The sequence below is a fragment of the Sus scrofa genome, chromosome 17 (assembly GCF_054392235.1).
Source record: "Sus scrofa isolate SSC_HxYL_T2T_F1_AM1 chromosome 17, Sscrofa_HxYL_maternal_Yorkshire_Landrace_v2.0, whole genome shotgun sequence".
NCBI classification, from domain to species: domain Eukaryota; kingdom Metazoa; phylum Chordata; class Mammalia; order Artiodactyla; family Suidae; genus Sus; species Sus scrofa.
The window spans coordinates 67,599,084-67,715,104 of NC_139399.1; the positions used below are offsets into that span (position 1 = coordinate 67,599,084).

A 116,021-nucleotide genomic window follows, 5' to 3' on the forward strand; every position below is an offset into this window, starting at 1 on the left:
TCTCTCTCTCCGTCTTTTCCCCGTGTTCTTTTGGAACAGTGACCACTGTACCGCTCCATTTGGTCGAGGAAGTGTGGCAGACCTGTACCAGTAGGGTGTGAAACTGTGATCTAGGTAAGAATTGGATGTCATTAGCAACAATGATTGTTTATTTTTTGATATGCTTGGCACAGGAAAATCAAAACGTGTTAATTAACACAACCATAAACCCTTCCCAATGCAATCTTGATTTAAACCACTATGTCTTTTAAGTAGTAAGATAAATTGAAGAATACATTTTGTACTTAAGAACAGAGAGGTCTAGGAGTTCCAGCTGTGGTGCAGTGGGTTCATGATCCAGCTTGTCTCTGGGGCTTTACCGGTTCAATGCCTGACCCAGCACAATAGGTTAAGGATCTTGCATTGCTGTAGCTATGGCATAGGTGGCAGATGCAGCTCAGATTTGATTCCTGGCCAAGGAACTTCCATATGGTGAGGGTGCCACTGAAGGAGAAAAAAAAAAAAGGAACAGAGATTTGATCTTCAAACTGTTTCTTCTAAGCTAGGGGTCTTGCAAGCTATAGCCCACAGACCAAATCTGCCTGCCTCCCTTTTTTTTAATGGTCTGCGAGCTAAGAATGGTCCTTACATTTTTAAATGGTTACATTTGACGTGTTTATATTAGTTTCTGCATGATCTCCTCAAGTTTACCTTTTGGTCCACAAAGCCTAAAACCTTTACCATATAGCCCTTTAAAAGACAGTTTGCCTGCTCCTGCTCTAAAAACTTTTTTAAAGTGTAAGTAAATACATAATAGAAAATGTTGAATTATGCAGAACAAATAGCTAACTTTTGTTTCTAAGTAAGCTTAAAATTTTTAACATCAAATCTGTTTCAGGGAGTTTCCATTGTGGCTCAGCGGAAACGAACCTGACTAGTACCCATGAGGATGCGGGTTTGATCCCTGGCCTTGCTCAGTGGGTTAAGGATCTGACATTGCTGTGAGCTGTGGTGGAGGTCCCAGACACAGCTTACTTAGATCTGGCGTCGCTGTGGCATAGGCTGCAGCTCCAATTCGACCCCTAGCCTGGGAACTTCCACATGCGTGGCCCTAAAAAGAAAAAAATCTGTTTCATTTTCAGACTCATTATAATCTCACATGACAGTAGCTGTGTGACATGCAGAGAAGGCACATCGAGTCAGGTAAATAATAAAGGGCTAAGTGATATTAAAGAATTATTTTCTCACTGTGACAACCCACTGCTCCAGCTTCCTTTCATTTAAAATTATTGCTATCATAGCATAAACCAAAATTAAATTGTCTACTGTTCAAGATGGTATAACATACACATCTCATTTAACACATCTGCATTCCTGAAAGACAACTGGATTATTTCCCTCTAGATGTTGTTTTAGAATATTTCCATGGGCTTTTTGGACCTAATTAAAAAAAAAAACAGTAAGCAAGCATTACAAATGTAGCGTCTTTGGCAGTGAAGCCTGTGCACATTTGATTTGCCTGCATACTCTTCAAAGGCACGAATGAAAGGAAATCTGATGCTGAACGACGGCTTTAAAACAGAGATCTAAAAGCCCAAAAGGGCCACAGAGACCTCATTTTATTAGTTTTTCTTTTTAGGGCTGCATTTGCAGCATATGGAAGTTCCCAGGCCAGGCATCAAATTCGAGCTGCAGCTGCAACCTGCACCACAACTTATGGCAATGCCAGATCCTTAACCCCCCGCGTGAAGATTGGCATTGAACCTGCTTCCTCATGGATACTGTGTCAGCTTCTTAACCCACTGAGCCATAATGGGAACTCCTAGATCTCATTTTTAAGTACAAGGAAAGGGTTCTTTTCTTACCTCTGCATGTAGAGCTAAGTACAGTGTATGTCATATACTAGACACTCAAATGGCTATTTGATTAATACTCTGTTATCAATTTTAATAGAAGTGCCAACACTATGCAAGATTTGAGGATCTGAGGGTTTTAGGAGGCACATTGGCCCTCTCCAAACGTAGCAAATTTCTACCTAGAAATACTACATTTGTTCACTCATTTATTCACTGTGCAGGTCAACTTTTCCAGGCACTCGTTTTAGGAAGTAGAACCTAGACAAACCAGGCTCTTGTTCCCATAGAATTTACAGGGGTGATACCAAAAAATGCTGTATGATAGAGGGTGATAATTGCATTAATAGGATTGTGAAGGAAGTCCTTTCTAAAGAATTACTATTTAAATGGGAACCTGAAGAAGAGTAAGAGTTCCCAGGAAAATTGAATCACATAAACAAAGACTCTAAAACTGGAATAAGGAGTTCTGTTGTGGCTCAGTTCATGATGTGGTTCATTGCTCAGAGGTCATGAACCTGACTAGTACCCATGAGGACACGGATTCGATCCCCGGCCTCGCTCAGTGGGTTAAGGATCTGGCGTTGCCGTGAACTGTGGTGTAGGTCAAAAATGTGGTTTGGCTCTGGCGTTGCTGTGGCTGCGGTGTAGGCCAGTGGTTACAGCTCTGATTCAACCCCTAGCCTGGGAACTTCCTTATGCCTCAGGTGCGGCCCTAAAAAGACAAATAAATAAATAAATAAAATAAAACAAAACAGAAATAATACTGGTTAAGGAACAAGGCTTGAAGTATATGTACAAGAGGAGAGGAGTAAGAAGAAGGAAGAGTGAGAAACGAGGCAGAGGCCAGCTCACATCCACCTGTGGGGGCCATGTGCTATAAAACTTACGTTTTAAGGGCACAGGAAACCCCTGGAGAGGTTCTGTGTTGCTGCTGGTTTTTTTTTTTTTTTTAGTTCAGGTGAAATGCAGATAACATGAAAGAGTACAGTTCAATGGCATTGAATATACCCACAGAGTCATACAACCACCACATCTATCTAGTTCCAAAACGTTTTCACACCTGAAGAGGACCCCATGCTCTCAAGGTGGCTACTCCCCACTGTCCCCTTTCCAAATATCTCTGCTTTCTGTTTACAAGGATTCACACAGTCTGGATAGTGCATGTAAACTGAATCACACAACATGTTACCTTCTGTGTCTACTTCTTTCACTTAGCATAATACATCTGAGGTTCATCCACTGTAATAAGAATCAATACTTCTCTCCTTTTTTGGCTGAAAAACATTCCAGTGCATAGACAGACTACTTGTTTGTTGGCCACACCCATGGCATGTGGACGTTCCTGGGCCAGGGATGGAACCTGAGCTGCTGCAGTGACGATGCTGGCTCCTTAACCCACTGCACCACCAGGGAAAGCACCACTACATACGTACTTAGCTGATGGCCGTTTGGGCTGTCTCCCCCTGTTGGCTATTATGAACAGTGCACTTGTGAACATTCTTGTACAAAAGTATTTGTTGAATATGTTTTTAATTCTTACGGGCGTATGACGAAAAGTGGAATCATACGGTAATTTCTTCTTTAATTTTCTGAGGAACCACCAAACTATTTTCCATAGTGGCTGCATTATTTTACATTCTCTTAGAAATGCACACGTTTCCCGATTCCTGAACAGTCTTGCCGATCCTTAGTGTTTTTTGATTCTAGCCATCCTAGTGGGTATAAAGGGACATCAGTATTGTTTTGGTTTTCATTTTCCTAATGACTAATGGTGCTCAGTATATGTTCATGTGTTTGTTGGTCATTTGTGTATCTTCTCTGGAGAAGGGTTTATCCAAGTCCTTTGCCCATTTTTCAGTCAGATTTTTTTGTCACTTTGTTGAACTGTAAGAATTCTCTGTATATTCTGGATACTAGACTCTACAGATGGATCATTTGTAAATATTTTATCCCATTCTACAGGTTGTTCTCTTTTACTTTTATAAAAGTATTCTTTGATGCACAGAAGTTTTTTTTTTTTTTATTTTGATGAAGTACAATTTACACTTTTTAATGTTGTTTCTTGTTTCATTTTGTTTTTTTCTTTTTTGGCTGCCCTGCATGGCATATGGAGTTCAGGGGCCTGGGTCAGATCTGAGCTGCAGTTGTGACCTACACCACAGCCGTGGCAAGTCCAGATCCTTTAACCCACTGAGCTGGGCCAGGAATTGAACCTGTGTCCCAGCGCTCTAGAGACACCACTTATTCCATTGCACTAAAGTGGGAGCTCCTGTTGTTGGTGTTTTTGGTGTCATATCTAAGACTCCATTGCCAAATCTAAGGTCATGAAGATTTGCTCCTATGTTTTTTCCTAAGAGTTTTATAGTTTTAACTCTTTTAGGTTCTTGATCCATTTAAAGTCAATTTTTACATTTGGTTTAAGGTAAGGGCATCCAGCTTTATTGTTTTGCATGTGGCTATATGGTTGTCCCAAAACCATTTGTTGAAGAAACTGTTATTTCCCCATCAAATGGCCTTGGCACCTTTGATGAAACTCGACTGACCATAGCTAAATAGGTTCATTTCTAGAATCTCAGTTCTATTCCATTTGTCTTTATGTCTATCCTTATGTAGGTACTATACTGTGTGTTTTGTGGGTTTTTTGGTTTTGGTTTTGGTTTTTTCCTTCTTAGGGCTGCACCCGTGGCATATGGAAGTTCCCAGGCTAAGGGTGGAATCAGAGCTACAGCTGCCAGCCTACGCCATAGCCACAGCAACGTCAGATCCAAGCCACGTCTCTGACATACACCATAGCTCACTGAGTGAGGCCAAGGATCACACCACATCCTCATGGGTACTAGTCAGGTTTGTTACCACTGAGCCACAATGGGAACTCCTGGTATTATACTGTTTTAATTTAGCTTTGTAGTAAGTATGAAATTGGGAACTGTGAGTCCTCCAACTTTATTATTCTTTTTTTAAGATTGTTTTGCTCTGTTGGGTCTCTTACATTTCCATGTGATTTTTTTAGGACCGGCTTTTTTCATTTCCGTAGAAAGAACTTGGAATTTTGTGAGGGACTGCATTAAATCTGTAGCTTGGTTCAGAATATTGCCATTTTGACCGTATTAAGTCTAACAATCACGTGGGATGTCTTTCCACTTGTTTGGGACTTCTTTAATGTCCTTCAGCAATGTTTTGTAGTTTTCAGTGTTCAGATCTTTCAACTCCTTCATAAAATGTACTCCCTTCGATATGCTGCTGGACTTGGCTTCCCAGAATTTCGTTGAGGATTTTGCATGCATATTCTACTGGTCTGTAATTTTCTTTTCTTGTGATGTCTCTATCTGACTTTGGGAGCAAGGTAATGCTGGCCTCGAATGAGTTAGGAATGCTCCCTCCTCTTCTGTTTTCTGGAAGCATTTGAGAAGGGCTGGTTAATTCTGAAAATGTTTGGTAGAATTCTGTCTTGGGAGGTTTTTAATTACTGATTAAATCTCTTGTTATAAATCTGTTCAGATTTTCTGCTGCTTCTTGAGTCAGTTTTTGTAGATTGTGTTTTTAGGCATTTATCCATTTAATGTGAGTTGTTATCTAATTTGTTGGCATACAGTTGTCCATAGAATTCTCTTAGAAGCCTTTCTATTTCTCTAACATCAGTAGTAATGTTCCCAGTTTTCATTTCTGCTTTTAGACATTTTAGTCTTCTATTGATCGTAATCTGACAAGTCAGTCAGGTTTATCAATTTTCTTGATCTCTTCAATGAACCAACCTTTGGTTATATTGATTTTCTGTTGTTTTTCTATTCTCTTTTATTTTTATTTTTTTTTATTTTTAGTCTTTTTGCTATTTCTTTGGGGCCGCTCCCACGGCATATGGAGGTTCTCAGGCTAGGGGTCTAATTGGAGCTGTAGCCACCGGCCTACGCCAGGGCCACAGCAACGCGGGATCCGAGCCACGTCTGCAACCTACACCACAGCTCACGGCAACGCCGGATCCTTAACCCACTGAGCAAGGGCAGGGATCGAACCCGCAACCTCGTGGTTCCTAGTCGGATTCCTTAACCACTGAGCCACGACGGGAACGCCGTCCTTTTTTTTTTTTTTTTGGTCTATTCTCTTTTAAAAAGCTTTACTATTTATTATTTCCTTCCTTCTGACAGCTTTGGGTATAGCTTTTTCTAGTTCTTTAAAGTTAGGTGATTGAGATTTCCATCACTTTTAATGTATATAAATGTACAGCTATAAATATCTCTGAGCATTGCTTTCAGTAAGTTTCATCTTCATTTGTTCCAAAGTATCTTTTTTTTTAAAAAATCTTTTTCCTTTTTTTAATGGCTGTACCTGTGGTATATGGAAGTTCCCAGGCTAGGGGTTAAATTGGAACTGTAGCTGCCAGCCTGGCCATAGCCACAGCCACTGCCGGATCGGAGCTGCACCTGCGACCTACCCCACAGGTGGCGGCAATGCTGGATCCTTAACCCACTGAGTGAAGCCAGGGATTGAACCTGCATCCTTACGGACACAATGTTGGGTTTCTTAACCCACTGAGCCACAACAGGAACTCCCCAAAGTATCTTCCAATTTCCCTTGTGATTTCTTCGACTCACTAGTTACTTATGAATGTGCTGTCACTGGAGAGTTTTACATAAGGGAGTCACAAGCTGGGTATATGATTTACGATTTAACAAGACTATACTGGCTGCTACGTGAATCAGGGGTTGTAAAAAGGGGAGCACGAGTGCTGGGAAGCAATTTAGCAGCTGTTGCCATTGTCTCTGTGAGTCAATGATGTAAATAAACACTGTCAAAGGTGAGTGATGGCAAGAAAGTATATGGACCTACTTTGGCGGTAAAATCTGCAGGACTTATCAGCTAACTGGCCAAAGGAAAAGGAACAATCAGGAAATGCTTCTAGGTTTGGGCTTGAATAGTTGGGTGGACAGAAGGGCATTTACTGAGATGGAAGTACAGGTTTATTTTTTTCTTCGGTGGCGAGAACGCTGAGAGAGAAAAGAGAGGTGTTTTGAGAACAGCTGTTTATTGAACTGTCAATAAAACAATGTATATGACATGCTAATGTTCAAAGTCAGAATGTTTCTACACGTGGGAGTTAGCAAGACAACGACAGTTACTGCATGGGACCAAATGAAATTACCCAAGAGAAAGTGCAGACTAAAGAGACGCGACAGACTGGGTATGAGCCCCAGAGTAAGAGGTAAAAGGGGAACGAGACAAGAAAGAGTGGAAAACATGTGCCAGCCAAAGGTTTTAAGTGTGGAATGGCACTGCGAAGCTTAAGAAGACAGGTAAGATTTGATAAAATGGATGACTGGTGATTTTGATAAAAGCTGTAGGGACAGGAGTTCCCGTCGTGGCACAGTGGTTAACAAATCCTACTAGGAACCATGAGGTTTTGGGTTGGATCCCTGGCCTTGCTCAGTGGGTTAAGGATCCGGTGTTGCTGTGAGCTGTGGTGTAGGTCACAGACGCAGCTCGGATCCCGCGGTTCGCTGTGGGTCTGGCGTAGGCCGGCGGCTACGGCTCTGATTGGACCCCTAACCTGGGAACCTCCATATGCCATGGGAGTGGCCCTAAAAAAGGCAAAAAGACAAAAAAAAAAAAAAAAAAAAAAAAGCTGTAGGGACAAAAAGTTGGACTGGGGCAAATAGGTAGTGTGTAAGTTGAGACAGTACCTAAAGAACATTCTTTTGATATGGTCTGTGTAAAGGAGCATAGATGATCACACGGGGGGGCAGTAAGTAAAGGGGAACTTGATGTCAACATCTTTTTTTTTTTTTTTTTTTTTTTAGTAAATGTGGGCTATACACACCGGTAAGAGAAGTCATAGACAACAGGCTTCAGAAGGGGGATTACAGTGTCCTGAAATAATGAGTCTAATTTGCCACTGGAACATGTGAGAAATCAGGAAGTGCCGGTATTGATGCAGGCAAGCTGTCAGAGGAGATGAGGAAAGTAGAAGGTAAGGCCACCTCCTAAAAGGCAATGAATTAAGGGATGAGGTACTGATGTACAGTAACACCCTGGAAATGGGGCAAAATCAATTAAGACAGAATAAGGGTTGCTGAGCAATGCTTTGTAGCCACTGGAAATATGCAGTCACAGATTCTAACCTTGATTATATGCTATTTCTCGAGTGATGTGCGCATTGAGGGGTCTGAACCAGTGGGTAAAGTTGAAGACAGGACAGAGGGCAAGAGAGTATTATTTTGGCCTAAGGACTCTAGAATCGGTGAGGGGCATGGCAAGACAGTGGTAGAGTAAGCATCCGGGCTCCTCTGAAAAGCAGGTTGGGGAGTTCCTGCTGTGGCTCAGCAGAAACGAATCTTGACTGGCAACCATGAGGATGCAGGCTCCATCCTTGGCCTCCCTCGCTCAGTGGGTTAAGGATCCAGCTTTGCCGTGAACTGTGGTGTAGGTCACTGACACAGCTCAGATCTTGCGTCACTGTGGCTGTGATGGAGCATTGCTGTAGCTCCAATTTGACCCCTTGACTGGGAACCTCCGTATGTCACGGGTGCGGCCCTAAAAAGACAAAAAAAATAAAAAGCAGTTGGAGTGATCATGTCTGAAGTGAGAGTCAGTGCCCAACTTTTGGTTATGACAAGGTCAAAGGAGGCAGATTTAAAGAGCTGAGAAGAAGTAGGAACCTGGGTTGGATCCCGCAGACAGCACAGTAGGGGGTTAAGTGTGGCAGATGATTTAGGAGTCTTCTAAGTCTGGCCATGGGGGAGGTAAACTGGGGAAATGTGTCATGATGGGACTCCTTCTCAAGTCTCACAAGGCAACGTGGAGTTACAACTGCTGGTCGTATTTAACATTACAGCAGTTTTTAAAAATACTGCCACTATTGCTTGAAATAGAATCCCGATGCTAACAACAGAATAAAGCTGAGGTATGTAGGATTTCCCTTTGCTTATTCAGACTGAGAAGCCACTTTCACCACTGTTTTTCGTTTTTTTTTGTTTTTTTTTTTTTTAAGGGTTGCTCTCATGGTATATGGAGGTTCCCAGGCTAGAGGTCAAATCGGAACTGTAGCTTCCAGCCTATGCCACAGCTCACGGCAACGCCGGATCCTCAACCTACTGAGCGAGGTCAGGAATCGAACCCACAACCTCATGGTTCCTAGTCGGATTCGTTTCCACTGTGCCACAATGGGAACTCCTGTTTTTCGTTTTTGACCATGCCCTTGGCATGTGGAATTTCTGGGGCCAGGGACTGAAGCCATGTCACAGCAGTGTCCTCAGCCACACCAGCGACAACACCAGATCCGTACCCACTAAGCCTCCAGGGAACTCCTTTCCACTGTACTGAAATACTGGCAGTATTCAAATACTCTGCTACCATTAAGCAGGTTAAGTGATAGTGTGTGAGGCTGTGTGGTAATACTGTGGATGTCTGACTGGAGAAGGATGTTTTGTTTGATCCAATGTTCATAAACTAGAAAAAGAGTGATTCATAAAATAACTGTAATATCCAAGTGACAGAGCATTTATTTCAACTTTATTATACAATTAAACTGTATTATTTCATAAATTAATCTAGCAAAATATTATTACAAAGAACACTAGGGCTTAAAAAGTACTTGTCAAAACAGCCTGCTTATGAGTTAATAATGTCTCCACCTAGAATTAAAATGTTTCGATAACAAAGTAACCATCTTAGGCTACTTTGTGCCTTCTAGCATAATGGAGCTGAAGCAGAACAAATATACTCTCCAACAGTATCCTCAAAGTACTGATTTACACTCAGGTAAGTATTTTAAATCAAATGTTCTATGTGTCACTAAAATTTTTAATAGTTGTAGTATATTCTGAACTAGTAAATAAATTTTATTAATAATTTATATCTGTAGTTAAAACTTATTTAAAATATATGATAAATTTTAGTTTGTTAAAGAAATAACTAGTTTTGAGTACAGTTAACTCAGTAATATTGTCTCATGCAAGTATTACCATAAAAACAATTCCTTTGACTGTTTGGCTTCCCAAAACTTTCTTTAAAAAAAGCAGTACTGTATAGACAAGACTTTGGGGCTCGGAGTATGTTAAAGTGATTATAGGGTCTTTTTTATCCATAAAATGACATTTCTTTGAATTTGGAGGTTCCTACAAAGGTGCTCTTGCCAGGGTGACATATATTTTCTCCTTGTAGAGCTACTTTGGGTATTTCCTCAGTTATACACAAATATTGGATAAAACCTGTTGATAGCAACTAGACATCACACATTGTTTCTTTCATGAGCCATGAATAATGACTTTAGCCCTCTGCGCACATTAAGAAGCTCCTCTTCTTGCTATGGCCAAGAAAAAAAGACAGATTTTAAATTATCACTGTAAAACTATCAAATAAAATAGGAAAAAAATCAAGATGTTATGAATAAATATACTGTGTATCAGTGTCCAATCTCCCAGGATATATTCCTAGCTATCTACAGAATTATGTGCTCATCACTGATGTTTTAGATGATCAATTGAGAGAAGACCTTCAGACTTAAATCCCAAATCCACAAAATTTATTTTTTTCATTTAAATATTAAATCTATACTCCAGAAAATAATTTCAGTAAGGGTCAGTCCAGTTAGATTACTTGCTTCAAGCTAAGCTGGCTAAGCCACAACATCCTGCTCCTCTACTATTTTAGCATACTGAGGTGCTATTAAAATTTACTAGGTGCATTAATACTAATACTTTAGAGGGGATGTTTTAAAGTTAACCTAAAATTCCTCCATCTTGGAGAAAACACCAAAGGCATGCTTACTTGGGAAAAGCACCTTAAAGCACCCTCCCCTCTCCCAATCTTAGTGTACTTTTCCCAGAATGCAGTTAGTTGCTGGTCTACTAGACTTTGCAAAGTCAGCTGATTTTATCCCCACGTCTAAGTAGATGAAGCCTTGTTGTCCAAGTAATCAATAATTCTTTCTAGGTAACTCTGCCTGACACATCATCTCCTTCAGAAGCCACAACAGGACAGAGGTCTGCTACAGTGCACACTGCTAAGATACATACAAATAAATCATTCTTCTAGCTAATTTTAAAATTTTCAAATTGACCTCTCCTTTTTCCTTAGGAGGGACTCTTTATTTGTTTAGTTTTTTAGGGCCATACCCACAGCATATAGAGAGTCCCAGGCTAGGGGGTGAAAAGGATCTGTAGCTGCTGGCTGACACCACAGCTCATGGCCACGTCGGATTCTTAACCCACTGAGCAAGGCCAGGGATAGAACCTGGGGCCTCATGGATGCTAGTCAGATTCGTTTACCGCTGAGCCACGATGGGAACTCCTGGGACTCAATATTTAAATCACCCCTGTTATTCTACTATAAATTTGCTCCCATTTTAATTTAAAGAACTTACAGTACTAGAAGAACCCTAATGGGGCTAAAACTGCCTTCTCTGAATCCGAAAACAAAGAAAGAAGAAAAGCCTATGGAAGAAATTCCCATTTAAATATGTAAAAGCATGACTGATTATTCCATTTGAAAAATCCAAACTAGATAGTTGACTTACCATTTCCTTAAGAAGCCTGTCTTGTATCATTTTCATGTTTTCTTTCATTGAACACATCTGTGAATAAGTAATTTTCCCCATGAAATTTACTATAAAGTTTTCACAGCAAAAAGACTGACCAATAGTGAGCGATTATATATAAAAATATAAAATTGATACCTCAGAAGTAAAAATAGTTTCTTCATAATCAGTATTGTAGAAGACATTCTTGTTCAACGAAGCTTTTAAAAGGTGAAGCCTTAACAAGTAAAATAATGAAGTCACCTTTGAAGTTACCTTTTGTATTTCACTTTAACAAATTACGTTGCTATATGTATATAATTACATATGTATAATATATAATTTAGCTCATAATAAAAAAAAATCCAGTGTTATAGATGCCAATCATTAAGAATGTCACACTAACCTCTGCTGTTCACTTTTTTGATAGGCACTGAACTTCTGAAATATCTTCTCCCAAAAGCCCTAAATTTCAAAATACAAAATTAGTTATACTTTAATTATGACTAAAAATTAACACTTGAAAGAATATACTCTATTTCTACTATTCCTAATTTAAATAAACAACTCAGCTGCATGCTAAGAATATTCAGATTCATACACTCTTTTAGACAAAAAGAATGTATCAAAGGTATTCATCAACTATCTGCATATTTTTATGGAAGTATAGTGACTTACACAGTTTTAGGTGTACAGCAGAGTGATTCAGTTTTTTATATGTTTTCCATTATAAGTATATTACAAGATATTAAATGCAGTTCCCTGTGCTATATGTAGTTTCTGGTTCATCTATTTTATATATAGTATGGTATATCTGTTAATCCCAAATTCCCAATTTATCCCTCCCCCCATTATAAACTTAAATCTGTATTTTAAGTGTATGTGTAAGAAATTAACTAAAAACTTAAGATAAAATAAGTTATCTTTTAAAAATGAAACACAAGTTTAAAACAGGTTTTCCTGAGTGTAGCTCTTTAAAAATAATTTTAAAGCCTCATTTTTAAACTCTTAAAAGCACAAACCACTAATTCCTTCTCCAAATCTTTTAAGGACTGTGAATCTTTTTCAAAATTCTCCAGCTCCTTTATGATGATGAATTGGAATTTGTCAAGTTTTTTGATTCTAGTAAAGAAACAAAATGAGATTTTTTTCAAAATGATAGCACTCAGAATACCCAGCACTTACAATATTTCAGAAGGGATTTTCAGTACAGACCTATACTCCTGAATCTGATGATTCATTGTTTTTATATGTTGTTGAGCTGTTTTCCAAGAATGCTTCGTAAAATAATCCATTATTTTGTGGCGGATCTGAAAAATACTCATTTTTAACTTGAAAAAAATCTTTACAAAATAATAATCTAACCAAGATTATATTAAGACCAAAGCCTTTTCTATGAAATATAAACGACTAAGAACTTAGCAAAGTGAAAAATTGAAAACTCAGTGATTTAAAGTGAAGGGTTAATAAATAAGCTCAGTCAGAGCACGGCCTGGTTCTACCAGGAACGCTCTGGCTGAGAGTTGAACTGGCAATTAATCATTTTCATAACTACATCACATTCTATAGTATTTACAAAATGCTGGTTAATACAATTTTTTTTTTTTAGGAGTGCAGCCTAAGAGTCACACTCAAAATTATTTATTACTATTTTTCATAAAAACATTTTCACATCTAGCCACAGATAAGTAACAGAATATATGAATCAGGGCTTCTCTGTTAGGCTAGATTAAATCACAGCAAAATAAATATATACGCTCTTAAATAATTTCAGGTTTTACCCCTGAAGATACGAAAAATAATTTCAGGTTTACCCTTGAAGATAAGAAAAAGAAAAGGAAGAGATATGGCTGATAACCAGTGCAAAAAGAACTGTCTGTCCTAAATAAAGACATGTGAGAAGATGGGTGGAGAAAATAATAAAATTATTTTCGAAAGCATTTTTGCAAACATCACCTCACAAGCCTCAGTAACAAAGGATACATAAGTACAGAGCTGGTGAAACAAAATGAAATGGATTTCTCTGGCTGAGGTTGCTCATCCTTTACACTTTATTATGTACCCTCACTAGCAATCACTTCTGTGAGATAAATGTATTGATTAAAAAGACCAGGCATGAAAAGAAAATTGTTCCGAAAAATAAGCTAAGAGTCAAAATATTAAATTGAAAAGGAAGATAGGACAAAGAGACAGAACCCACAGAAGAAGAAGAATACAGAGAATGCACAGATTTTAGAAGACAAACTTGGCTCATGAGATAAAAGGTTTTTTTGCCTAGGAATCATGCCAGTTTTCACCAGCACATGAAGAAAGCTGAGTTCATGAATGGATGTTTTGTTGCCAAGAGTTCACACTGATAGTCTAGCAGAAAGTGTGGCATACTGTCATATTATTGGTTATAAGTTGTAAATCATGATTTAAAAATGACAACTCACATGAACTTTCCTCCTAAATTCTGTATTGAGCTGCTCATACATCATTCCGACATCTGACATTTCATTTCCCCAGTTCTCCCCAGGAATAGAAAAGTCATTTGTTGATAATGGAGATATACTTTCAGACACTAAAAAATGAAGACAATCAACTAAAATTAAGATATGCATTGTTAGATATTTAGCCTTTTTGTCATGAGGCCAAGAACAAAATCTCTTATTTTCAGATTCTCTACATAATCTAAGTATTATGAAATCAAAGGCAGACTATTTTTTTTTTGTCTTTTTAGGGCCGCACCTGTGGCATATGGAGGTTCCCAGGCTAAGGGTTGAATTGGAGCTGTAGCTGGCCGTCCTATACCACAGCCACAGCAATGCCAGACTGAGCCTCGTCTGCGACCTACACCACAGCTCATGGCAACGCCAGATCCTTAACCCTTTGAGCAAGGCCTGGGATCGAACCTACATCCTCATGGATGGCAGTCAGATTCACTTCTGCTAATCCATGACAGGAACGCCTATATTTTTTAATTTAAAATATTTTGAGGAATCCCGTCATGACTCAGTGGTAACAAACTGACTAGTATCCATTAGGATTCAGGTTTGATCCCTGTCCTCACTCAGAGAGTTAAAGATCTGGCATTGCTGAGAGCTGTGTTGCAGGTTGCAGAATTGGCTTGGATCCCAAGTTGCTGTAGGCCGGCAGCTACACCTCCAATTCGACCCCTAGCCTGAGAAAACTTCCATATGCTGCAGATGCAGCCATAAAAGCAAAAAATAAAATAAATAAAATATTTTGACTTATAAATAAAAAAGTCTTTTAGCATGGGTATTAAGTTCAAAACAGGTAACATTAAAATGGAACATATTTGGACTGTTTTTTAAAACCAGTTTTTAACTACTTCCATATTAGTAACTCAAGTATTTAGTATTTACCAGTAAATTCTCTAGTAAAACTTATAAGTGGTAATCAGTGATAGAATGATGAGAGAAATGTATGAGTAAGACCCTCAGTATAATATTATTCAGATAAAGTGAACTGCGTAATAAAGCACCATCCTTGGGTTTATCCAATGTCGTTACAAAGGAATTTGTCTTGTGAATGGAGTCACTCAAGATCTAAGAAACCACCTTCGACAGTAACTGAATTTTGACAGAGGCATTTGGTCTACCTACCTTTGTAAGTTTGAAAATCCGTACCTTCACTTTTAGATAATTTTTTGGGAAGCAAGCTTGCTCTTTCCTCCTCTCTCTCTCCCAATTCTACTTCATCAGAATTACTCAGATCCTTTTCTATGTACATTCGTTTCCGACTAACATGTAGTGTAGGGCCTTAGGAACAGTTTAAAAGTAATGAATAAAGCTACAATCTTAATTTAAAACACCTAATATTTTCTTGCTTTTATCAAAAAAAAGGCATTTGCTTCAGTTATTTGTATAGTTTTAGGCACCTGTGCATTAAATTCTACTGTATTTTTTTCATTTTCACTAAAATTGCAATAACTAAATTGAATAATGGTATGATTTAAAGTATATAGCTCCTTTAGATGAGACATCACCATAGTATTTCAGTAATTAATACGTTTTTAAAAAGCAAGTCTATGACTACAAACCTGATCCATGAGTGGAGTCACAGGGCAGGCCACCCCATATTTTCTCTCTTCCTTCACTAGCCATGGAGAGTGGAGATGCTGAATGACTTCCCTAAAATTTATTAGAAATTGGAAAAAATTCTATAAGTACTCTTGGATTCATCTCCTACTTCCAAATTCGTATTATGATTTTGATTTCTTTGAGTCAGGATATGGGAGGCCGTAGAAACTGAAAGTCTAAACTACTTTTTCACGCTCTATTTTTAACGTCTTTGTCCTCTAACCTTGTTTCACTGCTCCAATACACAAGTCTCTTTGTTCCAGTCAAATCAGTCTTTTTCCTTTTTTTTTTTTAAATCTTTTTGTCTTTTTAGGGCTACACCTCCAGCATACGGAGGTTCCCCGGCTAGGGGTTTAATCAGAACTGCAGCTGCAGGCCTACACCACAGCCACAGCAAACAGGATCCAAGCTGCAGCTGTGACCTACACCACAGCTCACAGCAATGCTGGATCCTTAACCTACTGAGCGAGGCCAGGGATGGACCCTGCGTCCTCATGGATGCTACTCATGTTCATTAACCACTGGGCCACGACGGGAACTCCCAGTCTTTTTCCTTTTTTAGAAAAATGTATGTCTACTTCCAGTTCCCTTTGTGGACTTAGGTTACTGTTCTTTCTCCATTCAGCCGGATATATGAACCTACCCACTCCAGTCCAGATCAAATCCCAGCCCACTTCAAACTGTGAAATTCTGCCTTAACTTTCTGTATTTTATAGGTCATTAAAATCTTTTATAGAGGAAAAAAGGTCAACCAAACTCCTGTATAATCATGAAACTATAAAGTCCTGATTATGAATATGTAAGCTAGTGGTTAACAGTGACAGCCTATTTAAGACCTTCTCATTTTAAAAATTTCAACTTTTTTTTGTCTTTTATCTTTTTAGGGCTGCACCCATGGCATATGGAGGTTCCCAGGCTAGGGGTCGAATCAGAGTGTAGCTGCTGGCCTATGCCACAGCCACAGCAATGCCAGATCCGAGCTGCATCTGCAAACTACACCAAAGCTCACAGCAACACCGGATCCTTAACCCACTGAGCGAGGCCAGGGTTTGTACCTGCAACCTCATCGTTCCTAGTTGGATTTGTTTCCACTGCGCCATGATGGGAACTCCCCTCAACTTTTTTTTCCATGATCAAACTATCCTAAATATTTTAAACATCACATTTTTAGACAACTGAAAAATACTAAATTATTATAACCATTATTAAAGGCCCATAATCTGATTCTTATAAGAACCACCTTAGTTTAAGTAAAGTCTGATGGCCACATAACACATATACTCTCCTTAACTTTAAATATGATTTTCATATTTGGAGGTTCAATTTCCATACATTTTTTCTGAACTATAACTGCTTAATCTGAATAGCTACTGCAATTTTGTGTTTCTTACGAAAGGACACTCTTCTCTCAGTATCTGTGGAGGGGGATTGCCTTCAGGACCCTTTGCAAATACCACAATCCACTGATGTTCATGTCCCATGTGTAAAACAGTGATCTGCAATTGACTGAATTCACTGTTGGGCAAATCCACAGATGTGGAATCCATGGATATGGAGAGTCAACTGCATCACAAAGTTTATATTGTTTCTTTTACAGTAGTATTCTTAACTGGGCAATGAACAAGACATACAGAAATCCAGAGGAAATTAGAAAACTAAAGAAAGAAAAACACAATAGTAAACCAAAACTAGCTAAATTTTAAGAGAATAATTGATTTGCTGCTAAAACTCAAACATATTCCTAATTGAAAAAAAGCACTTAACACCTAAAATATTAATTTGATAACAAGTATCCACCAAAACCTATAGATAAGCATGCATGCTAGCACAGTATCAATTAAACACTGTTCCAAGGGTCATGGTCAACTTAAAAATGAAAACGTCATGAAGTATAAGGACTGGAACAGAAAAATGCAAAAAATATACATACATTGTTTTTTTTCTTACCAAAAAGCCTGATTGTGGAATTGGTGAGCAACTTTCTCCTCCACACAGTAAGTTTTTCTCACTGTTATTGGGTGAATTTATTGGACTTTCAACCCCACTGTTTAAGGATTCAGGTGATGAAGTTTTTGGATAAGGTGATAGTGATTTTGTTACACAGTCAAAATCTTGAGTAAAATCTCTTTCGGTTGTTTTCTCTGTACCTATATTGCCTCATGAAACAGAAAGAAAAAGAGATGACAGGTGTTATCATTGACATTTACTTTAGAAACAGTATGATTAATTTAAATTCTAAAAAATAGTAATTTACCAAGTCCTCAAATCCTAGCTGTACTTAGGATAAACTTTCAATAAATTAAGATCAAATTATATGTAAAATATTTTAATAAGACTTTTAAAATACTAATGGCTTGATTTAAAATGTAACTGTAGGAGTTCCTGTCGTGGCGCAGTGGTTAACGAATCCAACTAGGAGCCATGAGGTTGCGGGTTCGATCCCTGGCCTTGCTCAGTGGGTTAAGGATCCGGCGTTGCCATGAGCTGTGATGTAGGTCACAGACGCGGCTCGGATCCCGCGTTGCTGTGGCTCTGGTGTAGGCCGTTGGCACCGCTCTGATTAGACCCCTAGCCTGGGAACCTCCATATACCACGGATGTGGCTCTAAAAAGACAAAACAAAAACAAAAACTTCCTAACATTTAGTAAAGCTTCAGTGTCATAACAGTTTACTTAGCAAAGACCAAGTTACTAGCATTAACTAGTTTAAAAATAAAGTTTTGACTACTGAAAATCTTAAATACACCCCTCAAAATTAGTCTTCAAATTATATTTCCACATAGTTGTAACAGAAAATTACTAAATATTCAACTAAAGAAAAAAAATGATACTGACATCTCATTACTTCTATAGATGATGGACTCCCAGATAAAGATACAGGAGATTTGTCAAGGCTATTATCTCTTATAGTATCTTTTAGTAGAGATGAGTTTTTCCATTCTTTTGATATATCCTTTTGCATTTCGGAAGAGAAGGAATTCTGTTTCTTTGGCGGCTTCATGGTTTTGCTTCTGGAATGGATATTCTCCTAAATGTATTGGTAATATACAAATTATATTTGAATACAAATAATTTATACTTGAACACACAAAATAATTTAATTAAACTACACTGAAATCTTTACTAAATGCCTTATACCACTACATACAGGCAAAATAGGAGCCTCAAATGAGTAGAGAAAGACTTTAAAATTGTTGGAGTTCCCGTCATGGAGTGGTGGAAATGAATCCGACTAGGAACCATGAGGTTGAGGGTTCAATCCCTGGCCTTGCTCAGTGGGTTAAGAATCTGGTGTTGCAGTGAGCTGTGGTATGGTTCGCAGATGTGGCTCAGATCTGGCATTGCTATGACTGTGCGGTGTAGACCCCTAGCCTGGGAACCTCCATATGCTGCGGGTGCGGCCCTAAAAAGAAAAAAAAAAATTGTTTATGGCCACACCCACGGCATATGTAAGTTCCTGGGCCAGGGGGTCTAATCCAAGCCACAGCTGTGACCTAGGCCACAGATGTAGCAATACCAGATCCTTTTAACCCACTGAGCCAGGAAATCAAACCTGTGCAGCCAGAGACACCACCTGCTACACCATAGTGGGAACTCCGTGAAAGACCTTCTAATATACTAGAAAGCACATGACAAATTCACAGGAAAATATAAACATAGATTATAATAAATATCCTAATAGATACAAATAAAATGCTATAACAGTTGAAAGATTATTTTCAGTTTAGGGAAATGAGAAAGAGTTCCTAGGTTTCCTGTTACTCAACATGCTCAGGAGTTTGTAAAGGAAGATGGCATGCTGAGAATGTGGAGGACTACTGATGGGAGAAGAGAAGCAAGGCTTTGTTTGGGAACCACAGGTTATTTTATTTTATTTTTGCTTCTTAGGGTCACACCCGAGGCATAGAGAAGTTCCCAGGCTAAGAGTCAAGTTGGAGCTGTAGCCCCCGACCTACACCACAGCCAAAGCAACATGGGGCCCAAGCTGTGTCTTCGACCGACACCACAGCTCACGACAATGCCGGCTCCTTAACCCACTGAGTGAGGGCAGGGATCAAACCCGCAACCTCATGGTTACCAGTGGGATTCCGCTGTACCACAAAGGGAACTCCAAGGGAGTCACAGGTTATCCTATTTGACTGTTACAGCTCTGGGTATATACCGGGGAAACAAGAAAATAAGCTTGGAAAGGCATTTGATGCGCTGAATGTCTATTTGGATATTTTCAGGGCTCTTCTTTGAAGGTTAAAGTGAGCGATGACTGCGCAAGATGTACCTAACTAAATGTATAGTAGATTAAATTAAGAACTGATAGAAAATGTGAAAAGTTACAAAGTCCTTAAGGTCTTCCAGATAAGAGGTGACAGGGGGATATGGAGGTTTAATGATTTAAAATGGGAACAGTGTAATGGAATAATTGCAGAGACCTACCTCTACTGCCTCTCTTTTGAGTTCAAACCTTTTTTAAAAAATTTTTCAACACTTCCTAGCTGTGTGACCTTGGGCAAGTTCCTTCATCTCTCTGAGCCTCAATTTTCTCATTTGCAAAATGAGATGTCAATAATAGTAATAGTCACCTATGATACTTAAGATATTTTAAGAAATTAGCACCTGGCACATTATAAGCACTATATTCTTTCACTTTGTTAAAAAAGCTTTCAAGCTAGGGTATGTCTATAATATTAAGATGTAAGGAAGAAGTCAGGAATGAACAACGGTGGGGCAGTGTATGGGAAGAAGCTCACATCCAGTCATTTTACTTTCATTCAAGAAAAAGATCCACGGCTTCCCAACAGTGTACTTTCTTGAAGCATAATTTTGAAAAGACCAAGTACTTCTCTAATTCAAAGATATTATCTTAAAGTTATAATTTTACTAGTGCTTTGTAACACACCAATTTATTACAAATTTTAACATTATATGGCCTAAGGCTCAATTTCAGAAGATTAAATCTTAAAAGAAGTGATGAAATAAATCTTATATTTTTACAAAAATATATACACTATTTAATATTTTAAGAAGCTGTTAGAAATTATTAATCTGAATTGAATCTATTTACCTTTATTAGCAATTTCTCTTTAAATGAATGTGAAAATTCTTGTTCACTCTCTGATTCTGAATTTGAGAGATCTTTATAATTTTTTTTGGTTTTTGCTGCTCTTCGTGGAAGTCTGATTCTCCCATCTGGAACTGTTTCATCGACCTTTTTGGTGATGTTTTTGTCGGGTGTCTTTAGGAGAAAAATTCCTGAATATATTAGATCAATATTTTGAGATACAAGCTATCTGCTATAAAATTGGCACCATGACAAAATATGCATGAATATTTGTAGGAATAAAAAGATTCCTGATCAATACTTTTAAAATGACTAGATTTTATCTTTCCAAATACATTCTTTATCACTTTTTAATCCTTATCATTAAAGCTCTGAGATGTCTTATATATATTACCTAACTTTAGTAAGACAGAGAGAAAGGAAAAGATAGCAAAAATACCCATAACCACAGAATAAAATAGACTTAAAACAGGCCAGCTTCAAAAAGGCAGAAGTAAGTGTGCAAAGTTTTGAACAATTATGGAAAATAAGGAACTGATAACAAAGATAAAATTATGAGATGACAAATGATATTTTTCATGACAGAAAAATAATTTAAAAGGGATGTTTGAGGAGTTCCTGTCGTGGTGCAGTGGTTAACAAATCCGACTAGGAACCATGAGGTTGAGGGTTCAATCCCTGGCCTTGCTCAGTGGGTTGAGGATCCGGCATTGCTGTGAGCTGTGGTGTAGGTTGCAGACGTGGCTCAGATCCCGAGCTGCTGTGGCTCTGGCGTAGGCCGTCGGCTTACAGCTCCAATTCGACCCCTAGCCTGGGAACCTCCATATGCCACAGGAGCGGCCCTAGAAAAGACAAAAAGATAAAAAAAAAAAAAAAAAAGGGATGTTTGAACACAAACTTCCTGGTTTTACCATTTTAGATCTTGGTTGTTCCCTTTCCAAAGATGATCCTGTAATTTAAGAAAATAAGGTTAAAATTTTCAAATAGATAAGTGACATTAAACAATTATTAAACTATTTCTGCATATAAGTTAATATCACAAAAGCAACAAGACTGCATGGTTATTTTTGATATCTTTTCCTCTCTCTCTGTCTTACGAAAGTTAGGAATATATATCAGACCTCTTAGTCACTTGCTCTTAAAAGTTTTACTTCAGAGATATATATCCCTAAACAATACAATGAACTTTATAAAACAGTATTATGTCATATTCCATGATTTGCTTTATTTTTCATCCATCATCTTAAGATTTAGCCATCTTAATGAGAGTAGCTTCAGTCCCTATTCCGTTTTTTTCATTTCCAGCACAACTGCTACTTTCTAAATATTCTCTGAAGCCTAAGATTTGGGATTATCCAAGCTAAGGAAGGAACAGAGCTCTCGTAGAAAGGTCCTTCGATCCTGGCAATAAGCCAGCTCGTACTTACTGACTGACTCATCATTCAGCCGTTTAAACAAAACAATTCAGGGAGTTCCATTTTAAGAGTAATTACTGACTACAGTCTTCTAACTTTACTAATTCCTCAAGATTTCTGTGTTATAAATGTCTTTACTTGTACATCTTCCCATTGTAAGCTTGCTGAGAGTATGTGAATCTAATCCTGTTTCTCCTTGTCTTTCAAAGTCTACACCCTGACTAGACCCAGCCACATCTGTCAGCATTTTCCCACAAGTCTGAGCTACGTTCCAACCCCCCCAATACTGCACTTCCTGAGTTCGTATGTCACTTGTACTGTCACTTTTATATATGATAACGCTTTTGCTTCTCTTCCTCATGTATATGATTGAACTCTCATCTGTTTCCAAGAATCAGCCTCATTTCAAATTACAAGCCCAAATTAATTTCCATGTCTCTATTTTTACTTCTTTTTCTTTTTAGGGCCACACCTGCAGCATAAGGAAGTTCCTAGGCTCGAGGTTGAATTAGAGCGACAGCTGCCAGCCCATGTCACAGACACAGCAACATGCGATCTGAGTCGCATCTGCAATCCTATGCCACAGCCTGCAGCAGTGCTGGATCTTTAACCCACTGAGTGAGGCCGGGGATTGAACCTGCATCCTCATGGATACCAGTCAGGTTCTTAACCCAGTGAGCTATAACAGTAACTATTTTTACTTTTTTTAAAGCCATCATTTCTTCCCCCAACTCCAAGAGGCCACTAACAATTATTTTTATCCTGAAATAAAATAAGAAGTGATTCCCTTAAATATAAAAGTTAAGGGTTATCGTATCTTCTTTGAAAATAAAATACATAAAATCTTTGTTTTAATAACCATTAAAACTGATGTTAAGCTATGAAAACGGTCATTATGTCTAGCCCAAACTCCATACTTCAAACTCTTATCCAACTACTTCAAGAGATTCACCAGAGAAAGTAGAATATTTAGGCTGGGAAAACATTTTGTGGAGGATTTAGGCAAAGTATTTCTGTAAGAAAATTGTTTACCTTTCAATAAATTTGTATTGCATCTATTAGAATTCCTAAAAGTATGTGTACTGGATGTGGCAGGGAGTAGGGTGTTGTCCAAGGTTTGATTTTGTTTAGGGTGTTAGGTTCATGAGTACTTAACACATATTCACAATTAGCCAAATAACCAAACAGTAGGCTAGGAGTTGACAAATGACCAGAGTGTGTCATGAACCAAAGATTATGATCAATCATACTTTATGTCCCTGAGATCCCAATGAAAATAAAATTTAAATATAACCATATTGCCAAAAATAATAAAACAAAAAAATAAAAACCACTGTAGTGCTTTGGTGTATTTGCTTTCATACTTTTTTTCCTATTCATAAGGATATGTAGTTATAAACACTATCTACACACAAAAATATATTCAACCAACAAAGCATTTCATATAGCTGAAATGGTAAAACCATGAGCAGCATTTCTCTATAAAAGTGATTTCTTACTTGATTTCCCACTTTTATGTTTCTTCACATTTTTATTTCTGCTGTAGCCTATTAACTGTGGTTTCGATTTTGATTCTCTTAGCCAGCTAATATCAGTTTTGCTGTCATCACATTTGTATTCTGTGTCAGTATCACTAAAGAGAGTTTTCTTCTTATGATTTGTTACAGTCTATTAAAAAAAAAAAACAATCCTTGTAAGAGATGAAGACATCTGTCTTAATATATGTCATGCAAAGAATATGTCATAGCACCCCCCCCCCCAAAAAAAAACCCCACCAAAATAATGAAAAAACTAACTTGCCATTTTTTAGCGTGCTAATCTATCTGGCATTAAGGACCTTTCCAACAGTCACTCAGAAATCCAGATCAGAGATTGAGATTTATATTTTGCTGCCAATGTTGCTGTAAATCAAGCTAAAACAGCTCACTTCCACAGAGACATAACTTAATAGCACTGAAGAGAGTAACTACAGTTGTTACATATTACTAGATGATTACAAATAGCTCAGACACCATAAGAAAAGACAATTGGAACATGGATATTTCCTACAATTAAAAAAATGACCCAAATATTTTTGTTTCCAATTCTGTGATAATCTTGGGCATTGAAAAATTATATACTGATTTTAATAGACATATTGGGATATTAAAACTTACTCGTTTATCTTTGGTTTTGAGAGAAGTTTCAAGTTCATCATGATTCCTTAAACCTACCCTTGAACAAAAATATGCATTCATTTTAATCTCAATTACTTGTGTTCTTAAAGTAGCATACAATGGGACACTTGGGTTTCCTGCCTAAACTCTTTACTAACTCCCTATATAACTGTGGCCAAGTCACTTGTTCTGACTTCTATTTATTATAAAATAAGGTTAGATCAAACAACTATCAAGTTTTTTCAGTTTTATCATCTGAGTTATGCAACTAATATTAAAAGTGTACAGAATCTCTAGATTACTTTTAGAATGGTGAAATAAGAGAATCCTAAAGGTGTATTCATGACATTCAGTAACATTTTTATTCACTCTTTTCATATGTTAAAAACTCTCAAAGTGGGAGGAATTATTTAAGAAAAGTAACAACTGATAAAAGTATATTTTAAACAAACCCATCTGATTATAATAAAAATACCTACAATGTTATTGTACTATCCACGCAGGCTTCTCTAGCTGTAGCTTGAAATTCCTGGATCTATATTGTGAAAAAGCATTAAAAATTTTTCTTAGTGTTAAAAAAAATTAAAAGAAATAAGCATGAAAAATCTCATCACATTCAACAGAAGATGTGACAATAAAATTAAGCTTTGAAAAAGTTTAATAATATAAACTATACCAAAACCAAAATGAGTATTATTTTATATTTAATTTAAAAAAATTTTTAAGGAGTTCCCGTCGTGGCTCAGTGCTTAATGAATCCGACTAGGAGCCATGAGGTTGCGGGCTTGATCCCTGCCCTTGCTCAGTGGGTTAAGGATCCAGCGTTGCCATGAGCTGTGATGTAGGTTGCAGACGCAGCTCGGATCCCGCGTTGCTGTGGCTCTGGTGTAGGCCCGTAGCTACAGCTCCGATTTGACCCCTAGCCTGGGAACCTCCATATGCCGCAGGAGTGGTCCTAGAAAAGGCAAAAAGACACACACACACACAAAAATTTTAAGAGTAATTATTTTAAATCTGTTGCATCAGTAAGGAAAGTAGTTTTCTTGATGCCTCTATTACTCATTTTTCTCTACTTTGGTATAGTGGGAGAAAGAAAAGATTTGAATGAAAACCAAATATACCTACGTTGGTATCAAATAAATTTTGAGGAATTTAGTAATATAAATATTTTAAAGCATATCTATAAGAGGATGAAAATAAAAAGGCATACTCTAGTAACTGCATGGTAAATACAAAATAACTACTTATTTCTAGCTTACCCCAAGTTTTATAACAGGCTCATCAGCTCCACTCAAATTAAAATTGTAAACATCATTCCTGTAAAGATGAGAAGAAATATTAACTCCATTATACAATAAATAAATTTATTTTTTTCAAACATGAGGAAAACTTTAAGCTTTATAAAAAGTTACTTACAATGGGCATTCAGAAGTAACATTAACAAAAGTAGTCTTCAATTGTCTGTAACTTTTTTTCTGAACCTTTTCCTAAATACAAAAGAAATTTACATAAAACCATTCAAACTTGTACAGTATGATATGTGGTAAACAGATACCGTGCAATTAAATTTCATATATTATCTACTTGTGTTTTCATCAATATAAATTTTATACTTGTAAAAGTTTCCTTAAATATCCACACTTTTAAAAATATTGAAGACTGGAGTTGCCATCGTGGCTCAGTGGTTAACAAATCCGACTAGGAACCATGAGGTTGCAGGGTCCATCCCTGGCCTCGCTCAGTGGCTTAAGGATCCAGCGTTGCTGTGAGCTGTGGTGTAGGTCACAGACTTGGCTCAGATGCCACGTTGCTGTGGCTGTGGTGTAGGCCATCGGCTACAGCTCCAATTAGACCCCTAGCCTGGGAACCTCCATATGCCGCAGGTGTGGCCCTAGAAAGACAAAAAAGACAAAAAAAGACAAAAAAAAAAAAAAATTGAAGACTTACGTATCTACTGAGAACAAAATATTGTAAATCAAATACAAAATAAAAATAAGATGCTTATATCTTTAATATTTATTGACAATATATAGGTAAATGACCCCACTGGTATACTACAGGCTGAATCTTAGTGATGCTAGGATCACAAAACAAGCATGCTTCTACTTTTTTACCACCCCACCTCCCCGACTCTCATTTGTTTTAAAACTCTTAAATAGAAAAACTTTGGGAGAGGCTACTATTTATGTAAAATATCATGCGAAAAAGTCAAAATTCTGTCAATCAAATAGTATGATTAGGGGAAAATATGTGTAAGGTTATTCCTATAGCATATTGTTCAAAGTATATTCAATCTGATCAAAAAGTAGGCAGAGAATAAGCTAAATAAAATTTTAACATATTAAATGAATAATTGTTATTAAAATAATTTAACTACAATTACAAAATGACTACTGATCAGAAATAATTAGAAGTCTAATTTAATATCTGGAGATTGGAAATACTAAACTAAAATATTCATTTTAGGTGATATTCATCTCCAGTTTTATTACTTCTTTTGGCTACTTTATAATAAAATTCTTTGCATTATTCCAAAAATAATGCTATTCCAAAAAGTTTATCCCTTAATATATTACTCCTCTGATCATTTATCTCGCTTATTCTTTCCATTATGATTTTTACCAGTGTTTAGATACCTTTGCTCAATTCATCTTCTGCATGCCAGTGTGTGCTAGGTATTTACAAAAGATACAAAAATGAGCAAAGATATTAAAGAAGGTGCAGAAATGAGAAAAGGTCTTATATAGGATACAAAGATGATTCTAAACAGCTGCATTCTAGAAGAGGACAGAAGAGAGAAAAAAGGAACTCCAACTGTGAATAAAATATCAAAAATAAGGTATAAAGACATTGTTGCATAGATTCAGAGTTCTTGTCCATTTGGATTTTGAGTCAGGACACCTTAGAAAGTTTTTATAAAGAAGGCAGACTCTTAACAAAGACTTGCAAGGAGGAATGAAGTTCTGACAACGAGAAAAGAGGGTGAAAGAACCTGGTAACTCACTCTTAATTTCTTTTCAAAGGGGGGAAGAAAAAAATAAACTTAGGAAAGACACATCAGGGAATCTCAAGTTATTTCGTTTCAGCTAAAAAAGACATGTCTAAGGAAGTAGTTTTAGGAAATAAGACATACTTTTAGGAGGTCTAGGGAGCCAGCCTACGTTCCCACTTAATTCAATAAGGAACAGAGACCAAAGGAGGATTTTGAACAAGAGAGTGACAGGATTGAAGCTATGTGCTTTACAAAGTCCAAAAGCTAGTACTGAAAGTAATGAATGGATTGGCACAAAGAAACACTAGCAGTGAAAAGAATTACATAAAGGTGAACCTAATATGTCTTCCCACAGAAAAGAAACTCATGGACATGAACAGACTTGTGGTTGCCAAGGGGGAAGGGGAGGGAGTGGGACGGACTGGGAATTTGGGGTTAATAGATGCAAACTATTGCCTTTGGAATGGGTAAACAATGACATCCTGCTGTATAGCACTGGGAACTATATCTAGTCACTTAAGATGGAGCATGATAATGTGAGAAAAAAAAGAATGTATATATATATGTGTGTGACTGGGTCACCTTGCTGAACAGTAGAAAATTGACATAACACTGTAAACCAGCTATAATGGAAAAAAATAAAAATCATTAAAAGGAAAAAAAAAGGTAAATTCATATATAAATTTTAAACTTCTGTACAATAGAGCAAAAGCATAAACAACAAAAGAAAAGAATTACATAAAGGCAATTGTAAAAATCCAGGGATGAGAAATTAGAACTCAAAAAAACAGGAGTTGGCACAAGCAGAAGAGGGAAGATGCGAGAGGAATTTCCTGAGGGCAAACCTCAAAACTTGAAATTAATTGGAGATAACTATGAGGAATAAAGCAAAGATAACTGATATTTAAAGCCTGTATGAATAGTAAATGTTTTTAACAAAAACAAACAAAGAAAAAAAACCCCAAAAAAACAAAGGACTTAAGGAGTTTCCTCATGGTTCAGTGGGTAAAGGATCTGGCACATTGTCACTGTTGTGGCTCTGGTTACAGCTGTGGCACAGGTTCAGTCCCTGACCCTGTAACTTCCACATGCCAAGGGTGTAGCCCCAATTTTCTTTTTTTTAAATAGGGACTTAATAATTTTACTGTCAGGAGAGATGGAGTAAGCTAGAAAAAAAAATGGTACTGAATCATGTACCGAAAAGTAAAAATAACACACATACACATAAAAGAGGCATTTTCTTTGAAAAGTAGAACAGAAAGTTAGGGGCTATTTTGAGTACTTGCCACTAAAAGTTGTCAGTTATTTAACACAATTATCAATATGTTGAAAACATTAAATATACTTCCATTCTACTATTATTCTATTTTAGTGTTTACAGTCAAATATCATAAAGTTTGACTACACATCTGGTGTAGTTAAATAGATGAAACCTACCTTTCTGAGCTGTAGATCAGACTTGTTTGAAAAACCACTATAAAAAAGGTTTTGTCAAAATTAAAAAAGTGAATATCAGTAGAATGTTTTTCATAAAAGCCAGTGTATATAAGGTAAAACATATTTGGGTCACTAAGTCCACATTCAATATGCTACAAATAACTGAAATGACGGTACTAGTCCAGTATTTTTGCACCTTCATCCATAGCCAACAGTTCAATAATAGTTAAGTCTAAGTTGAATCATTTATGCAGCAGGAGGTGCCAAGCAATATAAGATGAATGGTTCTGCCATAAGAGTATTTTTTTTCATGCCATTTAAGGCCAGAATTAATTTAAACACCAACTGGCAGCCTACAAGGAGATACTTCTCAATAAAAGAAAATCTTCAGAAAGACTGCAAACAAGGAATCTACATTTACTATTATGAAATAGCTAAGGAGTTCCCGTTGTGGTGCAGGGGAAATGAATCTGACTAGGAACCATGAGGTTGCGGGTTTGATTAAGGATCTGGCATTGCCGTGAGCTGTGGTGTAGGTCGCAGACATGGCTCAGATCCTGCGTGGCTGTGGCATAGGCCAGCAGCTGTAGCTCCGATTAGACCCCTAGCCTGGGAACCTCCCTATGCCGAGGGTTCGGCCCTAAAAAGCAAAAACAAAACAAAACAAAACAAAACAAAAAAACAAAAAAAACCACCCTCACCTCAGCTCATTTACATTTCATACTTTATTAAATAATATATTTAAAATATTTAGTTTTACTCATCACTAGGCTCAATAAATAAAATTTTGAAAATATCTATATACTAAAGATTTATTTCTGAAATGGTATGCTGCATCAATATGGTCTTTTTGATACTTTATAAAATGTACTCAGATATTAGAATAATTTCAAATTGAGTTCCCTTTATGTATACTTTGAACAGATACTATTTATAAAAGTAACCAAGCAACTGTATTCTCTAATGGAAAGTTAAGTTATTTAAACACATGTTTAAAAACTAACTGTAAAACTATGTAAAATAATTTATTTGTATCTGTCAAAACATATTAATTTCTAAAATTTAAGAACATACCTGTCAATTAAAGACTCCTTTAATTTTCTTGTAGACTTTGTGCCATCCTTTGGTTTGTATCTCTTATTAATCTGACTTATCAATGATTCGGCTGCATCATTAAATCCTTTCCCTTTTGACTTTTCTCTCTGAAACAGTTTACAAGTTACATAAAAACTGTTAACCTTGAAAGGTAAAAAAAGGCTGAAAAGAAAATTTGAGAAAAATCTAGTTCTGTAAAATAAGTGCAAAGAGAAATAAAGGGGGTCAGAAAATTTTTTTAAAGAAATTATTTAATAAACACTTGGGCTTTGTTTTGCAGTAAAACAACTTATAAGTTTTTTTAACATACAGAACTGTGCAGGGTGCTCTGTTTTTTTTAAAGTTTCTATCCATGGGAAAAAAATTATTAAAAAACTGAAGGAACCAAAAGTTGGCTCTTTGAAATGCTCAATAAAATTGATAAGCCTCTAGCCAAGTTAATTAAGAAAAAAAAGAAATTACTAGTATCAGAAATGAAAGAGAGGTTAGCATTATTGATCACATGAATAATAAATCACAAAGAATTTTAAAAACATTATGAACAACTCTATGCTCATTAATTTGATAACCTAGATTAAAAGGACCAATTCCTTGAAGGACAAGTTTTACTAAAACTGACACAGGGAGAAATAAATCATCTAATTAGGATTATAAATATTAAATAAACTGAATGAATAAAATTTTTTTTGGTCTTTTAGGGCTGCATCTGCAGTATATGGAAGTTCCCAGGCTAGGGGCTGAATTGGAGCTGTAGCTGCCAGCCTACACCACAGCCACAGCAATGCCAGATCTGAGCCACGTTTGCAACCTACACTGCAGCTCAAGGATACTACACCACAACTCACAGATCCTTAACCCACTTAGCAAGGCCAGGGATCAAACCCATGTCCTTGTGGATACTGGTCGGGTTTGTTACCGCTGAGCCACAACAGGAACACCAATTGAATAATACCTGTCAAAACAGAAAGCACCAGGCCCAAAGAGGCTGAGTTTTAGCAAACATTTACAGACGAATTATACAATTTTTCACAACCCTTCAGAAGATAGAAGCAAAGGGAATACTTCCTAATTCATTCTATGAAGTCAATGTATCCTAATAACAAAATCAAAGACATTACAAGAAAGGAGGACTGTAGACCACTATCTCTCATAAATATAAATGCAAAACCCTCAACAAAAATATTAACAAATCGGAGGTACCATCATGGCACAGTGGTTAACGAATCCGACTAGGAACCATGAGGTTGCAGGTTTGATCCCTGGCCTTGCTCAGTGGGTTAAGGATCTGGCATTGCCGTGAGCTGTGGTGTGGGTCGAAGACTCTGCTCCAATCCCACGTTGCTGTGGCTCTGGCATAGGCCGGTGGCTACAGCTCCAATTCGACTCCTAGCCTGGGAACCTCCATATGCCGCGGGAGAGGCCCTAGAAAAGACAAAAAGACAAAAAAAAAAAAAATTAACAAATCAAATCCAATAATGTATAAAACAAGAATTATGTATCACGACTATGAGAAATTAATTCCAGGCATGCAATGTTGATTCAACATTTGAAAATCAACTAATATAATCCAGGCTAAGAAAGAAAAATTACAAGATCATATCAATATATGCACAAAAGCATTTCACAGAATCCAATACCCATTTGTGATAACAATTCGCAGAAAACTAGAAATAGAGAGGAATGTCCTCAATCTGATAAATAACATCTGCAACAAAATCATAGCTAATGGAGAGGAACCAGATACTTTCCCAGGAATATCAGAAACAAGGAAGGGATGCCTGCTTTCACTACTTCTAATCAACATCATTCTAGAAGTCTTACTAATTCCGTAAGACATGAAAAGTAAATACACTGTATACATATTGGGAAGGAAGGAATAAAACTATTTCTTCACAGATGAGATCACTGTCTATGTAGAAAATCTCGAAGAATCAAAAAAAATATCCCTGGAACTAAAATACAATTACAGCACAACTGAGGGGTAAAGAGTTTATATACAGAAGTCAATCGCCTTCTTATAAATCAGTAATGAACAACTCGAATCTGAAATTACATTCCACTTACATTAGCGCCCTCCCTAAAATGAAATATTTAGCTATAAACCTAACAAAACATGTAGAACATCTGTTTGGGAAAAACATGACTGATGAAAAATCTTAAAAAATGGAGAGAGGATCCATGTTCATGGATAAGGAGGCTCAATACTGTCAAGATGTCAGGTCTTTCCACTTGATCTAAAAGTCAGTGTAATCCCAAAGTCCCAGCAAGTTATTCTGTGGTTAACGACAAAATGACTCTAAAGTTCACATGGAGAAGTAAGAGACCCTGAGTGGCCAAACAATATTAAAGGAGAATAAAGTTGGAGGATTGACCCTACTTTAAGACTTAATAAAAAGATATTAATAATCAATATAGTGTGGTATTGGTGAAGGAATAGACAAATAGAATGGAACAAAACAGAGAGCCCCAAAATAGGCCCACATAAATACATAAGAGCAAAGGCAATACAATGTTGAAAAGTTGGTCTTCTCAACAAATGGTGTTGGTGAGCTCCCGCTGTGGCACAAGGGGATCCCTGGCCTGGAAGCTCCATATACTGTGGGGCAGCCAAAAATGATCTAAAAAAAAAAAAAGCTAAAAAAACCAAATGGTGTCACAACATCACCGTGCCCTGCCCAGATCTTTCACCCTTCACAACAATTACCTCAAAATGGATAATAGACCTACATGTAAAATGCAAACTATAAAACTAATATAAAATTTAGGTAAACTTGAGTTTGGCAATGCATTTTTACATACAACACCAAAAGCACCATCAATGAAAGAAAAAAATTGCTAAGAATTCATTCATTAGGAGTTCCCGTCGTGGCGCAGTGGTTAACGAATCCAACTAGGAACCATGAGGTTGCGGGTTCGGTCCCTGCCCTTGCTCAGTGGGTTGACGATCCAGCGTTGCCGTGAGCTGTGGTGTAGGTTGCAGACGTGGCTCGGATCCCGCGTTGCTGTGGCTCTGGCGTAGGCTGGCGGCTACAGCTCCGATTCAACCCCTAGCCTGGGAACCTCCATATGCCGCGGGAGCGGCCCAAGAAATGGCAAAAAGACAAAAAAAAAAAAAAAAAAAAAAAAAGAATTCATTCGTTAAAATTAAACATTTCTGGAGTTCCCATTGTGGCACAGTGGAAATGAATCCGACTAGGAACCATGAGGTTGTGGGTTCGATCCCTGGCCTCGCTCAGTGGGTTAAGGACCTGGTGTTGCAGGAGCTGTGGTATAGGTTGCAGACACGGCTTGGATCTGGCATTGCGTGGCTGTGGCACAGGCTGGCAGCTACAGCTCTGATTTAGACCCCTAGCCTGGGAACCTCCATATGCTGCGGGGGTGGCCTTAAAGAAAAGACCAAAAAAAAAAAAAAAAAAAAGTAAACAATAATATACTTAATGCCCCAGAGCGGTTCATTTAAACATGGTTAAAATGGAGTTCCTACTGCGGCACAACAGGATCGGCAGCATCTCTGAAGTGCTGGGATGCACGTCTGATCTTGGCACAATGGGTTAAGGATCCAACGTTGCTGCAGCTGGGGCAAAGGAACTTCATATGCCACGAGGTGACCAAAAAAGAAAAAAAAAGAAAAAAAAATTTAAATTTCTGCTCTGCAAAAGATACTGTTTAGAGAATGAAAAGAAAGGATACAGATTGGGAGAAAACATATGCAAAATACATATCTGATAAAGAACTCATATCCAAAACACACAAAGAATGGTTGAAACTCAACAATTAGAAAACAACCCAATTAAAAATTGGGCAAAAGATCTGAACAGACAATTCACCAAAGAAGATATACATATGGTAAATAAAAACATGAAAAGATGCTCAACACCATCTGTCATTTGGGAATTGCAAATTAAAACAGCAATGAGATACCACCAAGCATCCCTAAGAATGGCTAAAATCCAAAACACCGACAACACCAAATACTGGAAAGGATAGCAGATCAATAGGAACTCTCCCATTCATTGCTACTGAAATGGAAAAATGGTGCAGACACTTTTTCCACTTTTGGAAGACAGGCAGTTTCTTTTCTTTTTTTTTTTTTTTTTGCCTTTTCTAGGCCCGCTCCCGCAGCATATGGAAGTTCCCAGAATTGGAGCTGTAGCCGCTGGCCTATGCCAGAGCCACAGCAACTTGGGATCTGAGCAGAGTCTTCGACCCACACCACAGCTCATGGCAACGCCGGATCCTTAACCCACTGAGCAAGGCCAGGGACCGAACCCGCAACCTCATGGTTCCTAGCAGGATTCGTTAACCACTGCACCAAGATGGGAACTCCCGAAGACAGGCAGTTTCTTACAAAACTAAAAATACTCTTATCATATGACCCTGCTCCTTGGTATTTTCCCAAATGAGTTGAAAGTTTATGTCCACACAAAACCTGCACACGAATGTTTTTGGAGGCATTATTCATAACTGTCGAAACAGGGAAACACCAAGATGTCCTTACTGATGGATGAACAAATATTGGTACATCCATACAATGAACTCAGCGTTTTTTAAAAAAAAAAAAAAAAAAAGGTAGTTCCCGTTGAGGCTCAGCAGATTATGAATCTGACTAATATCTATGAAGATGTGGGTTCGATCCCTGGCCTTGCTCAGTGGCTTAAGGATCTAGTGTTGCCATGAGCTCTGGTGTAACTCACAGACATGGCTTGGATTTGGTGTTGCTGTGGCTGTGGCACAGGCCAGCAGCTGCAGCTCCAACTTGACCCCTAGCCTGGGAACTTTCATATGCCACAGGTGTGCCCCTAAAAAGAAAAAAAAAAAGCTATTGAGCCATGAAAACACATGGAGGAACAGTCAATGCACACTGCTAAGGGAAAAAAGCCAATCTGAAAAGACTGCATGTATGATTCCAACTTTATGGCATTCTAGAAAAGGCAAAACCATGGAGATAGTAAAAGATCAGTGACAGCCAGGAGTTTGGCAGAGGAGGAGGAAGTAAAGGAGGGATGGAGCACAGGGGAATCTGGGGGTGGTGAAACTAATATGCATGATATTGTAAGGGTGGATACCTGTTATACATCTGTCAAAACACAGCAGAAAGAGGGATCTAAAATGTAACTATGGAATAGAGTTAATATGTCACAGGGGCTCATCATTTTATTCGGAACAAATGCAGCACTAATGTAAGATGTTAATGACAGGGGAAACTGGGATGATGGAAAGGGGTATATGGGAACTCTCTGGGTAGCTGTAGACCTCAAAGTGCTTTTGAAAAATTCTATTACTTTTTTTAATGGAAAGACTGCAAAGTAGGAATTATTATCTGCATAGCTTTAAATAATTTGGTTAAAAGAAAACTTGATGACACTCTTAAAGATATGAGTTCTCTTGATTTTAGCTTTTCTTTTTTTCTGGGAATCAGGCATATGAGGTTTTTAAAATTAGGACAAAAACAACAAATAAAACCTGACATAAAATTTACTTTTTAACCATTTTTAAGTTCATATATATATTTATTTTTTGGTCTTTTTTTTTTTCTAGGGCCACTTCCCGCAGCATGTGGAGGTTCCCAGGCCAGGGGTCTGATCAGAACCGCAGCCGCTGGCCTATGCCAGAGCCACAGCAACTCGGGATCCGAGCCACGTCTGCGACCTACACCACAGCTCATGGCAATGCCGGATCCTTTATCCACTGAGCAAGGCCAGGGACCGAACCCACAACCTCATGGTTCCTAGTTGGATTCGTTAACCACTGCGCCACGATGACAGGAACTCCCAAGATCATATGTTTTTATTTATGATAGATAATAAGTTATTACTTCTTATCCCTTCTTTTTTTTTTTTTTTTTTTTTTTGTCTTTGTTGCTATTTCTTGGGCTGCTCCCGCGGCATATGGAGGTTCCCAGGCTAGGGGTCGAATCAGAGCTGCAGCCACCAGCCTACGCCAGAGCCACAGCAACGCGGGATCCGAGCCGCGTCTGCAACCTACACCACAGCTCACGGCAACGCCGGATCATTAACCCACTGAGCAAGGGCAGGGACCGAACCCGCAACCTCATGGTTCCTAGTTGGATTCGTTAACCACTGCGCCACGACGACAGGAACTCCCAAGATCATATGTTTTTATTTATGATAGATAATAAGTTATTACTTCTTATCCCTTCTTGAGATTACCAGAACAAAAAGATTACCAGAAGAAAGGGAGGGTATACTTGCCTTGATAAAAACAAACCTCCCTTAAAACAGTGTATCATTAAGAACTTAGACATAACTGGAGTCAATGTGGAAAATCTGTACCTGTGAAACACAAAGGTCCTATTTCTCTTGATTTATCCAGTGATCAGAAAGACAGGACCAGGATTTCCTGTTGTGGCTCAGCAGTAATGACCCCAACCAGTATCCATGAGGATGCAGGTTTGATCCTTGACCCCTCTCAGTGAGTTAAGGATCTGGTATTGCTGTGAGCTTCAATGTAGGTCACGGACGCGGCTTGGATCTGGTGTGGCTGTGGCTCAGGCCAGCAGCTGCAGCTCTGATTTGACCCTTAGCCTGGGAACTTCCATATGCCACAAATGTGGCCCTAAAAAAAAGACCAAAAAAAAAAAAAAAAAAAAAAAAAAAAAAAAGACAGGAAGACAAGACCAGACAGATGACTAGCTTAGAGGAGAGTGATCCATGAATGAGAGTGGCAGGAAATCCTGCATAATAAAAAAGGGAGTCACACTATTAAAAGAGTGAAAAGAACTTCCGAATACAGGAAGTTGATTTAAAAAAAATCAGAGCACAGCTTAGAAAAGATGATTAAGAGTCTGTGCTCTCATGAAGAAATGATGGCTAGATGAGAAAAATTCTGTAGAATGATTCTAAATTCCAAAGAAAACAGTTTAAAATTAAAATCGAAGGGCAGATCAGCATTCAGACAAAAACAATGTTACTTCCACTGGATCTGAAGGAACTAAATAGCAGTTTAAGCCTAGAATAAAGAATAGTACACTAAAAACCAAGAAAAAAGTGACCCAACAGGATCTGCTTAAAAAAGAAAGTTGCAAAATTAGGAAGAAAAGGTAAATTGCAGGTTAAAAACAAAGAGTAAGTAGCCTGGTCAAGATAAACGAAATAATGTCTACATACAAGTGAAAAATTACCTATTAAATATTTTACTTGCACACTAAGATGCTCCAATATATGAACATTTTCACTGCCTCCTAGGTGTTAAGAAGACGACAAATGAAAATGAAGGCCTGTGAAACCTGGATCTTCTAGGGCATAGAGAAAAGGGACTGCATTATTGCCAGTGGATATGTATTTTATAAGATTTTCATTTTTTCCATTATAGAGTGTTCTGTCAATTTCTACTCTACAGGAAAATGACCCAGTCATACATATATAATACATTCTTTTTCTCTCATTATTCTCCATCACATTTCGTCACAAGTGACCAGACATAGTTGCCCTTGTTATGCAGCAGGATCCCATTGCCTATCCATTCCAAAGGCAAGAGTTTGCATCTATTAAGCCCAAATTCCCAGTCCCTCCTAGTCCCTCCCCCTCCCTATGGGCAACCATAGTCTGTTCTCCAAGTCCATGATTTTCTTTTCTGTGGAAAGGTTAATTTGTGCCATACATTAGATTCCAGATACAAATGAAGTCATACGGTGTTTGTCTTTTTCTGACTTACTTCACTCAGTATGAAAGTATCTAGTTCCATCCATATTGCTGCAAATGGCATTATTTTGTTCTTTTTATGGCTGAGTAGTCGTCCATTGTGTATATATACATCTTCTTAGTCTGTCGATGGACATTTAAGTTGTTTCCATGTCTTGGCTGTTGTGAATAGCGCTGCAATGAACATAGGGGTATATGTATCTTGTTCAAGGGAAGTTTTGTCCAGACATATGCCCAAGAGTGGGATTGCTGGGTCATGTGGTAGTTCTATATTTAGCTTTCCGAGGTACCTCCATACTGTTCTCCATAGTGGTTGTACCAATTTACATTCCCACCAACGTGCAGGAGGGTTCTCTTTTCTCCACGCCCTCTCCAGCATGTGTTATTTGTTGACTTGTTAATGATGGCCATTCTGACTAATGTGAGGTGGTATCTCGATGTAGTTTTGATTTGCATTTCTCAAATAATCAGTGATGTTGAGCATTTTTTCACGTGCCTGTTGGCCATCTGTATATCCTCTTCAGAGAAATGTCTGTTCAGGTCTTTTGCCCATTTTTCAATTGGATTGTTGGCTTTTTTGCTGTTGAGTTTATAAACTGTTTGTATATTTTAGAGATTAAGCCCTTGTCAGTTGCATCCTTTGAAACTATATTTTCTCCCATTCTGTAAGTTGTCTTGTTTTTTTTGTTTTTTTATGGTTTCCTTTGCTGTGCAAAAGCTTGTCAGTTTGATTAGGCCCCATTGCTTTTGTTTTCGCTTTTATTTCTGTTGCTTTGGGAGACTGACCTGAGAAAACATTTGTTAAGGTTGATATCAGAGGATGTTTTGCTTATGTTCTCTTCTGGGAGTTTGATGGTGTCTCGTCTTACATTTAAGTCTTTAAGCCATTTTGAGTTTGGTTTTTTTTTGTGTGTGCATGGTGTTAGGGTGTGTTCCAGTTTCACTGACTTACATGTGACTGTCCAGTTCTCCCAGCACCATTTGCTGAAAAGACTGTCTTTTAGCCATTTTATATTCTTGCCTCCTTTGTCGAAGATTAATTGACCATAGGTGTCTGGGTTTATTTCTGGGTTCTCTGTTCTGTTCCATTGGTCTGTATGTCTGTTTTGGTACCAGTACCACACTGTCTTGATGACTGTGGCTTTGTAATATTGCCTAAAGTCTGGGAGAGTGATGCCTCCTGCTTGGTTTTTGTTCTTGAGATTGCTGTGGCAATTCTGGATCTTTTGTGGTTCCATATAAATTTTCGGACTGTTTGTTCTAGTTCTGTGAAAAATGTCATGGGTAATTTGATAGGGATTGCACTGAATCTGTAGATTGCCTTGGGTAGTATGGCCATTTTTACAATATTAATTTTTCCAACTCAGGAGCATGGAATATCTTTCCATTTCTTTGCATCCTCTTTTATAGTTCTCAGCATGTAAGTCTTTCACCTTCCTGTCAGGTTTATTCCTAGGTATTTAATTTTGGGGGGTGTAATTTTAAAAGGCATTATATTTTTGTTTTCCTTCTCTGCTATTTCATTGTTAGTATACAGAAATGTGACTGATTTCTGAATGTTAATCTTATATCCTGCTACTTGGCTGAATTTGTTGATCAGTTTGAGTAGTTTTTGTGTGGCGTCCTTAGGGTTTCCTATGTATAGTATCATGTCATCTGCACACAGTGACACTTTTACCTCTTCTCTTCCAATTTGGATACCTTTTGTTTCTTTTGTTTGTTGATTGCTGTGGCTAGGACTTTCAATACATGTTGAATAAAAGTGGTGAGGTGGGCATCCTTGTCTAGTTCCAGATTTTCGTGGGTAGGCTTTCAGCTTTTCTCCATTGAGTAGTATATTTGCTCTGGGTTTGTCATAAACAGCTTCTGTTATATTAAGGTATGTGCCCTCTATACCCACTTTGGTAAAAGTTTTGATCATGAATGGATGTTGGGCTTGGTCGGATGCTTTTTCTGCATCTACTGAGATGATCATGTGGTTTTTGACTTTTCTTTTGTTAATGTGGTGTATGACATTGATTGATTTGCGTACGTTGAACCGTCCTTGTGAACCTGGGCTGAATCCCACTTGGTCGTGGTGTGTGATCTTTCTTCTATGTTGTTGGATTCAGTTGGCTAAAATTTTGTTGAGAATTTTTGAGTCTATATTCATCAGAGATATTGGCATATCATCTTCTTTTTGGGGAGTATCTTTGTCTGGTTTTGGTATTAGGGTGATGGTGGCTTCAGAGAGTCCTTGGGAGTGCTCCTCCTCCTTCAACCTTTCAGAAAAATTCAAGAAAGATGGGTTATAAGTTCTTTGTATATTTGGCAGAATTCGCCTGTGAAGCCATCTGGTCCTGGACTTTTGTTTATAGGGAATGTTTTTATTACATACTCTGTTTCAGTTCTAACGATCAGTCTATTCAATTGATTTCTTCTTGATTCAGTTTTGGCGGGCTGTATGCCTCTACAAAGTTGTCCATTTCTTCCAGGTTGTCAAATTGGTTGGCATATAATTGTTCATCGTATTCTCTTATGGTGTTTTGTATCTCTGCAGTATCTGTTGAGTTTTCTGCCTTTTGATTTCTTGTTTTCTTTGATTTCTTTCTCTCTTTGGTGAGTCTGGCCAGAGCTTTGTCAATTGTTTACCCTTTCAAAGAACCAGCTCTTGGTTTTATCGATTTTTTCGATTGTTTCTTGAATCTCTATTTTGTGATTTCCTTCCTTCTGCTGATTTGGGTTTTGTTTGTTCTTTTTCTAATTCTTTTTAGGTGGTAAGTTAAGTTGTTGATTTGAGATTTTTCTTCTTTTCTGAGGAAGGCCTGTATTGCAATGAACTTCCCTCTAAGCACCACTTTTGTGGCATCCCATAGATTTTGAATGGTTCTGTTTTCTTTATCATCTCTCTGGAGGTATTTTTTAATTTCCCTTTTTATTTCCTCTTTGACCCACTGGTTTTTTAGTAGCATGTTATTTAGTTTTCATGTAGTCAGTTTTTTCTCATATCTTGTCCTGCGGTTGATTTCTAGCTTCATGCCATTGTGGTCAGAGAAGATACCTGAAATGATCTCTAGACTCTTAAGTTTGTTGGTTAGTTTTGTGGCCCAGTATGTGGTCAATCTTTGAGTATGTTCCATGTGCACTTGAAAAGATGTACATTATGATTATTTTGGATGTAATGACCTGAATATGTCTATTGTGCCACTTAGGATCTTTGTTGCTTTATTGATTTTCTCTGCAGAGGATCTGTCCATTGACGTGAGTGGGGTATTAAAGTCTCCTACTCTTAATTATATTCCCATCAATTTCTCCTTTTATATCTGTTAGTATTTGTTGTATGTACCTGGGTGCTCCTACGTTAGGGGCATATATATTGACAATCCTAATACCCTATTCTTGAATGGATCCTTTTATCATTAAATGCTGTCCTTCTTTGTCTTTATGGCCTTTGTTTTAAAGTCTATTTTGTCTGATATGAGTTTTGCAACTTCTGCTTTCCTGTCTTTCCCATTGGCATGAAATATCTTTTCCCATCTCCTCACTTTCAATTTATATTGTGTCCTGTGCCCTAAGGTGAGTCTCTTGTAGACAGCATATTGTAGGCCCTTGCTTTTTTATCCAATCTGCCACACTATGTCTTTTGATGAAGCATTCAGTCCATTGACATTTAAGGTAATTATTGATAAATGCGTATTTACTGCCATTCGAAACCTTGTTTTCCAGTTGATTCTATGTTTCTCTTTTGTTCCTTTCTTTTTTTGGTTGGATGATTTCCTTGGAAATGTACTCTGATTAGAAAAATCTTAATCTGCATCTTGATAACAATGACCAAAGAAACCACTTACAGTAACTGCCTCAAAAAGTAAACTTTTCAAAGTATCGGGCAGACTTGCTAAAACTGTCCTGGAGATGTTCTACACATGATTCACCTGAAGAAGAAAGTGAAGACTTCAATGGGGACAAACAATAGTTACAACAGAAGATAAGTCTCCTTCACTCCACTTTCATCTTTTCTTGAAAAGCTTTGTCAACTTTAAGGCAATAATTCAAGAAATGTTTCAGAGGCTACTATGTGCAAAGCTGTGCTAGGCCATGAAGGAAAACAAATGTTGAATAAAAGAGTCTTTACACCCTAATAGGTTAAAATGGGGAAAAACACAAAATAACCATTTATTAACAAGAAAGGTAAGCACATAAGACAGGCACAGATAGTTCTATATGCATGTTCAAAAGAACCTGAGGGACATTAGTGGGAGAGACCCAACCCTAGGAGACAAGGAACTATAAGGTTCACTCTTGCTATACCTATTTACATACCTGCTATGCACCAGCAGGCACAGGGGTTCTGTCAGGGCTGGGACTGGAAAGAGGTCAGAAAGGGGTTCAGGAGGCACTCACTCTCAGAGTTGAAGCTGAATTAAAGAAGAGGGTATTGCTAATAGTTACCAGTGGTGAGAGGGAAAAGGAGAGGGGCAAGATAAGAGTACAGTATTAAGAGATATAGGAGTTTCTGTTGTGTTCAGTGGAAATAAATCTAACTAGTAACCATGAGGATGCAGATTCAATCCCTGGCCTTGCTCAGTGGATTAAGGATCTGGCGTTGCTGTGAGCTGTGGTGTAGGTTACAGGTACAGGTTGGGTCTGGCATTGCTGTGGCTGTGGTGTAGGCTGGCAGCTGCAGCTCTGATTCAACGCTTAGAGTGGGAACCTCCACATGCCATCGATGTGGCCCTAAAAAAGACCAAACCAAAAAAAAAAAAAAAAAGAGAGAGAGAGAGATACAAACCGCTATGTATAAAACAGATAAGCAACAAACATAAGTTGTACAGCACAGAGAAATACAGCCATTATTTTGTAATAACTTTAAGTGGAATATAATCTATAAAAATCACTGCATTACACACCTGAAACTAATGCAATTTGTAAATCAACTATACTTCAATTAAAAAAAAAACTCAGGGCATTACAAATACTGAATTCACAGCAATTAATCAAGCTTCACTTTTTGTTATTAAGTAGGATATTATGAGTATGAAGAAATAAAACACATTGAAAGCTCACCATTTCTTTTTGTTTCAAATCCCAGGAATTAAGTTCAGACGTCAATCTTTTCCCTGATTTTCTATGACTTTTTGTATTTTTTCTAGGAGAAGGGCTTTTATCACAAATAGCAGTATTCACATCTTTTGACAACGTGTACTTCTTCCTATAGATCACAGATTCTTCAACTGTCTTATTTAGGAGTACTGATTTAAAAGTAGTTTCAGATTCAATACGCCAATCATTCTGCTTGGTATTTTCAGTATTTTTCTCCTCTGAATGTTTAGAATGATCTAGTTGTTGTTGTTTGTTTCTTTTGCAAGCTTCTGCTTCTGCTTTATCTATTTTGTTATGCTGCATTAGTTCTTTCCCATACTGCACCTTACTCGTTTCCTCAGAATTATCATCAGACATTGAAGAGGATGATTTTTTTTTAGTAAGGTTTTTGTTGATAATAATATCTAGTGGGAAAATGAGAAATTAATCCTTATTAAATTTATAAACTGATCATATTTAAAATTTGTTAAAACCAAAATATTTGTTCAGACATTTCAGAAACGAGTATTTCCCTGAACCCTTGTTTTATATACAGAGAAAACTATGTTTCACCTTGATTAAATGTGTCTTCTGATGAAGAACTTGCTCTTAGGTTATTACACAGCTTAATATTTGTTACAGGTGTCCAACATGCCCATTTGGAGTGCATTTTATTTCCACAGATATTGTCTAAAATACCAGGTAACCTGGAAAATAAATTCATTTGCTTATTTCAAAACATCACTAGCCTATGACTCTAAGACCTTGATTTTATTAGTCAATGTTTATTGACAGAAATTTGTTAAGTATGAAGATATTTTCTTAAGTCATGATGAAAGCTGAAATTTCCTATATAATTGTTCAGATTGAAGAATATTACAAAAAAGTTCCATTATTGCTACAATTTTGTATCTACTTAAGGCATGTGGAAGTTCCAGGCTAGGGGTCAAATTGGAGCTGCAGCTGCCAGCCTATGCCACAGCCATAGCAATGCCAGATCCAAGGTGTGCCTGCAACTTACACCACAGTTCACCACAACACAGGATCATTAACCCACTGAGCAAGGCCAGGAACCAAACCCACATCCTCATGGATACTAGCTGGATTCTTAACCTGCTGGGCCACAACGGGAACTCCAGTATCTACCTAATTATACCTCACATATCTTACATGTGTATTTTTTATGGCCATACCCATGGCATGTGGAAGTTCCCAGGCCAGGGGTAGAATCCAAACTGTAGCTGCAGCAATACCAGATCCTTTACCCCTCTGAGTTGGGCTGAGGTTTGAATCTACACTACTGCGGCCACCTCAGCCCCTGCAGTTGGATTCTTAACCCACTGCACTACAGCAGGAACTACTTACAAGTGTATTTAAACTCATATTCATATTTTATTATTTAAAAAATCTTATTCATTTTAAGCTTCTCAATGTGAATACAGTTATGTTGGTTGATATGGAAAAAACATATAGGCTACTTTACCATTGTGCTATCATAATAATACTTGAAAATTATTAATTCTAAAACCAATACTACATTCTAAGTCTATTAAGACCTCTTCCTTTAAATTTTGATTTGATGGGTTTTCTCATACTTACACAGGTTTATCTATTTTTCCCACTGCCTGTGAATCAGGAACTATCTCCTGGAGTTCATCTAAATAAAAAAAAAATTACAGTATTTTCATTTTTTCATGCAGTTGGCAGGGTGAAATGGAAGCCAGTATAGAACTTGATCAATGTTCACATACTGGAATGGAGAGATTGATCTCATCTTCCCCATCCCTGACCCAAACTTTTTGGGAACAAAGGCTACTATTATATTTCCTTGTAACTACTAAGTTTTTTGCATAAAGCTAAATATATTCATTATAAATCTTTTTTTAAAATAAATGAAAGCTAGTGGGATTAAAGGCAAGTATAAAGACAAGTATATGAATATATTTTACAAGAATGACTAAAATTAAACCAAAAAGTACTTACTAAAATTTTGGTTTGGGTATTCAATGTCCTTATTTTCTGCCTTTTCTATAACTTTAGTTTTGATATGCTATAAATACAGGAGAAATTTCAATATAAGTTTTAATTAAGGAATTACACAAAAGCAACTTTTAAAAGTCAGAGTATTAAAGTTTAAAACTTTTAAAATTTGCCTTATTAAAAGTTAGATAGCATTTCTATTTATTTCATAAGTATTATGCCCATTCTAGAATACTGCATATCCTAAAACACAAGAAAGTAACTTTCATTGCAGATGAGGCAAAAGATCCTACAAATTGTCTGTTCTCAGCCACAGCTAGAGGAGTAATTCACTTTTCATCTCAAGAATTTCTAGAACATCCATGGCACATCTCCTATTGGTACTGCTCTCACAGCCTGCATACATTCTGCCTCTTCACTAACATACACTGGAATTGGAAATTATCAAGTGTCAAATGATTTGATAAAGTTTTGGCCATTGCACAGGTTAACTTCTTGACTATAGCAAGCTTCCCTCTTTCCATATCCACAGATACACACTAGCCCAGATCAAACGAAAATTTGCCGTCACTACTGGGAAAACATACCCTCTAGCTAAAATATCTTGCTTCATCCTGCATGTCTTCCCTGCTTACTCCAGCCAGTGGTCCTTTACACTGGGAGGGGAGCAGTAGGAAAATGCACAGGTGTAATTTTGCTTGTCACAGTGACCGAAGGGTTCTCCTGACGATGAGTAAGCACAGGCCTAGGACACTCATCCTTTCATATTCAGAACCATATGCTACACAACTGAAGAACAGTGCCCCCTATTAAGAAACACTCTGAACCACTACTTTTTTTCCCTAGTATCTTCAACTCTTGACCCCTTTAATGTTTCTGCCACATATCCATTAAAATTTTTTAAATCTACCATCTATTCTTCTTTACTATAACACCAAGGCTGCTCAACTTTTTGGAAGAAATTACATATGTTTCTTAACTAACGCCATAATAAAATTCATGGTCTTAACTCTGAACTGGGCCCTAACATTGCCTAATGCTTGTACTTATTCTCAGCCTTTTCCATTATCTCTTATCAGTTACTCCAAATCTTTGTGTGTCACTGAGCCTCTACTTCAAGGATCCGTATCCAAGAGAAGTTCGCCATCCTCACAGTTCAGAGAAAGCAAAAGCTATTAGGTGTTCCTCATCTACAAACTTCTCTGTATTTTGGATTACCGATTTCTCCATGATACATTATCCATTCCCTGCCCTGTGCCCGCTTCAACTACCTAGAATGAATGAATGCCCTTCTTGATGTCCATCTGACTAAGGGCCTATACTGACTCTTTAAAAATCAATTCACTCTCCATCTTCTAAAAGAGCATCTCCTTATCTTCACCCTCCCCACTCTGGGGTTAGGCACCTGTCCCTGTCCTAGATTTCTATTGCATCCTATAATCTGAGAACACTTATACAATATTATATTAACTTATTAGTTTGTCTAATTCTCATGGTAGACTTTGAGATACTTAAAGACAGATTCCATTAGTATAAAAAAACCCTAATTTTTATAATAAACTAAAGAATGATGGCAAGACCATTTCTCTTACCAAACACATAAATCAGTTACATTAAGTGAATATTTCTAAATTTTATTGTTAGCACAGTAAATGAGTGATAAGACCTTACTTTCAAGTGCAATAAATGATATTTAAATTTTTTAAAAACACAATACTTTAAAAAAGTGAGACACTCACTGCTTGCAAAAGAAGTTAGTTCAATATGTATTTCTACAATAACTTGATAAAATTTTATTTAAAAATGCTTTCAAAGTAAAGTTACTTTGTCTGTATTATCTTCTCTATTTCTTTCTTCACATGGTCTAGATTTAAGTGATACAGCATTATCCACTCCATTTTCCGATGTTTTAGAAAAACCAGGTTTTTCCATAGAACTTGTCATTTGCAGTGGTGGTTTAATTCTTCCTCTTTGTGGTGTTGCTAAAAAAGAGGACAAAAGACTGCTGTTTTTGTAGGATTTTAAAAAACTGTATGTTGTTATTACTGTGGTACTTTTTAGCTGATGAAGGGTAAAAAAAGGAGGTTCTAGGATGGGTCTGAGGTTTCTAGCTCAAATGAGTTAAGTGGACATGGATGTTATTTACCAAGGTAAGAAATGGAGAAAAACTGCCAGGGAGAGTTGAAAGATGAATTTATTTTGGACCTGCCAGGTTTGAGGAGTTCGTCAAACATTAGATAATTTCCCTGTAGGCAACTAGATTTTGGGAGCAGAAGGTCATTATTAAATTGTCATAAAGATTAAATAAGATGTGTTTATAGCAGCTAATAGTATCAAATTACTTTAAATTTTTTATTTATCTTACTATGTACAGGCACGGTCTCAATATTTCACAATATTTGTATTGAATGAATAACTTCTATTTAATTCTTTAAACAATTCGATGAAGTAGACACTTTAGTTCCATTTCATAGAAAGGATAAACTGGTTCTAAACTTAGCTAGAGGATAATCTGTACCAGGGACACACCTGGAGTGGGCAAACAAGCCTAAGAAGGCCGACTAATTTAACGTTTTGTCCACTATGTTGTGCTGATTCCCACTTAAACTATAATAAATCACTAATGCTTGATATTAATATTTTGAATAATGTTTATGTGTCAATATCCATTAAACCTCTCTTAGAAGACATTTGTGGTTCATATTTTATCAATTTTTAGATCCTCAATTTATCCTCTAGGTAAATTATGTCCAGAATATTTCTGAGTTTTAAAAATGCCTGCTTTAAATAACAATACTAGTTAGAAGTCTTTTAAGACTATAAAGCTTACATGTGTTGATTAAAAGTATTGGACTCCTCACAGTGTATCTCTCTGCACCAGGAACAATCATTGATGCTTCAGACATTTTTCTTTTGCTAGGAGTAATTATCTTAAACCATGAGGAAAAGCCACAGTAAACATATATTTTCTTTTGAAATTAAACATCCTACTACTTTATTCCTAACATTTTACATTAACTACACATAAAAGATATATAAATAGCATGATATCCAGAAATCTGTGTTTTAGGCTGACTAGAAGATAAATCTGTGTTTTATCCTAATGTTTGGTTCTGAATAGATAGCCAAAACAGTTAAGGAGTGTTGTTTCAAAGAATATTTACAGAATAGCCAGATTAGAAATACAGTACCTTTAAAGATTAGCTGAAAATATTTTATTGATTATCTAGTTAACTAATAGTAAATGGCTCACAATTTACTATTCTATTTCATAAGGATGATGTCTGCAACACCTATTTACATAAACGTTTGAGAAAGCTCTTATAATGTTAAACATTCTTCAAAACTTTCACACATTAAAAAGCTGTATTAATATTTTGTGAAGACTAAATCGCCTTTGGAGTAAAAAGCCGTTATAAGAATTCAGAGACTCAACGGCACACAAACTAGTGTTCCCAAAACGATTCGCATTTTCTAACTTTAGCCTAGAATGACTGATAAGAGCAACAGAAATAGATAAGCAGAGCCAGAGACTGTTGGGGCCAGAAGTTCCAGAGGGTGACACAGAAAGGAGTACATGATGACGAACTGTAAAGAGGCAGAAGTGAGCTGTTTTTAAAAAAGCAACTGCCCTTGAGAAAGAGAAACAATACTGATGGAGTTTTGCACAGGTATGTTTATGAGGCATGGAGGAAGAGGTGGGAAAGGATAGAAGAAAAGTGAATTCTAAGATTAACCAGAAAATAAGCTACTGAACCAGCAGAGTCTTCTTACAGGAGTTACAGTTCCTAGTGGTGCATAATGAATGTGATCCAAAAGTTACCTATTCATATAAATGCTTCAGTTAATCCTCATGAAAACACAGTGGGTATTTAACAATAGTGCTTAACATCTTTTCCAGATTTTGTGTTACGATTCAAAAGGTTTAAGGTGGGTGGTGTCTAAGAATTAAATAAGGACTCAAGTTATGATTCTGATATAAAGACACAAAACCATGGCTTTTATAATCTAATCATCTGAGGGAATTATAAAACGACACTTTTAACTTTAGGAAGGACACAGACCAAAGGGAAAAATAGTAACACAATGAATGGAAGAGCTTATGACAGTTATAGTTGTCTACAGGTGAGAGATGAGTAAAAGCTAAAATAATTAGGAAGAGCTCCATTAAGAAAATGAAAATGAGGAGTTTTTTGGGGGCACAGTGCATTAGGGATTCGGCTTTGTCACTGCAATGGCTAGGGTCGCTGCTGTGGCACAGGTTTGATCCCTGGCCTGGGAAATTTCCATACGCTGCAGATGTGGCAGAAAAAAAAAAGAATATGAAAATGAATGAAGATTTACAAATGGAAGTACACTTTAGATAAGTTAAAAGAAAAGGCACAAATACAAATACCGTGAATGAAGGCACAGAGACAAGAATGAGCATGACATAAAAGAGAGACAGTAAAGCAGCTGACCATACTTAAGTGCAGGGTATTTTGACAGAGTAAAATTAAATCACGGGAGATTTCCAAACTAAGTCAAAATTTAGATTCAATGGGATAAACCCAGAAATCACAAGGCTGAGTGGAGGACACTGGTGTTAAGAAAAATCAGTGGTACACCACACCGGGCAGCTTACAGAATGAAGCAATAGTATCAAAAACACTATTAGGAGGTTACCATGCAACACAGGTGTGCCAGAATGAGTAGTGGCAGAGGGAGTAAGGAGGAAAGGGTGTAAGAGGTACCAGGAACAATCACTAGCACCTTGGTTCTAGTTGTGAGGGGAGAAGAGGCTGGGATTGAGAACATAATCAGAAAAATTAACAGTAACATTCCCGAAGTATGGAGGCAGATGCAAATTTGAGGCAAAAGGGGCTTTAGGAAAGGGCATGAAGAGACATACAAAAGGAAATATTGAAAGAGTAAGTAGAGATGTAGCTATAGAAGTTTGAAGTGAGGTCTGGTATATTTTAAGAGCTTAAATTATCCACAGGAGGAAAGCTCCCTAAGGAGGAAGCACAGAGATGTCCAGAGGATTGGGTATCAAGCTTTTAGAGCAAATCTACATTTAGAAGGTGGCGAGAGAAAGCATCTCTGATGTAGCAACAGGTAAGAAGAGAATTAAAATGCTGATATAGAAGACAAAGGATAGGACATTAAAAGAGAACTGTCAGCAATGTCAAGTGTCACAGTAAGATGCAGAGAAGACCGCTAAGAAATGGCTCTATCAAGAGTTCCCGTCGTGGCTCGGTGGTTAATGAATCTGACTAGGAACCATGAGGCTGAGGGTTCGATCCCTGGCCTTGCTCAGTGGGTTAAGGATCCGGCGTTGCCGTGAGCTGTGGTGTAGGTTGCAGATGCGGCTTGGATCCAGCGTTGCTGTGGCTCTGGTGTAGGCCGGCGGCTACAGCGCCGATTGGACCCCTAGCCTGGGAATCTCTATGTGCCTCGGGAGTGGCCCAAGAAATGGCAAAAAGACAAAAAAAAAAAAAAAAAAAAAGAAATGCTTCTATCAGATGTGGCCTGGAGGAGGAGTTCCCGTGGTGGCTCAGCAGTTATCGAACCCAACTAGTATCCATGAAGATGTGCGTTCGACCCCTGGCCCCACTCAGTGGGTTGAGGATCCAGTATTGCTGTGACCTGTGGTGTAGGTCGCAGATGCGGCTCAGATCTGGTGTGGCTGTGGCTGTGGCGAAGGCCGGTAGCTACAACTCTGATTGGACCCCTAGCCTGGGAACCTCCATATGCTGCAGGTGCAGCCCTAGAAAAACCAAAAAAAAAAAAAAAAAGAAAAAATGTGGCCTGGAGGAGATACTCCATGGAACAGGCAGAGGAGGAAAAAGAACCTAATACTTTGCTTTCGTTCCTCATGCAGATCAACGCAACATTACGTTATCAATTTTTATTCTACAAAAAGTGGTGGTTACTGTCCTTTCCTATACATCTCTAATTTGAAATTTACACGTGTGCAGTACACCTTGCCTTAAACCCTTAACCCTTATACATAAACACAATTTGCTGAAACACTCTATTTTGTTAGCGTTTGTAAAAGGCAGAGGGAATATCATGAAATGTTATGGACAAATTCTAGATTTTTGTAATTATATATATCAATGATTTGACCTATGTTGTTTTATAAATGACTATTCTGACACCATATATACCTCGGGCTGACCATGTTTTCTGTCCCCTTTATTACTGTTTTTGATATGTTTTGGAGGTTTAACAAATTCCTCTTGAGGGTTAGCTTTTTCTTTCAAAGTAGAAAGTTCTTCAACTGGTGAAATTTGACTTTCTGGGACTAGAATCTGTTGGAAAAGAAGGAAAAAGTGCTTAAAACTGCAAACCATAGAAAGTTTCCAAAAATCACTGAATGTCTTAAAAAAGCACTCATTCATCTCACACTCATAAAGGTTTATAATTCTTTTATCTATGCACTGTTACAAAAGTGACCCAACAAAAAGCACTCACTTTTTCAAATATAATTAGACATAAAATAGGCCTCGGCATTAGTGGGAGAACACATATTTCTAATTTTTTAAGCTAACAAAACGGTATTAATTAATAATGATCTACCTTCTGCACTGAAATGAATTATTATTAACAACCTGTTTAAAAAGTCACACACATCTTATTGAGGCACCATTTCAAGACAATTTAGATTTTAGACATTCACCTTCCCAGATGAACTTTATTACTATGCTATCGTTATTTAGGGTTAAACTTAGCCCAGCGATAAACATCAAGTAAGTCAGACACATACCTGGGATCCACTTGCATCGAAAAGTATATGCACAGATGTTTTGGCAACTGAAATACCTTGTTTTCGGGAAAATTCCTAAAATTAAATTAAAGGGATGTCATTTTCCTCCCAGTTCTTCCCATTTTAATGCAATTATTTCCTGTATCTGCTTCCTTCCAAAACTGCCCAATGTTACCAAAGCATTATTATTTATGTCTATAAAGACTTCTCTCAGAACACATCAATGACTCCCCAGTAACCACAGTCTTAGCCTGCCGTTCTGCATTTTCCTAAGTGTTCCTCACAAGCATATTACCTGCTATTCTTCACCACAAATTTTTTAACTGCTACAGACGAACATGTCCTCAACCTATCCATGAGTTGAAACCTAGTTCCCAAGAATGGCATTAGGAAGGGAGGCCTTTGGAGGTTGCTTAGATCGTAAGGGCAGAGTCCTTGGGATTGGTGCCTTTATAAAAGAGACCCCAGAAAACTCGCTCACCCATTGAACCATTTAAGGACACAGTGAAAAAATGGCCATCAAGGAAGTAGGAAATGGGCCCTCACCAGACATTGAATCTGCTGGCATCCTGATCTGATTCCCAACCTCCAGAACTCTGAGAAATAAATATTTGTTGTTTAAGGCACCCAGTCTATAGTATTTTTGTTTAGTAGCCTGAACAAACTAAGACATGCACCATTCAAGCTTGTCAACAGAACGTTTCCCCAAACATAACATGAACTGCACTTTAATTCCCAGTTAATATCTGATTCATAATGTCTTTCACAATCCTGAAAAGCATCTTATCTAAATTTCATTCATAACTTTAAGGCCATTTCAAGGCCCATTTCCACAGCCTTTCTTTCATATCTGACTCTTAATGAGCATTCTCTTTCTTCAACTTCTATACTTCATATTCCATATGCCACTTAATTACTTTTTCTGAGGCATATTCCTTAATTTGCACAATGTTTAATATCTTGAAAACAAGGCTTTGTCTCATCTCACTTTTTAAACACATGGTAGAAATTCATTAAATGTTTTGAGTGTCTGCCCCTAATTTTGCCATCTGAGATTCTTTCTAATAGGCATCTCAAAGGGCATGGCTAACAATGTGATGGCCATTCCACAATACAAATTTAAAGGACTAAAAATCTACATGTTACTTTAAGAACTGTAGGGAGAAAAAAAAAATCAGTGAAACTTACAGCTCCAAGTAACTGAAAGGTTCCTGAATTATGAAAAAAAAAATGTTTATTAAGAAGAGTTTAACTTACCCTGTATTTATTTGCACCAAATATTTTTTGTGTCACATTAGTGATCTCTAATGATGCATCAAAATACAAAAGCAATTCTTTCCCTTTTCGTTTACTAATTTTTACTGTATCTTTCAGAATTATAGTCAGGAGCTTCTTCGAGTCTCTCACTGCATACAAAGAAACCACACTGATTAGTTTATATTCATTTCTATGACATCACTCTATAGGTATACTATAAATAAGTAAAGTATGCAGCATACCAATTAAAGTGACCTGAAATAAAATTAACTTGTAGAATTTAACAGTATTTAAATCAATCAATTTCGGTACTACTTAAGTAAACAAGTCAGTTTATTTTTCAAAGTCTCAGTTTCCTGATCTCTAAATTATAAGGTAGTACAATAACTAATGATCTAAAGCCCTGAATACATTCTAGACGATAATAGGTTTTTAATAAATATTCTTTGAACGCATCTCAGAAAACTATTAATTTAAAAGAGGCAAAGAGAAAACAACTTTAATTCTGTAAGTAACTATTTCTAGACACAAGCACCTATTCAAACATTTCTATTAAATCCACAGTGGTTACAGAAGTATTGAGAGTAAACAACCTTTGATAAAAACTTGAGTGCCAGGAAATTGTGAGCTAGGAAGGATACAGTGCTAATCCTCAATAAAATCACCAACCCAGTGAAAACTGTGGAATTCTCATTGTGGCTCAGTGGTACCAAACCTGACTAGAATACATGAGGACTTGGGTTCGATCCCTGGTTCTGCTCAGTGGGTTAAAGGATCCAGCGTTGCTGTGAGCTGTGGTGTAGGTCACAGACATGGCCTGGATCTGGCATTTCTGTGGCTCTGATTCGGCCCCTAGTCTAGGAAATTCCATATGCTGTGGGTATGGCCCTAAAATAAATAAATGCAATATTTGCTTCACTGCTTAAATGACCCTCATATTAGAATTCAGAATTATCACCTTGCTGAATGTTTTGTATCTATTTGTACAAACTATTCTCCACATGTATAATGACTATCTATGTAAGAATTTATTGATACTTGTTATATTTTATTGCTGAATTTGTTGAAATTTTTGATATTTGCTTTGACTGCCTAGACTATATCATGGTTTGCTTTTTAGTTGGAATATTACTGAGATGCCAGATCTATTTTGCTGCTTGCTATAAAATTCAAGTATTTATAGGAGTTCCTGTCATGGCTCAGCGGGGCAAGAACCTGACTAGTATCCATAAGGATGCAGGTTTGATCCATGGCCTCACTCAGTGAGTTAAGAATCTGACATTGCCATGAGTTGATGTGTGGGTTGCAGATACAGCTCAGATCCCATGCTGCTGTGGCTGTGGTGTAGGCCAGAGGCTTAGCTCCAAATCCACCCCTCGCCTGGGAACTTCTATATACTACAGGTGGGGTCCTTAAGAAAAAAAGAGAAAAAAATTCAAGTATTTAGATGTCAACATATATGGATTTTATATGTTACCTAGACATTTCTGTAGGATTCCAGTATACTATACTTATATGAATATAATAACATGCTTTCTTCTGCAAAGCCATTCAAAAAGAACTTAAAAATTGTGTGTGTGGAGTTCCCGTTGTGGCTCAGTGGTTAACGAATCTGACTAGGAACCATGAGGTTGTGGGTTCAATCCCTGGCCTTGCTCAGTGGGTTGAGGATCCAGTGTTGCCGTGAGCTGTGGTGTAGGTTGCAGACGTGGCTCGGATCCTGCACTGCTGTGGCTCTGGTATAGGCCAGCAGCTACAGCTCCAATTCGACCCCTAGCCTGGGGACCTCCATACGCCACGAGAGCAGCCCAAGAAAATGGCAAAAAGACAAAAAAAAAAAAAAAATTGTGTGTGCAGCCTTTATTTTATACATTACTATAAACGAACATAAAAAAGTCTCACCAGGGAGTTCCCGTCGTGGCACAGCGGAAACAAATCTGACTAGGAACCATGAGGCTGCGGGTTCAATCCCTGGCCTCGCTCAGTGGGTTAAGGATCCAGTGTTGCCATAAGCTGTGGTATAGGTCGCAGATGTGGCTCAGATCTGGTGTTGCTGTGGCTGTGGTGTAGGCTGGTGGCTGTAGCTTAGATTAGACCCCTAGCCTGGGAACCTCCATATGCGACAGGTGTGGCCCTAAAATGCAAAAACAGAAAACAAACAAAAAAGTCTAACCACACTCTAGCATGCTGCTGCCTCCCATTTCCATAATCTGCAACTGTAGACATTCTTTTTCACTAGAAATACTGCTTGATCTCCAGACTCTACACTTTTTTTTTTTTTAACTTCCATGAGTTTTGGTCACATAAAAATTCAGATCTCACATGCTCCACACAGACTAGAACACTCCTTTATTACAAAGGGTACAAATGAATGGTCAGATGGAGAGAGGAGAGTGCAAAGTCTGGAAGGGTCCTGAACACAGGAGACCCTGTCCCTATGGAGTCTGGAGTGCACTACCAAGGGTTAGTATAAGAACTCAAGTGTTTGGAGTTCCCATTGTGGCTCAGTGGTTAACGAATCCAACTAGGAACCATGGGATTGCAGGTTCGATCCCTGGCCTTGCTCAGTGGGTTGGGGATCTGGCGTTGCCGTGAGCTGTGGTGTGGGTTGCAGATGTGGCTCAGATCCTGCATTGCTGTGGCTCTGGCATAGGCCAGTGGCTACAGCTCTGACTTGATCCCTAGCTGGGGACTTCCATATGCTGCAGGAGCAGCCCAAGAAATGGCAAAAAGACAAAAACAAACAAACAAACAAACAAATCCCAACAACTGAGGTGTGTGTACTGATGTTAATACAAAAGAGTCAACTATTATCTTGACATCTGAAATTTCAGTGGAAATTTTGGAGGAGTGCAAGGTAAAACAGAATGTAGAACAGGAATGAATAACAGAAGTAAAGAGTTAATAAAAACTATTATCTCAAAAATGACTATGAATGGAAAAAGAAATAAACCACAGGAGAGGACCCTATGTTAAATGAAATCATACTGTATGATTCCACTTGAAATAGTCAATTTCATAGAAGAAAAGCTAGAATGGTAGTTACCAGAGGCTGAGTAGAAGGGGGCAAGGGGCACTGCTTAATGAGCATAGAGTTTCAAATTCTCAAGATGACAAAAGTTCTATTTCACAATAATGTGAATATATATTTAACACTATTGAACTATATACTTAAAAATGGTTAAGATGGTAAATTTTATATGATTTTTACCGCAATAAAAATAAGAGAAACTGAGTAAGGATGTATATGGAAACTTCATGTACTATTTTATCAAGTTTTTATAATCAAAAACTATTCTAAAATTAATAATTTAGCTTTAGAAAAAGACCCAAATCAAATTCCCAGAGATGAAAAATATAATGCCTGAGATAATCATTGCATAGGATAGGATTGGAAGCAGATTAGGCCCTACAGAAGAAAATATTAATTAGCAGTAAAACACAGCAATATAAAACTATTCAAATGAAAAGAGAGTGGAAATAAAAGTATAGGGTGTAGGGTGGAGAACCCAGAGAATCAGTGAGTTGTGGGAGAACTTCACATGTGTAATCAGAGCCTCCAGAGGGGAGGAGAAAAAAACAGCAGAAAAAAATCTCAAGAACAATGGATAAAAACTTTCGAAGTGGAGTACCCGCCATGGTGTAGTGGGTTAAGAGTCTACAGAGGGTACAGAGGTGCAGGTTTGATCCCTGGCCCAATACAGTAGGTTAAAGGATCCAGCACTGCCTAGCTGCGGCTCAGATTCAATCCCTGGCCCCAGGAACTTTCATATACTGCTGGTGCAGTCATAAAAAAAGTAAACAAACAAACAAAAAAACCTGTAGAAGCAAGCAGTTCAACGAACCCCAAGAACAAACAACATGAAGAAAATTATACTAAAAGCACCATAATCATACTAATGAGCAGAAAAATTTTAAAAGCAGCCGGGGAAAAAAGACTTTTAATAAAAAGGAGCAAATGTGAAAACGACAGACTTCTCATCAGAAATAACGCAAACAAAGAGACAATAGAGTAAAATCTTTAAACTGAAAGAAAAAGAATAGGCAATCTAGAATTCTATATGTATCAAAAACACTTTTCAAAAATAAAGACAAGCTAACAATTTTATGACATGAAAAAGGTGCAAGTGCAAGAACTCATTACCAGAATATTTGCATTAAAAGAAATATTGGAGAAGTAACTCAGGCAGAAGAAAAATAGTACCAGATGAAAATCTGGGTCTATATAAATGAAGCCACAACACTGGAAATGGTAAATATAAAATACTTAAAAAATCTCTTTAAAAGCTAACTGGCTGCATAAAGAAAAATATTATTACAGCATATTATGAAGTCTTTGACACATGCAGAGACAAAAGTAATTTTTAGTACTATTGACAGCAATGCCACAAAGGTCAGGAAACCAAAGTGGAATATATTATTATTACTATTAGGTTCTTATACTATTCATAAAGAGGTATAATATTATTTGTACACACTATTGAATTAAATATGTATAAAATAAACCCTAAATCAACCACTAAAAAAGTGAGAATAAAGCCAACAAAAGAAATGCAATGAAACCACTGAAAATGAACTCATACAAAAGAAGAAAAAGATGGGAATTCCCATTGTGGCTCAGTGAGTTAAGGACCTGACATTGTCTTTGTGAGGATGTGGGTTTGAACCCTGGCCTCATTCAGTAGGTTAAGGATCTGGTGTTGCCTCAAGCTGTGGTATAGGTGGCAGATGTCACTGCGATCTGGTGTTGTAGGCCTCAGCTGCAGTTCCAGTTCTACCCCTAGCTTGGGAACTTGCATATGCTACAGGTGTAGCTGTTAAAAAAAAAAAAAAAAAAAAAGAGGGAGTTCCCATCATGGCGCAGTGGTTAACGAACCCGACTAGGAACCATGAGGTTGCGGGTTCGGTCCCTGCCCTTGCTCAGTGGGTTAACGATCCGGCGTTGCCGTGAGCTGTGGTGTAGGTTGCAGACGCGGCTCGGATCCCGCGTTGCTGTGGCTCTGGCGTAGGCCGGTGGCTACAGCTCTGATTCGACCCCTAGCCTGGGAACCTCCATATGCCGCAGGAGCGGCCCAAGAAATAGCAACAACAACAACAACAAAAAGACAAAAGACAAAAAAAAAAAAAAAAAGAGAAAAAGAAAAAAAATGGCAGATGGAACAGCAGGTAGAAAAAAACAAAAACCAGATGATAAATTTAATGTAGATTAATAGTCACAATAAAAACCACAATTACAAGGCCAAGACTGTCAAATTATATTTAAAAAACAACACCCAGTATCTGATGACTATAAGAAATCTGCTTTAAATATACAGACACAAATGACTTAAAAACAATGAAAAGTTTTGTCATGCTATAATTAATCAACAGAAATCCTGAAAGAGTATGTAAATACTACATAAAGTATATTACAGAGCAAAGAATATTACCATAGGAAAAACAGTCATTTCATAAAGATAAAGGGGTCAATTTATGAAGAAAATACCACTAAAGGTTTATACGACTAATAATAGAAATTCAAAACGTCTGAAGTAAAAAATGATAAAACTGAAAAGAATAGGAAAAAATCACAATTACAGTGGTGACTTAATACCCCTCTCTCAATAACTGATAGAACAAGTAGGGAAACAATCTGGGAAGATATATGACTCTAACAACACTCCTGACCCAACCCTCAACCCAACAGCAGAATACACATTCCTTTCAAGTGCACACAAAACCAATTACCTAGACAAACTATATTCTGGGTCATAAGATAAGCATCATATATGTAAAAGGATTCTCAAATCATACAACATACTCTCTGATAACAATAAAATTAAGTTAGAAATTAGTAACAGGAAGATATCCCTGAAATCCCAAGCATGTAGAAATTAAATAAAATACTTTTAAATAAATCTGTGTGTCAAGGAAGAAATCAAAAGAGAAATTTAAGAATCAAGTTAATGAAAATGGAAACACAACACACTGTAATTTGTAGGATGCTGCTAAGGGAGAGTACTTAGGGGGAGAATTTAAAGCACTAAAAGGCTACATTAGACAAGGAAAAAAAAGGAGTTCCCATCGTGGCTCAGCAGAAATGAATACAACCACCATCCATGAGGATGCAGTTTCAATCCCTGGCTTGTGCAGTGGGTTAAGGATCTGGGGTTGCCATGAGCTGTGGTGTAGGTAGCAGATGCGGCTCGGATCTGGAGTTTCTGTGGCTGTAGGCCGGCAGCCACAACTCCAATTCGACCCCTAGCCTAGGAACTTCCATATGCCATGAGTGTGGCCTTAAAAAGACGGGGTGGGGGGGTCTCAGATCAATGACTTCAGCTTCCAACCTGAAATGCTAGAAATGGGAAAGCAAATTAAAACTAAAGTAAGCTGAAGAAAAGAAATAACATTAAGAATACAGATCAATTAAATTGAAAATAAGAAAACAAAAATAGAGAACAATCAGTGAAACCAAAGGCTGGTTCTTTGAAAATATCAATAAATTTGGTATACCTCTCATCAAACTGACTAGGAAAAGTAGCTAAGACAGGAGGCCAACACTACAGAATCTACAGACAGTAAAAAGATAATAAGGGGCCATTATAAACCACTTTATTCCAATAAATTTGACAACATGGATGAAATGGATAGATTTCTTGAAAGACAAAGATTACCAAAGTTTACTCAAGGAAAAAAAATAGGTAACCTGAAAAACAATTTATCTATTAATAAACTGAATTTGTAGTTAAGAGCCTTCAGCAAAGAAAAGTAAAAGTCTGAGCCCACATTGCTTCATTTGGTAAATACTACCAAGCACTTACAGAAGATACAATACCAACTTTACACACACTCTTAGAGAAAAATTAAAGACTATGGATTACTTGCCAATTAATTCTATAAGGCTAAGAATTCCTTGACTCTGAAACTTGAAGAAAAAAAAAAAAAGACATACATTATAAGAAAACAAAAGAGCTTCTAGAACATGAAATACCAAGTTGCCTAACTATATTTCACAAATCATTTCCAATGATATATTGTTGCGAGACATGTTTCTACAGTATTTTCTTAGCCTCTTTGCTTCTATTTTCTATGCTGAAAATTCCATCTTGTTCTGCTTTACTTTATCCCGTATTCCTGCTTGAAAAACAGTGGCAGTGCTGGTATATGACTTAAGCTTAAAATCAAAGAAGATGTAAAGAAATGGAAAGATATTCCATCTTCCTGGATTGGGAAAATCAGTATTGTAAAAATGGCCATACTACCCAAAGCAATCTACAGATTCAATGCAATCCCTATCAGATTAACCATGACATTTTTCACAGAACTAGAACAAACAATCCAAACATTTATATGGAACAACAAAAGACCCAGAATCGCCAAAGCAGTCCTGAGAAACAAAACCAAGCAGGAGGCATAACTCTCCCAGACTTCAGGAAATACTACAAAGCCACAGTCATCAAAACAGTGTGGGACTGGTGTCAAAACAGACAGACAGACCAATGGAACAGAATAGAGAACCCAGAAATAAACCCTGACACCTATGGTCAATTAATCTTTGACAAGGGAGGCAAGAACATAAAATGGGAAAAAGAAAGTCTATTCAGCAAGCATTGCTGGGAAACCTGGACAGCTGCATGCAAAGCAATGAAACTAGAACACACCCTCACACCATGCACAAAAATAAACTCCAAATGGCTGAAAGACTTAAATATACGACAGGACACCATCAAACTCCTAGAAGAAAACATAGGCAAAACACTCTCTGACATCAACATCATGAATATTTTCTCAGGTCAGTCTCCCAAAGCAATAGAAATTCGAGCAAAAATAAACCCATGGGACCTAATCAAACTGAAAAGCTTTTGCACAGCAAAGGAAACCAAAAAGGAAACAAAAAGACAACTTACAGAATGTGAGAAAACAGTTTCAAATGATGCAACCGACAAGGGCTTAATCTCTAGAATATATAAACAACTTATACAACCCAACAGCAAAAAAGCCAATCAAGCAATAGAAAAATGGACAAAAGACCTGAATAGACATTTCTCCAAAGAAGATATACAGATGGCCAGCAAACACATGAAAAAATGCTCAACATTGCTGGTTATAAGAGAAATGCAAATCAAAACTACCATGAGATATCACCTCACACCAGTCAGAATGGCCATCATTAATAAATCCACAAATAACAAGTGCTGGAGGGGCTGTGGAGAAAAGGGAACCCTCCTGCACTGTCGGTGGGAATGTAAACTGGTACAGCCACTATCGGGAACAGTTTGGAGATACCTTAGAAATCTATACATAGAACTTCCATATGACCCCGCAATCCCACTCTTGGGCATATATCCGGACAAAACTCTACTTAAAAGAGACACGTACACCCACATGTTCATTGCAGCACTATTCACAATAGCCAGGACATGGAAACAACCCAAATGTCCATTGACAGATGATTGGATTCGGAAGATGTGGTATATATACACAATGGAATACTACTCAGCCATAAAAAAGAATGACATAATGCCATTTGCAGCAACATGGATGGAACTAGAGAAATCTCATACTGAGTGAAATGAGCCAGAAAGACAAAGACAAATACCATATGATATCACTTATAACTGGAATCTAATATCCAGCACAAATGAACATCTCCTCAGAAAAGAAAATCATGGACTTGGAGAAGAGACTTGTGGCTGCCTGATGGGAGGGGGAGGGAGTGGGAGGGATCGGGAGCTTGGGCTTATCAGACACAACTTAGAATAGATTTACAAGGAGATCCTGCTGAATAGCATTGAGAACTTTGTCTAGATACTCATGTTGCAACAGAAGAAAGGCTGGGGGAAAAATGTAATTGTAATGTATACATGTAAGGATAACCTGACCCCCTTGCTGTACAGTAGGAAAATTAAAAAAAAAAAAAAAAAGAACAAAGACCTGAAGGCATAAGTTATCCATGTGGTCAGGCTGAATGAGGACTTAATGCGTTGGTCTAGACATGCTGGACCTGTGCAGACAGGCAAGCCATTTGCACAGCATGGTATGTTCTCTAAAGAATGAGAGGAAGATGAGCCTCGTGGCCCCAAGGGGTTTATGAGGGGTCTTTAGGAGGATATGCATTAGCAAGGAGAACCCAGGTGCAAACCTAAGCATGCTGTCTGCAGAAGCACAGTGGTGATTCTCTAGGTGCTATGCATAGATAGCTGACACCCAGCTTCCTCAATGCTCATGATTGTTAAATGCCTAAAGGGCAGAATAAAAGCTTAACCAGCTACCAGATATGTGACTTTTAAAATGATAGAAGAACTATATTCTGCACCTACAACCCCCGCCTCACTTGACATAATCCTAGAGAGCAGTATGGTCTCTTGAGGCGGGGCTCTTGGTCCCTGAAACCTTGAGTCCCCCCATTTCCACAATTAAGATAAATGTCTCTGTGTCTTGTTTTATGTTAACTTTTTCCTTAAGTTTCACAGCACCTGTTCTTCAGCCCTCACCTGCTGAGCTGGTCTCGCAATGTATAAAAGATTAATCTATCACAACCAAGTGGTGTTTATCCCAGGAAAGCAAAGTTGATTAACATCTGAAAATCAATGTATTTCTATTAAGAAACTAAATAAGGAAAAATATATATCATTATTAATAGATGCAGAAAAAGCCTTTTCCCAAACCCAGCACTGTTAATGATCAAGGAAGGCTCTCATCCGCAAATTACAAATAAAAGAGAATTTCCTCAATCTGATAGAGGGCATATATGAAAAACTGTTATCATAAATATTTCATGTTGGAAAAAACAACTGCTTTCCTCCCTAACATCGGATACCAGGCAAAGATGTCGGCTCTCATGACTTCTATTCAACACTGTACTGAAGGTTCAGGGCAGTACAAGCAGGTAAGTTGGGCAAGAATGACCACAAGACTTGTTGGCAAGGACGTGGAACAACCAGAACTCTTATACACTGGTGGTAAAAATGTAAAATGGTAAAACCATTTTGGACAACAGTTTGGAAGTTTCTGAAATAGGTAACATATAGCTAAGCTATGGCACAGTCACTATACTCCTTAGTATTTATCTAAGAGAAACAAAAACAGATATCCACATAGATAATAACATAAATATTCGCAGCAACATTTTTTAATACCTAAAAACTGAGAACATTCCATATACCCATCAACTGGTGAATAAGTAAATTCAAGTATATTCATACAGTGGAACACCACCCAGCAATGAAAAGGAATAAACCATTGATATATATAATACTGCTGAGTCTTAAAAAAAAAAACAAAACTACCTATTAGTTTTCTAGCTAGATAAATACAGTACTGAAAGAAAATAGTCAATAATTCCTACTGTATTTTTTCAATTATATAAATTCTAAAAAATATAAACTAATTCATAGTAGAGAAAATATTAGTGATTGCCTGGGGATGGGGTAGGAGATGGATAGATTAAAAGGAACCTCAACATTTGGAGGCGATGTATTTTTATTACTTGATTGCAATGAAGACTGCATGTGTGTTTACACACGTGAAGACCCACCCACTCCCTCAATCTGATGAAATATATCTTCGAAAGACCTTTATCCAACATCATGCTTAACAGTCAAGTATCACTGTTCTTCCCTAAGCAAAGATCATGAGAACTAGGAAACAATGACCACTTTGACCATTTCTAATCAGTACTAAACTGGAGGTTCTAGCCATCGTACTAAGGCAAACGGAGGAAGGAAGGAATAAAGGGAGAAAAGACTCGCAGGAGGGAGGGAGGGAGGAAAGAAACAAAGACGAAGAAGGAAGTTAGTTAAGGAAGGGCATAAGGATCAGAAAGTAGCAAGTAAAACCAAGCTCTACTCGCAGATACCATGACGATCCCTAGACCACCCTCAGGAATCTACACTGCAAGTACTAGAACCAAACAGAGATTTTGGCAAGGTCATAGGAAACAAGCGAAGTACTTCAAATTCAACTGTATTTTTATATACCAGTAAAAAATATTTGGAAAATGAAATTAAAGTCAATTTTATCTACAAACATTTAAGGCAAGATTGAAGACTTAGGAAGAAGTTCATCAAAGGATGTATACGACTTCTACACTGGAAACTACAAAACATTGTTGACAGAAATTAAAGACTTAAATAAATGGAAAAATATATACCATGTTCATGAACTCAAATACTATTGTTATGTTATTTCTCCCTGTATCAAACCACAAACCCTGTCACAATTCTAGCTGGTAATGTGTAGCAATTGATAAACCAATTCTAAAATTTAAGTGGAAATTCAAAAGGTCTAGAATTTCCAAAACTGTCTTGAAAAACACCCACAATGTTAGAAGACTTACACTAGCTGACTTTGAGACTCACTATGAATCTATGGTAATAAACTAGCATAGGGAATGGCAAATGGATCAATGGAATGGAGTATAGGAACAAGACCTGAACCTGAATCAGTCATTCGATTTTCAACAAAGGAACCAGAAATCCAGTGGGAAAAGGAAAACCTTTTTGTCAAATAGTCCTGGAATAACTGTATATTCATATGAAAAAATGAACCTAAACTTCTGTGCCATACCATAACCAAGTATTAATTTGAGATAGATAAAAATCCTAAAAAAAAAAACCAGGAGAACATCTTTGTGACTTGGTAGTTAGGCAAAAATATGTTAGGACACACGAAGCAATAACCACGAAAGAAAATAGATCATATAAACTTCAAGTTTAAAAACTTCTGCTCATTAAAGACACTACTGGCAGAGTTCCTGTTTTGGCACAGAGGTAATGAATCTGACTAGTATCCATGAAGATATGGGTTTGATCCCTGGCCTTGATCACTGGGTCTAGGATCTGGCGATGCTGTGAGCTGTGGTGTAGGTCGTAGATTTGGCTCAGATCCCACGTTGCTGTGGGTGTGGGGTAGGCCGGCAGCTGTAGCTCCGATTTAACCTCTAGCTTGGTAACTTCCATAATGCCATGGGTGTGGCCCTAAAAAGCAAAAAAAAAAAAAAAAAAAAAAAAAAAAGACACCCTTGGGAAAATGAATATGTAAGACAGATACAGATTGGGAGAAAATACTCAAAGAACACATATATGCTAAAGGATTAGTACCCAGCGTATGTAAGAAGTCAAAAAGTCAATAAAAAGATAGTCCAATTAAAAAACGGCCAAAATATTTGAGGAAATACCTCACAGGGAAGATACATGAATAGCCATTAAGTACATGAAAAAGTTCTCAACATCACTGGTTATTAGGAAAATGCAAATAAAACCTATTATGATACCATTATATGCCCACTGAAATAATTAAAATATGTCTTGATATCTGAATTTGTGTTGGTACCAGTTCTCCAAGTTATATGACTTCTTCCAACTAGTGTTACACAACTCCAGTTATAGGAGTGGAGAAAGAATAAATGTTTGGACCTAATCAAACAAATACGATACAAGGGCAAGAGCCTTGAACGCACTGACACATTGATCATGGTTTTAGATTAGATAGAGAAGGAAATAAATACAAAGTATTGCGGGGTAAGGGAATTTGATGATATTGGACTATCAAATTTATGAATGCAAACATGCGAAAATGTGATTTTGCTTTTATTAGACTATGTGGTTTTCCACACAGTATGCAACTTATACTCCATATAATAAGAATCAAGAAGACAATTATAGGAAAAAAGTTTAATACCTTCTATGCTGTATATTTGCACTTTTTCCTCAGGCACAGTGACTGCTTCCCACTGATGATCCTTAAATTTAAAAATAGATTTTGGTAAAAAATAATTTTTTTCCTGCTTTAAATCTCCTTTAAACATCATATACAAACAGTAAAGGTAGTTTTTTTTTTTTTTTTTTTACTAAGTATAACTAAGTAACACATTTCTTGCTACATCAATTGATTACATATTATACTTGTCACATTTAATATTTGTTAATTCTTAAAGGTAAATGACAGTACTGATTACTTTTTTGAATTATAACTCTTTTTTTTTCTTTTTTTGGGCCACACCTGTGGCATATCAAAGTTCCCAGGCTAGGGGTCAAATCGGAGCTACTGCTGCTGGCCTAAGCCACAGGCACAGCAACACCAGATCCGAGTCACGTCTGCAACCTACACCATAGGTCATAGCAACACCAGATCCTTAACCCACTGAGCAAGGCCAGGGATCAAACCCGAGTCCTCATGGATCCCAGTCGGGTTCTTTAACCATTGAGCCAGGAAGGAAATTCTAAATTCCTATTCTTGATCAAAAAAAGAATGATTATCCATTAATATTTACTAGAGTATACTCCTTTAAAAAAATTACCAAATCCTAGAGTTCCCTTTGTGGCACAGCAGAAACAAACCCTACTAGTATCAATGAGGACTTGGGTTTGATCCCTGGCCTCACTCAGGGGTCAGGGATCCAGCAATGCCATGAGCTGTGGTGAAGGTCACAGAGGAAGCTTGGATCCCATGTTGCTGTGGCTGGTAGCTATAGCTCCAATTCAACCCCTAGCCTGGGAACTTCCATATGCCATGGGTGTGGCCCTAAAAAGAAAAAAAAATTACCAAATCTTGTCATTTGTCCTCTGCAATGTTTTGTGAAACCACAGTCATCCTCCAATTTCCATGCATTAATCACCACCGGGGCCTGTGAGTGGGCTCTGTGTTATGTTCTTAGATACAAACATTGAATGCATATCAATAATAACCTAAAATGTTTTTCCCTCCCGAGTATTTTCCTTGAACATCTGTATAAATGAATAAAATAATATGAATTCACCTAAAAAACTCATAGTAACAATTAGAACCATTCTTAAAAGATGGGATCCTAAAACCTTCCAGGAATCTTATGAGGAAAATAGATTCAATTCTTTAGCTATTTAAGGAACACCCATCCTACAGAAATTCCGCTAAATCCTCCACCTCTTCCCTGTACTCTGAGGGCAGCCTCCAGCTAAGGTGCTAACTCTCCCAGACCTCAAAGCCTCAGGGTCAGGAGGAAAGGGTTGGTATCCTCTTCTCCCCCCAGTGCTTTGAGCAGTTTCTTATTTCTCTGCTGTAAAACCTTGCTCCTTTATGGCACACATGAGCTGGCATACATACCACGAACTTCGAAGAGACTCTTCTTCACATATGGAGACACCTGGTTTAAAGCCTTCCTTTTTTAAAAAAAAGTCTACATTACATAAATTTTCAAACATGCTTTTAAAAATAGAAATCATAGTATGGCGAATTCAAACTATGCCCTTACTCCTATTACCAACAGGGTAATAGTTCCAACAGTTACCAACAGGAGTTCTTGCTGTGGCGCAATGGGACTGGTGGCATCTTGGGAGCTCCCTTGGGAGCTCTGGGATGCAGGTTCTATTCCCAGCCCAGGCACAGTGGGGGAAGGATCCTGCATTACCTTAGCTGCGGCTTAGGTCACAAGTGCAGCTCAGATCTGATCCCTGGCCTGGGAACTCCATGTGCCACAGGGCACAGAAAAAACCAAACCAAACCAAACCAAACCAACAACCCCCAAAACCAGTTACCAATATATTGTGCCCACTTGTTTCGTCTTCACCCCCTACTCTCCCTCCATTACACTCTCTTCCTCTTGACCTCAATTTTTTCTTCAATCTCTCACCCCAGCCATCAATTTAAAAACCCCTCCCTTGAATCCATACCTCGCTTTAGCTCCTTCTATGTTCTTCCCCTTAATTTGTCTTTACTTTCTCTACAAATAGTTCAACTTTTCAAGACTGCCTAATTCCAATACTTAGTGAAACTGCTCTTTCACAGATCACCAGTTTTAACATTTGTTTTGACAGTAATGATCATTTCCTCCCCTAAAACACAGTTTTATGATTATCCAGTAACATTTATTACTGGATAAATATAACTCTTCCTTTGCCTTTTATAAGTTGATAGCTTTTTAATATGTTCTTTTTTAGCCGGTTCGTCAAGTGCCCTTCAGGCTAGAGTCCCTTCTACCTATCCTGTATAAATTTGTGTTCTTCTCAGTTCTCTTATCTAGACACTCCTTAAGTCCCATGCTTTTATTTATCATCTAAATATGGAGGGCTTCTAAATCTCCACCTATGGCTCAGGTGTCTACTCTGAACTTCACACCAATATATCCAACTGCCTACGAGAGGTCTTCAGCTGAATATCCTACAAGCACCTCCAAATCAAAACACTCAAGGCTGAACTCATCTTTCTCATACAGAAATTATCATCCTGTGACAGCATCTCCATCCAACCAGTTACCAACTTTTATTAATCCTTCTTCTTTTTATTATAAATAAATACCATGTCTACTTAATTCTTCCTCTCAAGTTTTTCTGGAATCCATCCATTTCCATCCTTTCTCAATGTCACTTTCTAAGACTATGCCACCACAATTTCTCTCACCTGGATTACTACAAAAGTCTCCTAACTGCCTCTGGTCTTGTCCCTTTTAAACCTTTTCTCTCCACCAGGGGAATCTTTTACACAGATGTGATCCTCAGTGCCTAGCGAATTATCTGGCACACAGTAAGCTCTTACTAAATATTTGTTGAACTGATGTTATGTCCTATCTATAACCCTTCTTTGGCTCCACACTGCCTTATTTCTTGCCAATCTCCCTTGAATTCTATGCACTAACCATATTACGTATCCTTCAGTTCTTTGAGTATTCTATCTACTCATTATTAAAATATATGAGCCCTTGAGTGAGAAAAAGACAAGTCCCCAATTTAATAAATCTTATGTCCTATGAGGGGAAAATGGGCAAAAAAAATCCTAGATAAACTAAAGGATTTTAAATAGCAATAACTACTAGAAAGGAAATAAAACAGGACAATGTGATATGATATGGCTGGAAGGCTACTTTATACTGAGTTACCACAGAATACCTCTATAAGGAGGTAATATTTATGCTGAAATCTAAATGGGAAGGAACTAAGATGCAAAGATCTGGAGGTCCATAGGCAGAAGAACCAGCAAACAGAAAGACCTGAAATAAGCATGATCTAGAATGTGGCTAGAACATAGTAAACATAGAGAACACTCTGAGCGTATGAGAGAAACAACCAGGGCCAGGTCATAAAAGCCATCACACACCGTGTTAAAGAGACAACGGAAGGATCTTAGGCAGTCACAATATTGGAGCATAGCATCTAGGGGAGCAAGAGAGTACAGGGAGAATGTACTGCTGCTCCAGAAATCCAGGGGAGAGAGGAGTCTAACTATAACTGTGGGAAGAAGAGTCTCTCAGCACCTCTAGACCAGTGTCTGGAACACAGAAGGCACTTAATACTTAAAAATGAATTTTATTCTATCCCTGTCACGTATAATACTATAATTATTTTCTGGTCTGAATATTCCATTAGACCAAGCAAGTGAAGTCAGAAACCACATCAATCCTATTCTATCCTCTTCTCCCAAAATAAAATCCAGTTCCTAAAGAAAATCCAGTTAACAATACTCCTACAAACCCTGCAGAGATTAACACACTAATGAAAACCATCAGTAACCCTGAGTAGTGGTGCTAGTTTTTGGAATCCAATTTTCAGTAAGCATTCTAAGAAGGCACGTTAAAATAAAAAGAAAGGAATGTGGAAATCCTAAAAGGCATTTGGCTCATGTTTGTCTACAGAGTTTACCTGGAACAAAAAGCAGGATTTTAGAAGAGACAGACAGACAAAAAAAAAAAAAGCGTAAAAAGCCTCTTTATATTATCAGCAGCCACAATTAGGTTAGTAAATGCAGATCAATTCCTGCTCAGATCTTGTCAAAGTGACTACAAGTATGCCAATGTAGCAAATATTAAGTGCCAGCTATTTGGAAACAATGATTCAAGAATTTTCCTCAGATTAAAAAGAGGTCAGTAGAAGACATACCACTTGGTTGGAAGGTTTAAACACAGCAAAGACATAGCACAGAAAGAAAAGATCTAAAATTCACTTCTAGAGGCAGATCAGATGGCAGAGGAGTAAGACATCTTGCTCACCTCTCAAAACACATCAAGAAAACACATCTACATGTAAAACGACTCGCACAGAACATCTACTGAATGCTGGCAGAAGAACTTAAACCTTCAAGAAGGGCAAGAAACTCTTGACATAACTGGGTAGAACAAAAGGAAAAAAGAGAGAGCGAAAAAAGGAATCAGACAGGACTAGCACTCCTGAAAGGGAGCTGTGAAAGAGAAAAGGAACCCACATCCTGGGAAGCCACCTAACCGACCAGGAGGATCAGCTTAGACAGAGGGACCTCAAAGTCACCGAGAAAAGCAGAGCAGCTGGACTAAGGAGGTCAAAGTAGAGTGAGAGCCACAGAGATCATCTGAACCACCAGCCCGGACACCACAGCCTGAGACACTCGGGTGGGGGCTGGGCACTGAGACTCAGGCTCCGGGGTCAGTCCGGGGAAGAGGACTAGGCTGGCTGTGTGGGGACAGCCTGAGGGGCTAAGGAGTGGTGCACTACAGGCAGAGGAGCAGTGTGCTACAGGCTTGGGAGTGGAACGCCACAGGGGAGGGAATCCAGGAGAAGGGCTGGGCCTGCAGGAGAAGCAAGGCTCCATTGTTGAGGAGGGTGAGAGGAGGAGGGGCGGAGCGTCAGAGGAGTCTCCTTGGGCCTGAGCATGTGCCCGCATGCTCTCAGAGGGCAGGGCCGCCGTGGTGCAGGCTACGGGGGGCAAGAAGCCACTTGCTCAGGCTACAGGAGACTGGGCGCATCTTGTCCAGGCTGTGGGTGGCCAGGCACCTCTTGTGTGGGCTGAGGGTAGCGCTGGGCTAAGTGCAATGTGGTGCCTCTTGTGTGATCTACAGGAGGCATGGACAAATGGCGGTGGTCTGCTCAGAGGCCGGAGGGAGGTGTGGCCTGCCACCACTGGGGGCCAGCAAGTTGGCTCCGCTTGCAGTCCAGTCATCACAGGGGTTGGCAAAAAAGAAAAAAAAAAGAGGGCACTGCAACCACGCACCACACATTGTTGCTCTCAGGCCCATGGGAACACACCAGCGCTGCAGCTGCCACTGCCAAACACTCTGGGTGGTGTGCAGATGCTTGATCACTGTTCCTTCCCAAGACCCTACAACTAGGAGCAGTTGGTGCAGCACCTCCTGCATGGCCTACGTGGGACGAGGTGCTTCTTGCATGGTCTACAGGTGGCGGGGGCAAGCCACCACAGTTATCACTGATTCTAGAGGTTGGCATGCTACAGCAGGGGTCCGTGAACAGGCACCACTTGAGGCTCCAATCACCTCAGAGGAAGGCTTTGCAAATGAACACTACCTGTTGTGGCTCTCATTCTCCTGGGAATTCACACATCCTGCTGCTGCCACTGCCAAATGCTCTGGGCACCCTGTCAATCTGCATAAGGCTCATTACCACTTCCCAGGGCCCTGCAACTAGGAGTAGCCAGTGGCACCTTCCTGCAGGTCCTTGCTGCTGTTAAGAGACCAGCAACCAGGCACTGACTATAAGCCCTACCCATGGCCGCTTTCTCCCTGGAAACACACTCAGCACCCTGGGAATAATAGCCTGCTCACACCAAAGAAAAAGACAGCAAATATCCAAACTCCCACACCAAAAATAAATAGTAACCCCCCACAAAATACAAAGGGGTGCTCTCGCACAGAAGTAGCCCCCAACACTATAGTTTCGCTTCCCTAAACCCACAGAAAAAGAAAAACTTAAGCAAGATGTAGAAGCTCAGAAACCATTCCCAGTTAAAGGAACAGGACAATTCACCTGAAGTAGCAAAAAATGAAACGGACTTCTGCAGTCTGAAAGACATTGAGTCCAAAAGGGAGACAGTGAAAATACTGAAGGAATTAAGGCTGAATATCAACGAATTAAAAGCAGAGATAAACAGTAATGCAGATTCCTTTAGAAAAGAACTAGAAAATAAAAGGAGGAACATAAAAAATTAGAAAATTCATTTGCGGAGACACAAACTGAGCTAAAGGCACTAAAGAGCAGAATGAATAATGCAGAGGAACAAATTAGTGACTTGGAAGATAGAATAATGGAAATCATCCAATCAGGACAGCAGACAACAAACCAAATGAAAAAACACAAAAGCAATATAAGGGATTTATGGGAAAATATAAAGTGGGCCAATCTACACATAATAGAAATTCCAGAAGGAGAAGAAAAAGAAAAGGGGATTGGAAATATATTTGAAGAAATTATGGCTGAAAACTTTCCAAATCTAAAGGAAACTGATATCAAGACACAGGAAGCACAGAGGGCCCCAAACAAGTTGAACCCAAACAAGCCCACACCAAGACACATTATAATAAAAACGGCAAAAGTTAAAGACTAAAAGAGGATTCTAAAGGCAGCAAGAGAAAAACTAAGCGTTAACTATAAGGAAACCCCCACAGTGCTATCAGCTGATTTCTCTGATTTCTCTACAGAAACACTACATGTCAGAAGGGAGTGACAAGATATATTTAAAGTTCTGAAAGGAAAAATTTTGCAGCCTAGAATACTCTATCCAGCAAGAATATCATTTAAAATAGAAATAAACAATTTCTCCAACAAACAAAAGCTAAAAGAGTACAGCAATACTAAATGCATTCTAAAAGAAATACTGAAAGAGCTTCTCTAAATAAAAAAAAGAATTAAGAAGAAATAGGATGGAGGAAACCACAATTGGAAAGCAATCACTTAAATAAGCCATCATACAAATCTAAACATGAAGATGTTTAAAAAAAGAAAAAGACTTCAAAATCATAGAATGTGGGGAAGGAAAGTAAGAAAAAAAGACTTCAAAATCATAGAATATGGGGAAGGAAAGTAAGAAAATACATTCTTTTTTTTTTTTAATAATGTGTTTAATCCTACATGACTATCAAGCTAAAGCAAGCAGATACAGGAAAAGATTAACATACTTAAAAAACAGGGCAACCACAAATCAAAACCAAACACTACATTCAAAAAAACTAAAAAGAAAAGTACTCAAGCATAAAATAAATGGAAACCATACAACCAAAAAAAGAATGGAAGAAAAGAGAAATATAGACTCAACTGGAAAACAAGGTTTAAAATGGCAACAAATACATATCAATAATTACCTTATATGTCAATGACTGAATGCTCCAATCAAAGGACATAGTGTGGCAGATTGGATAAAAAAGCAAAAACCTATAATCTGCTGTCTACAAGAGACTCTTCTTAGGGCAAACGACACATATAGACTGAAAGTGAGGGGGTGGGAAAAGATATTTCACGCCAATGGACAAGACAGGAAAGCAGGAGTTGCAATACCCATATCAGACAAAACAGACTTTCAAATGAGGGCCATAAAGAAAGACAAAGGAGGACACTATTTAATGGTAAAAGGATCCATTCAAGAAGAGAATATTACAATCATCAATACATATGCCCTTAATATAGTTGCACCCAGACACTTACAACAAATACTAACAGACATAAAAGGAGAAATTGATGGGAATACAATCATAGTAGGAGACTTTAACACCCCACTTACATCAATGGACAGATCCTCTCGACAGAAAATCAATAAGGCAAAAGAGATCCTAAATGACACAATAGAAAAATTAGACTTATTCGACATTTTCAGGACATTACATCCAAAAAAACCAGAATATACATTCTTCTCAAGTGCACATGGAACATTCTAAAGGATGGATCACATATTGGGGCACAAAGCTAACCTTAACAAATTTAAGAGTATAGAAATTATTTCAAGTATCTTCTCTGACCACAATGGCATGAAAGTAGAAATCAACCACAAGCAAAGAAATGAGACAAAATTAACTACATGGAGACTAAACAACATGCTACTAAAAAACCAATGGGTCAATGAGGAAATCAAGAAGGAAATTAAAAAATACCTTGAGTCAAATAGTAATGAAGACACAACCATTCAAAATCTATGGGATGCCACAAAAGCAGTGCTCAGAGGGAAATTCATAGCAATGAAGGGCTTCCTCAAAAAGAAGAAAAATCTCAACAACTTAACCTATCACCTAAATGAATTACAAAAAGAGGAACAAATGAAACCTAAAGTCAGCAGAAGGAAGGAAATCATAAAAATCAGAAAGGAAATCAATAAAATAGAGATTCAAAAAACAATAGAAAAAAAAATTAATGAAACCAAGAGCTGATTCTTTGAAAAGGTAAACAAAATTGACAAACCACTGGCCAGAATAACCAAGAAGAGGAGAGAAAAAAATCCATATAAATAAGAAATGAAAAAGGATAAATCACAACAGATACAGCATACACACAAAAAAAGGTAAGAGAATACTCTCAACAACTGTATGCCAACCAATTTGACAACCTGGAAGAAATGGACAACTTTGTAGAGGCATACAGCCCGCCAAAACTGAATCAAGAAGAAATCAATTGAATAGACTGATCCTTAGAAATGAAACAGGGGGAGTTCCCATCGTGGCGCAGTGGTTAACGAATCCGACTAGGAACCATGAGGTTGCGGGTTCGGTCCCTGCCCTTGCTCAGTGGGTTAACGATCCGGCGTTGCCGTGAGCTGTGGTGTAGATTGCAGATGCGGCTCGGATCCCGCATTGCTGTGGCTCTGGCGTAGGCCGGTGGCTACAGCTCCGATTCAACCCCTAGCCTGGGAACCTCCATATGCCGCGGGAACGGCCCAAGAAATAGCAACAACAACAACAAAAGACAAAAGATTAAAAAAAAAAAAAAGAAAGAGAAATAAAACAGAATATGTAATAAAAACATTCCCTATAAACAAAAGTCCAGGACCAGATGGCTTCACAGGCGAATTCTGCCAAACATACAAAGAACTTATAACCCATCTTTCTTGAATTTTTCTGAAAGGTTGAAGGAGGAGGAGCACTCCCAAGGACTCTCTGAAGCCACCATCACCCTAATACCAAAACCAGACAAAGATACTCCCCAAAAAGAAGATGATATGCCAATATCTCTGATGAATATAGACTCAAAAATTCTCAACAAAATTTTAGCCAACTGAATCCAACAACATAGAAGAAAGATCACACACCACGACCAAGTGGGATTCAGCCCAGGTTCACAAGGACGGTTCAACGTACGCAAATCAATCAATGTCATACCCCACATTAACAAAAGAAAAGTCAAAAACCACATGATCATCTCAGTAGATGCAGAAAAAGCATCCGACAAAGCCCAACATCCATTCATGATCAAAACTTTTACCAAAGTGGGTATAGAGGGCACATACCTTAATATAATAGAAGCTGTTTATGACAAACCCAGAGCAAATATACTACTCAATGGAGAAAAGCTGAAAGCCTACCCACGAAAATCTGGAACTAGACAAGGATGCCCACCTCACCACTTTTATTCAACATGTATTGAAAGTCCTAGCCACAGCAGTCAACAAACAAAAGAAATAAAAGGTATCCAAATTGGAAGAGAAGAGGTAAAAGTGTCACTGTGTGCAGATGACATGATACTGTACATAGAAAACCCTAAGGACGCCACACAAAAACTACTCAAACTGATCAACAAATTCAGCCAAGTAGCAGGATATAAGATTAACATTCAGAAATCAGTCACATTTCTGTATACTAACAATGAAATAGCAGAGAAGGAAAACAAAAATATAATGCCTTTTAAAATTACACCCCCCAAAATTAAATACCTAGGAATAAACCTGACAGGAAGGTGAAAGACTTACATGCTGACAACTATAAAACTTTAGTCAAGGTAATTAATTAAAGAGGATGCAAAGAAATGGAAAGATATTCCATGCTCCTGAGTTGGAAAAGTTAATATTGTAAAAATGGCCATACTACCCAAGGCAATCTACAGATTCAGTGCAATCCCTATCAAATTACCCATGACATTTTTCACAGAACTAGAACAAACAGTCCGAAAATTTATATGGAACCACAAAAGATCCAGAATTGCCACAGCAATCTCAAGAACAAAAACCAAGCAGGAGGCATCACTCTCCCAGACTTCAGGCAATATTACAAAGCCACAGTCATCAAGACAGTGTGGTACTGGTACCAAAACAGACATACAGACCAATGGAACAGAACAGAGAACCCAGAAATAAACCCAGACACCTATGGTCAATTAATCTTCGACAAAGGAGGCAAGAATATAAAATGGCTAAAAGACAGTCTTTTCAGCAAATGGTGCTGGGAGAACTGGACAGTCACATGTAAGTCAGTGAAACTGGAACACACCCTAACACCATGCACAAAAAAAAAAAAAAAAAAACTAAACTCAAAATGGCTTAAAGACTTAAATGTAAGACGAGACACCATCAAACTCCCAGAAGAGAACATAAGCAAAACATCCTCTGATATCAACCTTAACAAATGTTTTCTCAGGTCAGTCTCCCAAAGCAACAGAAATAAAAGCGAAAACAAAAACCAATGGGGCCTAATCGAACTGACAAGCTTTTGCACAGCAAAGGAAACCATAAAAAAACAAAAAAAAACAAGACAACTTACAGAATGGGAGAAAATATAGTTTCAAAGGATGCAACTGACAAGGGCTTAATCTCTAAAATATACAAACAGTTTATACAACTCAACAGCAAAAAAGCCAACAATCCAATTGAAAAATGGGCAAAAGACCTGAACAGACATTTCTCTGAAGAGGATATACAGATGGCCAACAGGCACGTGAAAAAATGCTCAACATCACTGATTATTTGAGAAATGCAAATCAAAACTACATCGAGATACCACCTCACACTAGTCAGAATGGCCGTCATTAACAAGTCAACAAATAACACATGCTGGAGAGGGTGTGGAGAAAAGAGAACCCTCCTGCAAGTTGGTGGGAATGTAAATTGGTACAACCACTATGGAGAACAGTATGGAGGTACCTCGGAAAGCTAAATATAGAACTACCACATGACCCAGCAATCCCACTCTTGGGCATATGTCTGGACAAAACTTCCCTTGAACAAGATACATATACCCCTATGTTCATTGCAGCGCTATTCACAACAGCCAAGACATGGAAACAACCTAAATGTCCATCGACAGACTAAGAAGATGTATATATACACAATGGATGACTACTCAGCCATAAAAAGAACAAAATAATGCCATTTGCAGCAATATGGATGGAACTAGATACTTTCATACTGAGTGAAGTAAGTCAGAAAAAGACAAACACCGTATGACTTCATTTGTATCTGGAATCTAATGTATGGCACAAATTAACCTTTCCACAGAAAAGAAAATCATGGACTTGGAGAACAGACTATGGTTGCCCATAGGGAGGGGGAGGGACTAGGAGGGACTGGGAATTTGGGCTTAATAGATGCAAACTCTTGCCTTTGGAATGGATAGGCAATGGGATCCTGCTGCATAGCAAGGGGAACTATGTCTGGTCACTTGTGATGGAGCATGATAATGTGAGAAAAAAAAACATATACATGTATTTGCGACTGGGTCACCTTGCTGTGCATTAGAAAACTGAAAGAACACTGAATGTCAGCTATAAAGGGAAAAATAAAAATCATCATGTATGAAAAAATAAAATTCACTTCTCAATACTACCATAATAATCAATCCTTCACTATTCTTAAATAGAAGATTCTACAAATGAGTAAGTCCATTTGTCATTATGTGTCAATGTTACATCTTTTTTTTTTTTTTTTAGGTTTGCACCTGGGGTGTATGGAAATCCCAGGCTAGGGAGCTGCAGGTGCTGGCCTTCATCACAGCCACTGTAACTCCAAATCCAAGCCACATCTGCAACCTACACCACAGGTTGCAGCAACACTTCCTTAACCCACTGAGCAAGACCAGGGATTGAACACCCATGCTCATGGATACTGGTCGGGCTCTTAACCCACTGAGCCACAACTGGAACTCCTGTTGATGTTATTTTTAACTGAGTGCCTCTGTATTTGAATAACTATTAACTTTTCCAGATTCAATTCATTTTGTTCATGTGAATGTTAAATTTTATCATTAACATGTAATTTACTTCTGAAAAACTTATATTAAAAAACTAGCATTAGGAATTCCTGTTATGGCTCAGCAGTAATGAACCCAACTAGTACCCGTAAGGATGCAGGTTTGATCCCTGGCCTCACTCAGTGGGTTAAGGATCCGGCGTTGCCATGAGCTGTGGTATAGGTTGCAGATGTGGCTTGGAAATGGCATTCCTATGGCTGCGGTGTAGGCCAGCAGCTACAGCTCCAATTCGACCCCTAGCCTGGGAACTTCCATATGCTGCAGATGAGGCCCTAAAATGAAAAAAACAAACAAAAAACCTAGCATTAATTTTAGCATTTTTTCTGTTACAATAAAACATCAGAAATAATTTTCATTTCTAATTAGCTTGATAGGTTACCATGCTAATCAAAACTACTGGAGGTAACAGTGATAACTATTAAAACAGCAAGAAAATAAATATACAAAGAAATCCACATTCTTTTTTTTCTTTTTTCTTTTTAGGGCTGCACCCGTGAAACATGGAAGTTACCAGGCTAGAGGATGAAACAGCTGCAGCTGCCAGCCTTTGCCACAGCCACAGCAAATCTGAGCTGCATCTACAACCTACGCCATAGCTTGCGGCAATGCTGGATCCTTAACCCAGTGAAGGAGGCCAGGGAAAGAATTGACATCCTCATGAAGACTAGTTGGGTTCTTAACCTGCTGAGTCACAACAGGAGTTCCCAGAAATCCATATTCCTAAATTGAATGACAATACTGTGCATATGTGTGTGTGTGTGTGTGTAGACACACACATATAAAATGGTACAGAGGAAATAAAGCTTACATCATTGTCTCCAGCGATGTAGAAAGACAGAGTCTGGCTCCCAAGATTAAAATCTATCCAAAAGTCCTCAAGTTTTTCATCTGACGGTATTTGCAGCTAATAAAATAAACATATAAAACTAGTACACTACGCTTTCAAAAGTGACAAAAGAAAATTACGAGCATGTTATAGTTGAATTTCAGGAAAAAGAAAAGAACATAGCTAGAAGGTAAGGGGAGATAAAAAGCAGACATGTATAGCATTTAAATCAATTCAGAAACAAGGGAAAGAAATGCTGCTTAATACTTCACACAGGAGAAAGCTAGCTTCAAGAAATCACAACTGTTCCAAGTGCAAATAAAGTTTAAAGTATTTTCATGTTTGAATATCTTCATCAACAATAAACAATAATGGGCTTGATTAGGAAAAAAATAAGAAAATTTCAAGTAGAGCTTTTATATTTCATTTATCCTTGGCTACAAACATGCCATTTCATAAAATGTCACTTCAGATAAAGAATAATGCATTGGCTATATCTGTGATGTAATTATGATAACATTAATAATGCTCTTGTCAATTTGTGACCTGAAATCACTCGATCCCTGAATCAAAGTTCATCTATTAAAATTTATTAAATTGAAAACTTACCTCATATTTATCAAGAAACGCTGATAAACAAGGAAATGTAAAGACCCTGAAATAAAGAGCAGCTTGAGTTAAAGAAAAAATTAACAAGCCTTCACAGCATAATCTTGATGAGCCATACAAATCACACCTAGGATCAAAAGGAAATTGGGCAGTAGTGACAACTTAAAATAAATTGTATTTCCTTCTTCATCACTTTTTAAAGATTTTAATGGAAATTTCTTTCTGAGAGAAAACATATTACTTTGAGGATACTACTCGACCTACCACTTTGACTAAAGTTAAACTGTACCAAATTACTTTTCATGCTATTGACTATGTGCAGAGATTCCTAATTTAGTTTATACTAGTAATATAATGGAAGTTCCCAAAGGATTAGATGGGAGAAGGAAAATAGAAGTGCTAATAAAAATGGCTGAATTCACGGAATACTTTCTTGGTCAGATGCTGTTATAAGTACATAGCATGTAACCATCTCATTGAATCTTTACAACAAACATATAAAGGTAGATATTATTAGTATTCTTATCCTATAGCTAAGGAAACTGAGGCAAGGAAGCTTAAATAACTTGTCCAACATTAAAATAGTAAGAGGGGAACCTATTATCCAAATCCAACCAGAATGACTCTTGCACTTAACCTATCTTTTGTTTCCTTAGTAGGGAAAACAAATGTGAACTCATTCATCCAATGTGTCCTGAGCATCTATAAGGTGCCAGGCACTGCACTAAAAATACTCAGTTCTTCTGTCATTGAAAGAAGTAATAAAAATTTACATTACCTATCCTTCCATGACCATTCCTGAGGTTAAATAATCTCAGAAAGAACATCCTTAGAGTATGTTAATTATAAAAGATAATTTATATCTGCTATATAGTTTTACTCCAGTATGTGAACAAAGGAGGTAGCTCAAGTGATATTTATACCTAGATTTTTAAAAATTCCTTAAACATTAAATTTACAATTTAGTACATGCAGTTCTAAAATATAGTAAACCAATTTTAGACAAAGTTATTAACTGATATTGACTGAATAAAGTTTTCCTCTAAAAAGTGCAAAGAAAAAAAAAAGGAGTTCCCATCGTGGAGCAGCAGAAACTAATCTGCATCCGACTAGGAACCATGAGGTTGCAGGTTCAATCCCTGGCCTCGCTCAGTAGGTTAAGGATCTGGTGTTGCCATGAGGTGTGGTGTACGTCGCAGACATGGCTCAGATCTGGCGTTGCTGTAGCTGTGGCTGTGGTGTAGGCTGGCAGCTGTAGCTCCAATTCAACCCCCAGCATGGGAACCTCCATATGTTGCGAGTGCAGCCCAAAAAAGCAAAAATAAAAAAATTAAAAAAAAAAAAAAAACACTAAAAAGTACAAAGTCAAATAAGACCAGTGGAGGATTATTTCAGCCTAGCGGTGTGTGCTCTCTCTTGAGCTCTGTTTAATCATTAAATGGTTGTATTTTGCATTGTTTACCTTCTCTTGTCTCCAAGTATGCCATTTACAAGGTTGAGAAACATCCTGCAATCCTAATTTTAAAAAAGAGAGAGTTTTTAAAAACACAGCAATTATAAAGAACTATTGTTAACTTGCTATTCTGATACTACTTACTGTTTCAAATTCAGAGTCTTTAATTCCTTTAAATGCATTAGCAACAAAATCCATTGAAAACCACTGACATGCTAGTTCTTGCCTCTGTTTTTCTGTGGTCATTCTGCATAAAGCTTCTACGATACCCACTTGTAAGTCATAATCTTTAAAAAAAATTGTTAATGTACTATTAAAATTATGAAAATTAAGACTTTACAGAGGTCAATATACTTTATAAAGTGTTAGAACAACCAAGAGAAATAAGGAACATGTTGTAATTTACTCATCTTTTGCCATTTTCTTCATATTGACTAGAAATATCTTATCATTATAGAAATGAATACAGACCAAATAACAAAAACAAATTTACTAACAGCAGACAGAACTAAAAAAAAAATTTTTAAGGAAATTTTAAAAAACGCCCAAATATGCAAAGATTCTGTCACTTTATTATTAAGAGTTGTGAACGCAGAATAATTCACACAAAAGTCTATAAATCACAGGTAATCTTTGTTTTCCTTACAGTTATTCTAAAGCACTTTAAACCAGTGGTTTATTCTATACGTAAATCACTACATCAAATTTTTTGTCTTTTCAGGGTTGCACCCATGGCATATGGAAGTTCTCATGCTAGGGTCGAATCAGAGCTGCAGCTACCAGCCTATGCCACAGCCACAACAATGTGGGATCCGAGCCTTGTCTGCGACCTACACCATAGCTCACCACATCACTGGATCCTTAACCCACTGAGCAAGACCAGGGATTGAACCCTCGTCCTCAGGGATACTAGTCAAGTTCATTACTGCTGATCCACGATGGGAACTCCTATATCAAAATTTTCTAATATGTAACTCTGAACTGGAGATTGGCTCATGCCATCTGCCTCTACATGGATTAAATCATGAGCTACTGCAGCTGCTGACATGCTGCACCCCCTGAGCGGAGCTCAAGGTGGAGACCAGTTATGAGGCACTCTGTGCTCTGGGAAAAGTGAAAGAATGGATCTTCAAACAGATATTTTTATAAGATTTTATGAGCCCAATACTTGCATCTCCTCATATCCAGAAAAACTCCAAAATCCTTCATGACAACTGATGTCTGTGTCTAGTAATAACCTTAGGACCAGCGACAAAATTCTATAAGATGTGTGCATGGTTTTATGCACTTCCCCCTTCACCTTCATCATATATATACTGATATTCCCCCTTTCGTCTTTGGGGCAGTATCTCAGAGCTGTCTGAAATACTGCTGCCAGGGCTATTCTTTCTAAAAACAGAAAGATGTCACAGTCATCTGTGAATGTAGCCACTCGCAAGGGTGAGCTAGTGAGCCCTGAGGGAATTCAGGAAAGAAACAAAGAATACTGACCCCAATTGCTGAAGTGCCATATCAAAGGGTGATTCCACTAAGCCCAGACCTTTGCTTCTTCCCCCTGAATTCCTTAACTTGAGATAATCTGGTTCTGTAAATCTTTTGTTTCTACTACTCGCTTGTTGCTGAAAAAGCTCCTATAAATCCTAGCTACCCCCTCACCTCCTCAGAGCAGTTTTTTCAGGGCTACCTGAGATGCTGTCTCCCTGACTTAAATCCTAATTTTGCCCCAAGTAAAGCTTAACTCTCAGCTTTCAGGTTGTGCATTTTTTTAAATTGACATAACTTAGGAAAGACAATTTGAGTTCTTTAAAGAAAAACATAGCTTTACAATTCAAATATATGAGTCCCAAGAATATTAAACCTTCTAATTTCATATAATACAGTTAAGACATTTCTGGGCAAAGGGAATTCAAATCTATTAGGAAACTGAGTTATGATTCATATATCTACCATTAGGCACAAATTATATTTGACAACTCCTACTATAACACTTATTATTTTTAGTCCCTCAGATATTTATCCTTTAATTACTTATTAGAGCAATTAAAACTTGCTTGTTGTACATGGACAGCTTATAAGTACCCTAATTTCACATTACAATGTTAACATTATTTTGATTGAGATACTATATTCTAATAATAAATTTGAAATAATTTCAAATATGAACATTTTGAAAAAACATACCTCCAGCATCTAAAATCCTTTCTCCCATACTACTCCTGTGAATCAAAACAACAGATTATATACTAGGACTACTATCAATTAAATATAAAGCTCATATGTTGACTAGTATCAATACGACTTTGGCAGAAAACATATTCATAAATTATATTAGAAATCTACAATAGTTTATTATTTTTAATTATTAATGGATGTCATGGTTGCCTTATTTGCCTTATAAAACATTATTATATTCTTGACCTGAACCACTAATTTACCCATAAAGCACAAATTATTACATGAGAATCAACATTTCTTGGTTAAAGAGTATTTTCCTGGCATCTTGAGGCATCTTGTCAAGCATAGCATTCATTTTCTTTAGAGTCTAGAAAAGAAAAAAAGTTAATCCGTTAACTTTATATATTCAATGAAACATTAAGTACTTAGAGATATATTCTAGGTACATAAACTTAGAAGCCTATTTTTTTTTAATCACAGTTAATCACAGCATGTTATACAAGGAATAAAGGGTGGAGGAAAGTATGTATGTATAAAATAGTGAATACAAGAAAATATAAAACACAGAATATCAAAAACAAAATATACCATGATTCCTGTACCTAAAGCAGTTATACTCTTAGCAGCATGACATGTGTTTATTACTACTCTATTATAGGAGTTAAGGAAGCAAATGATAGTACCCCATTGATATCTGTTCTTGTGGTCACACACATGTACATACACATAGACACTAATACAAGTTATTTTTAGCATTTAAATACTTAAGAACTCCAAATATGTAGACAGTATAGTTTATATTTTCATATGAGCTATAGGTATACACAAACTCACATGATTATAAATTTCCAACACACACATATAATATACTCATGTCAGGCAATGAATTGTTAGGACAATCAAAACAGACCATATTAAAATTAATTTAATGCCAAGATAACATAATTATTCAATTTGATAAATTGCTACCAAACTTTCTTCATTTTCTCTTTAGGTTTTAAAAGAAAATCTAAAAAAATGACTTTACCTCCTGCTGAACACAAATATTCACTCTTGAGTCAATAACCAGGGCACAAATTCGGGGTATGAAACTTTCCACTACTTGCCTTTTACCTGAATAAAAGTGTTAAGTTATTGGCAAATGTGTACTTTAAACTCTTTTAAATGACAATCTTTTCTCATATGAGTTAATGGAAAGGACATACTAGTTCAGTTCAGAAGAAGGCCCACTGACTGGCCTGGCACCAGGACACATGAAATTCAGTTCTGGTTCTGCCACTAACTAGCTATGTAACTGAAAAATCACCATTCAACAGATGTGACTAATCTTAACTCTGGCAAAGGAATAACCCCAGATCCAGCTGCTTCTTTTAGGCACATAAAGCAGTATTACTTTTTTGGATAAACAGATATAGTTCAAAACTTCTATTTTGAGGTTTTCACAAAAACTGGCCTCGGTAATTTACAGTCATACTTTCAAAACTCCATAATGGCCATTAACACCCTTTATCTTATAAAGATCTAAATATCCTCACCTATGTCTAAATGTGACCCTGTCCTCCCAAAAGACAAGGTTTTATTAACATTAACTATATTCAGAGAAATCTGCCACATGCTAATTTCATGATGCAAATTTTTAAAATAATTTTAAATAATGGCAATACTGCAACAGAAAATGTACAGTTTTATAAGGTAACTAACTACATTAAAAGAAAAAAAATCACTGAATTACGTGAAAAGATAAAATGATTTACTTAAAAAAAGTTGAATCACTTCATAATCATGGGTGCTTTAGGACTGTTTTCTCCCCTAAAAACTTAAGAATTGAGACTAGATTGTTAGGTAATTGCAAAGAAACCTATGAAAAGGTAGCATTAACTACTACTGAAATAAATAGCAATTGATCTTTTAAAATGTTTTGGCTTTGAAGGCAGCAAATAGCTGTTTCTTTATTTATAAGCAATTCACCAGGCTCAATTACCAATCATAGATAATTCTTCCTCAACCAACACAGAGATAAAATAACTTGAACCAACTGTCTGGCACTAGGCAATGCCAAGCACAAGTGAAATTATGAGTTATAACATGTTCTGTATTCTCCTTGTACTACTGAGAATTTTGTTTCATGAGACCAAGGACAAACTATGGCCCACAGACCAAATCCGACCCACTGCCCCTTTTCCTATGGCTGTATTCATCAGCAGGTATTCTGTGGAAATACCTATCATGATTTAGTGAGCCAGTAGTCTCAGGTGAAGTTCATTCATTCTGATAAAATGAGCCACCATCAACCACCACTGAAAGGCTCTGGTAATTAGCTTGGGCTGCAGAGTTGGTAAGGTTTCTTAATGAATTCAACCTCAAACTCCAAGGCAAAATAGTATTTACATGAGAAACTTATACTTCAGTAAAGTTACTTCAATGAAACTATGGTCATCTGAATCACAAGTAATGTGCAGCTGCTTTATACATTTTCCAGGCTATCAAAAGCTAAGACAGGAAGTGACATCTCCATTCCCAACACAAATTTATAGGGGATATATTTTTTCCAAGCTCCAACCACAGACCCAGCAGCATTTTTAGATGCTGATGTAAGTGCAAAGGAAATTTCCTTATTTCAAAGTTCATTTAACTGTGCAACTGAAGAGCTTCCACCTAACCTTCAACTGAAAGTGATTAAAAGTCCTTAAAAGTCATTAAAAGTCCTTAAAAGTCATCTCATGGCAATGACACTCTAAATGGCAAATATTAAGAACAAAAGTTTGAAATATTTCCATAAATGACTTCCAAGTGATGAATATGCTCAATTAAAAATCATGTTCATGAACTGATACCAGTATTCGGCATTATCTGCATAAAAAGACATTTTTCTAATGCAATAAATACAAAACCTCATTACAGATAAGCATGAACAAATGAACATTTGCAATTAATTTTTTTAACAGCAAACACTAACTCTGAACCTTAACTAAGAATTAATGAACCCGACTAGCATCCATGAGGATGCAGGTTCAATCCCTGGCCTGCTCAGTGGGTTAAGGATCTGGCATTACTGTAAGCTGTGGTGTAGGTCACAGACTCAGCTCGGATTCTGCGTTGCTGTGGTTCTGGCATAGGCTGGCGGTACAGCTCTGATTCGACCTCTAGCCTGGGAACCTCCATGTGCTGCCAGTGCAGCCCTAAAAGACAAAATAAATAAATAAATAAAAATTAAAAAAGAGAGACTGAGATTCTTATTAATAGACCTGTATCACAAAAACACTGTACTAGATTATTGCTATATTTTGAGTTGCATTAATAAAACATTTGTGGACATTTGTTTTCTTTCCAGTTTAATAAGTACTTACATAATACCCTCATTTTCTTTCTTGGCCCACAAAGTCTAAAATATTTACCACCTGACCCTTTACAGAAAAGATCTGTTGATCCATGAATTAGGTAATGAACTCCTAATACGACAATACAATGAGAATTGCAAAATTATACCAAAACTCTAACAGCAAATTATTGTTCCAACAGAAATAGAATGTTCATGATACCTTCATCATCAATGTCATGTATGACCTGAAAAGAAAGTGAATAATATTTAATTGAAAACTTACTCTCTTATACTTAAATCATTACAAATAGTATTAAAGTAACATGTAACTTTTGAACTTAACCATGTGATTACTTAATTAATCAGGATAAAATCACTAGCCAATCTGTTAGTGATTTTTTTAGGCTCAGGGCATCGAGAACACAAATTGTTTTTAAATAAACACATGCTTTGTAACATTGGTGAATCAACGTGACTGTTACCATCAAAAGATCAAAAAAGTCTTCTATCATATTTATAACAGCTTCATCTTTTGAACTTCCTTGACTCAGAATAATCTCCTTGGATTTTTCAAACCAGGCAACCATGTAAAAAAAAGAAATGTATACATTAGTTACTTTGAATTCAGTTTTACAATTTTAAGAATGTATTCACACAAACAGTAAACCTAAGAATAGAGAAATATCGAAATAAAATTCCAGCATTGCATCAAAGTAAATTTATGCTCTTAAACATCTTCACGGTTTTTGCTTTTTGATAATTCACTATATGTCCCCCCCCCTTTTTTTTTTTTGGTCTTTTTGCCTCTTCTAGGGCCGCTTCCCATGGCATATGGAGGTTCCCAGGCTAGGGGTCTAATCGGAGCTGTAGCCGCTGGCCTACACCACAGCCACAGCAACCCGGGATCCGAGCCGCGTCTGCAACCTACACCACAGCTCACGGCAATGCTGGATCGTTAACCCACTGAGCAAGGGCAGGGATCGAACCCGCAACCTCATGGTTCCTAGTCGGATTCGTTAACCACTGAGCCACGACGGGAACTCCTATATGTTTCCATTTTAAAGATGCAAATGGATGAAGTTAATTCATTTCCAAAGTAGATGATCTTTGTCCCCCATTCAAATTCTCAGTTCATGTACAATCACGTAACAGATAAAATAAATTATCATAATTAGATTATTTTGGCATACTATTGAAATTGGTTATTATTTTACATTATTAATTAACTCAGATATGAGTTCACATTGTCTTAGGCATTGTTCTCTGTGCTGGGTATACGACAATGAACAAAACGGATAAAAATCAAACCCTACATTTTAGCATGGGAAACAGATAATAAACAATATAAAAAGAAAAACAGATAGTGATTAAGATGAGCTAAAGAGAAAATTAAGCAAAGGTTTTCGGGAATCTTGTGACCTTAAATTCACATGATTAGCAAGGAGCCTATATACAGTTTCTCTACATTTTTATTTTTCTAACATATACCATAGGTTATGAAAATATTTTATCTCAAGATTTTATAGTTTCCAAATTTATTTTTTAACAGTTTGAACCATTTATTACAAAGCAGACCTTTAATCATATTTCCCTCACATGAATGTGTGTTACACGTTCTATACTTATCTTTTGGACTAGACCTTGTTTTATCATAGTTAGAAGTCCAGCTTGCCCCAATATACTGATATTTTTGCCACATCTTCCAAATGAAACCAAAATGGTTGAAACAGTCTGGATATCCTTTTTATTAAGCTCCTAAAATGAAAATTGTACATTTAAACATCTGTAAATACAAAATAGAATGGAACTGGCATTGTGCTAGGAACTTTATAATCCTCACAAATCCTAAGTGTTGGTCATTATCATAATCATAACTCCACACTGCAAACGACAAAAGTGTGGTTTAAATAAAACAACCTGCAGGAGGTCCCTGCATTGTGGCTCAGCAGGCTTAGAACCTTGACAGTCTCTGTGAGGATGTGGGTTCTCTCTCTGGCCTTGCTAGTGCGTTAAGGATCCGGCAGCATAGCCGTGGCTATGGTGTAGGCCTGCGCCTGCAGCTGAAGCTCTGATTCAGTCCCTGGCCGGGGAACTTCTATATGCTGCAGGTGCAGCCATAAAAAGGGGGCGGGGGGGGGGGGAAGCAACTTGCCTGTGACTACTTAGCCAGTGAAATGACAAAGTTGGTACAAAAATGCAGACTTGTATAAATTCAAGAAATTTTATAGACTATGATACAACGAATCAGTCACCTTCAATTCTAAAAAACTATGTATCTAAGGGATACAAGAAAATTTTTACTTTTAGATTCATAACAAATGTTAGATTCTGGCGGAGACTGTCAATAATCACTTTTGCTCACATATGAAAAACTTTATACATGATAAATCAGGTCCAAGGTTCTGAACAATTTTTGTTTGTTTCATGTCTGCAAGCACTAGGTGCTGTCCATATAACATGAAGAACAGGCTGATAGGTTTTTAAAAAACAGATCAAGTTGTTTGAACTTTAAACAGGTAAGCTAGTTTTCCCCAGTTTAGGTAACAGTTAATAATGGTAACATTGAGTAAAGACAGCTTTTTGTATATTTTATTCAGAAAACAACAATCCAACATGTTATTTGGGACTCCTCAAAAAAAAAAAAAAAAAAAAAACCAAGTGGTGAAAAAAGCATTTATTTACACAATTACATGAGCTTGCCAAAGCCTTTTAATTCACTTCTTCCAATGGACTATCTCTTCCTAGAAGGTAGAGTTCTACCTAATAATTGCAACCATCGTTCAACAGAAATGAATAATTACCCTGCACATAAGGTCATCCAACTTGTGGAAAAACTGTTTGCTGCATTTAATTTTCACATCTTCACAAATATCGATTTGTAAAAGTGTTTTCAAAGGTTTGAAATCATTTTTTCTTAAAGCATCATCAATGCACTTTTCTAAATGCTGTAGAAATATAGATAATGGCACATTATATTGAATCAAAACCAAAATTACTTACCTTATGCTATCTAATAATTTAAAAATTATTTTTGCATTTGAAAATTCTTAAAAGGGAGTATAAAATACCAATTCATTTATTTAAAAAAAACCTATTCACTTTTAAATTTGGAATAACAGAATTAGAGACTAAGTTCCTTTAATAATAACAAGATCTCTATAGGAAAAAGGTATATTTTACCAATTTTCCACTTCCTATCTTTTACCAAAAAATCATCATTATGTTAAACTCAACAAAAAACCTGTTAATGAAGGAAATAAAAATCAACTTTATAGTAACTAATAATACCATGGATAAAACCCTAACATATCTAACTATTAACTTCTTCATGAGGTTTAAATAGTTAAAAAAAAAATAAACACAAGTAAAAGCACTTTTAAAGAAACTATACCAACCACTACGACATATACGTATTAAAGTCTATAAGCTTTACAAAATCTGCCATTCCTGCTATTAATATACACCACCATTAATACGGAATTTTCATACAATAATCTGATCACCAGACTTGATGGTGAACTGCACACATAAATAGCTATATTAAAACCTACTCTTGGAATTCCTGTCATGGCACAGTGGTTAATGGATCCGACTAGAAACCACGAGGTTGTGGGTCTGAGCCCTGGCCTCGCTCAGTGGGTTAAGGATCCGGCGTTGCCGTGAGCTGTGGTGTTAAGTCGCAGACGCGGGCCCGGATCCTGCGTTGGTGTGGCTCTGGTAGAGGCCGGTGGCTACAGCTCCGATTAGACCCCTAGCCTGGGCATCTCCATATGCCGAGGGAAGAGGCCCTAGAAAAGACAAAAAGACCAAAATAAATAAATAAATAAAACCTACTCTTGACCTTGACTTGTAAATGCAAGTATCTACAATTTTAAACCTTGACTTGTAAATGCAAGTATCTATAATTTTAAACCTTGATATAAAATTATCCAGGCATAAGTCATAGATAAATCAGTGTATAATTCATTTCAATGTAAAAGGAATATAAAAATAATCTTTAAAATATATATAAAAAGGTATATATACTTTATACTTTATATTCTTTATATATATTCTTTATATACTTTATATTCTAATAAAGCTTTTGAAAACAAATGTATTAAAAAATGAAAGGATAACATTTTAACTTATGTGACACCTAACTATTTCAGAAAAACAAGAAAGCTTTATCCTTCCTAAAACTATAACACTTAATACTTGTAAATAAACAAAAACTGAAGTTATGAATTAAAATTCTTCGTTTTGGTCTAGGACTACATACCTGGAGATCTGGCCTTATTGGCATTTTGAATGAATTTTAAAACAGCTGGACAAAACAAACACATATAAAAGAAAACATATTCTTTATGTATCTTACAATCTATTTTATATTACAGCTTAAAAATCTTAACACACATAAATAAGCATTGCTCCTTGATATCAATGGTAATAAATGTTGCTTCTTCAAGTTCTTCACTGCTTATGAAACTACCCATTTGAATCTGTCCTAAGAAGTTTCTGGAGGAAAGCCTGAAGATCATTTATTCAAGCCTTAGCATTTTATAGATTGCTGTGTATCTATGACTATAGGACTGTGTATGTTTAAGGCAAAAGGCACTAGTCATAGTCTGCTTTCTTGCAGACATGCCAGTAGAGAAATTTAAGTGCCAATGAGGACATGTACATGAGGCATACAAAAGGGATGAGCAAAAAAACCCAAAAAACAAACCAAAAACTCCTGCATTTCCAAAGATTACCTCTAGCAGGAAAAAAAAAAAAAATCTGATCCCCAGAGAAACATTTGCTCCACACACATATGGAGCCAAATTAAAAGATTTTTTATGGCACTACTCTGAGTGGGAAAATGCAAAAGCACCTAGATGGGAGTCTGGAATGGGAAGGAGGTCAAAGAATGAATAAATAAAATGTAGTATATGCTAATAATTTTTGTGAACACAACAGTTAAATAAAATGACACAGAATTTTAGGTATTTGCAGCCAAACAGTTTTGAGTGACCTAAAATGTGGTGCCAAATGATAAACACAGTGTAATGCCACTTATGTAAACAAAAGAAACTTTGTATTATTTATCATATCTCTAGGTGTCTGTAAGTGTACACACATTTGTGTGTGTGTGTGTGTGTGTGGAGACACTCACCTACACCACTCAGGACAGTTGGAGTGTTTGTCAGCTTATTGGGGAGGAAGAGTAGAGGGGTGCACAGAATCATAATCAGCTATTTGTCAAAGGAGAATTTCAGGTTTTTTTGGTAATTTATACTTATTTAACTTTTTTAAAAAAGTACAGTAAATTCTTGCTAAAATGCTGGTAGACTGGGTCCAAAACCCGAGGTCAGCAAAATGTGGGTTTGGGTTACTCTGAGGGAAATGAAATGACCAAGGCCTGCCTTTGCAATTAAGCACCTATCTGCTCCATCCAAACCTATCCAGGGCCTAGCTGTGGTTTTGCCCCATTTGGTTGTGCTTGTCTGTTCTAGCTTAAATACTAAACCGGTGATCCTAAGTCTGTGGCTAGCTTGGAATTCCAGTAAACCAGCAATGAGTCCAAGATCTTGAAATAGTTGGTTATTATTTTGTCATTTTGCCTGGAAAATACTGGAAATGCAGAGACCCACTGCTTGCCTCCGCAATTCCCAAGAAGGGGTGTGCCTATTTTCTACTTGGCTTCACTCTCTCTCGTTCTCCTCAGGCCATCACAAAAGATGGAAATTTTGCCTGTATTATCTCAATTATGGAGGTAAGAAATAAGTATTGGAGGTCAGCAACCTACAGGGGGATTAACGAGGAACCCTAAGAGGAGCAATGCAGGCTAGAGAACCCACCACTGCCACTTATCACAGGCCTTAGAGCTTCAGGAGGCAACATTCCTTGGAATAGAAAGATGAAGTTGAGGACATCACAGAATAGCACAAAGGAATGAAATGTACAGAAGAAAAAAGTGAGATATGAAGAAGAGATGCACACATTTCAATATCTAGTCAATAAGCACTCCAGAAAAAAATTTAAAATAAAAAAGAACAGTGAGACGGCAACAGTTTAGTAACAGCTCAGTACTTTCCCAAAATAAACACAAATTGAAAGAGTCCATGGAATTCCTACATAAATAAGAAAAATTACATTTAGACACATTATGAGGGCATTTCTGATTAAGAATAAAAGAGAAAATACGCCCCACTCTCACTCAAGCCCGGCGACATATGGAAGTACCGGGACCAGGGAGCAAATGTGAGCCACAGCTGTGACCTAGGCCACAGCTGCAGCAACACCAGATCCTTTAACTCACTGCTCCTGGTGAAGGATGGAATCCTTGCCACAGCAGAGACAACACCAGATCCCCAATCGGCTGTGGGCTGTGACAAAGCAGAAACTCTCAAGAACAAACGAGAAAAATCCTGTCTCCAGAACAAAAACAAAACACAAATGCATCCAAAGAAATAAACGTAATAGATACTCTGTTCTTACAATGCAATAAATTTAGAAATCAGCTGCAAAGATAGATTCAAACTTCCTACGTGCTGGGAACTAAAACACATACACTTGAATAGTCCAGAGGATATAAAAAGCAAGTCCTATAACCATGGACACATTCACTCTCATAATTCACACCTTTCAAGGCCCAGAGAAGAAGCACGTCTCTTGCCTACACCTTTCAAAGAAGAGGACTGCAATTCATTACACTATAACTGTTTATTGCGTATGTTAGAAATCTTCCATAAGAATACATTTAAGGGACTGGGTGGGGAGGGTGAAACAATGCAAAGATTGTAGATTGTGCTGATACTGGTATTTTGGTCTCTGCTTCAGAATAGAGATAAAAATTTGAGGAATGTAAGTGCTCAGGTAAGAGAAAAGACATTAGTTAACTGTCAAATCCTTTCTCTGACAGAGCAAAACTATAGTTGATTAATGCATAATGAAAAACTGCTTCCTCATAGTGCCAAACATCCATTTTCTTGCTTCTCTTTGTATTCCAATTTGTGGCTCTCTAAGTACTAGCAACTCAGTGCACAGTTTTTGCAACAATTGCACATGGTGACTGAGAAACATTCTGCTGTTCAAAGCAATTCCTATTATTCTTTAATTTGTATATGTAAATCTAGATAACCAGGTGAACACCATAAGAACTATTTACAATTAGATGGCAAGCAAAGACTAGAATAGTGACTATGTATTCTTATAAAAACGTTTAAGAAGATTTATTCAAAAATAAATTTCAGTGTTCGGACTTTGCTAAAATGAAGTTTATGAAAATATGTACTAATTTATGAATTACATAGGTCATTATTACTTATCCAAAATTTCACCAGTCCGTCATCAGAGATCCATAATAAATGAATTCAGTTATCTTTGATATTTTGCCAATACTCAGTCATAAGAATATTAGCTTCACACATTTTCTATTTTGCTGTAATTAAGGTGCTTGTGTGAAACTGAAGACTAGAACATTTTATTTCACAAATTGAAAACTTGATTAAAAAGTGTAAGTACCTAAAATATTTTTAGGGGCCTCTGCTGAACCTTCCTAGGGTCAGCAACTGTTGGGGCAGGCCTGCCTATGACATTATGCTGTCCTGTGTCACAGCAAAAACAATTTAAATTTTAAATGTAATTTACAAAGTACTCTGAGACTTGGAATACAGCACAGAAGAATTACTTGCGGCCAAGAGGCACATAAAGCTAATGAGATAGTTTAATTCCTGGTCTACTTTTGCACAAGAAGTCAGTCAAAGAAAGGTAAAACTAATTAGTATCTACACAGGCAGATTTTTTTTTGTAAGTAAGCAAACTAAACTGAACAATCCAGTGACTCATCCCTCCCTTCTCGGTTTTAACAGGGCCAAAATTTCAGTACTATCCATTAAACAACTGAGGCGGAAGGCTGTCTAGACAGAAACATTAGCATACACTTATCTTTGCATCATCATGAGTAGACAATTTAAAATAACTTTATGTATCTTAAGGTTTTGCAAAATAAGACTTTTCAGTTTTTTATTTCCCGGTAAAAATAGTCTTGTCCCTTAAAAGATTGTTGCTGTCTAATGACTTCCCTATTTTTTCCTTTCCATATCAAACTTGTTAAACTCACGCACATGTCTGTAGTTACTGATTCAAACTACACTGAGTCCTAGACACAAGCCTTCATTACGACTGCAATGACTTAACTTTCCCTCTGGACTGTTGTCAGCCTGCTCTAGTTTTGCTAATGAACAATAGAGAGCAGCTGCCGGCTTCACCATCCTTCCACCCACATTCCTGCCTTTTAAGGACTTTTACTGGCCAAAACCAAAGGAAAAAGGCGGGGGGAAGGAAAAAAAAAAGAAACAGAAACAAAACACCTAGAGTGTGACAGAAAAATTTCTTACAGACCATGAGAAGCACCCTACTTCTGGATCGGAGGCAATTCTCGGAGAAAAGGGCTAGGGGCAGATTTTAATGCTAATTAAACTAAGGAGGAGAAAAAAAAATCAACAAAAGTCTTTATTAGGTTGTATGTCCCAGAACAAGATGCAGCAGAACGACCCGAAGAAACACAGCATAGAAAAATACCTTTTGGGGGGGGGGGGGCCTCCGCGTGCGTGTGTGCGTGTTGGGGGCACTGCGCCCCAATCTACTTACAGGCAAAACGGACTTCGTGAAAAGATGAATGTGCATATGCAAGCGGATAAAAGGAGCAAGGTTTCAAAAACGCCCCACACCCTGGCAGACACCCTGGCAGACAGGGAAGGCGTCCGCCTCGAACGCGCACCGGCAGCGCTCGCCAGCCCGAGCCCGCTCCTCCGCGGCAGCAGGCATCTACCGCTCAGGTGAAGCCGGAGACCGGCCGCCGCGAGGTGAGGCCCAAACGCCGCCTTCTCCCATCACCCCCAAAGCGCGAACACGAGCCGTCTCACACCACCCCTGCGCCGGCCTCGCCCGCGAACCCCGGCACACAGACCCGCTTCTTTCTTCTCCCCCCGGGGCCGTGACTCGGGACACTCGGGAGAGACCCCAGGTCACACGGGCCGGGGGCGGGTGCTCCGCGCTCCCCCCGAGGCCCCCACCGCGGCGCGGCCCCGAGTTTACCGAGCGAGGCCCCGGGGGCGGGGGAGGGCCGGAGACCCCGGCCCGCGCCTCCGCCCGCCTCGCCGCCAAGATTCTGGTTCCGGTCAGTCCTCGCGTCCTCGGTCATCCCCGCCCGAGGACACCGGCCGCCCGAGCGTCCAGTGGGACACCCCCCACCCCGGCCCCTGCCCCGCCCGCCGCACGCCCAGCCGTTGTCCGACCCCCTCAGCCCCGAAGGCGCCGCCCGGCCGTTTCTCCAACGGCTGTGCCTCAACGGTCGGGAGGTCGCTCGCTCTGCCGCCCTCCGAGGCCCGGCTGACACCGCTGCTCCCCGCCACCCCCCGCCCCGCCCCGCCCGGACGCCTGGCACAACCTGCCGGCCGAAGGAAGGCTCCGCGGGGAGCCCCGGCACCCGCCGCTGCCGCCGCTGCCACCCGGCGTCAGGTCTCCGCGGCTCCGCGATCTCTGAGGCACCTCAAGCGGCCGCGGGAAGGCGGGAAGCACGCGTCCAATCGGCGTCGCGTGCGGCCGGCGCTGCGTCTAATCAGCGCCGCCGGCCCGGCAGCGCCCCGCCCCTCGCACCCGCGCCGGCGTCGGGGTCGCCCGAGGCGGAGCCAGGGGTGCTGAGATGGGCGCGGCTCGGGGCCTCAGGTACGTGGGCGGCCGCGCCCAGGACTGACACTGACCCTGACCCCTGACCCCTGACCCCACTCGGCAGGCGCCCTGCCGCGAAGCCCTCCCCGCTCCGACGCGCCACGAAAGGCGGCGCCAGGGCCCCTCCCCTGCCGCGCCTCCCTTCACGCGGTGCGGACGTGACTGAGGAGCCGTCTTGCCCTGAGGACGTAAACCGGAAGGGCCGGCAGGCGCCGGCGGGCCCGAGGAGACCCCCAGGCAGGACCGCTCGGGAGGGCAGGACGGGGCCGCGTAGATACGGGGAACCCGCCGAACCTGCGAGCACAGGAATGGTCAGACTCCCCTGAGCGAGGCCCCCGCTGCGGGCCAGCAGAGGGCAGCAGAGCCACGCCGGGCCGCTCCCCGCTGACCGCAGGCCGGACCGAGGCTCCGGCCCGGCCCCGCCCCAAGGTGGCCCCGCCCCTCTGCCGGCCCCGCCTGGCCACGCCCGCTCGCCCCCAACACACCTATCCAGCCTTGCTCTGCTAGGCCCTTGCTTGCCAGGGTCTCCCAGAAGCAGGTGCGACGGCTGCTGCTCTCATTCGCTTGGACCCCAGCGTCCTGGTGGACAGAGGGCTGAGGTCGTCTAGGCTTGACAGTGAGCAGAATCATCAAGTGTATTCCCAGGCTTTTTAGACTGTTTTGATTTAAAGTATCAGTTTAAAGGATAAAAGCAATGGATGTTTCTTGTGTAAAATATGCAAGCAATTCAGAAATTACAGCAGACAAATACGTCGAAAATTAAAAGTAGTGTTTTCTTATCTTGCCACTTTTTAGCAGAGAGAAGACAAACGTTAGAGCCCTTTTTAGTGTTTTACATGCTCAGAAAGCCCAAGGATTTTTTAGTAAACATCACTAAACTACCACAGGGGAGGAAACATCATTTTAATTTTATTTGAATTGTTTTGAAATAGGTTTTTAGGTTGTGATGTTAGATGGAAAACCTTATCAATTATCATCCAAATGGGCTTTCAGTTAAATTTGACAGGCTCTGACTGGGAGCATCCCATCACATAATAGAGAGAGGCTGGGCTTCGTGTAGCTCACTCTGCTACTTAGCAGCTGTGGAACTTTAGGCGAATTACTTAAACCTCTCTGTGCTTCATTCTTTTCAGCTAAGAAAATGGGAATTTTATCTACCAGGCAGTGCAATTTTCAGAATTAAATGAAATCGCATACATACAGCACCTAGCATTGTAGGCAAGCAGAAAAGAGAGGACACAGTGAGTGGTAATTTCCTTTCCCTGGGTTCAAGGCTTTGCAATTGAGTGAGGGTCACAGTCCTGGGAGAGGCAGATGCACACAAATTATTCCATACATGGGATTCAATAAGTACCAAGTACAATAACTATCCCATCCCCTAAGTGCCCCTAAAGCGTTCCTCATATGTAATACTGATCTGGCATAAAAGAGGGTATTTCAGTTTCTCAAACGCAACTGTGTTTCTGAAGCTGAGGTGCCATCATACAATGTATTTATTTTGGCAAGATGCTTAATGTGACAGCATTTTAGGAAGGATATGCGACCTATGTGTGAAATGATTTAAACAATCGACGTTTCTAAAGCCTTGTTTCAGTAATTAGACCACAAGAAAAACACACTTCAACTAACAACTTGTGCGTATATATACTTTAATATTTAGGCTTAGGTGAAGTCATCTTAAAAGCCAGACATTAAAATATGTTTGGGGAGACAACCCAACAATTGCACAAAATTTGAAAAACCAGGCCACATAAGTGTGTTTTCAGGTCTGAAAATCTCCTTAAGCTGTTCCACTGCTCCTTGATCAACTAGGCAGATATGTTTAAGCTTTAACATTTTTAAATGTTGATCCTTTTTTTCAAAGGCACGTTGAGGTTCTCTTAATATTGAAGATATAACATTTATTTCATACTCTGTGACCAGAACCTTTTTGACACGAGATCTTCAGGTGGATTATAAGGTTCTCTACATGACTTTACAACACATGCGCCAGCACTAGCTCACACCTGAATGCTCTGGACAAGCGCCTTGCACGCTGGGCCAGGATCCAGGGCACAGCAGCCAAGGCCCTCACAGACTTGCTGACCTAACTGGACAGTTAGTTAAATAGCAGGAAATGGAACCAGGCTTCTCTCCCTCTTGCATGCCAATGTAGTACACAGTGCTAAGAGGCAATGACTGTTCAATTTAGTCACAATATTTCAAATAAAAATTCAGTATTTTTAGACCAGAAGTTACCAAAGAAAGTCATCCCTGTTGTTGGAATCAAAACACAAGTTTCAATTATATATATATATATATAATCAGTTAAAAGGCAAAACTCATCCTTTACACCTATTTGCCAAATGGCAACAAGCATTCAAAAATTTAGAGTTAATTCACTGGTGACACCTAACACAACATGGATCACATGGTTTCAACTGTACCAGAAGCCAACTTCCAAGTTGGAAACCGTGTCCATCTTAGCTGGGTTTTCACACCTCAGTGCTAGCACCTGCTGTCAGGACTATCACTCAGGACCCAAAAAATCATGAGCCCCTCCCAGAGAGTTTTAAGTCATTGCGGCACCCTGCAGGGGACAAAGGTCTTGACTTCTTGGTTGAAATTTTTTTTTTTTTTTTTTTTTTTTTTACAAAAAGCATTTAATGTTTTAAAACTGGGAAACAAGTTCAGATAATGTAATAAAATTTTCTATCTGAAGGCACAAAGAATACAGTTGGCAGGTAGCTGGTAAAACCAGGCACATACAAATCTAATTTAAAATGATTAAAAAGCATAAATATTTGTGTATTGTTTTTCCTCCAGTGCTCTGTCTATTGCTGAAAATACCTGCTAGTTCCACTCGGTAACGTGTCTTCTGAAAGATGACTGCTGGAACCTTTGACACTTAAGAAGACATAAACAGAGTCACCTTTTATCATCAAAAAGGTAATTGCAAAGGGCATCCTTGCCTGAAATTCTACAGAGTTGCCTAAAAATTGAAATAACTTAAGGCAGAATTTCTTTAAATGTGTAGGTAGTTCAAACCTATACAGAATGGCCTGATAAAGTGCAGATCATAATTATCAAACACATAACAAGAAAAAATACATTAAGTGAGAGGAGAGACTGCAGAAGGGATATCTTGCTAGTTACAAGTTTTAAACATGTTCCTTCTTCTCGGCTGCTGGTGTAGGAGACACACAGCCTAACCAGGGCAGCCTGAACTCCCAGGAATGGTTGTATGATGACGGATGAAGCATAAATTTCTTGCCTATTAATAGTTTCCCGGCTGTTAGAAGCCTACAGATATTGGCAAGCAAATGTGATCTCGGGTTTTCCGTGTCCCGGGTCGGGAATGCCTTGAGGGACCACGATGGGGTCACACTGTGCATGCTGTTTACAGTGAGCACAAACACACAACCGGACGTTTTCTTAGCTTACTAAATCCAGAATATTCCCGAGAAGGCATCCACTCAGGTAAAAGGTCCCAGCATCACAATGATAACAGTAGCTGCATTCACGGAGATCCAATTAGGACACATGCAAAAGCCACAGGCTTTCCCAGCGGGGAGACGCAGGCCTTTCCAAGAACACCCTGGGATGGGCCGACGCACCCATGCATCTACTCACCCAGCACCCCACCCCAGCACAGGCTCGGCCTTCTGGAACCTGAGGCTACTTTTTAGACCATAAACGTTGCAGGTGGGACAGGACAGGCCACTGCCAGCACACCTTGCAGCGGGAAGTGAGCTTCCAGGAGCTCGGGTTGGGGAAGGGGTGTGAGGGAGGAGCACCACCCGGATGCCAGCGTGCTGCTAGGAAGTGCCCGCCGGGGCGGCCTGCGCGCGGAGGCTCAGATGAAGTGGATCCAGCTCTCCTCGCACTCCCCGCGTGGCATGTGCAGGGCGTGGTTTCGGCACGTGAGGCTGTAGTCTCGGCCGTCGTTGTTGTCCCAGTACTCGGCGCCCGCCACGCGGTAGCGCAGCGCGAAGTGCACGCGGGAGCCGAGCGCTAGCAGGAAGGGTGGGACCGGGAAGCCGAAGGCGAAGACGTCCTCGGCGCCCTCAGCGCCCGCCGGCCCGCGCCACCTCGCCCCCGCCTCGTGCGCACTCTGCCAGTCCGAGAAGGTGTAGCGCACGGCCACCTGCTTCTCGAAGGCCACGTTGCGCACGCGCACGGTACCGCTGATGCCCAGGTCCGAGCAGGTGACGCGCTCCAGGCACACGAGCTGCCGCCCCAGGCGCTCTCCGAAATCCGGGGCCTCGACGGGCGGCGGGAAGTCGGGCACCAGGCACTGCAGGGTGAACTCCAGGTCCTGACTGCTGCAGCACAGGTCCGAGTTGATGGCGAGCCGGGACAGCACGTGCAGGGGCACCGACGGGTCGTCGCCCGCGTTGAACACCTTGACCTGCGCCAGCTCCAGGCCCAGCGCGTCGGCGAAGCGCACGCGGTGCTGCCGGCTGCAGCCCGGCCGGCACGCAGCGCCCGGCGCGCCCGCGCCCTTCTGGCGGCGCTCGGGCGAACTGGGCAGCGAGCGCGCCCGCCGCAGGATGATGGGCCGCAGGCGGGGGTCGCAGCCGGACGGCGGCGTTGGTGGCGGCGGCGCGCGGCCCGGGCTACCGGGGGGCCTGCAGGGCCTCGGCTCCGGGGCCGCACCTCCGTACAGGTCCGAGAGGCAGCTGAGGCTCCGCGGGGCGGGCTTCCGGAACGCCGGGGCGGCGGGGGGGACCGCCGAGCCCGGGTCTCCGGACATGGCCCGGCCGGCCGTCGGGCGATGGGGAGGCGGAACCGAGGGGCAGCCTCCCGACCTCGCGTCCGCTTCCTCGGTGTCCCGGGCCGTGCTCAGCCCCCGGGAGTGTCCGCCGGAACTGCACCCTGCAGGACACCCAGTGGGGCCGCCGCGCCCTCCCCTCGTCGGCCACCTCGCCCCTCGGGTCCTCGCCCAGGTCTTCCGCTTTCGGCAGCAAATAAAGAGCCGGTTTCAGGAGATGAGAGCTTCCTCCGGTGGAAGCCTTTCGGGGCCTCCGCGGAGCGCAGGGTGGCGCCTGCCTTCTGCTTCCTCCGAGGTGCCCGGGCCAAGGCGGTGTCCGCCCAGCGGCCCCTCCCACCCCGGGCCGCGGCGTTACTTACATGGCTGCAACTTGTCGGGAGCAACTTCCCGGCGAGCCTCCGCCCCGCCCCTCGTGACGCCGCCCGCGCGCGGACTCCCGCCGCCCGAGCGCCGCCGCCGCCGCCGCCGCCGCCCGCGCCCCTGCCGCAGCGCGCCGCGGTCCGGCCTCCCGCCCAGGCGCAGGGAAGGAAGGCCAGCGGCCTCGTCACGTGTCCCGGGTGATCGCGAAACAGGTCTGGTCAATTTCTGTCTGCGTCTGCCTGGCCCGCGCGCCGATCGATCGTAGATCCGCGTCTGCACAAACAGAGGACGAGGAAAACGCATGCTGCGGATCCTCGGATTTCTGGGTTAATGGGGGCGGGGGAGGGGATGCAAAACCTGGCCTTTCCAGGAGCTGGTCTTCAGGGGGATTTTAAGCCTGGCTGGCCAGTTCTTTGGATATTTGCACTACAACCGGGACCCTCGGCCAGAAGGAGCCTGGCTGCGCACAGAAGGTCCTGTCCCCACGTCACCCACAATGCTTTGCCGCCCGGGACCCGCCAGCCCAATCCCTGGGGTGGGAGGGGGCGGTGCTGCTGCAGTGTCTTGGCCCCCTGCCAGAGAGGAAGATGTGGGAACCAGAGTTCATACCCTGCGGTGAATTATGCAGTTGCCCTTAAGCAGCCTCTAGCCAGAATTTATTTTTGTTGCCAGAATCTCCGACTTACAGCTTTGCGAGCCTGAGCATCCTTAGGGACCCTACGGGCGGTCGTCTCTTCTTTCACTCAGTAACTGCACAGAACAGGCCACAGCAGAGGGTATAAAGCTTGCCAGGTGAAATGATGTGAAGATGGAAGTGCACTTTCTAGAGAGCGTTCTAGCGGCTTCCTGTACTGTCCAGAGGGACAAAGCAGAAAGAAAACCAAACTAATGAAGGAGGGTTGGTAACGAACATTTTCTACATCTAAAACCCATCAAGCCGATGACCGTATAATTCATTCACTGGGAGCACCCACCCGTGATTTTCATTACCATCATATGTGCACGGAGTAAAATGACACACCTGCTTATTTGGGAAAATAATACACCAAAGTTTTAGGAAGTAATTAAAAATCTTCTATAACCCCGCCTCTTTTTTCCATTTTTCAGAGGCAGGGATATTATGGAACAAACACACACGGCTTCACGTTCAAATGGGGTGCTTTTAGTACACCACTCAAAATAAGAGCCCAAGAGCAGCCTTGAGTGGTATGAGTCCATATGATATCATAGTATGTGACATGTAATAAGACACTGGTAACCTTTTCATGGATTGATGTGATAGTGAAGGCTAGAGAACTGAGAGGGAGCCTCCCCGGTAGCACTTAAGCTCCATGAGAGCAGGACCTGTGGGTAACCCTGCTGATTCCTAGGCACTCCTGTAATTATTTGTTGAACCAATGATGGAATGAATGAAGGCATGAATAGATGGATGTGGGAACTTTGGAGTAACACATGGCCCTAATTAGCTCCACGAATTTCCTTAGCAGGTTATTTCCAAGGAGACTGTGTACCTCTGTGTGGGGGGCGGGGGGAGATGGATTCCATTTATAGTCCGTGTGATCTTGTATCTGCAACCACTGTGAAAAACAAACAAGCAAAAAAAAGATGGAACTGTAAATAGAAGGCAATATCCCTCCACCAGTTTTCCAGTACAATTTGAATCTTTGGAAACAAACAAGTAAAACCCAACACAGTACTGATGATAAGACCCTTTGCAATCAGTACTTACCGACACTGTCTGTTGCTTCTAGTTCCGGTGGTGAGGCGTCCTTTCCAAATATAAGAGGAATAAAGAAGTCACTTCCTCAGCTGTCATCACCTTCCAACAGATTGAGCAAGAATATTTCGAGCCCTGCAGAAAAGGTGATGCAGAACTTTGAAGTAAAATCTTCCTCAGATGTGTTGTTTCTGTTTGTTTGCTGTGTGTGTGTGTGTGTGCGCGCGCTCGGGGTATTTATGACCACATGTCTGTTTTTTAGACAGTCCGTCAAACCCTAGATGATGATCAGCCGTGTTATTTTTTCAAGAGAGGGAGTAGGGTGAATGAATCTTATCAGAAAAGCAGGTAAATAGTTTTTTCATATAATTGCTTTATCTTGCAAAAGGCACACTATCTCACTTCTCCCAGACGGAGTATGTGTGGTTGGGGGGGTGGAATCCGTGGATAAGGAATAGACACTTGTCCTTCTCGTCCAGCAGAAATGAGTGGGCAAAGTGATTTTAAACATTTCAGGTTGGTAAAAATTCCAGAGGTCCTAATTCTTGCACCGTTAGCAGCATCCACAATTTGGGGTAAGCCTCTTGATCATCTTTCTATGTTAGCTTCTTTTTATATAAAAAGGATAGTGATAATAACTTTTACGGGTGCACACAGATAGCCGGAGGTAAACCAAAGTTTTAACAACGTTGGTTATGAGTTCTAAATAATGGTGATTCTTTATCCATTTCTTCACCCATTTTTTCAGCATTTATTGGGCACTTGTTTTGCTATTGGCACTGACTTAATCTCCTCCGTGGTTATTAAGAAATGACACATTTTCAAGCAATGGCTTAGTGTGGAACAAACAATCAGACAAAGGAACTGCTGAGGTTTCCACACAGCATGTTTACTACCCACTTTTTGAAACCCTACCTGACTGCTGTCGCTGAGACGTATTATTCATTTGGATAGAATGCTATGTTCCTGGTAAATAAGTCGAAAATATTTTCTACTCTGATGTGAGGTCCTGCCTCAGAATAAATCAGAGGAAGAATCACTTGCTAGCCTGGCAATGCACCATACCCATTCGTAATGTCTGTTTCCCCACCATTCAAAACAGAGCAGCAAACCCGTTCTTTTTACTCATATTGTGTTAAGAGGCACAGGACGGTTTTTATTCCTATCCTTTAAACCACAGCTTACCTGAGTATTTTCTACCTGAAAACACTCTGACAACTATGATCTGCGATGCTTTTACTTGATTTTTTTGTAGGCACAGAATCACCACCAGTCAGCGGTTATGTTCTGTAAAACCTGTATTTCTATCTCTTGTTAACATTTAAAATAGGTACGTAAGAGGAGGCTGTGGACCTGACTTATTCACGTTACTAAACACTGCAGCACGGAACAGAGTGAGGGTCCTCTGAGAGGTTTTTTCCAACGTGCACACAGTAGGTTTAAAGTGGTGATTTGAGCCCTTTAGGGAATGGTAGTGTTTGTCTTAAATACTGCTGTTTGCTGTAAGCAGCATCCACCGTTTCCTTCTGGCCGTGTTCTAGCCTGTCTCCCGAGTGGAGTATTGGGTGGAACATTGCTCCGTGGGGGGTTCAGAGGCCGCGCATTTTCTAAGCCCGGTGAGAGCTGAGCAGCGCACCTGGAGGGTTCTTTTGGTCCCTTTGTTTAATCACAAGCAGGCCGGGTTTTGTCACATGGACCAAGAACTGCAGTTTTATCTCTCGCAGCAACATGAACGCAGGCCCATCTTGGACTAAGGCCCAACATGCAAAGAACCCTGCAAGGCGAAGGCAGAGTAAACCCCAGGGCCCCCCCGGCTCCTCCCAACTGAAAAGCAGCCCCGGCGGAGGGGGTCCCCAGCGGACCGAGGGTAAGCGGAAGGAAGGCACTTCCTCGGGAGGAAACCCCGAAAGGGCTCTGGGGGCCTCGGGGAACAGGTCGTTTCTGGACTTTCCGTCACTGGAAATCATCAAAGGAGATGCTGACGACAGTGACAGTGCCAGCGACCTCTCTGATTCGGAAAGAGTCCCCGTCCTCCCTTCGCCCCTCACGCCTCCCGACCTTCGCCTTCGAGCGGAAGAGATCGACCCGGCTCACGAGCATCTCCGCCCAGGGCAGGGCCCTGCAAAGCCCGACCTCCGCTACCCCGACTTCCTGCCGGCCCCCTTCAACTCCTGGGACCTGCGGGACATGGCTGTGCTGCTGCACTCGGAGCGCAGGGCGGAGGCCGGGCCGAGAGCAGGGGGGCTCCTCGGGAGGTACATCGACAGGCTGGTCCAGCTCGAGTGGCTGCAGATCCAGACCATCCAGTGCGAGAAGGGAAAGGGGCCCAAGGCGAGGCCTCCCACCGCCCCTGGGGCCTCGGGGGCCCTGAAAAGCCCGGGGAGAAGCAAGCTGATGGCCAGCGCTCTGTCCAGGCCTCCGCAGGAAGGGCCTCGGAAGTCAGGCCCTTCAAGAAAGAAAGACCTGCCCCTGGAAGAGGTCCAGCCATCCTGTCGCGCCTTTGAGGCTCCCCCCGCCCCCCTCGATGCGCTCAGCAGCGGCAGGTTATGTTCCCAGAAGCAAAGCCTGAACATGCGGCCGGAGGAGAAGAGGAAGAAACCCAGTAAGAGCTCACAGTTGCAGCCCTGGGACTTGTCCTGCGCGGACAGGGACAGCAGCAGCCCAAAGCTGGAGAGCAAGGGGAACCTCCGCGTCCCCCGGCCGTCGGCAGGGATCCTGGACTCCGCGGACTCCTACAAGGCCTGCAGAGCCCAGGCACACGCGCTCCTTAAGAAGAAGGGGAATGCAAATCACTGTGCCCGTGCCCCTGTGTCCAGCGAGAAGAAGCTCAAAACAAATGGAGTCAAATGTATAAATTCAAATAAGAACTGAGATGATGGACTGCAAGGCCCTGCCGATGCCTCAGTGCTGCAGCTCTTCCTGCAGCCACAGCGCTGGGAATTTTAAGACTCGCTATGGTCACTGACAACGAAGGGGGACTTGGGTCCACCCCTCACCCCCACCCCAGCCCCACAAGGGTTCTTTGCCAGGAAAGGTGTCTTTCAGTAAACGACTCTTTGTGTGGACCGTCTTAAGCCAATGAGAGCCCTTTAGATAAAACTTAGCCAAGGTCTGTGCCGTATAAACGCATCAAGTGAGAGCTCTTCGGGCGAAGTGGGGACGAGACTTCCAAAACCTCAGCCAGGCCGCGGACGGCAGAGGCCACGAGGGTTAGCTCCCCTCTTCATCGCATACACGTACACGAAGAGTGCATTTTGTCTGAATCCTAACTGAAACAGGGCTCTGTGTCCTCGCCCTAAACGATTCAGACAGAAGTTCTGTGCGTGTCACCCCTCGGAGAAGCTTCAACTCTTCCTCAAGTTATGAAGCATCTATTTTGAGCAAAGTCATTTATCACTCAGCTGCCTGCTCTTAAGACAAGGGAATCTAGTGCTTTCATACATTTTCCCTGACATGGGCTTTTAAAAAAAAGCCTGTTAAATTTAGAGGTGGTGGGGGAAGGCCCTGTGTGTATTCCCCAGGCTGAGCTTAAAATAGTGCAGGCTTTGTCCCTCCCTCTGAGCAGGACTGTTGGTGTCTGGAGGGAGGGAAGAAGGGAATGGTTGGCACCCAGAACTCTTGGTATGTGGCTTCTCTGAAGAGGTGTCACAGGAAAACCACCTTTTAGAGTTTGCAGTTGAAGGGCTTATAATCAGCTGTACACACACAGGCCCACTCCGGGTGTCACAGCTGCTACATCACTGGCTCGGGACCTGGGTCCTGCTGTCTATAGTCAAAATAATGACCTGTCTTCATTTGCGAGAGGAGAATTTTCTAATCTTGCTGAGAGCAGAGGAGGGAATGGAAGACGAATAAAGTTTTTCTGGATGTGTTAACATCCTTACCTGGCCCTGTGGCTTCCTGGGGCTTCTCCCTGCTTCTCCTGCTAAGTCACATGTACTTGTTCTGATGCATATGCTGGGAGGTTTCATTTGCTATTGTTGTGAATATCTTTAAAGCCTTCAGTTGACCACTTTTTTTTTTTTTTTTTTTTGGCTGTGCCCGTGACATGTAGAAATTCCGGGATCAGGGATCGAACCTGTACCATAGCAGTGACAATGCCGGACCTTAACCCACTGAGCCACCAGGGAACTCCGTGTGACTACTTCTTGATATACGGTATGTATTAATGACTGCAGCTGATTTTAACTCTTTAAACAATTTTTTACATATATGTTTCTATTTTTTCACTTTTGAGACAAATGGAAAACTTGGCACTTTTCTTTTGAAGGTATTTACTAGTTCCCAGGCTTTTCACCAGCTGCTCAGTGTGTCATCCAAGGCACTTTTAAGTTAACATAAGGACAAAATGCATTTATAAATAATTAATGGGGAAGAGTTCAATATTGAGATCCCATTTTTAAAATCTGATTTTAATCATATTAAACAACATACTAAATTTTTGACGGTCATCTTTTTCTTCGGACTTTATTTCCAGATTTCTGCAGATTCTCTTTTATATTCCTTTTCATACCCCCCAGTGGAGAAAGCCAGTGCTCACAATAAGATCTTATGCCTTTTTATAAAGGAACAAAAGACGTTCCATGGTTTGCAGTTGTATTATAACTTTTGTACTCAGTATTTTGAAAACAGTGCTGCTCTTACTTTTCTGACTGCGGTTCCTGGGGAGGCACCCGTGTGTCCCTTGCTGGCCCTGTCCCAGGAGTGCCGGTGGCTTAGTCCTTCATACGTGGCTGGCACCTCAGGCATGACTTTCTCTGCTCGGTTTTGATGCAGCTCTTTATAAAGTTTCAGGCCAGAGGAGTCTCTGTCCGCACGTTGCACACATATCCGTATCCTCCGAGGCTAAGCCCGCAGGGTGTGGGCCTGCAGGGTGTGGGCCGAGCTGCTGCCTCTCCCATCATGCACCTGTGCAGGCCGGGGTTTTCCTGTCCCGGAGCCGTGAAGAAACAGCCGGGTGACATCGCGGATCTTCCTCGTTCTTTGACTTGAAGTTGACCGCTTCATTCCAGGGAATGGTCAGCGTGTCACGTGTTACGACCGTTTTAAAAGCCTGAAAAAATGACGTTTCTTGTTCACTTTGGGGCCTCGGGTTGGTTTATTGTGATTGGATCAGAGAACCTAATGAATATAGGTTCGCTGCAGAACATAAGCACAATTTTATGTTTTCTGATGCCCACATCTTGGTGCGCTAAATGCTGCATAGGAATCTTGCCATTCAAGCTGGACGGCATGGGAGGGTTGAGTCATAAACTCATGCAGTTCATCAAATCTAAGCCATTGAGTCTTGTGACGTGAGTCATTGTGTTTCTAAGAAGTGCCTTTTCATTTCTGTGGTTGTTTACATACAGTGTTGTATTTAAACCAATTAAAATAATCCAATTAAATAAATGGTAGCAAAAAAAAAACAACCCTCAAGCTTAGAGAATGTAAAAAGAATTGCGTCAGGTGGAAAATGTGTAAAAGCATAAACAATGAACTATAAAAATATCAGTATTAGCTATAGTTGTTTAGGTTTAGACTCTCTCTCAAATCCTTAGTGACTAAATAGGCTGAAGGTTTGTAACTCACTTGGCTAGGGTGGCATTGGTGGCCTTGGTGGACGGGGAGACCGGAGACCGTTTGCAGATTTCTAGCGGTTGTTAGGCCTACTTGGTTAGTTTCCAGAAAAAAAGAATTTCTACCTTCAAGGCTTAAATATTGCCTATTTCCTCTTTCCGTTATGCTCATTTATGTGAATAGTTAAATAAAAATGTAAAACTCTTGGTAGTACTGCATTTCAGAGTAACAGAGAAGCAGTTTTGATCATTTATTGATATACATGTACAGAGCACTATTCAAAATGGCCTGAAAATATTCAGCAGGTTTGTTATTTGCTGTGTGATTATCATAGGCTCGGTTTTGTTTATAATAAAATGATACACTTAAGTTTTGTGAATCTAGATGTTTTTTCCTTCCTTGAGATTAAACACTAGAAAAATATTGTCTGGATTTTTCTGGCATGGTTTTGATTTACTTGCTTTTTTCTTTTTTTTTTTTCCTTTTCTTTTGATGGCTGCCCCTGAGGCATATGGGATCCCAGGCCAGGGACTGAATCTGAGCCACAGCTGCAACAACCCCAGATCCTTCAACCCCCTGCACCAGGCTGGGGATTGAATCTGCGCTTCCGAAGCGACCTGAGCCACTCTCCAGCCGGAGACTTAACCCGCTGCACCATGGTAGGAACTCCTGATTTGCTTGCTTTTCATGCAGTTCTGTTTCAGAGTTTGCCATTTCCCTCTAGTTAGTTCAGAACTCTGCTGAGGACGCCTCTTAATACTAAGCAGCATACATGGCAACAGCCGTGCCTGGGAGCTGCCCTGACTGTGCATTTGAGTCTCTCTTCCTCCTATTACCTCCAAAAGGTGCTTAGGGAAGCAGATGGAAATTCAGTGACATTAAAGCAACGTGATGAAAGTAAAGCACACCTCAGCTCACTTCCAGAGTGAGCACCGGTCTTTGGGTCCGTCCCCTGTTAGGAGAGGGCCTGGGAAAGCAGCTGCTGCTGTGGGCATTCTGAAAGGCTTTTGGCCCCTCTCTCCGAATTCGCTTCTGACAATGAGCTGCCCGCTCTCAAGGCTACCAAATAGAAGCAATTTTAAAAAATAATCTGGGGCGGGGATTAAAAGACACATTCACTGAGCAAATTTAGTCTTCCTGGCTCTATTCAGTGATTCATGAATCCACAGCCTCTGGTCCAGCAGACAGCAACTCTGAGGAGCTGCACAGAATGGACCTTTAGAGCAGGAGGGGCTGGACAAGAAAGCGACGCCAGCCAGGAACAGACCGGCTGTGGCCAGGCCGCCTTCCTTAGGGGCCCGTCGGCAGGGATCCATCAGACAGGCGGCTCAAGTGCTGCCCCGGCGCTTCCTGATCGGTATACTGGCTTGAAATTTCCCTTCTGGGAGAGCCGAAACTTGTATTAGCTTGGCGAAGTGGAGCTGCGCATAAGCAACTCTTTGGGGGCCTGTTGTCTTGTTTGTAACAGAATTTTGTGATAGTATGAAAGCTGTGCTGGAGGTTTTACGTCATTGGTGTGTACGGAAAATAGATGATTTTGGATGGTGCTATTTTCTTGTCCACAAGAGGGCGCCGAAACCTCTTCTGGCAGCATCCGGTCTTCCTGACCCGGCTCGCAGCGTCCTGCGGTCCCACCACACCCGGTGGAGGGAATCGCTGACCCCCCTACAGAATCAAAGTCTGCACGTTGACAAGATCCTCGGAGGTTTAAGTTCGAGAACCCTGCCTTTAAGGTCCACAAGGTTGAAATGGCCGCGTTGACGGCGTTTCCCTTGCAGGGCCAGTCCCTCCTGGTGCCTTGGCCACTGGCACGGCCTCTGGCTTACCTCTGTCTACTGTCTCTGGGGCTTTGAGGCACTTAGCTGGCTCTTTGCCTCAAGAACAGGTTACTACTGAGCCATAAAAAAGCATGAAATGTTGCCCTTTGCAGCCAGGGGGGCGGACCTGAAGGGCGTTATGCTCAGTGAAATAAGTCAGAGAGAGACGAATCCTGTATGGTTTCCACTGATATGTGGAATCTAAGAAATAGTACAAACTAGTGCGTATTAAGAGGAAAAGAAGCAACCTCGCAGACGCAGAGAACAAAGCAGCAGCGGCTCCCCGAGGCGACAAGGAAGGGGGAGGGGCAGCCTAGAGGTGGGGGAGGGGCGGTACCAACTGTCACGTGGGACGCAAGCTGCGATCCGCGCTTCTACCCGCTCCATCCCTGGCACCTCCTCACTCCATCCCTCTTCTCTGGCCAATTCAAAAACAAATTCGTACCTTGTGCAATAAAAAATTACAGTAACCTACAAGGACATAGGGACAACACAGGGAAGACAGCCTGCATTTTATAGTAACTCCCAAGGGGATATAAGCTTTAAAATCGTGGCTCACAATTCCATTGATACTGTGCATCAACTATACTTCAGTTTAAAAAAGGAAAAGGCGACTCACCTGAGTGCGTTTTGGCTCCGATGGCCTGTGCTACAGCTGAGCGCTGAGTAGAGGCTGCCTCCAGTACGTTTTTCTTACACTCTTCGCTTTTTCCAGTCCACGTGCAGAGAACTCTCCCTGCCTTCAGTGACTTTTTCACACACTTCATCCAACACTTTGGCAAGTTTGGAAGGGTCACTGCTTCCTGTCACCAAGCTTTTCCTCTAAACTCATCGCCCTGGAGATGTCGCCTTAATAAAGAAGGAAAAGGAAGGCTTGGCTCTTTTCTTGGGTTGTTCCATTTTCTAAATTCTGGAATGCAATGCTTTTTGCTAATGGGTCTATGCAATAATGAAGTAAAGAATCTACCAAGTTTAACTGAAAATGTCCTAATTAGGAGTTCTTATTGTGACTCAGGGGGTTAGGCACCTGACATAGCGTCCACGAGGACGTAGGTTCGATCCCTGGCCTTGCTCAGGGGGTTAAGTATCTGGCGTTGCTGTGGCTGTGCTGTAGGCCAGCAGCTGCAGCTCTGATTCAACCCCTAGCCTGGGAACTTCCATATGCTGCAGGTGTGGCCCTAAAAAAAGAAAATAAATAAAATGTTCTGATTTTTAAAAGATATTTATTTTCCCTTCCACAGGAAGGTTTTGATGTGGGAAGACAAAGTGCCTCAACTCACTCTCCTTATCTCCTTCCTTCTTCTGTCTAAAAAAAAGCATAAAATTTACACACATAAACAACTAAAGAAAGAGCTGGGTAATTCTACTGTCTATATTATTAGCATTAGAATAACTTGGAGCAAAAAAACGCTCCAATCTGTTACATTTGGCAGCATTTCCCTCCCCAATTGCTCATCTACAAGGATTAGTTGAACAAATTGGAACAAGAGATTAAAATCTCTCAAAGGGGGAGTTCCCGTCATGGCTCAGCGGTAAAGAGCCCGACTAGCATCCGTGAGGACACAGGTTCCAACCCTGGCCTCACTCGGTGGGCTACGGATCCGGTGTTGCTGTGAGCTGTGGTGTAGGCTGGCAGCTGCAGCTCCAATTCGACCTCTAACCTGGGAACTTCCATATGCCATGGGTGTGGCCCTAAAAAGAAAAAAAACTCTCAAAGGACATTTTCTGGCTAGTTCTTGGGTGGCTAACTTTATATACTAAAACATAAGGAACCACACTTTCTGATCAACCCTGTGTGACTGCTAAAGCCTCCAGAGAAGAGACAACATTTCTGAGTCACTGAAAATAAATCAGGAGACACAAATGATGAATTATTTTATCTTCAGCTGAAGTCCAACACACTCAGATGTGTTCTCTCTCACACGTTAGAAACCACTAGATACACAGTATCAGACACGCCAGAAAAATTACACTTAATGATAAATTGAATTTTTTCCTGCTGAAGTCAGATTCACTTAAATGGTTATTTTTTTCCCAACATATTGCAAAAAAATTTTGAACATACAGAAAAGTTGAAAGAACCATGCAGGGAACACCGCCACGCTCACGACCCAGACCTCATGTTAACGCCTGGTTCTCTGGGCTGCTGCGAGCCCCGTGCCTGTTTCGGGAAGCACAGCCCATCCCTGGGTTGCTTTTGTTTTTGTTTCTCAGACTTCTCCTGTGACTCTGAAGACACGGCCTCTCTCCTCTTCTCTCCCGCTCCCACCCAGTGCAGCGAGGGGCGAGGCTGTGGCTGGGGCTGAGGCATCCAAACACCCATCTTGGGACCTCTCTCCAGGCCTGGGAGGTGCCCTCTGCCTCCCACCAGCAGCATCCCTCTGGAGAGGCAGGCGGGAGTACCCGGCCCCTCCCTGCTTCCAGGGAGACGGGACCCACATGAGAAATTCCGTCGAGTCTTGCTGTCTGCCACCTCGCCCTCCCTCCCAGCTGGGCACAGGGCCCAGCCAGCCGGCCACCGTCCAGGCAGGGGTCCCAGCCAGAATGGGGCGCCATGGCATCTCGTCTTGCAGGGATGCTCTTGTGTTACCTGCGATTCTCAGGAAGCTCCCACTCCACTCACTGGAAAAATCCAACCCAGTGACTTCCTGACATGGAAAGCAAGCATCCCCTCCGTCTGCAACCAGGAAGGTGGGATCAGCTCTAACCGCCAGTGAGACCCAAGGAAGGCGGCCAACCCCACCCCTGACTCCTCACCACGGGTGGGGAGGGACGGGGGACACTGGGCCTCGGGGCAACAGGGCCAGTTCTGCCACTTTGAGGAATCCTGAGGTGTCTGCTCCCAACTGCTGGTGTCTTTCTAGAATGTTGTGAATTTACTTTTTTTTTTTTTTTTTTTTTTTGTTGTTGTTGTTGTTGCTATTTCTTGGGCCGCTCCCGCGGCATATGGAGGTTCCCGGGCTAGGGGTTGAATCGGAGCTGTAGCCACCAGCCTACGCCAGAGCCACAGCAACGCGGGATCCGAGCCGCGTCTGCAACCTACACCACAGCTCACGGCAACGCCGGATCGTTAACCCACTGAGCAAGGGCAGGGACCGAACCCTCGACCTCATGGTTCCTAGTCGGATTCGTTAACCACTGCGCCACGATGGGAACTCCCACTTTTTTTTTTTTTTACTCTCAGTTAAAGGCACTATTCACCACTTCCTGGGCAAGTAGAAACCCTCCAGACAACATGCTTCCCCCAGCAACGATGGAAAATGAACACGTTTAGGTTACCTTTGACTAGCAGCCCTGAAAATGAAACTTGCAGAGTGTCTGGCATTTGCAGGACTGACACGGGTAATTCAAAACAAAATGAATCCTTGCTTAGAAGCACTCAGGATGTGTTTATCATTATAAAAAAAATACCGAGAACTTGAGGTGGTTTGGGCACCCCCAACACCCAAGGTGAAACTATAATTAATTGTAACCCTTGTCTTCCTTTCAATCAAGTAACCGCTGTCCCCAGCGCTGTCCTTTATCGGCTCACATGGCGCTGGGAGCTGCCACCTTGTGGCCATAAGGTATTACTGCACGTCGAAGGACGTGACAGCACACTGTCCTCCCTGGAATCTTGGACCCTGCAGGACAGAAAGGGAACCTTGGCATTTTCCAGCTCTGACTCACCTAAGCCCTGTGGCAGGCGAAGCCCAGCCCACCAGCTGACTGAGTCACAGCCTCACTGAGAAGAACTGCCTTGTGGGAAACTGGCTTCTTGCTCAGTTTTAAGTGCTTGAGGATGTTGACAATTGGGTTGTTTTTAATTCATTAGAAAGCCAATTTCTTTAAACATAGAAGCGGAATCCATCACTAACATTCCCCGGCCCCTCTCAAGATCTCTGGAAGTCAACACACTATCTTTCTTGGTCAACACTGTCACTGTCACTGTCGGGGCACGACCTGCATCTTTTCTCTGTCACAAACATTCCACATGGTTTCGCTTTAGCTGACCTACAAATTCTGAGTTAGTGACTCTAACTTAAGCAACTTTTACGATGAGACTTCCATGGAATAAAAAATCCACTCGGAAAATAAACGCAAAGTTGTAAAATTGATAATTATTATTCTTCCCTTTATGCATAAGAAATAGAGACCTTAAAATTGCATGTTATTCTTTTCCATAACAAGCTATTAATCTGGATTCAGGTTATAAACTTTTCAAATTAAAATGTGCATCAAGGAGTTCCCGTCACGGCTCAGTGGTTAACAAATCCGACTAGGAACCATGAGGTCTCAGCTTCGATGCTTGGCCTCGCGAAGTGGGTTAAGGATCCGGCGTGGCCGTGAGCTGTGGTGTAGGTTGCAGACGCGGCTTGGATCTGGCATTGCTGTGGTTGTGGTGTAGGCCGGCAGCTACAGCTCCGATTATACCCCTAGCCTGGCAACCTCCATATGCCACGGGTGCGGCCCTAGAAAAAGCAAGCAAAAAAAATGTGCATCACCCTCTCAGAATTGTGAATCTACAGTGAGACAAGAAAGTCCATCTTTTATTTTATCTGCTAAAGAACTGTTCACTATTTTATCTTTTGTTTTTAAAATTTTTATTTCTTTATTTTTGGGGGGCTGCACCCGCAGCATTCTGAATTTCCAGGGCCAGGGATCCAAGCCGAGTCACTGCAGTGGCAACCTTTAACCCACTGCACCACAAGGGAACTCCTGTTTACTATTTTAAACAAGGTGATGTGATAAAAGGCAGTGTCTTAAGGTAAGGAGGGCTAACAGATGCCATCAGATTTGGTTTTAAACTTGGTCATTGCAAGCATAGGTATTGCTCTGATAGAATCTCAGCTTGTCTTTTTTTGCAGAATGCTAATGCAAAGACCCCCAGGTTGGTACAGAAACCAGATGACTTTTTTTCTTTTCTTTCTTTTTTTTTTTTTTTCCTTTAATAAATTGATTCTTCCCTGGAGTCTTCTTCCAGTTCTTTGGTTTCAAAGGACAGGGACTATAGGAAACAGGCATTAAAATACCTGCTAGAGGGAAGCATCACCGGCCACTCCACTGATTTTGGAAACCCAGCCCCTACTTCCTCACAGAGGCTGGTTTCACCTTCCTCTGACTGAGCCCTAATCTGCTGGGGTCAGAGCCCCCACCTCCTGCCTGCTGCTCCTGTGGCTGCTGCCGTTTTATTTTCCTCCGCTCCCTTCCTAAGAATTCCGCCCTGGCTTATGAGCTTAAGGCTCCACCGCCCCATCTGATCAACACAAAAAAGGCCAGAGAGCAGGAGGGGAGAGTTGAGCGTGTCTGGGGCACAGTGACCCAGAGTGGCTGGAGGAGAAGGCCGGCTGGGAAGGGTGGATCCCACCGGGGGAGGACCTGCCACCACCCACAGGCTCTGGGTCATCCCAGGCGTCTCCACTGGGGCAGGAGCTCCAGGACCCCCTCTCCTACTGTCCCTTCTCCTGAGGCTGCTGATGCTGACGCTGCAGGTGAGCCCGGACGGGTACCCAGAAGCTGGCAGGGGATCTACCGGCACAGGTGTGCAGAACTGAGCTCTGCCCCTGGGAGGATAAAGGAGGGACGGACTGAGTGAGACGGGCTGCAGCTGGGAGCTGCGTCGGGGGGGGGGCTTTGGTAGAGATGAAGGAGGGGTTGAGGGTCACGGTCTGTTTCGGGGAGTAGCAGGACTGACTAAAGGGACTTACAACTCGTTGACCGAGCACACACACGCTTGGGTTTGTATCGGCACGTTTCCTAACGATTCTCCTCAATTGCGAATGTCAAAGACAGTGTGGGCAAACCTGAGCGGGAGGGAAGGGCTAAGCCCGCCGCCCCCACCCCCGTCCCCTGCACCCGCTGGGAATACAGACAGGAATCGAGTTGAGAAAAGTATGGGCTTGTTCCCTCTGCACTCACAGTGGATGGAGCCAAGGCTTGTGGGTTCTGCCCGCTTGGTCCGCTTTCCTCAGGTGCTGGGTGGGTGGGCAGAGGGGTGGGGGGCTCAGGCCAAAGCCGGGGTTCAGCAGGTGGGCGTCAAGATGGTCGCTCAGCATCCGCACCCGGCTGGGACCTGGGCTCTGCGCTTGGCCTCGTCCTCACCTTCGCTCAGGTTGGACCCTTCTTGAGGGCGGCAAAAAGCCCCACGCGCGGACGGACGCCACCCCTGGGACTCAGATTCAGCTGCTCTGGCATCCGGGCTTTAAGGGCTCTGACTTCACCTCGTTAAGCTCGTTTTCTTCACCTGAAAATGGAGCTGATCCCTGTTCTTCCCTGACCTGGTGCTCGTGAGGGTGAATGAGGAAGTGCAGGGGTGGCCTGGCACCGAGACGGCACAGCCACTGTGCCCACCTGCCAGCGTCTCTGCTTTCCCAGCCGTGGTGAATGGTGCCCTGTGCACGCAGCGCCCGGGGCCAGTGCTGGTGACCTGATATTTGCTCCGGGCCAGGTACTTGCACAGGCTCTGGGGTGTGACAGTAAACGGAAGCCCCCAGTCCTCTCGCAGGCTCTGCTTCTGAAAGTCAAAGCCTTGCTTGGCACCCATTCCTTGGTGTTTGGAGGATTTTCTTGGTTTTGTTTTGTTTGCCACGTAGTGTTGTGAA

The 116,021-nt window shown here is 40.1% G+C and overlaps 3 protein-coding genes and 1 long non-coding RNA gene across 44 annotated transcripts; 2 read left to right on the top strand and 2 right to left on the bottom strand.

Annotated features, from left to right (window-relative positions):
* Positions 1 to 9,305: 9,305 nt before the first annotated feature.
* On the bottom strand, positions 9,306 to 95,047 carry SYCP2 (synaptonemal complex protein 2). 17 transcript variants are annotated; one of them, XM_085003147.1, is made up of 43 exons: positions 94,954 to 95,047; positions 89,800 to 89,844; positions 88,340 to 88,483; positions 87,163 to 87,293; positions 86,021 to 86,123; positions 85,759 to 85,783; positions 83,247 to 83,332; positions 82,501 to 82,586; positions 82,226 to 82,260; positions 80,189 to 80,331; positions 80,054 to 80,106; positions 78,592 to 78,637; positions 77,965 to 78,060; positions 64,946 to 65,006; positions 52,286 to 52,434; positions 51,029 to 51,103; positions 50,430 to 50,573; positions 47,108 to 47,207; positions 46,102 to 46,259; positions 44,281 to 44,347; positions 43,897 to 43,954; positions 42,871 to 43,004; positions 42,283 to 42,722; positions 29,558 to 29,685; positions 28,484 to 28,520; positions 25,471 to 25,541; positions 25,314 to 25,371; positions 24,534 to 24,589; positions 24,055 to 24,112; positions 23,398 to 23,566; positions 21,395 to 21,432; positions 20,487 to 20,657; positions 18,263 to 18,455; positions 17,376 to 17,575; positions 15,389 to 15,479; positions 14,976 to 15,107; positions 13,779 to 13,906; positions 12,559 to 12,653; positions 12,366 to 12,465; positions 11,750 to 11,808; positions 11,503 to 11,581; positions 11,344 to 11,400; positions 9,306 to 10,131 (listed from the first exon to the last, which is right to left on the bottom strand). In XM_085003147.1, exons 2-43 carry the CDS (start codon positions 89,821 to 89,823, stop codon positions 10,057 to 10,059), a joined length of 4,353 nt encoding a protein of 1,450 aa, XP_084859273.1. In that variant the 5' UTR covers positions 89,824 to 89,844; positions 94,954 to 95,047; the 3' UTR covers positions 9,306 to 10,056. The 17 variants fall into 17 exon arrangements, with proteins under 17 accessions (XP_084859273.1, XP_084859271.1, XP_084859272.1 ...); XM_085003145.1 differs by having other exon boundaries at positions 14,952 to 15,107; XM_085003146.1 differs by having other exon boundaries at positions 17,376 to 17,584.
* LOC146395413 (uncharacterized) lies at positions 47,813 to 55,507 on the top strand. Its single transcript, XR_014831974.1, has 2 exons — positions 47,813 to 47,948; positions 49,259 to 55,507. It is a non-coding gene; the product is annotated as an uncharacterized LOC146395413 (long non-coding RNA).
* FAM217B (family with sequence similarity 217 member B) lies at positions 94,046 to 107,992 on the top strand. Of its 25 annotated transcripts, none has more exons than XM_085003173.1 (6): positions 94,860 to 95,231; positions 98,040 to 98,162; positions 102,099 to 102,210; positions 102,327 to 102,412; positions 103,395 to 103,497; positions 103,789 to 107,992. In XM_085003173.1, exon 6 carries the CDS (start codon positions 103,793 to 103,795, stop codon positions 104,933 to 104,935), a length of 1,143 nt encoding a protein of 380 aa, XP_084859299.1. In that variant the 5' UTR covers positions 94,860 to 95,231; positions 98,040 to 98,162; positions 102,099 to 102,210; positions 102,327 to 102,412; positions 103,395 to 103,497; positions 103,789 to 103,792; the 3' UTR covers positions 104,936 to 107,992. The 25 variants fall into 25 exon arrangements, 17 of the variants coding, with proteins under 17 accessions (XP_084859293.1, XP_084859291.1, XP_084859292.1 ...); XR_014831966.1 differs by having other exon boundaries at positions 95,165 to 95,231; positions 103,395 to 106,222; positions 106,853 to 107,992; XR_014831967.1 differs by lacking the exons at positions 94,860 to 95,231; positions 98,040 to 98,162 and adding an exon at positions 100,433 to 100,559 and having other exon boundaries at positions 103,789 to 106,222; positions 106,853 to 107,992.
* Positions 96,867 to 100,468, bottom strand: PPP1R3D (protein phosphatase 1 regulatory subunit 3D). The gene has a single exon (XM_003134506.5). It carries the CDS (start codon positions 99,967 to 99,969, stop codon positions 99,070 to 99,072), a length of 900 nt encoding a protein of 299 aa, XP_003134554.1. The 5' UTR covers positions 99,970 to 100,468; the 3' UTR covers positions 96,867 to 99,069.
* Positions 107,993 to 116,021: the final 8,029 nt, after the last annotated feature.

Bases quoted from the DNA above. Each gene is read 5' to 3' on its own strand.
- SYCP2 (XM_085003144.1), bottom strand. From the start codon at position 89,823: ATGCCAATAAGGCCAGATCTCCAG. The intron at 88,484-89,799 runs GTATGTAGTCCT...ATATTTCTACAG, and splicing joins CAATAAGGCCAGATCTCCAG to CATTTAGAAAAGTGCATTGA. The intron at 50,574-51,028 runs GTATGTGTCTGA...CTTTTCCAACAG, and splicing joins TCGATGCAAGTGGATCCCAG to ATTCTAGTCCCAGAAAGTCA.
- FAM217B (XM_085003167.1), top strand. From the start codon at position 103,793: ATGAACGCAGGCCCATCTTGGACTAAGGCCCAACATGCAAAGAACCCT.
- PPP1R3D (XM_003134506.5), bottom strand. From the start codon at position 99,969: ATGTCCGGAGACCCGGGCTCGGCGGTCCCCCCCGCCGCCCCGGCGTTC.